This window comes from Pipra filicauda, unplaced genomic scaffold (genome assembly GCF_003945595.2).
Source record: "Pipra filicauda isolate LSUMZ 115617 unplaced genomic scaffold, ASM394559v2 scaffold430_size1018388_pilon, whole genome shotgun sequence".
In the NCBI taxonomy this organism is placed as follows: domain Eukaryota; kingdom Metazoa; phylum Chordata; class Aves; order Passeriformes; family Pipridae; genus Pipra; species Pipra filicauda.
In genome coordinates this window covers 28,076-151,910 of record NW_024104566.1, presented here as the reverse complement: position 1 = coordinate 151,910, position 123,835 = coordinate 28,076, and the positions used below count along the sequence as shown (strand labels likewise).

At 37.9% G+C, this 123,835-nt stretch overlaps 1 protein-coding gene and 1 long non-coding RNA gene across 6 annotated transcripts; one reads left to right on the top strand and one right to left on the bottom strand.

Annotated features, from left to right (window-relative positions):
• Positions 1-12,000: 12,000 nt before the first annotated feature.
• LOC120324136 lies at positions 12,001-23,563 on the bottom strand. Of its 2 annotated transcripts, none has more exons than XR_005565161.1 (3): positions 23,502-23,563; positions 21,402-21,562; positions 12,001-12,207 (listed from the first exon to the last, which is right to left on the bottom strand). It is a non-coding gene; the product is annotated as an uncharacterized LOC120324136 (long non-coding RNA). The 2 variants fall into 2 exon arrangements; XR_005565160.1 differs by lacking the exon at positions 12,001-12,207 and adding an exon at positions 13,991-14,550.
• Positions 16,064-78,173, top strand: SH2D4B (SH2 domain containing 4B). 4 transcript variants are annotated; one of them, XM_039385744.1, is made up of 9 exons: positions 16,064-16,304; positions 16,437-16,625; positions 29,684-29,843; positions 30,963-31,110; positions 39,518-39,662; positions 47,803-48,013; positions 50,840-50,967; positions 74,411-74,631; positions 78,014-78,173. In XM_039385744.1, the coding sequence occupies exons 2-9, from the start codon at positions 16,442-16,444 to the stop codon at positions 78,104-78,106; spliced, it is 1,290 nt and encodes a 429-aa protein (XP_039241678.1). In that variant the 5' UTR covers positions 16,064-16,304; positions 16,437-16,441; the 3' UTR covers positions 78,107-78,173. The 4 variants fall into 4 exon arrangements, with proteins under 4 accessions (XP_039241678.1, XP_027576422.1, XP_027576425.1 ...); XM_027720621.2 differs by having other exon boundaries at positions 16,064-16,625; XM_027720624.2 differs by lacking the exons at positions 16,064-16,304; positions 16,437-16,625 and adding an exon at positions 28,288-28,369.
• Positions 78,174-123,835: the final 45,662 nt, after the last annotated feature.

Genomic DNA, 123,835 nt, shown 5'->3' with positions numbered 1-123,835 from the left:
CATATAGGGTAGTTTCTCTTCTCTGCTTTTCAGTGCTAGTGAAAGGGTATTTTATCTGGTTCATAGGTCTAGCAGATGCAGTTATTTTGGGAAAATCAAAAGATTTTTAGAAAAGGAGCTATCATCATTTTACTTGCTCAGCATGAAACTTTTGTAATTGTGATGAAAATAAACCTAACAGAACAGAAGGGAAAGTGGAGGAGTTGGAGCAGGGGGTGAGTGTATCGGAGAGGAGAAGTGAGAGCCTGTGGTCATGCTTCAGTAAACTGCTTGGGGGAAAGAATTGGAAATAAGCTGATCTACAACATGGCATTAAGGTGCACAGCGAGCCCCGTTCTTTTCATGGGGACACGTCAGCACACAGGGGGTAGTGCACAACAACATCACAGTGCTGTGAGAGATGGGGCTGCAGTTCTCTCAGCGTGCTGCAGTGCTGCTCAGGCTGTGTAGAGGACATCAAAGATTTATTACTCTCTGCAATTCAGATTACTTGGAAGTACTTTGATGGGGAATCCGTTTTAGCAAATACCATTACTGAGTTTAGAGGTATGCTTCTGATTTATTATGAAAATACTTATTTATTCTTCTATGTAAAAACAAGTAATCACAGCTACCAGAGTTCTGTCCAAGATTTCCTGAAAAGAAGCACACACCTCTATTGTGCACTGGATTTACTGTACCTGTCCCTGTGCACGTTGGATGTGATATGAGCATGCTGTTTGTCTTGGATTTCTTGATATTTTACAATTCTCTTGCAACTCCAGGCCTGAGTAGGCTACAGATATCACCAAATCCAGGACAAATTGCCATTATGGACCTGGAGCACTCTGGTCCCTATGCACATGCTAGAGACAGAATTTCTGCATATCTAGGGGCCATGTCTAGAGTTCTGGCAGTTTGGTCAGGGTTTTATTGGGATGTACCTAATGGTTATATTCTCAAATTGAGTACAACGTTTCCTAGTGGTGAAAAAAGACCTGTTCAATGAGTGTATGAATTGCTGCTGTCACTGGTACTTCTTTTCAACATTTTTTTAATTAATATACCTCCAATATTATGAGAATTTGGCCACTAAAAGCTTGTCTACCCACTAAAAAGTCCTAGCTCTATGAAACTGAGGCAGTGGTTCATCAGAACACTCTTATTTCACTTTCAGACTGGCTTAGCTTGGTATTCTTAATTAATTAAAAGCAGCAACACTTATAATACGGTCAGTAGTACTTCAGGTACATTAGGGTTGTCCTTTCCTATACATCCATGAAGTACCTAGATCCTTTGAGCCTGTTTGTTTTTCAATAGTTTTGTCTGCCTTCATTCTCCACTGCTGCAATTTTTATGTACCACTCTTAGCTTTCTCTTTTGTGTGGTGCCGGTGCAAGAAAAATACACATACACCCACAGATTTTTATGCTTTTTAGTACATAATAAAAATAGCAAATGAAAATGGAAAGCATCAGATGCCTGTTGGTTGATGTGAATATCTTCAACTGAGGAAAAACCACCAGCATATCCTGCCTTTCCCTTGACTTGCCTTTTAAAGAAGTTTATTTGGAGGTTTCTATGATGGACAGAGACCTGAAGGAATTGAAATCTGTGATTTTTATGAACCAGAAAAAAAATACCCTCTTTAAGAAAAGGCAGATGAAAAACACCAGTCATTTCAGTCCTCATTTCTAAGAGATGCTTCTGGAAGGCAAAGAAACAACTAACAGGAATAGATGTAATAGTTGCAGAATTTAACTTTGGTCAGGAAGCTTGAACATGAAGATTCTAGTTGGTGGTAATGCTGCAATGCTCCTGGTTTCTTACTTTATGTGGGTATTTTTATGAGGCCCACATGCTAATGTTTCTCAGAGTAGCCAAAACACTATTCCTAGCCCTGTTTGGTATTGCAATAGTGTCATGGAAGAAATTAAGACTAGCTCTAAGGCATAAGCACCATTAGTTTCAGGATGATGACCAAATCACTGAGTGCTAAAGAGTAACTGTTCCATCCATACTGGATTTGGATTTATTATCCTTCACTTCTGTAACATTTTAAGGAGTGGTGTTGGGCAAATGGTTTCTGTGGTTTCACTCCAGAAGGTCATTAATATGCTCGAGTTTCACTTCTAATTTGTCCACGTTGTGTTTCTGTCATAGTGGATAAAACACACCTTTATTGTGGTAGTCTGTTGCTATTGTTTGTGTTTATTTGGAAGTCTGGTGGGTTTGTACAGGTGCTGCCAGTGGAAGTCCTTGGGCTGCTTGAAAGGCCATTGCACAGACTTGCACCTATGGAGCTGCATCTGAAGTGCTGTGTGGTAAGATGTATTTCTTTGTAGTTTATCATTAAAGGGGTTAAAACAGGGTTAATATTTGCATCTCTCCCTGGAATATTGAGGCCTTAGTATTTAGGCAGTGAATAAACTGACTTGTAGTGAATTAGAAATCTGTGAGTTGCATTAAGGTAGTAAAGCTTCTGCAGTCTTAATGTGCATTCTCCTGAGCTCTGCTCAGGGGGGCAAGAACTGTGGATCCTTGTGACCAAAAGGCAAGTATGAAATCCTAGGTTGTCAGAGGTTCACTGTGAGAGTTTATTCATATAAAAAAGAAAGGGGAAAAAAAAAGAAAGGAGAAGGGGTATTAACTTTTCTATAAGTTCCCTAGCTTTGTTGAAGCTGGGAAATGTCATGTCCTTTCATGTAACTTACTTTCAAATCCTTTTTCCCTCAGGACCTTGGTGAGTAACTTTCTGAGAGAAAATTAATGAATTTTTTAATTCCTTCTTAGAGACTAAGCAATGGTTAGAGGAGTATCAGTGATGATCTGAAGGGCAACTGAGCAAATCCCTTATTTAGGAGAACTGTTCTACCACTATGTATTTGGAAAATATTTTGGGTATTGTGTGTACCAGGCAGATTTTAAATTAGCTATAGATTTTTTCATTCTTCATGTCTGGTTCAGTAAAAAGATAATTTGCCTTATAGCATGTGTCACAGTAGCAGCTGACTGCACACTACCGGCTTGGTTTCAGAAAAGTTTTTTGTGGTTTTGACAGTTCATTTTCTTCTGCATTGGGAAGATTTCATCTTCATTTTTATGTTTCCACAACCGGAGCTTTAGTGGGGCGTCATCTCTGGAGTTGAAACCTCTGGATTTCAGTTAGAACGTTCTGGGTACATACCAGGCTGGTAAAGCTGGTTTGGGAATGGACAAATGCAGACACCTCTGTTCTGCCTCCTGTGTGCTGAGAATAGGTTTGAAATGAGTATTCATCCAGGTACATCAAAGATTTTAATATTAGGGCTAGTGCCATGAGAATGTCTCACTTTCATAGGCAGACCTAGCCCCAACAAGCCTTTCTTAATGAAATGTTTATTGATAGGTCTCTGAAATACTTCGGCTTTCACAGACCTTTTTTTTTTTTTTTTGTTAAAGCCATTCTGTTAATCACTAATTATTTCCATCCATGTGTGACAACATGTAGAGCACAAAAGGAAAGGTAGATCCTGCTTTCTGCAATTAGTACATATATTATTCAGTGAAAAGGCATAGAAACAGGCATTAGATTAAGTTATTTGTACTTTATTTCTGTCAGACTCAGAGAATTCGTGTATTTGACTTCAGAATTCAAAAAACACTGTAATAAGTAACATTAGTGAAATATTCAATAACTTCTATGCCACTTTTTAATTACCTATTTTTCTATAAATCCTGCTGTTCTTTTTCATTTTATAATGGAGATCAGAGGACCTTCTTCACTGCTGTTGTGGATTTTCAACTCAGTCCACTTTGGTGATGAGAACATATCATTAGACAAAGAAAGTTATGAGATTAGAGTTTTTTCTTCTTGAGTGGAGTTGCATATTTAATTTCTAACAGTACTTGTGTTTTAAGAAGTGTGTAAATACAGAAACATATCCTTATTTATGGTTTTGCTTATTGAATGTTTAGAAAAAATTACAAACTTATTTTGTTAAAATATAACACCTGCAGGATACAATGGAGATTGGATACAACCAGTAATGGAGAATCACCTTTACATTCAACCTGCTGTTGAATTAAAAAAAGATAATTTGTTCATAATGAAGAATAGACCATAGTAAGTCTGGAAGTTAATGAATGTTTGGGAGGCAAACATCAAGGAAATCTGAATCTTGTCTGTAATTTCAAAATTTCCACCTGTTCAGCACCTGCAGTCCTTAAGCCACAAAGGGATTCCTTTAGCAGAATAGTTTCTGATTGTAGATCTAGAGTACTGTGACATTTTTGTGGTTAAAATTTGGGTTATTGCTTTATAAAACAGAACATAGTCTATTTTATTTTTTGTTTGTAACACTGTTAACTCTTCCTTTCTCCTTTTTTTCCAGTTCAGCTCTGACCTTAAAATGACTTCATTTATCAACCATCTGCATCTTCCTGCAGCTTGTTTTTTTTCTGAGTAGGCATTTAGTCCCTGTTCTATATACTGAATGTCTGTAGTATCACTTCTAGAGACTGCAAGTATTGCACATCTTGCTCTACAATGATTTTATTTCCAGAAAATAAGTAATTTTAATGCATCATTTTTGTAATGGTACAACAACAGCTGAAGAAATGTGGTCTCTGAGTACTTCTGTAGAATCATAGGAAAAGAGACTGAAATAGAAAGGGAGAAAATGCAATAAATGACAATCTCAAGGACCTAATTTTCTGTTTAGCTGAGCCAGACTCTTTGTATACCCTTGGAGTCTGTGGGAAGGACCTAGAGTGACGTTGGGGCAGTTCAAACTGCTGTGTAGCCTAGAGAAGCCTCAAGGTTGTTATAGTGCTCTACCTACTTTTTCTAGGCCCCAGGAAACCTGGATATGCATATTTTCTGTAGATAAGCCACCACCTGTTCTATAGTGTCCTGCTGATGCTTTGTAGCTTGTCCTTCAGCCTGTAAGTTTGCTTGGTTTTGTGAGCTGTTGTATAGACTGTATGGAGCAACACCCCCTATGGCATGGGGAGTCCCTGGGAAACTGGCTTAGCTGGTTGTATGGTCCCCGTGGCTTCCAAAGAGCTATATCTGGGATAAGAATTTAGGCTGTATTTCCCTATTCCGTTACATATCACATAATGTTATGTTCCTGGTAGTTACTGGGCTTTCTTCAGGGAGGTTACAGTGTCTGATCCCATTTCTTCAGTGACCTACAAAGCTCTTTAATATTTCACAGTCTAGCTAATCCCATTGATTTTACTAGAATTGACTATACAGCATAAAGTTAAATGCTTGCTTCAGTCTATATTTTCTTTAACAGCTGGGTCAACAAAGGAGACTCTGTCGGGGACAAATATGCAAGAAAATCAAAATAATGTTAAAGAAAGCACTCTTGTTTTCATTTTTGTAAGAATTACGGCTATGATAATTATTACTTTAAATTATTAAAGACTAAAAATAAAATTAGCGGTACAGGTCCTGCATCACTCCAATGCCTTCTGGCATTTATCCTGTTTAAGTGCTAACTTCTTTTTGCTGCTTGATGACAACTCTGCCCCAGAGCAGTCCGTCTCACTCCTGGGTGAGTTTATAGATACATAGTAAATAAGCCAGAAGGGACTATTGAATCATCCCAATCATCACAAGCCATTATAGCTTCCCCCAGTTATCCATGTAGCATTTGTTCTTAAGGCTGACTAAACAGATCTGTGATCTTCCTGAATTTCATAGGAGAAAATGGAGTGGCTTCATGTGGTTCATTGGAGCACCCTAAGACTCAGAATTGGTGGTTAATTTAGTTTACAAAGAACTGTTTGTGGTGCCAGTAGTGAAAAATTAAAAGCTTCTCACTAACCTACCTCATGTTAGTGTGTGACTCATCTCACTGAGAGACTAATAATTATCAGTATAATTTAATCAAAGGAGCTCCTTGTATCCCTAAGATGTAACCTACTGGATGAGTGAGTTAAAACTCCCCCCTCCAACAAATTAATCACATTTTACCAGTCAAATCAGAGGGACCAGGTCTCCGTATTTCAGACTTTGAGCCACAATGCAGTTTGTTATGTTGACTATAAGAATTTAGGAATTACTGAAGCCCCCGATGTCTCACCTTTACTTTCATGAGCTGATCTGCTTGTTTGCTGTCATGAGGAATAAATGTTCTCCTCTACCTGACAGGTTTAGCAGGGAGGTAGCAGTACACTGAAGGGCAGCACCAGGGGCCAGCTTTGTGAGCAGCCGGGAGAGCTGGGCCACAGACTGCGCAGACGGTGGCCATAGGACTGTGCCTGCCTGCCTGCCTGGACACTGGGATTGTGAGGAGAGGACTGAAAGAAGGCTGAGGAAAAAAAACCAATGAACTGCTTTGAAGTTTGGAGCAGAACAGTTCCTTTAGGCTTCTGTGTACATGGGGTGTGAGTGGAGAAGACCTCTGAGCTGTTTGGTTGTACACTCAGGGCAAGTGGTCTGTGGAAGAGAAGACAGGACCTATTAGGAAGGCAGCTACTAATGTGGAGTATGGTATGTAAGCCTTGGTCTGAGACATCACAATCCTGAAAATATCACAGGAGCAGAATGATGTGCTAACAAACTTCAAGGAGCTCTGGTTATTCCAGCTGTGGTAGAAATGGACCTATAGGGAGCTGCAGCCACCTGTGAGTGGCTTTCAGCTGGAGACTCGAACCATTACAGGCATGACTGTGCCCATGACTGGAGCATACTTTGGGAGCTGAAGTATAGCAGTTACCTGAGTCCTACTCGAGATTTCTGAGGGCAGCTGACAGCAGTTTCTGTCTTTCAGTGCTTTGCAGGGAGTGGAAGAGATCCCAACTGCTGATGATCCATTTGGATAGCAGTGAGAGAGTAGAAAAATATGAAAGAGTAGTAGTGGTACACTGTCTACTCCCTGGACTCACTGCCCCATAGTAAAATAAAGAGGTACTTAAGGAATTCTAAGATGAGCATGTGAAACTAATCTTGTTTGGCAATTAGAAATAATATTTATTTTTTTTAAATCTCAGAATATCCTCCTGAGGGCATGTAGGTGGCTTAGGATGACTTACCTAAAGGAAAGAAAAAGCCATAGCCTGCTTGTATCCATTTTACTCAGGAATGGCTAGAATATTTGCCCAACATATGCTATAAATCTCTTTGCAGGAACTACTTTGTATGGTACAGTGCTAGCATCACCAAAGCAAGAGTTTCTGGAGAAAGAAATTCCTCAATCACCTCTGAGTACTTTGGTCATTTTGTGGCCATATTCTATAATATATTTAATATAACAAAGTGTATTGCCTCTGCATATTTGGGTCATGGGGAATGTAGAGGGCTCATCTTCCTTTTGGGAAAGGGGAAAGGTGGGATGCCACAAGGACACTACAGTCCTTGGTTGCAGTGAGAGGAGGTGGGATGAATTTGCTTAAGCTGATCATCTTTCTCAGTCAGGAGCTGCTGACAGTGGGCCGAGGCTTAGTGCAGGAAGCAGCAGTAGAAGTGTAACATGCAGAAACTTAGAAGGAAGGAGGAAATAAAAGTGTGAAGAACTGCAGTGCATGACACTGTTGGAGAAGAATGAGGAGGTGACTCTCATGACTGAGGGTATGATAAGGGAAGAGAGAATGAAGTAGAGCTGCTCTTACTTCGTAAGTCTGCCATGAGGGATTGATAGGGGCACATCCCTATTGTGAAACTTGGATCTGTCATGATGTTGCAAATAACTTTGAAGAGGGTATTTTCTGTCAGGTGAATGGAGCACAGATGTGACTGCCAAAGCTGCAAAGGCTTGTATTGTGAAAATGAGCCAGTGGGTTTAATCCAGGTTTTGTGGTTTGAGGCTGAAGGTGATTAGAATTTAAAAAAAAAAAAAATCAGATAAGTTTCAGCAATGTCCTGAGCTGTTCTTTGTCCCACAATATGTGACAGGAGTGGAGAAGGTCTCAAAAAGGCTCTAAGTGAAAGGGAAGGATTTTCAAAATCCTTTAGATACTGCTTTTTAGACTTTTGAACAGGACCTCAGTATCGAGATGTGGAAAGTGCTGAATATGATCTGCAACAGAAAGTTCAGCACTTATTTGCAGCAGAGTTTTTCCCACCTTAGGAGGTGAGCAGCAAGTGAAGCTGAAAACTCAAGAATAAAAGTTTTGTGGATTTTTCTATTTGACCCTTGAAACCAAAAACAATTTCAGTTCTTATGGTGAGTGAAATTTTAAAATTAAAAAAAACAAACAAACCACAAAACCAGAACAAAACAAACCCACCCAAAACCTCACCAGAAACAAAACTACCTTTGTCTAGCTGGATTGTTGGTTAGGTCTTGCAAACAAGAGTCTGATAGTCAAAAGAAATCCTTTTAAGTCTGCATTCAGATGATGCTCTGCCTTCTGTAATTCTGTAGGATTGTATTGCCAACAAAGATGACAAGAAAAGAAAGTGGCTTAAATGGACAAAAATGCTATTCTCTGAAAGTAAGTCACTTACATGATGCCACTAAAGCAAGACATTTTGTATACAAAGCTGATGAGTCACTTAAATGATTAAAAATTTTCGTATCAGTGGCCTTCAATTACACAAGTAATCAATTTAGCTGCCATAATGCAGTGTCTAATATGATGTGAAGTTGATATGATATGACTGCTGCATTATGTATAATGCAGCTAAATTATACCAGGGAGTATATTAAAGAAAATTAGCTTTCACATGATACATTTTGGTGCACTTATGGTTAGGTAAAAAAAAGTGAATTAACTGAGCATTTTCATAAGTTAATATGTATCTGAGAGAAGAAACTTGCATAATTCAGTGCATGATATCTCTTGGGTAGCTTATTGTAATGAATTTCACTGAAAACATACCAAATGCTGGAATAATTTCATGTAGCAATTAGGTCGTGGAATTCAAAGGTGTCTTGGGCTTTGCAGATACACAAAGCGAATAATTCCTGTAAAGAGGAATACTGAATTCCTGCTTGAAGATATATATCCTGTCAATATGCAGAGAGCTGGATCTTGGAAAGGTGTGTGCTGGGGGGACAGGGAAAGAAGAACAGACTATACCAGTGTTCTTTAGACAGCTGTTTGTACTTGGAGTTTCATCCTAGGTTAGCAGCTCATTACAAAGATTGGATAGAAGTAAATCAATAAGAAAAAAGGGTGTGTAGAGCCTTAAGAAGAGCCTGTCACTGCAGAGCTGAAAGGCATCCAATTCTGCTATGCGTGGCCTCCCTCAGTTATGGTGACTTCTGCTGAGAAACAGGTGGACTGATGTGTTTTGCACTTGCACCGCACAGGGCTGAGCTGCAGTGTGAGCACACGCTGTGTCTGACACAGTGCAGTGCAACCTCAGGAGCTGACACGAGCAAGGCAGTGTGAATAGGAGAGCAGGAGGCAGTGCATTCTGCATGTCTTTTTGAACTAAGGAATTCCTTGGAGGCTGTTGCCAGCGGGCCTTTTAATCTATGTTAAGGCTAGATCCCTGCAGACATTTAGTGAGCTATAATTGCTTCCTAAGCAGAGCCTGCTGCCTGCCAACCGAGTACACCCCATTTGCAGCTGAGGGTCCAATCTGAAGAACTTGATTACTGCTTGGTAAATGAGATGAACACCAATAGGATTAGACAGCACAATCCTAGTGAGAGGATGGTGAAGTAGTGAGAACTCTGTTTTAGTTAACTGCAGAGTATGTGAGTGGTTTGCCTTCTTTTTCTGCCCCTTTTCTGCAAGGTAATGTCTGTACAGTGCCTGGCTCATGGAACACTAGTTGTTGCTTGCAAACCTATGTACTATGTTTTCTTAGATGAATTCTCTTAAGGAATCTTGGCTTTTTTCTGTTTGGTTTACTTTACTAGCTTTCACTTTGAGTTATTTTAATAGTGGATGTTTCATTCTCCATTTGAAAAAATATGATGGGACTTGCCAGCTCTTTGATGTATTGTGCTATTGTGAGTATATTAATAGCAATGAACATCAAGTATGTACTGTTCTAATTTGGGTTGCATCCATGTCTGTACTATAGAGGTATTGAAACAAGTCCAAACTTAAAGTTAACAAACCTGTATTGACCTCAGACCTTTGTAATGCCAGTCAGAACGTCAAATATCTACTATCAACTTGAAGAAAAATTGGAGAGCTGCCCTTTCCCCCAGCTCCCCAAATCTCTGAAAAATTGTGCTGAACCATGAAGGCATCACAGGCTCCAGTGTAATTGTGTGTACAACAGCTGTAGTGTGGAACACGAAGGGATAGACCTAAAGTAATCTTGCTGGATAGGATTGCCACCCTGCCAGGCAAAAATAAGCACTGATGTGACTTCTGAAGGGCAAGTGGTGTTGCAGAGTACAGAATTAACCTTGGGAGAGTGGAGTAATGAAGGATGGCTCCATTCTCTGAAGCCATGGACTCCAAACACTACCTTTTCTGGGTTAGTTCCCATCCCTTTTTCTTTCCCTACTGTCAGTGCTATCTATATTTAGGATTGTCTAATTTCCATGTGGGACTGAGGAGTAACAGATTTTAATTAAAATAAAAACAACCAAAATACCAGACAGCTAAGACCCCTGCCACTGTAAATCATCATTACACCATTAAAATCCCGAGTTAACATCACTTCACCGACAGCTCTTCTGCTGCATTTCTTTTCATTAAGATGAGGTTTTAATCAATCTATTTAATTCCTACTTTGCTATACTTATCTCAATTTTTTTCTTCTCTTTTTTTTAGTTATGAGAGTGTCTTGTAAAAATAGCAGTCTGGAACCAGAACAAAGAAGATGATGAATATGCAAAGCCTGCCCATGCTCCAAAACATGTCTTTGCCTGATTTACTAATACTGACCTTGTATAGAAAAGGAAGGTCTGGAAGAACATACCCTCATTCTTGCTTTATGTCGTGCTTTGTAATGGAATAGCAGCTTCAGAGAAACCATCATTCTGATCCAGCTGCAGACTGTGCTGTTGAGAAATTCATTTTAGCCCTTAGAGGGAGCCACAGCCTTGACTATGGAAATGGAGTGAAAACAGGCAGGTTTTGTTACACCCAGATATCTGTGATAGAGGAGGTGGGGAAGGGTTGGTTCTCAATTGGTTTTGTTTTCTCTAGCTTTTAATTGACGGGAACTTGTGAAGCAGAGACAAGACTGGTTTGTTGTGGGGAGTGTCCTAACATATTTGCTTTTCTAGTGACAGATTTGTAGGGTTTGGAAGATGTCAAACGAATGTTCATTTTACCTTTCCCCTTTTACATGATCAGCTTCCTCCTGCACCTTTTGGTTCCAAGTTCTACTGTTTTCTTTTTGATGCTGATTCAGCAGGACTTGAACAATTAAAATGCTGCACACTCCTTCCTCATAAAAAATGAAAAATACAAAGACACAAACCACAAAAAAAAATTTGATTAAGGCCATGTAGTTCACAGTCTGGAAATCGTGATTGCCACATTTTTTGTTTACTGGTTTTTCTATTAAGTATATCCCTTTCTTTAAGGAGAGAGTTTCATTACACCCCTTTCTTTCCCCGTAATGTGTGGGTTATAGCACAATATTTTTATGTAAATGACATGGCTAAAGTGAGTTATATGGCTGTGTCATAAAATCCAAATGAAAATGCTGTTCTGCTGGCTCAGCATTAATCAGCATTGGCAGCTATTCCCTGCAGGGAAGGGAGGCTGCACATGCTCAGAGCAAAATGGATGAAAAGATTTGCAGGCCTTAGCCAATTAAGCACTTCCTCTTTTCTTAGAAAATGAAATTAAAATGTTTTTCTGTGCCTTTTCCTCTCCCTCCCCCTTCCCCAGCAGATGAATTCTAGTGGCAGTGCTGAGGAGTGCTTAGCCAGAAAGATGCTACACCAGAGATGGGACGGAGTGTATCTAGTCCCAGAAGATTCCATTTAAGATTAAAGGAAACACCAAACTTAAATTTTAAACAGCTCTGAGCTCCTTGCAGAGAGTTCTAATAGTTAGATCATCAAGTTGTGTGCCAGTAATGTAATGCCTGCAAACAAAGAACTGCATTAATAGTAATTTTTATTTTGTGTACAGGCCTTTGAGATGTAATGTCTTTCTGTAATGATTTTATCTTAGCTTGGACTGTTGAACGAGGGGTAACCAAGGTGGTAAAGCACTGGAGACTTCATTATCCTTTTAAAATATTCAAATACTTCCCAGGAAGGCTGGAAAGATGATGGATGGCCATAATCAGGAAGTGGGTATCCTTACTTCAAATTTCCCCTGCTCTTCAGAGTCATTAATTAATCCAAATATTAATCAGACCTGGGAAAGGAAGGAAAGAGAGAAATTTTTCTTTTACAATTTTGTGCTTTGCCTGAGTTATCTCCTGTCCCTTAGCTTTCTGACTTTGTTGGCTGGAGCTGCAAAACTCATTCATTTACAACATATGAGCTAATCCTAGAAATAGCAAGAGTTTTTATAGAAGGTTTGGTGTTTCTTCACGGTTGCCAGTTTTAAACCTCATAAAGTTGTTTAATTTTCTGAGAAATCAGGAGAGTTAATGATAATTTCTTCATGATAAGTCAGACCACGTATTTGAAATATTCATGAAAAGGTAAACTATGATGAGAATCAGTGTCTACTAGGTTAAAAAATCCAGTTTTGAATTGACATAGGTTACCACTGGGAACATTTCATGTACAGACAACAGATTCACTGGGATACAGAAGAGAGAAGCAACTTTATCCCTGTAACAGGACCATGTCTTCAAAGCAGAGAAAAACTGTTTTCTTCCTCTCCCTTTGAAAGTATAAGTTCAGAGTTATAAAATCTGTTCTTGGTTATGGAAGGAAATCTGTGACCTCTCATTTTTTGACTTTAACTATGGTGTTTTCTCTGAATTTTTGATTGTCAGACATCTCTCTCTAGCTTGCTGTTAGTGAAGAGGGTGAGCAGGAAGCAAAGCTGCACAGATGCCTGTGACACCCCTGTGTGTTATGGGAGTGGGCTGTGAAAACACTACTATTAAAAAAAACTAAAGGAAGGATGTGAAGAGGGCAGTAGCATCTAAAATGATGTCTGCACAGGAAGGAAGACAAGCGGTGTAGAAATACAATGGTTTTACACAAATATTGTTTCATTCCAGATAAAGGATCACAGCTAATCAGGATAGTTCTTACATTCGGACTGCCAGCTGAGGAAACTGGCTTCTCAAGAAGCTTCATCACAGTGGGCAGGAAAGCAAGTGGAGAGGCTTGAAAATAAACTGGGCTGGAAGAAGAATGAGGGGGAGGATTTTCCTGCAGTCCATCTTCTTCATGACTTATGACAAAAGGGCAGATGACTATATTTCGTGTAGTCATGTTTTTTTATTCCTTGCAATGCATGTTTGGGGTCATTCTCACTGTATCAGAGAGGTCCTTTAATTGTTTTCTACTAGTGCTTCAAAAGTATTTCTTCAGAGGGGAGAAATGTAATTCTGAAAAGATTTGTCAGATGCAGAAGAAATTTGAGGTACTGGAGTAGTGGTTAGTGATTAAACTTACTTGTCTGAATTATTTATTGCTTCTTAGTGCTTCTTGCCTGGTGGGGATATATGGAAGTTGGACCTACTGTCAAATATCCTGCAAGGTGCTCAGCATAGAATGGTAGTGTGTTGCCAGCTCCTGATGAGGGAGCTTCAACTCTTGATGAAGCCAACAGGCTGGGCCTAGTTTGGCCCAAAATATGCAAAGCATGGATTTCTCAGAGTGCCATCCACCATTACTGTTTTCTAATAAGTGGAACATAGGATGATTTCTCAAGCATGCCTAGTATTTACTCACATGACTGAGGTTCTCTGTACCTTTGGGATCTGCAGGGAGGTAACCAGCTCTCTTCTGCCACACGCTCTATTCTCAGATTGTTATCAGATCAAATCAACTATTAATTAGTAAGAGAAAAGAAGAGACTGGTGAAAAAACCTTGATTCTTTCCCCTGATTCTCCTGGATTTTCCACCCCATAAAGCAATGCAAGTCATAAAACAAATTTAGCTACCAGTGATAGCAAAGAGAGAGAAAGAGATGATGAAAAACTGTCACTCATGTGGGAGTCCAAAGACCGAGTGGTGTGTAGCAGAGTCTTTTTGTCTTGGACAGGAAATTAAGGGTAAAATTTAAGATGTATCTTTCTGCTTCTGTTGGATCTTGGCTTATGGTAGATAGGGTGTTCTTTTATCTTCCTTGCTTCTCCTTTGTATTTCCAGTTTTTTATTTCGGGATTACTGCAACCCAGAGAAAAGCTACACCAGGGGAAGTCGATCAGATTCACTGCTGTGATTAGATAGCACTTCCACCTCTAAAAAACCAAAATAATTCCCCCACAGATTAATTCCACTTGATCATTTGGTTACCATCTTCAAATATTTTTGGTGAATAATCTTCAGGCAATGGGTTGTTCATCTCCTTGCTCTTGCTGTTTTTGTTGGGTGGTTGCTCATTGAAAATTACCAGTAGCTGCCTGAAAATTTGTTTGTGTGCTGTCTTGTGTCTCCATCCTGAGCTACTTCTGCAGCTGAATGCAGTTCAGAAATGATTCTTCTTGTCATGCTTAAATGCACATAATCCATGATGAAGAGTTTGTTTTTTGCACTGTGATAGTTTCTGATCAGGCTTTGATTTCTGGTCTGGAAGTCAAGCAAAATAAAATAAGAATGATGACAAATGAGTAAAACAGCAAAACTGCTTGCCCTGAAGCCTTTGAAAAGGTGAGTCTTTTTCAATTAGTGCCAAAATGTGGAGCCACAGCACTAATATAATTGAATAAAAGCAGAGAAACAAAGCCAACGCCCTCAGGGTCTCACTTTTCTGTACCTGACCAAGTGAAATAAAGAAGCAGTAACAAAATCTTCCTTACCCTAGGATTTTTTTTGCCAAACCCTGTTTCTTAAAAAATAGTAATAATAGAAAATGTATTTTGTTTTAGGAGATAAAATCTGTACATAAGAGAGATCCTGAATTGCAGAGTAGCATGTGGACTTGAACTCTTTAAAGCTCAAACATGGGTTCTGAAATTCTGCTTTAACTGAAGGCATCATTCAAGCTTAATCTTTGGTTTCTAGGTGAATACAGTGCCACAATCATGCTTCTAGGTGATACAGTGTCTTCTCTGGAATTTTGGTTTATATCAGTTTTGTTTTCTGTCTAAATTAGGACATTACTATTTTGCATACATCAAAAGAATGATACATGAATAGATGGATTAGCAGTTAAGTTTTTGAATATAATATCATGGAAGTCATATAAGACTTTGACAGCTCCCTATCTATAAAGCAGGTTTCTCATGAGGAAATGCAGACCTGCTTTTGCTCTTCCTTCTTGTGCAAACATCAAGCAGAAGGATGTGGCTCAGCCTGCAAATGGTCTGTGTTTTGTTATGACTCTGAGTGGCCAGGTCTTAGTTCATCTCAGAAAGTGGCCCCCTTCCCACAAAGTGCCACCCTTCCCTGGAGGAGCTGAGAGATGAGCCCCTGTCCAGTGAAAACTGGCTCCCAAATCCAGAGGGTTTGCTTTTGCTTTGTTTTTTATATAATTAATTGGCTGTTGGCCCTGGTGCTGAAATAATATTGTTTTACCAATTTTAATAAAACTGTCACATAGTGAAAAGCCATAATCTCCTGGGAGAGCACCATTGTAACTTTCTCCAGCCACCAAGTGGAAAATGAATTACCATCAGGGCTTGCAGAGTCTGCATGAATTGCTGAAAACTTAGTCTTGTTTAATTAATATTAATTTATTTATAAAGTGATAAGATTCGTGTGGCTTTTGTTACATCTGCTTTTAATTTTAGAGGCATTTTAATCAGTTTGCTGCATGACAGTATTTGTCAACACCAGGTAAATAGGACCTCTAATATGACTTACTCTGTTGAGACTAGTTAACAGCCTAGACTGGGAAATAATACGCAAACTCGTCTCTCCTCTCTTATCAGGAGAGATCAGTTCCCAAAGTGACATAGATATTGTTAGTGTAGGTGATACCTGTAGCCATGACATCACTATAAACCCTTGGCAACACTTACACCCTTGGGAATGTATTGCTGCTGAAGGGAACTGCTTGACCTGAAAGTCTGAGACTTTCTCTCCATTGAATTTCCTTCTGCTCAAGGAACAAAGCTGATGGGTTCAAGCAAGAATCCCTAATTTTTAGTGGTTTGCAGTCAAGACCACTGAAGTGACTTTTTTCTTTTTTTCTCCTGGACTTTGCATTTTATGTTTTGTTGTTATCCTTGCCTGTTTCTCCTCCTTACATTCCCTTGACACTTGTCCCTGCCTTTGGAGGATGAGATAAGCAGAGAACTCTGTCCCTGTGAAGTCAAGGAGCAGAACATGTCTGCACAAAGAGGGCCAGAGCAAGAATCAAACCTCTCCTGGGCAGGCAGGTGTGGGAGAGCTCCTTTGTTGCAGGTTGCTTTCTGGAGTGCCATCAGTGGGGTTTTGTCACTGTAGTGACAAGGATAATTAGAAGCAGATTTCTTTCTTTTTCATTTTTTTTTCCTTTTTTTTTCTTGGAGTCACCATGCTGCAGCAAATTTTGCGTGATATGTATATTGACCCTGAGCTCTTGGCAGAGCTGAATGAAGAGCAAAAGCAGATCTTGTTCTACAAAATGAGAGAAGAGCAGCTGAGGCGCTGGAAGGAGAGGGAAGAAAAAGCCCGACTGGAGGAGGCTGTGCTGAGAAAGACAGCGAGGCGCAACCAGAGTAAGATTTGTGACCTCCTTCTATGCTCAGGGTCTGGGGATGGTGGGCATGCAACTGGCTGTGGCACAGCAGGGATCTGGAGGAGACTACAGGGAGGAGTGCCATCTGTACCCATAGGCAAAAAGACAGTCCGGGACAGCAAAAGCACTTTGTTCCTGCTCCTTGTATCTCAAGGCTGGTTCTTTCTTCAGGGAGTAATTTAATGTTGGAGTAAGGGGAATCGTTTTGAAGTGCATGGTTCAGTCAGGAGTCACTGCTGCTATTCTCTCAGTAACAGATGTACCATGACCAAGTTTCCCCTCCACTCCTGTGGGTTTTTTCTTCACCTGCCATCCCCCTCCTCACTGTCAGTCAGGCAAAAGCCTGTGCTGTTGAGGTTTCTTGAGTTGGCATAAAATGTTTCCAAGTAGCTGGAGTAGGAGATAAATTTATGAATTTCAGCTTGTCAGGAAGGGCTGTTTGTGAATAAGACATAATGTCAAAACAGCCATGCCATATGAGACTAAATTTCCAACTGTACTAATGAACAGTCTCCAAGAGATTACGTCTAGGGAATAGGAAAATAGTGTGGCAAGGCTGCAAAAAAAGTAAACAACCAAAACCTAAGAAGAAGAAACCAGAAATGCATTTTCATGCAATATGTAGTTAAAATATGGAGCTCCTTCCACAGGCTGTTATGAATGCTGAATGTGTGTGTTGACTTCAAAAGCAAATAAGCAAAATAATGGAAGAAATATCAAAAAAGGCCTCTCCAAATGTCATTTTCAACTGACTAGTCTTGGGTCCAAGTGGTTTGAAATAAACAGAATTTCTTAGCTCCTTGCTCTTTTCTCTGAGTAAGTGACTTCCAACTCTCTCCCCAGTCACAGGATGATGTTGTTAGGCTGGTGTAAGATAGAAAACATTTTCAGCTTTGAAATGTAACTGCAGTGATTCCTCACTCAACAAGGAAATGTCAGAGATATGTCAAACACTCCTTTCCCTGCAAAATGCCAAAGATCTTATCCTATCTTTAAATCTATTAAAGCTTGAATATTCAAAAATTTCAATAACTTTTGGTAGCTGATTTTGAGAAAGTACTTTAATGGTTATGGGACTGCAGTCAGTGTTTAGTGTTGCTTATTTTAACGTGCCCATGGTAGAAAGCACCCCAATACAGAGAAATTATTGGATTCAGTTGTCAGACTTGAAATATTTAGAGCTTCTGAACCTTACGAAGTTCCCATTAAATAGTTATCAATTCAAAGACTGTTAATAGAAGTGTGTTACAAACCTAAACTATTTTCCAAGGCTCCCTTGAAGCACAGGCCTTTATGAAATGACTAGACTAAGTTACAGTGGCAGTCTCAAAATAAGGAGGGAATGTTCAGAGCACCCTAATCGGCCATAACAAGAGTTTAAAATGCCCCCTCACAGATGGCAAGGTGGATGTTGGAAAACCTCATTCTGTTTAATTTCTGTTTTCTTCATGTTAGTGCTCTCACTGTGAATGGTGCTCTCCGAAGAGGGATGGCATCAAAATAGCTTCTCTCATACAGCACAAAAACCTTGTTCATGTAGATCGATTTGTAGCTGAGAAAAAATTAAAAATGCGGTTCTGCCCCACGTACCAAAATAAGGTCTTATCATCGAGATAATCTGTTATGCTCATTCTTTGTGGAAGACAGATACAGAAAAATTTAACTGCAAAAATATTTACATGAGGATTTGTCACAGTGTTGGCACCTAAATTTCCATATATAAATTATACATTAGACCTGTTCAGCTTCCTACTACAGGAGACCATTTTCTGGGTAATTAATTTTCTGATTTATAAAGAGTAAGAGAAAGAAGAGCTGCAGAGTAACCTATAGATTATATTTGCTCTGACAAAGGTATTCACAAATACACATTCAGTTAAATTTCACAATAGCCACTTTCTGTTTTACCATCTTAAATTGCCAATTTAAGGTATTGCTTAGGTCTGACTTTTGCCCACTCTTAGAAACTTTCTGCTTCCTTCAGAGCTGTATTGAAGAACTGCTGGAATCAGATTTGAAATTCAGACACTTGGTCCTGCTGAAAATATCTTTTACTTTCGTGAACTGATGTGGACCAGAGTTAGAAAATACAACTTCTTTCAGGCTTGCTGGTCATTAACTGTACAGATACTTGTAATTGATTGCTACTGTGCAGTTCCATAATGTGCTGGTAAATGGTCTCACAGTGGAGCCAGCTTCTTGTTTAAAAAAGAAAAGCTGAAAAAAACCCGACCACAAAATATGGGTATAAGATAGGAATTACTGTGCAATATTCTTGCCTATATGACTCAAAAGGTCAGAGTAGATCACAATAATCTTTTCTTATCTTAAAATATGTCGTTTTTTTTCTTGAAGAAATTTGACATCAACTTTTTTTAGACCTTGAAACTGCTTAATTTTCAGTTGCCATTGACGTATAAATGAATTTCCAAACATTTTTCCCCTGCTACACAGTGTAGAACTGTAGTGGTTTTATCCCTGTTTTAAATTAGTGGCTACCAAAAAAATGCAAAGCTACCACAATTACGTGTTCCTTATTCCTTTGAAACCAAGGGATTTGACCTGTTTCATCTGCAAGTGTTGATTTTGACTCTACTGCATGACACAGGTTTTATATTCATGCCGTTTTGTTGAAGCCAAGAGTTACTCTGGCTTTATAGAAATCTTGGCAGGCTGACATAGAGCAGAATACACATGTGAGACTTTGATATCTCTAATGTTGTTCTGAGTTTCTAAGAATGTATAATCGACAGGAAAATGTGTATGTTGCTTGTGAATACCACATTGCATTTGTATAAAATAATTTTAAACTAATTTAATTGGAATTGTCTTTATAGGACTACCTTTCAAATCCCTCTGGTTTTTGTTATAGTTTGAATAGCTGCATATCCCACCTCTTTGGGATGAGATATGGTGATATTGAACAAAAGAAGTTAATGACAATGAGCACTTCTGTAGTTAAAAATGCTTTCTGCTTGATCCGGAGTTCTATACCCCAATTGCTACAATTGTCCATCAATTCAAGAGCTTAGGTTAGCTTATTAGCTTCAATGGTATGTGTGCATCCAGCAGCATAGAGAAAGGGGTGGATTTTCCAAAACAGAGCAGTGATTGTGAATCCAGTCTTGATTTCCTACAGTGACTTGAGGATGAAGTGTTCTTGTGCGAGGTTTAGGTGTACCGTCTTATGGAAACTGTAAGTGCAGAGTTGGGACAAAAAGAGTGGCATATGCAGGTCAGAATGGCCTTGTGCTAGAGCTAAAATCATCAACAGGTTTAAGGAACACTCATTAGCATGATAATTGTTTAAATGTTTGGAAACCAACTAGCAAAAGCCCAAAATCTGCATTGATTTTTACAGAAGTGCCACTGAGCACAGATTGTCCATAAATGTCCTATTCAGTACTATTAAATTTGCAGTGTAGAAAACAAAACCACGTCCAAACCATAATAAGATATAAGTTGTTGAGAGTGTTTATCAAGCCAAATAGTGGTGTACACTATTTGTGTACACCAGTTTGTGTAGCTAGTCTTATTCTTAATTTCTAAAGAAAATAATATTAGTCACCTGCAGTGAATGGTAAATTGTGCCTGTTTTTCCATTTGGATTATTTAGTTCCCTGTGTCTTGAGGAAAGGTTAAAACTGAAATTAGTATCAGAATGAGTCAATGTTAAAGAAATTATTTCACTTTGGGGGTGAATGGTATGTGTTCAGATTATTAAAGAGTTTTAATTTCTTTCCCATTTTAAAAACACAGATTGATGTTTAAAAGGGAGCAGTATATAGATAACACTTCAGAATGAAGTATTTCCTTTAGAAGATACTGAATAAATTGTTCCCATGTTTTTGTTATTTGTATCTTGCCTAAAATTATTAGCAGAATTTGGGCATCTTGTGGGTTGCAGTATTTAGTGAGATTATTCAAGGTAAAAGAAATATTTTGTGGCTCTAATTAAATAATGACTGGAATATTGCCATAAGTGAGCTGAATTCTTGGAGGTCCATCTTCAGTTCACTTACAAATTGCTCCTGGGCAGATGGTTCAGGAACATATCTTCATTGTAATGAAACAGTTTGATTGTTCTTACTGTGCTAAAATCACTGAGAGAAATCTCCTCAAAATTTCAAGTTCCCTTTGGGGTTTAGTGAGAAGTGACTGACAGGCAGGTTTGCAATTTGCAAGCAAACATATTTGTGATTAGGCAGGAGCCCTTTAACCACTACAGCTGAGTTGGGATTAAGCAAAGGACCCTGCCAATTTGGATTTTGATGCTGATGTAGTATCTAGAATGGTCAGCATTCCCCAAATGAGATCTCAAAAACTGTTGAGCATTAGGTAGCTGAAGGACAGCCATGTGGGAGGGGAGATAATGCTGGTCTGCTGCTCCTTGTTCTGACATTTATTCATTATGAACTGCAGCTCGTGGTGTTCAGTTGGGAGCTATTTGTAAACACTCTTATTTACCTGTCCTTAACAAGAGTAGCTGTGAGAAAATAAGGTAGGCTTATCACAGCATGGCTAGAAAATAATTTATTTGTATAAATGGTGTTTGTGTTAGAAAATCGTTAGAGAATTGATGGTGCTATTTGGAAGCAAGTGTTTCAAATATCCCAAGTGGATGGTTGGAGGATACATCAGTGTCAGATGAGAGGGCCAGTGAGTGGGTATGTGTTTCAGTAGATGTACATGCACTGACAGTTTTTTCTGATTTTGAACTCAGAAATGTATTCCTCATGCTAAGGCCTCTACATACCCTGGTAATCCCATGGAGACATGCTCCTGTCATTGTCCATTGTCTCTTTCTCTGTATCATTGGATGTGGGTCTAACCAGAGACATCAGACTTGAATATTTCTGAAACTTCTGTCCATATGTGGTCTTCAATTCTGTAGAACCCTGTCTTTTTTTTCCAATTCTGTTACAGATGGAACAGTAACAGGAGAACATAAGCAAGAATCTTAGAATAATTTTTATTAGGGGACTGAGCCCAACTAATTTGAACTCATTGACAAGATTAAATGTAACATTCATGACATATCTAGCAGCTTGAGATGAGCTGCAGCTTTGTTAATACTGTACACCTTGGGGCCAGAGCTCGGCTGCTCAGAGCTCGTGCTCAGTGTGGCTGAGGAAGAGGTACAGTCAGACAGGAGCTTCTAAACTCTCTGTTCACTTCTCCAGACCTGGGGCCTGCAAGACACCTCTAACTGCCATATGACCTAGATTTTTACCAGATGGAACAAATCCAGAGGGAATTCTCTGCCCTCCTATGATTAGCAGTAAGTCTGTGCTTTTTAGTCTCGTATCTTGCCCTGCAGCTGACTTCTCACTTTTGCAGAAAAGTGACAGCAGGATCTTGCTGGCTACTTGGGCCTTCTCTTGCATTCACACAATCCTCAGTGCTCCTGGTATCTGCAACATCTGGCATCTGCCACTTTTTGAGAGAGGCTACTGGGTTAATGGAGCCACTGGCATGGAGAGCATTCCTGTGTTTCTCTGCATCGTGTCCCTCCACATGTGTGGACACAGGGGTGTTAGATGGGCTTTCTTGTACATACTAGTGCTCTGGTAATGATATGGGTTTGTCACTGTCTGCAAACTCATAAATACTTGATATGGAAAGAGAGCAGGACTGTGGCCAAGGGGAGAATGGGATTCACCCAAGCAAATTCAATATTTTCCTGCTGATTGTGCCAGTTATCAACAAAAATGACTAAAACATTCAAGGACAATGGCACCAGCTTTTGAGAGCAGGATTTGAAAGATATGGAAAAACTCAATATATTCAAGTCAGCAGTGGATTTAGCCAGACACTGATGGCAGTTCAATAACCTTTGAGTCCACTTGTTTGCTAGGGTGCTAAAAAGCCTCACTATAGTGGTATAGTTCTCCCTGCTTTTGTGCTCCTGTGTACCTGATAAAAGGAGTCAGTGCAAACCTGCCACGCTGCATTAAGTAGGAGAGCCTGGTGCAGAAAGCGATCCATAGTTCTCTATTTATTCTCTGACACAGAGCCTTTATCCTTCCACTTTGAGTTTCCAGCACACCCTGAAGCAACCATGCAGACTTGGTTTTATCTTATTCTCCAGCAAAAGGAAAGTCTGGAGGCTTTGTGAAAGGTCTGTGTGAGAAACCAAGCCCTGTATACAGCTTTTACTCTTTACAAGAGTCAATTTGGATTAGGAATCAGAAACTATGGGGCTATGTTCTTGCCTTATTTTTTTAATGAAGAGAAAAAATATCAAATGAATCATACTGATGTGAATGATTTGAAAACCTTCAGTTTTGCTCTGATGTTTACTTAGATTTTTATACTGTTGTATACTTAGATCTTTTCACTGTCGTGGTTTGAGAACCCCAAAATCCAATTCCCTAGTCCAAACCCCCTCCCACATCTCAACTCAGTGTGAGATGGTTTCCAGACACTACACGAGACTCAGAATGGGGAAAAGGGAATATATATTACAATGACCGTACAAAATGAATACTACAATACATTATATACAATCTTAATTATCTCTACCATGACAACTGTTTACAGTGAAAAGATCTGCCATTAAAAAGGACAGACCACAGGCTAGCTCTAGGTTATACCAGGAGTTAGAACAATATCTTTAAGAAAGAGTTTTGAACGTTGTCTCCCAGTTGAAAGTGGGCAAATACAAAATTGTTATGTGTAACAGCATGTCTTGGCTAGGTAGCCATGAAATTATCTGGAATGTACTAGATAGAGACCACATAAATGATACTTAATTTCTGTGTTTCTTTTATTTTTTTCTTCTTTTTGGTTTAAAATGTGCAAATCTATAAGTATATGTTGCATATATACCCTGTGATAATGCAAACCCACTTACCTTTGAGTGTTGTGTACAGTTACCCTTGCTACATTTCTTAATTACCAGAGTCTTATTTGAGTAACTGCTTCCTCCCTTAGTATTTGCTCTCTTCAATCACTCTTCCTTTATTTGATCCTGCAGGGGTATATTGCAGCATAATTATTTCCATGGTAACAGGCTGTAATTCCATAAACAGAAGATTGAGTTTGTTATATGATCAGGAAGCAGCTGGGGAGCCATGAGGGCTGATTTTTCAGCAATGCTGAAATCCTGCAACCCTTGTTGATATATTAATGTAATCAGCTGAATTTCTTTCTCCCTTCACAAATCCTCCCCTAAATAGAAAGGCACATAACACAGTGTTGAAATTGGAGGGTGTGTAAACTGGAATGTTGGGGGGCAGAATTCTTGCCCATGTTCTTGTTGGTTTAAGAATTGAAAAGAAAGGGTTTTTTGAATGCATTTGTGGAAGAGGGGGGTTCATGCTTCTATGACTATTAGCAGGGGCAGAGCACAGATTAATTATAGCAAATCTTCAGTTTATTGTGGGATGATGTTATTTTTATTACTTTCCTCATTACCATCTAATTATTGTCTATATATTTTAATGGATTTACCGCAGTTAAGATTTTGAGAAGTGCATTCTGTCCTTTGAACAGTCTCTCAAAAACATTCACAGAAATTTCCTAGGTTTTCTCCTTAGAAAGAAGTGAGATAATGTGCATCTATTTGTGTGTTTGTGTAAAAATGAAATATAATTAAATCCTTGTACTGGCTAAGCTCAAGGAACTGAGAACAGCCTAAAGCTCTCATTCACATTTTCATCCTAATCAATGTGCTTCTAACATGTGTCCTGCAGCTAATGGAACTCTGAATGGAACCTCATCTACCCTGTAGACTATCAAAATTCAAGCTTCTATTTTAATGAAACCATAAAAATAATTTGCTTGGAAAACCAAGAAATCTTATGTAAAAGACATTGTGCTCAGACCAAAGTGTAGCAGATATCTGAACAGCAGGACAAAAAACCCCAGCCCTACAAACACACTAAACTCCTCAAGCTATGGTTTAGCTCTCCATGGCAAAAATGGATCAGACTGATCAGCTTGATGTCAGCAGTGAACACTCATGCAGCCCATTTCAATTGTATAATAAATTTCAGGAGTGTTTTTTCTACCACAGAGAGAGAAAAGACAAAACAAGACTGTTTTCTAAAGCAAGTCAAACGATATTTGTATGACTACAAAGCTTTCCAGCAGGTGAGGAAGGAGAGTCAATTGTTGCTGCAGAGATCTGTAGCTGCCAAGCAGGAGAACTATGATGGGAAGCCCAACCTCAGAGAAATAAGTTTGTTCATGGAAATAGCAAACTCTTTTGAAAAAATTTCAGCAGACTTTGAATGCTGTCCAATGTTTCTGAGACCATAAGTAAGTGATCTTCTAATTTTCTGTAGTATTCCCTGTGACAGAAAGGCAGTAGGGCACTTGATGCTCTCTATCTGCACCCGACTAAGCAGGCAGACTGTGGCTGAGTGACAGCCCAGCTGGCAATCTTGACACCAGATCAGGCCTCTAATGGTCCTTGGAGTAGTTCCCTTGTAAACACTGGATATGGATCATGAATGGGAATTGTTGGGGATGCTGTAACTGTTAAAGCAGTGGCAAACAAGCTTGGAGGAAGGAAGCTGACTCCAGTAGTATACTGTTTGTTCTAATTATCATTATTTTTAAAGCACTTTTAATTTAAACTGTGAGAAAATGAAGGCAGATATAACCCAAAACCACAGAAAACACACTGAAAAACCATCACCCGTAAAACTCCTAAACCAGAGGTTCAGCTCCTCTGTTCCAATTAGCTGAGACAGTGTGTGGCCCAGTTCTCCTTTGTATAACTATTTGTTTAAAGCCCTAGTCCCAACGTGGAGCTGGTAGAAAGTGAAGCCCGATGCAGCCTGATCATTGCACGCAACCAGGACTCCCCATCCCTGTGCCATCAGCTGCTGTCCTCTCTCTCCCACTAGGCAGTGTCCATATTCCCTGGCAGAGCTCAGCCGTGGCAGTAATGATGCCCTGCTGACACCAGGGTGACACAAAGGCCAGGAGCAGCCTGGGTGTCCTGCAGCACAGCCCGTGGTAACACTCCAGCACTCTGGGTGGGTGTGAGATCAGCAGCGCTGCTGGCAGAAGCTCACAATCCTTGTGGGTGAGAGCTTGAGTTTCCTGTGGCTCTCCAGGGCATTGTTTTACACTTCCCTTGCTGTTATAGAATTGACTCTGTAAATTCAAACAAATAGAATTTTTGGTTGTGTGTGTTTACATGTGCACACCTGAGTTGCTGTTGGTTCATGTTTTAGGTCTCCTAGAAAGTTTTCGCTGTGATCCGCTTGCACTGCAAATTTGAGAGACCTGATTTTGCATTTGTCTGATCTGGCATCTGTTTGGAGTAAGGAATATTATCCACAAACCAATTTGCTGGTCTCAAAACAGTATAGACGTAGATTTAGAGGAACTCCATGTGAGATACTAATTCATGGATGCACCAAAAAGGTTAAAAGAACTGCAAGAGTTAATGTTGTCTTCTTGTGGTGCTACAGAGTTGTTTTAGGTGAAAAATGGTGGAATATTAAAGCTGATAATCATTGATCTGAAGAGTAGGGATGGAGAAGACCTGGTAAATTATTCAGTAAGTTTTCCTGATGAAGCAATGTTTGTTTCTAAAACACTTCCATTTCTACTCTCCAATGCAGACTAATTTTGATGTCCACTACTTCCTAGTGGTAATTATTTGCCACCTGTTATAGTCTCTCCAGGAAGAAAAAAGTACTTTTGTGGTCAAGGCACAAGACTGGGGCTCAAGAGATTTAATTTTTATTTCCTGACTCTGTATTAGTATTTGTGACTGGGTTCAGAAGCCTGCTTCTAAAAAGGAAACGTGAGGTTCTCTTGCCTCTTTCTCACTTAGATTTCAAATTTTTTTTTGTCAGGACCTGTCTCTTCCTTTTATATTTAGTTGAATCTTTATTTTTTTTCCTGTTTCACTTGGAAATAAAATGTATTAACAAAACATCTTATTTTGCAGAAAAATTTAATACCTGAGAGACATTTTAAAGCAGAAATTATTTTGTTTGAATTGGCCCTCGATAGTGGTAATTCTCTGCTTGCAAAGCAGACAACACTAGTTTCCTAAAAGTATTAGGGAAAATAATTTTCTGTACTTTAATCTCGAATCTTGCCATTGATTCTGCATTTTAAAAGTACAAGACCAGTATCATTAGCCTAGCAGAGCTGACACTATCACTGTGAATGTGATTCTGGAGGCTGCAAAGACTTTTTGTGTGGCAGAAATTCTGTTTTCACATTACCAGATTTTCTCCCTGAGGCGCTTATTTCTTGTTCTGCACGCTCATTTTTTATGTTATTATGTGCTAAGAAACTAAACCATAAAGTTTTATGATCAAAACGTACAGTAAAGCCCATCTCCAGCTTTATGGGAGCATAGGTCTAAGGGAAGCTTTACATGGGACTCATTTCTTAAAGTAAAATAGGTGGTTGGATGTGAAAAGGCCTTTTCTTCTAGAGAAAACCCTGAATAAAGGCATATGTGCTCAAGTTGAACTGTTTTAAAATTGTATATATGGAGGTCTGTCTGTTTAATGCTGAAGCTTAAAATTTCCAGGTTGCTTGATGCTGCTGTGGTCTTTCAGCTTGAACTGTGGGTGTGTACACAGCAGTGTACTGTGCTGGGGTGTGCTGAGCCAACAACATGTTATACTGGTAGTTTCAAAAGAGTTTATACATCTACTGTCTATAGCTTTAGAAAAGAGATCCATTGTTTTAAAAGAAGAAAGAGAACAATTTCTCAAGATGTCTACAAATCAGCTGTTTGTTTTATGGGACTGGGTTGGAACGGTTAAGTTGTGTCTCTGAGAAACACATTAATAACTCTTTGGCACAGGAAACCTGGAAAGAAGTAAAGATAAAATTTTTCTGCTTACCTGAAAAGGTGGGTTTGGGGTTTGGTTTGTTTGTTTGTTTTTAATTTATTCTCTTTCCATCTGATAAGGTCATAAATGAACAGAAGTAGTGAAGTTGTGTGAGAACAGTAAAAGTATTTGCTATCTACCAGTTATGGTACAGATCAATTAACATCAGGCATGTGTTTTCCAATTTTTTTTTTTTTAAAGTACCAGACAAAGAAGAGCAACTAGGATATTCAGATTCCTTATAGGAAAGAGGACATGGAACACTTTTAAAAAAAAAACTGTCATTGGTTATGTGGGACTGGTACTCTTGGGAAATCATTCCATACTTCTTAAGATGCTTTACCATGAAATGCAGTAGGTGAAAACCTTTCAGGCAAATACTGATATGACCAGTCAGGTCTCAGCAGATGGTATTCAAACTCTGTATCCAAAAAATGTAGCATAAATGTCAGGTTGACAGGAACACAGAAATGTACAGAATAAGAACGGCAATAGAACACATTCGCATTTATAACCTGAGACATAATCTGATAGACTGGGAAAGAGCAAAAGCTTTTGAGAGTTGTTGAAGGAAAACACTATTAGCTTAAATTTCCAGCCCCCCTTGAAGTCAGTACTGTTAGGCCAACGCTGGGAATTCGTATAAATTACATTTTCCAATTTGATATAGAATATTAGCTTTCATTGTGAGATCGGATACGTTCCCTGCCTTCAGTTCCTATTGTCAACACTTGTGAGTGTGGGCTGGCGGGGGCACTGCCTGCTGTCAACAGCCCCACTTCCCTTCCTCCTGCACTTGTCTGTCTGCAGTCTGGGATGTCAGAAACACCTTATTGATTGTGCCTTGGGAAACTTAATCCAGTTAAATGGATACTGTCCTATTGCAGAATAAGAGAAGTTGAGGGTGAGAGTAGCTAAGCTGGTGATTGTAGAGAAAGATGTGGAAAAAGCAGAAGCAGAGCCTGGTCATTTAAATAGGACCAGGTTTCTTTTAACTCTTATGGGAACACTGGGGAAAAACTACTTGGAAAAATGGTGCCCTGTCCATTTCTTCACATTTTCAAATGAGGCAAGGTGCCTTTTAAAAACCCACCATTTTCTAACCTCAATATATTTGGGTGAGAGGGTGAAATCTAGAGGACTGTAATGTACAGGGAGTGATATGAACTGCTGAGCATTTATGGCCTTGTAGTGTGCATTGTTTAAAATAAATCCACTGTCCATCTTGGCAGCAGTCTTTGTGGTGTAATCCTCTATTGTTTGTTGAAGGACAGTGTCAACAAATTTGCAAGAAATAAAACATAAAAATGGATGTGTAAGAGATGTTTCTACAAATTCCTTATTATGAACCTCTAAAATGCTTTTAATATTTGAGAGTTATATGCATAAAAGCAGAGGGAAAAGACCAAACTACACTGAATCAGGTAGTGTATATTACTGTATATGAATGTATTCAGATAGGATCTAATCTAGTGCCCTTTGCAGTCCTGTAGTTTGTTCTTGAACATGAAGATTCACCAAGTGTAGTCTGTTTTGTAAAGAACTATCAGGCTTTTTTGGTGTTCTTAACATCACTCTGTCAACACAGTAACTGTAGATTTTTGCATGGTGTGTTTCTTGAAAGCTGAACCAGAAACTTAATCCCTTTCGATTGCCTACGTGAACAGAATAGGCTTTGCAGTGTTGAGTGGTGTGCTCTGAGTATTCAGGCTCCCTGGAACTCTTCCTTCATACAGCAGCATCAGGAAATTCCTGGATTTTTTGAAGGTGTTCTGGTGAAGTCTCTCTATGCTCAACACTCAACATTTTCTGTGCATAAAGGATTGCAAGTCACATTATGTCACTGACTCTTGATTTTTGCCCCATTTCTTTTTCCATGCTCTTCATTCATCCCTTGCTGAGTGAAGAAAGAAAATATGACAATTAAGTAGGGATCATTACACCGAAATTCTGGGAAACGTATGCCAGAATTAATAACTTTTATTTTTGTGGGACAGTGAGTGTTTAAAGATTGTGCGATCTGCAGCATACAAACCCCAGCACGGTAGATCGGTCAAATCAGAAGATTTCTTTCAACCTCTAAGTAACGTTTAATTCTGACTTGTAAATCGCAAGCTTTGTTGTTTCTAAACTGCGAATTTGCCATCTCTTCACCTATATCTGTGTGAGAATTTGAGCCAGTCTTTACATTTTGGGCTGTTCTCGGTGGCTGTTGCAGGTAACGGCAAACGCGTGCAGTGGCTGCGTGGGAAGGATGGCGAGGTCTGGGTCTGGGTGATGGGAGAAGGCCCAGGTGACAAGCCCTACGAGCAGATATCCGAGGAGCTCATAGCAGAGAGAGCCAGGCAGCAGGCACAGAGGGAGGCAGAAGAACTATGGTGAGGATTTATGGAAGTGAATTCAGGGTCCGCTTGGCATAATGGGAGACGTGACCTTGTAGAAAGGTTGCAGGTAGCGGTGGGTGGAACTCCTTAGTATGTTCTGTGAACATTGGCTTTGACTTGCTTTGGCAATTTTTCAGCATGTAAAAAACGTAATTTTGTTTCTCTCGAATACTGAAAAACAAAAATCCTCTTTTACAAAAAAAAAAAAAAGTAATGGAGCAAATGTTTTCCTTTTGGGGAATTTTGCTAAACCATCGACAATTTTGTAAATAAAGAAAAACGAAACAATTCTGAGATGATTAAATTTAATATGTTTGTTGTGTTACAAATCTGAGCCCACAATGGGGATTTGGTACACAAAATCCTTTTCAAAATTGGTTTTATTTGCATTTTGCTCGCATTAATTCTTATTCTGGCAGTTCAGAAACTGATTATGCTAAGTGCCATGCTGCTGTTTCCAGCAGGGCCTTTCCCAGGTTTGGGAGAGATTCAAAAATGTTTTGATGCTTGATATTGTTAAGAAGTAGGCCACCTGTCTCATACACTTCCTTTAGTGCAGTGCTGAAAAGTGACAGTTAAATATCAGATTATTCTATATTATCCCTTTTTGTATGAGATTCTTCTTTGCTTATAGTAATTGCATATTTAAGCAGGGATTAAAGGCCTCAACCTGATCTCTGCATTCCTTTTACATTGTCAGTATTAGTAAACAATCTAGCATAAGAATTTGTCAGACATTTGCATTGATATTTGAAAAAACAATAAATTCCCGATCGTGCTTTGCTAGAAAAAAGTGACAGAAAAATCTATTTTTGCAACCAGGGACAGAAAAAAATAAGGTATGGCTCAAAGACATCCAAGAAGTACTTGTCTAATTTAGAATGTTTTATTTTAATTAGTCATTTATCAAAAATTGTAAATTGTCTACTTTCTGGATAGTTTCCTCAAATCTGATTTGTGGCAGGTCTCCTGTTAAATATATTTTCTTTCCTTGCATAATTCCATGAAGTCTTATGCTAATTGTTTGTGGCAACTAGTGAGTAAGGATTGATCCTCAATTTAAAAAAATAATCAGTGGCTTAAATTTTTTTTATTTTCACATCTTTTCTGAAGGAGACAAAAGGAAGCTGAAATTACAAAGAAATTCCGGGATGCTATGGCTCAAGAAAAAGCCCGAATAGTGGCAGAAAAATGGAAAATAGAAACAGAGGATCGGAAAGCAGCCAAATTGGAGGAAGAAAAAATTCAGGAGGAATTAAAGGTTTGCATAGAGTAATTTGGTTCTTTTAACAGTGTTTTAAAATAGACTCAAAGTTCTGGTCACCTTCAGTGCATGTTTATTAATAAGCTTTAAAATCCTCAGTTGTAATTTTTCATTCTGGAACGTACAGACAGCTACATGGTACTCACCAGAACAGCTGGGTGAGTGATAAGAAAAAATTGCAAACTCATTCAGAAGTGCCAGAACAATCAAACTGGTTATTCAGCTCACACCTCAACAGAATTGTTCAGTCAGCTGTTCTGGGTGAATCATACTGGGGGAAAAAATGTCCAGTGGTGAAATACTTCACTTTGAGTTAATTGACTTGAACATATTCTGTGTATTTTGGATGAGTTGTTCATGTATTGAACTTGAAACTTGTGTCGCTACTTTCTTCAAAATAATAAGGGATGGATCCTTCTTCTATCCAACATATGGGAAAGATACAGTTGGCTTTGCTAGGAGAAGTTCATTTGCCTGATTTTTATTGACTTCATAATGAGCTTTCCATGAACTGTTACAGTGTTTTAAAGTTATTTTTAAATAATATTTTTTCACTTTTTTTTTTTTGAAAATAACAATTTAAAAACTAAACAGGCAAAGATGACCTCTTTCCACTCTTTTCATATTACTGGATAAAGATGAAATCTTGTTTAAAAATGAGAAAGAAAAATACAATTGGTTCAGCATGCAGAGAAATTATCACAGTTCTCTGAGTCTGGGATGTGCAGGCTGGGACTGCACACGATTGGTGAGGCTGGGTTTCCATGGAGAAAGTCTGTAGCAAAATATGACTCCTAGGAGATCTGCATCCAGTAACTTCCATCTATATGCCTCTCCCCTGCTGACAGCTTGCTGTATCTCTCCTTTCCTTTCCTGACACAGTGATTAAAGGTGTGGAAGGGGTGGATAGACTTCCCCCTTGTCCCTCTGGGATGGGAGGAATGCTGAAAAACTCAGTGTTAAATTTATGTGGTTTGATTACAAACCACAAGTCAACAAGGTACTTGTCACTGTAAACCGTGGGCCTGGGATCTGAGGGTGGCTGTTGAGCACAAAGCCAGGGCTGTTCCTGCAGCCTCCTCTGCACAGAGTTGCTGATTTACCTTTGCACGACTAATTTAAATTCACAGGAGAGAACGAGGCCTTTGAAATTCGGTGTCAATGAGTAATGAAACTATACCTTTCAAGTGCTTTATTAATATATGAATAATGAGCAGAGCAACTAATTAAACACTCTTTCCTTTACCCTCTGGAAAGCAAAGCCCTCTTGAACAAAGACTGATACAGTGTTCACTTATATCTCTGTGGTTGATTTACAGGGCACTCAATGGGGTAAATGTCCACAAGCTCACTGGTACTATTCTGTTTCAAAGAGACTTTTTTAAAAAGCAGAGTGAGAAACTTCTGAGACTTTTAGTGGCCAGTATTCATACTTTTCTATTAAGGAAAACTCGTTGTTCAGTCATTGATACAATTAACAGTAATGGCACCAAAATCTACTCCTTTTCATGTTAATGGAAAGGTAATGTCAGTGTTCTGTGTTCCCACTGTTTCTCAGGACATGAGCAGGTGTCCTCCATCCAGCTGTGTGCCTGGTAGGAGCAAGGAGCACTGCTGTAACTGGGTTGAGAATATGGTTCAGTTTCTACTTTGAATTTCAAATACTAAACATTGGCCAGCATTTCTTTAGGTCTGTTCATAAAGTTGCCAATATATTTATCTGATCAAAGAAATAGAAATCTTTTCTTCCCCTCTGTTTTCACTTAAATCCAGCATTTGTAGATAATATTTGCAAAAAATTTAAATAAGCAGACCAAAATTTTTAAAACAAGACTCAGCAGAAATGAACTCTGTGGCTTAAAAAATTAGTTTGGAAACAAGATTTGATGCAGTGGTTGTTTTTTTAAATGCCGCTTTATTGAGCTATTCCTGGCATTTCCTTTATTAATACAACAACATAGGCTAATTCCACTTTCAACCCTGATCTTCAATTAGGTCTATAATTTGAGATCTGTTAGGAGAGACTTGGACTGACATGGGGTTTCAGCAGCAGAGATTCAAATGCAGGATTGATTCCTTGTACTTTAACACCACTCCTTTGCTACTCAGAAAAGCAACTTATCTCTTACTTGGTCTTGAAAGAGCAGATCTTGGACATTGTGCTGTAGAACTACTTCAAGACAGTAAAGGCATTTGAAAGACAGGTGGATCTCACAGGTTCATGTGGGGGGCTTGTTAATTTTTCTGTCCACTGGCTCATTTAATCTCACTTGGCTTTCCTTCTCCTTCCCATTTTACTCTTTTTATAACTACTCTTGTGCAGTGGAAGAGCTACATGAAATATTTGCAGGCTGAATGAGTGGATAGGTACCAGACAAGAAAAGAAAGTTATGTTTCTGGCATCCACATCCAACTACAGAAAGGGAATAGAACTAGGGTTCTGGGAAAAAGATAAATTAATGAATCTACTCATGTATGACTTCAGTAATTGAAATAATGAAGAAATGGCTGCAGAATGAGATGCAGATCAGTTAGCAAGCCCACTTTAACAGGTTTAAAATATTTAACATCTTGGTAATCATCCTTCTGTGATGATGACCTGATCATGTTTAAAGAGGTCTCTATATTGGGGTATGAAAAGTTCAGTCTCTGCTAATGCTTCATCCTGTTGAGGCATTTTGAGTTGGGAAATTGAAACTGTCCTTTCTGCTGACTGTTTAATTTCTAACCATATTGTATCACAAACAGTCCTTTTTAAAATGCTTTTATTCCTCTTGACCTATCATGGGACGCTAGGGCTGTCTGCACTAGATAAATGATATCTCACATATCAAAGTGAATGATGATCCCTATTTACTTTTCCAACACTATTAGAAAATTATTGCTTTCCTTGGTGTTTCTTAAGTAGAAATGCCTTTAATTTATGATGCTAGAATATAAATGTTGACTTCTCTATTTTTGCAGTTTAAGGACAGCTATTCTTTTATACCTTATTGCAAAGGACAAATAAGAAAGCCAATTACTATCATTAATCTTTTTGCTAATTCACAAAGGCTATGAGATCATAGGCATAATTTTCTACTGTTATCAGTAGCTGTCATTAAGAGTCTTGAACAACGTGCAAAGCTAAGGAAAATTAAAGGTATGAGTGTCAGCCAGCCAGGGACGAGTGATATCCTTCAGCTACATTTAGAATTAAAAGAGAGATGGTTTCTCAGCTCACTCTTCGTGTGGTCTACATAAAGCAAGAGAATATTAATTGTAAAGTACTGTCCTTATGACAACATGAGATACCTGCCAAATTTAATAATATAAGCATAGTTGACAGCAGAGCTAGATTGCTTCTGAAAAATTCCCTGGGAGATGAAATATGTCTCTTCAAAGAAGACAGGTTGAGAATCAACCTTTAGAGAAGAACAGAATAATTAGTGCTTCAGTTCAGGAAATCTCTAATTAAACTTATGCTTAATAAAAAGAACACACTTCAGTCCTATTGACTTGGATGAGCTTTCAACATGTCTGAGTGCTTTACTGTGTCCCAAAGGGCTGTGGACCTGATTCTTCAGACAATTGCCAGGTGTAGAGTTTATGGATGCAGTGAAATGTCACCACCACTTGCAGTACTGTGGGCTCCTTCTGATGTAGCAGTGAGCATTCTGTCCTGAGCTGAAAAAAATCTGTCTCCAATAAAAGTCAAGCGCTTGAGTGGGACTGTTGTCTTTAAGAGCAAATAAGCTGTAAGTTCAGCTCTGTGCTTTGCTGTGCCAAGAAAACACTGAACTTTTTCCCAAAGACAGCACATTTAGAATCTAGGAATGTGACAACAGCTTCTTGCTGGGATTTGGCACCCAATTCATTCCGAAAATGCCTTAGTTGGGTTATTTCAATGGCAATTACAATAATTGAGTAATACTTAATTTTGTTTTCTTTTGTGAGACCGCAGTTCAGAAATCCTTTTTTTTCTATGCAGTTGTCTCTTGAACAATGTTGGAAATGAGGCAGCTGTTAGTTACAGTTGGGAATTGGGTCTTCAGGTTTTTCTATCCTACTTGTGAGAAACTGTGATAATTATTTGAAAGAAAAATCTCTTCCCTGGTGACATCTGTAATGACTGCACTGCTGAAACCACTGTCTTTATTCTGGATTGCTAGTAAAAACTAGCAGAGCTTTGGTATTTTCCATGGGTGAATGGGAAAATCTGAGCCACTAAGGAGGATAGTTTGCACGTTGGGAACTCAAACTGTGAGGAGTCCCTAAGATCCAGAGATAAACTTTCAGTAGATGTTCACTGGAATTATAGCAAGTTACACAAGCAGAGTCTGCTCCAGTGTGTGTAGTAGATGTCAGATCTCTCCCATCTAGGAACAGTCCTTAGGTTTGTTTTCTAGCTCATAGAAAAGAGGGTCTTTGTGAACCAGAGTATGTTGTTACTTCCCTGTATGAGACATGCATGTCCTGGGACATACCCGTGGCTGAAACATAGCTTCTTCTGCATAAAGCATGACTGCATTTAGTACATGGGCTTATATGCAAATACATGCACAGTGAAGTGTTGCAAACCCTGTGTTCCTTTCTGAGGCATTGGTAGCAGAGAAGAAAATAATGTCTCTGCAAACACTTTCTTTTCTGGTGCAAGTGAGACAATTTTCTCAGAAAAAGGCTGGGAAAGGAGTTGGACATATTTCTGCCATTACTCACAGCTCTGTTGAAAACTGTCAGGTGGGTTTACAGGGAAATCTGATCTCTGAACACAGCCAGCAGTGTTGGCCTTGCTGAGAGTGGGCTGTCCTATAGCTGGACACCCTGGGATTCCCAGATTTTCTTCAGTCCTAAGGGCTCTCAGCTCTGTGGCAGGTAGGCATGTCTTCCCTGGGGCAGAGGTGGCTGCTGAGTGGGCTCAGGAGATTCGCTGCTGCTGTAACTTTCAGGGCTGCCGAAGATACTTCTCGCCAGCCTGAAGTATTGAGGGAATCCCAGGCATCCTTTTTGTTGCAACGAAAATGCCTTATGGGTTTTGCCTTGAGCATGATGCTGGTCATTCAGCTGCCCTGCACCCTGTGAGACTCCCCAGAGAGACCCCAAGACCCGTGGCAACCAGGAGCCCGGTTTTCCATTGTAAAAAAATCCACTGCTCTATTTTGGCTTTTCTCAGTGTATATTTTAAATCTTTCTGCAGCAAAAACTAAATGCTGACCTAATCTCCTCTCATCTGCCTTGGACTGAAACATTAGAACCTAACCATGGCTAATATTAAATATTATTTAGAGCTGTCCATAGTAAATTTATCAAAGACAGTGAGGCACACATAGACAGTAATAAGTTTGTGGTAAATTCTCAACTGCCAGAGGATAGATAAGACCATTTAACATGTTCAAATTCTCCAGTGGAGTTAATACCTGAGAGGATTACTGCTGCCTGTTGAATTGTCAGTGTGATTTGTTTCTTCAGGTTGGTATTTCTTAGCAATTTAGCCACTGTACTGAATTGCCAGCTTCCTAATTATTCTGGAAGAGCTGAAAGGGACACGGCACAGAGTACAATCTCTCTTAACTGTTGGACAGAGGGTGATGTTTGTAGGTTATTACAGCTCTTCACTCTCAGCTCTGGTGTGCAGGATTGAGTTCATGGGGAGAAGCAAATAAACTGGTTGCTGTATTCTTCCAGTGGAGCAAATGTGAGAAGTCCAGTTGTTGTTCATTGTAAATGCATACAGTTTAATCATACTTGACAAAAGGATCACTGTTCTTTCCTGTGTCACACTAGCAAGGGTTGTTTCTTCTCACACACCTTTAAGGAATTGTACAGTGTACTTGTACATGCATCCATGCACCAATTAAAAAAATAGAAATCAAAACTTGTCTTTCTTTAGAAAGGAAAATTGTATGACAAAGTTCTGGTGAATTCAGAATCAAGTGCCAGTGTTAAGTTGTTGTTGTTGTCTCTTCTTTGACTTAAACCTTCCTCTTTTCAGCACACAAAAAAAAAGTGGAGGTAGGATTTTCTTAGTAGGCATTCTGCTTTCCATTATCAGCTCAAACTCTACCTGACTTCTAGTTTTTGGTGGAGGTTTTTTTCTTGTTTTAGATTGTGTATTTTATTTGTTTGTTTTTCTTATACACTTCATCTTTTTACTAGAAATGCTTCAATTACAGCTACGTTAAAAACCAAACCCCAATTTGTGAGAAAAACTCCATGTGATTTAGGGAAACTGCTGTGAGATTGTTTTTTTTTCCTCCTTCCTCTATATTAAATTTTACTCCATGGTTTGAGAGGTTGAATATAAAACATTATATAACCCAGGATTACCCTTGTGTCTGTCCATCTTCCTGAAAAGATAGCCTAGATGTATTGAATTGTTTTAGGTAGTGAAGCTAAGTAAATAAATATTTTCCTCATAAGAATAAAGAATAACTGATCTCATACTCTTTCCAAGAAGGGAACAGAGCTATTTATTAGCAACTGAAATATGGAATCACTAATTCTATAGGGATATTAGAAAAGATTCTTTTTTTTTTTTTTTTTTTAAGGAAGCTGCTGGGCTTTGAAATCAGTGTTATTTATAATAATTGAATTTTCAAAAATAATGACCTGTGCACTCAATTCGTGTTTTTAGGATTCTGGAGATAACTGTGGGAGGACGATGTTAGAAATAATCAAAGATACTAGCATTAAATTCAATGGAAGAACAATACTAGGATTTTCTTTCTCAGAAATAAGAGCAACCTAATGTATTGTTCGTAGAATCATAGAATGTTAAGGATTGGAAGAGACTTTAAAGGTCATCTAGTCCCAACCACCCCTGCCATGAGCAGGGACAACTTCCACTAGACCAAGTTGCTCAAAGCCTTGTCCAACCTGGCCTTGAACACTGGTAGAGATAGAGCATCCATAAGTTCCCTGGGCAACCTGTTCCAGTGTCTAACCACCCTCATAGTAAAGAATTTCTAACTAACATCCAGCCTAAATTTCCCCTCTTTCAGTTTGTACCATGACTCCTTGTCCTATCACTACAGTTCCTAAGCAAGAGTCCCTCTCCAACTTCCCTGTAGGCCCCCTTCAGGCACTGGAAATTTGCTATGAGGTCTCCATGTAACCTTCTCCTCTCCAGCTGAGCAGCCCCAACTTCCTCAGCCTGTCCAAACAACATTGTTTGAACATTCATAGTCCTATATTTGGGTTGCCTTTGTTGTTTGTGCCCTGGCAGTTGTTAAGATAGGACAGACAACCTTTGAATGAGGATTTTTTCAATGTATTGTCAAATAAAAGATATTTACTGTAGGGAAGTGTTAATTAATATGTACTTTTACAGAATTAATATAACTTTTGGATAGTTCTGCCCTTTCATCCTAAAAAGATGCAGAATTATATCGAAAGTTTATACGTAGTGTGAACTTTCAGATAAGTAGCATCTTCAAAGACTGAACAGAAGAACCTACATGGAAAAAGAAAAATGCAAGTTACTTTTTGCAGGATTATGAGCAACATCATGAAAACTCCATTTTGCATCTATTGAACCCACAGACTAAGTTTAGAGAATAATAAAAGTCAGATTTTGGCCTAAGTTTTTAAATCTCTCCACTCATATTTGTAGTACTTAAAATAGATCATGGATTGTTTTGGTCATGCTGTGGGTCCTGCTGTGATCAAAGTTTGTTTTCAAACTTAGAAATATGCCCACTCACAAGGTTTGTAGTGTACTAATATTATACAATGGAAGGTAAACATGTCTAATTTCCCTTTGAAAGCAGGAAGAATCCCATTTGATCATAATTTCCAGAATTTGCATCATATCATGTCTTAAGAAAAAAAATTACGAGTACAAAGTCTTTAGCTAAGAAACATTCGTTCAAATATATCAGCTCAGCTGATTGCTGGAATGTCTTGGTGGATTGAAATTTCTTTTCCAGTTTAAAGTAATCAAGGGGTTTTGTTTGCTTTTTGGTTTTGTTTTTCCTGTGCTCAGCTATTGCTGGTTCTAGTGCAATAGTTACTGAATTCTACAGATTCTGTAGATGATGTGTGCAGTACTTGAATACAGCAGTATCTTCGATGGGAGTTACATGTGGACTTCAAACAAGCTCTGCTTACGGACTGTAGGATAATACAACCTTTGGAGTCACGTGATAAAACATTTTCAATATACTTTTCAGATTTTAGATACTTACATGTTCCTCATTCCTATGATAGCTGTGCATTTCAAAACATACTCTCCTCAGAGGTTCCTAACAGGTACAAAACTTCAATTATGCCTGTTGTGATAAGTAAGAAACCCAAAATTAGAAGAGACAGGGATTTGTCCAAGGGTGATGCAGCTCCTCTGTCACAGGAAACAACTGAAGCAGTGTCCCAGCTTTTGGCACGTTCTTCCTCTTTAGTCACTTGTGGCTTACTTCATTTTGCCTAGAAAAGAGAAGAAGAGGAAAGACAAAAGGGTGAAGAACAAATCAGGCAGCAGGAAGAAATCCGAGCACAGGAGTTGTATCTGAGCCTCAAGCAAGCTCAGCAGCATAGTCAGCACAGCGACGATGACCAGGAGTGGGAAGAACAGTGTGAGTAAATTACCTTCACGGGATTAATGTGTTTCTGAAAGCAAACGAAAGGAGACTCGTAGGATGGAAAAGGTGTTGCCAAAAATCTCTTCTACCTAGGAGCAATACAAAAAGCTGTACTATTTTGGCAGAAATTACCAGCTTAACCTTATAAACGGAAGTTTCATATTTCTTTTTGAACCCGTTTCAATGCCTTACAGAAAATTTTTCTTGTACAGTAACTGAGATCATTAATTTTTTTCTAAAGTACTTAATTAACAGTTTTGGCTTAGTAATAATAATTCAGGAAACAGTTATTTTGACAGCTTGTCCATAGCTATTTCTGAAGAGGTAAAATCTGTCTTCATCTGTATTTTAATTGCTTCCACATGGTAACTAGATGAAGCTATGATATCAGTGCTGAAACTCACTTCATTCTAAAAGGTTACAGTAAATAATACTTAGATTGTTGATCTAAAAAAAAAATAAATTCTTATGATGATGGTGATCTCACTCTATGGAGGTACTGTTCCTTTTTAGACACCGTAAAATTCTTTATAATGACCATAATTGTGATTAATTTAATTTTTTTAGTGATTTTTAAAACCTTACAAGGATCAGAACAACTATATTACTGTATATGAATACATTCATACTATAAATAAGTAAAGGTCCACATTATGAATAAATGGTATTTAATAGCTTAAATATTTAATGAAGTGTCTGTCTATCTGTCTATTGTACAGTTGACTTTGGAAGTAGGAAATTCATTAGCAAGAGGAATTCTACATTTTTTGGGGGGGAGAAGAATATTTTCCATTTCTCACATCTATACTGATTTGATTACTCTGCAGAAAAAGGAAGTGTAATGACTGGAGAGTATTAGCTCCTGTGGGGTTATTGTAGTAATTATATGTAACACAAAAATTAATCAACTAATAATAAAAATGGAGTTTTAGGGAGCTGATATGTTGTGCAAGAAATACCTCATGGAGTAGAAAAAAAATACTGCTGTAGTGTTACATATTTCCTGACAGGGGTAAAAAAAAAAATTCCAAATATACAATGAGTTTATTTTATGGTTTTGGCCATCACTTCATTAGTTCCTAAGGACTAATTATCGAAGTGCTATTACCTGGAATTGATCTGATAGTGAATCATTCTGCACAACATGAATTAAATCTATGTAAGATACAGTGGTGCCATTTTCCAAGCTCATAACAGGCTATGCTTTTTTTTGATCAATGAAACCTCTGTATATTACGCTGTCAATAAAGAGAAGGTAATTATTTCCCAGAGAATTATCTAAATCTGGGTGTATATATTTATATGGAAAGAAAAACTGTAACTTTCTGTGTTTTAGGTATTTAAGAGCAGAATGAGTTGGGGAAAAAGTAGCCCTTTAGTTTTGTAGAAAATTATCATCACCTGGCAACCCAGCATCAAGAGTAGTGCTATGTACTTTGACATTTCTTTGATGGTACATAAGGAAAAAAACCCTACATTTACAATCATGTTGTTAAAAAAAAAAAAAAAGTAAGTCCAGTCTATCTTTACATTGAAATTGGCAATAAAACAAAATAGTATAAAGACTACTGAAACCAGGTATCTTTCCTTACTATTGCATTAAAGAGGTAACTGAGGATTTAAACTGTTGCTTCCGTTTTCTCAAGGAATGTTCTTTGTATAGAGACAGACATCAGTAATGCAATAGAGGAATTATGGGAGAAGACAGAGAGAAAAAGGAATAAGCTATGTGAGATTTTGGCATTTTTGATCTGTCAAAACACTTGTGACTGCACCACCTGATGGGTACAGCCTGGCACCAGAGCTCCTTTCGTGTGAAAGCTTTGAGGCATTCTGGGTGCTCTGAAGGAATTGTATCCCCTTCAGCCTGTGTGCCTTGATACCTGCAGACCTGTCTGCTTGTCCTAAAGGTGACCAAGGGCAGCTCTCATGATTTCAAGCTGTGGAGCTTGGTCAGCAATAGCAGTGCTGCCGTGGGGAACAACAGCTCAGCACCTTCTGTGGTGGCACCAGAGCTGGGCTTTGTAGCCTGCCATAAATGCTGTGCTGCCAGAGTTTATGCTGTTATCAGTAATTGATTTAGCATTAAACTAACTGCAGACTAATGACTAGAGTGTATCACATCCTTGTTTATCCTCTTATATTTATCTCAGTGTCTCAATTTATCCCAGTTGGTTTGAGGGCTTAGAACTGTGCTCCATTAGCAAATGGGTGTGACAACTGAAGATATGAAGATGCAGTGTTCAGTGCCTTATCTCACACCAGTTCCTGGCTGGTTTAAACCATGCTATCAGACTTTGCATTAAGCTTCCTCAGCAATATTAACACCTTTCATTTCCTTAACTTTACTGCACAAGCTAGAATGTCCAGCAGACAGGCAGTAGCAAATATCTGGAAATGGGAGCATTAAAAATTACTATGGAATTAATTAGTACCTCAGGTTCACCAGATTTCTCAGTTTTTATTTCAGTTCCAGAGGGTTGTTTTTTTTTTATTGTAATCCTTCCATTTTGTCCACAAGTACCTGTGGAACACCAAGAAACAACTTATTGAAGTTAGGTAAAGCTATCCAATAGTCATCTTTTTTAAGCAATAAATAAATGCATGAATGCATAAGAGAATTACAAGCAGATGTAATATTTACATCTTCTGCCTCTACACTCTTGCAGTGGAAACCATATTGCTCATTAGGAACAGGGCCAGGCTCCTTTGGATCTTACCTCCTTGAAGTCAGCCCTTTGTATTCAACAGTGCTGGGGGTCAGTACTGCAGAGGAGCAAAAGTCCTTGAGCAGCTATTGTGGAGAGCAAATGCAGCAATGATATTGATGACACCACTAACTTATTTAGTAGATGGAATTTAGAATGTGATGAGGATTCATCTCTCCTCATCACATTATCCCTCAGCTGTTTATTGCCAAGGCAATAAGCAAAGTGTTGCTAATATTAGTTTCTGTTGTTTGGTTCAGTTTGCTTCTGCTGTTTGCCAGATAACAATAAAGGCCCATAGAACTGCTGTGTTAACTGAAATACATAATTTTAGTGCTTTTTAGTAGGGTAACTGACAAATGTAGAATAACTTAAGAAATCAGTACTAAAGGGGAAATATGATGTTGCAAGAGCAATCATACACTTTGATTTTGTATAATAGACATATATTGGGTTATTTTAGAGGGCAGTTGCGAGTTAACAAGTAGAACAAGTATATTGGTTGGCAAATGAGAATAATGAAAAAGATTGATTCAGAGTGTCCACTGTTCAAAGCTCTTATTCTTTGAGACTGAGAAGTGAGAACTAAGACTAAACTTTGACAGAGGAGGGTGCATATTCTTATTAGTTTTGGACCTTTCTGTGGGCTGTTCCATTTTTTAGGTTTCTAGGGTGTTTAAATGTGACCTCTCTCTGTGAAAGCAGAAAAAATATCTGCAAAACATAATAGAAAAAAGCTGTAGCACGAATATTCATCCGATTGGATGTTGCAAAAAGCATTCTGTTAGTACAGTTACAAACCCCTGCAAACTGCACCAAGCAGTGAAGTGCTCAGATACCATCTGACCAGCTTTACTCATCGGCAGACAAAAATTATTCCAGTAAAAATGTAAACATAGATGAGTGAGTTGATCTATTCTTATGACTTACCCCAAGCACCCACTTTTGGTCTCTGTTGGAAGTAGAATACCAGGCTGACTCATTATAGCTTCTTTTATATTTTATGTTCTACAAATGTGTCTATGAATTTATTTTTTGTCTGGTTTTTAAAGGAATTCATTTAGTCTTTATCTTCCACAGAAATTTAAGTGAGTGAGTTTACTGGCAGGAGCATTTGACAAAATGCTGAATTTTGAAGTGAGTAGTCCCCAGTTCAGCTATACATTAGCTAAGCAAGTGCTTAACATAAAGTATGTACCCTCTGAACTTCAATAGGTCTCAGAGTGCGTTGTTGAATAGGAATGGGATTATTCAAATGCTTTCAGATAAAGGATTGCTGAACTGGAGCCATATTGCAGAGTATTTGTGGGAAGTTATTTTCCAATTAGGAAAGGCAAAAAAACACTTTGTGATTTGTCTGTGCACTCAGAAAATCTGAAGATTGGATTTTATCTATTAAGTAGTCATTTTGAATTGCTCATAAACAAGCTTCCAAGAATTGTTAACAAGGGTGTAAAGCCAAAACAAAATAATTTAAAAATTAGGATGTATAATCATAGCACATGTTGTTTTCTGCTTTCACATATCTCTGACTGTAACTCATAGCTCTTCAAAAGCACAAAATAGATTACAGAAAATAGAGAGTTCCTAGTCTTTCACAAATTATGTGATCAAGTTCAGCTGCAGTGCACCATGAATTAATCCTCATCTATATCAAAAGATTTGGTATTAGAACTTTACCAGGGCTGCTAATAGGGATTTACCAATCCAAAGCGAAAATTTAGAAGGCAATTTTGCATTTTCTCTCAAAAGACAACTTAGGTTAGCATAGAGGAATAATGGATTTCCACAAACTCTTCAGGGAAAACGAGGCAATTGACACCTCTAGGATTGTAAGAGCTGTTGCACACACCATTTGTGGTTTGTTCTCTTGTTGAGAGTATGTTCACACTGCAGATCACATAGACATGTCTGAGCTGGCTTTAAACTATTCATTTCTAGTAATAATAACTGTCTTGGATATATTTGTTAGCTTTCCAGGAGGGTTAGGTAGCCCATTTTTGACCTATTCTACTGAGGCTACAGTCATATTGACACCTAACCTATATGAGCAGCTCAGGCATTTCTGCAGAAGCTACAGTTCCAGCAGGGCAGAAGTGTGCTTCATTTTGCAAGTGCTGAAGGAAAAGTTTCCTGTTATTGGTATCACCAGCACTGGAAGAGAAAACTGGTGTTGGAGCTGGTCTTATAGGGCCTGGCTGAACTGTAGATTTCCTGTGAGCTTAACAAATTCCTCGTTTCCCTGTCTTGTCAGTCCTTCCATTATTCTGTAATATAAAAGGAAGATTGGGTAGATGTAAATTGTTATTGATGTAATTCTTGATGCTAGATATGTGGACCTGGGGTGATGATTCAGAGAGTGTAAGATTTTTTTCACATATCTAATCTCCCTAGTGAAAATATTGGCTATTGAATTTAGTGTTTTGCACAGGGGTCATGCCAAAAATACGTTTGCTGTAAAAGGACAGCCGATCAAGAACAATAACCTCTTCCTATTTGAGGGAGCCCTAGAAGTCCTGACTACTTTTGCTTTCTTATTGTGAGAAAGGCTATGATGTCTCTGAAAATACAACTAATGCAGATTTTTGGCTTTTTCTATCTTAAAATATTTGTGCTAGACTAGATCCAGACAGAAGGTTCTTATTCCTAGTGAGATGGTTCAGAGCCAAAGAGAGAAATACGAATATTCACAAAATTCTATTGTAAGAAAAATCTGCTACAGAAATAGATCCTGATTTACCTTCAGACTTTGAGTGACATTCTCAAGATAGAGAAATTTGTGGGAAGTGTCAGTATGGGAGGATGGTTCATGTGGCACACATTGCTTTGTCTGGAATGTAGTGATAAACATTTTTGTAGGTTCCTGACTGCAATGGCTTTATCCATCATACTATTTCCAGTCACCAAAACCAGTTTTGTGCCAGTGACTCTGATTATTTACCTGAAAAGTCCTTTGACAAGTCAGACTTTTAGAAGTAACTTAGGATAACATAGCAAAGCAGGTCAACAGTAGAAGCTGTACTGAACAACTTTGAAAGGTAGGGGAAAGAGGGATGTTTCAGGGAATAACTGTAAGGAATGGGAGAGGAAGAAAGTCAGGACTCCAGTAATGAGAAAAAAATGGATTGAGAGACCCTATGCATCCCTATGGTCAGTGATAGAATTCTTCAGATACCTCACCTGGGAAATTTCAATAAAAATTCTTCTTAATGTGAAAGAGATGACTATATACATATATAGATATAAATCTAAAAATCTACATACAGCCTTCCCTATCCTGACATATATACAGACACATATACACAAACACATATACACGTGTATGGGTATGTTGATAAATGCAAATACATACATTCAAAAGGTTTTCTGAAAGTTGAAATGTCGATATTTAACAGTTGCAAACTATGCTACCTCTCCCCGTAGTTCTGTGATAAGAAGCTCTACAGTTTGGGAAAATGTAGCCTGGTCACCAGCCTTTGATGGTACAGATTTATTAACGAGCAAAAACTGAGCAGGAATGTCTGTTGAAAGGAGTGTTTATTGCTGAGGAAAGTGGGCCATGAAGGTAGCTTGCTTTTTTCATTGCCAGGCAGCCTGTACATCAGTAGAAAAGAATCCCAGAAATCTCCAGGCAGTCTGCCCTCAATCTGTATATTGTGATTGTGGCAATGACCGGTTTCTAAATGCCTTGCCAAGTTGCATTGCACTCATCTTCCTTGCAGTCTCTCCTTGTGCTGCAAACACCAAGTTCATATTTAAAGTGACCATTACTGAGTGGCTTTACAAAGGATAAATCAAAGAAATGTTGTAACCAATATACTTGAGCCATTGAAGTAGCATATTTAAGTGACATTATCTACCCTTAAAAATAACGACCTGGAGTCTGTTACTCATGTTTTCTGTGCTGTACATTTGTTTGTTACTTTGTTTATCTAAAACTACAGGGTATGTAAAGTGAAACTGAAATCCTGCAAGTTGTATACATATGAAGCCCCTATGACTCATTTATTATGCTATCTTGATGAGCTTTCAGTCCTGTATATCTTTCTACTTATGATATTATAGAAATCTAAGCTTAAAGGTCCTTTCTCTTTCCCTTGTTTGCCCACAATGTTTTATTTAATTTCATTTGGCTTTGAGTGCTTTTATTGCTTGATTCCATTAAACCTTCTCATAATTTGGACAAATCAGTTTATATTTCTGTTTGCTTTAAATTGGTAGTGTGACTCAGAGGGATGCAAACAGCCTAATGAAATGCAACTGTGTGGTGTTATGTCATGCATTCCTAGTCACAGGTACAGTCACAGTGGAGCAAGAAATAGTGTGTGCACTTTATGAACTGGGTATGATCTAAGCCAGGATAGTCATGGCAGGATTGCTAATTACTACTGGAGGCAATAGCTAGCTTCTTTAATATTTACTTCACTGGATGTTAGGGGTTTGTTTTGCACTGGAAAAATTTGCCTGCCTACAGTTATTTGTGACTCAAAAAAATCATCCAAATGGGGCTTGAGGCACCAGAAAAGTGCTGATACATGATGAATATTTGCAGTACAATTCTTGGTGCATTTAAGTTATACCATTTCAAAGACAGGATTGTTAGTACATTAGTTTTAAAATGAAGAAACTTTAGTAAAAGATGCCTGACCTGCAGTGGCCAGAGCAGCAGTCTCATTTCAGGTTACAGAAATGGGTAACTCCCTGGTCAATACCATTGTTAAGTGTGTAATAAATCTTCCAATGGAGATTCTGGTTCTTTATATACAATTTTAGAGACTCAAGTGTGAGACAACCCCGTCCATAGCATCAGCATGCCCTTTCCAATGGTTACAAATTTATCCATTGTTACTGGAACCATTTTTAGACTGAAATTTTCAAGTTGGAACTTCTGTGACTACAAGTACTGTGACAACAATAGCATATACTTTTCAGAAAGAAAACAACAACGGCAAAAAATGTAAACTACATGTTAGTTTTAATAATTGTAAATTTTGGGAGTAGCTTCTTCAATTCTAGTTATGTTCATAGAGGCAAAAAATTCTGTTAACTTTAAGCAACAATTAAAATCCTTTCTTGAAACATAGAACTTGATGCATTGCCAATGGAAAAGATGTCCTGAAGCAGAATTTCTCTTATTACAGCCAAAGCAAGGTCAGATGTAATCACAGTATGTTAGAGGCTCAGTTATTGCCAGTACTGATCAAATTATTGATATCTTGAGTCTGGCAGGCTTCTTCTAGTGGTGGAGCTGTATTTGAAGCACAAGGAATGTCATCCAGCCTTTGGTAACGCGTTGTAATTTATACACCCTTAAAATGATGTCACATAGGAATAAAGGTACTAAGTTGTTCTGTAAGGAAAGGAGTAAATGGCTGTTTGTATTTCTAAAGTCTCTCCTCCCCAACCTTCCCGTTCACCCCACCCAGTGCGCCGCTCCAAGGCCGCAGACGAGGAGAGAAGCCACAAAGCGCGCAGGGCGCGGGATGAATATCGACGGCAATCCCTGCGTGCCATCCAGAAGGGAAGAGTGGCTGGCCTGAGTAACTTGTTCCAGGGGACGAGCCTCAACAACGACCAGGAGACAAAACTGAACAACAATAGTTCAAGTCCTTTGCTATGTCTCTCTGCAGCGTCCAGGTTGGTTTGTACAGCAGTGACTTTGAAGCAGTTTTCTGTTGAATGGCTCCCTCTCCGGTTCCCACCATCTCAACGAGCTGTTCTTCAGTCGCTGGGAATTCTCAGTCTTGCTGTTTCACTATGACCAGAAAAAGAATGTTTAAAGAAAAAGAAACCCGGGTTTAATGTAAACTAAATGCCATTTGTTTTTCAGACAGAACTCTTAGAATTCACACAGAGAGAGATGAGTCCTTGAAACGTCAGTATTAGATCAGTATGTGAGGTTGTGGCACAGAGAAGTCCAATGGACAAATTCTTAGGCAAGTCTTAAGCCTCAAGCCTAAAATTACCTGCTGCTTAATAGCTCCATTTTACAGAGAGCTGTCCAAAGTTTCAGGAGGTTTTAGGTTTTGGGTTTTTTTCCCGGCCAAATCCAGTGTCTTTTTTATTTATTAATCTTTCGTATGACTATTTAGGGAGCACCAGAAATTGCAGAAGAGGAAAAGAATCCAAACTGGCAGATGACTGCTAGGAAGCTGACTAATCACTCTACTCTTTTACTGGTTATTTCTTATACCATTAATTTGGGTTCATGTGTGGTGATAAAGGCAGTGTGAGCACTGACAGGATGGTAACATTAAATTCTAAAGAAAAAACAAATATCCAAGCTCAGAAAGGAAAGAGTCCTATTACACTCTTTTTCCTTCCCAGTCAGTGTATCACCACAGATATTCCATTGTTTGGAAATGTGTTCTGCTTTGGTAAATTCTTTACCCTACTGTATTGAGATATAGAAACTCTTCCATAACAGCAACCAAACAACTCCCAGTTTGAGGAGGAATCAGAATTTCATTCTGAGAGAGCAGGTTCTTTAAAGTTACCATCAAATCAATTCGTAAAGGGAAGTCTCTCATTATTTTCCCAAACTGCTTAAATTCTCCTTCAAACTGAAGTAGTAAAAACACCAGTAAAATGGCAGATTTTGAGAAAAGACAGTCCATTGCTTTGACTGAAGTTCTGAGCTCTACCATGAAGTTATTTACTATAGAATTGGGTGGTGCTAGATATGATCCTTTTCAAAAAGGACCAGAAAAAAAGCTGAAAAGTATTCCGATCATTATCCAGCTCATTTTCAATATTATTTATCTGTTTCTAAGCTATGTTTATACTGCAAAAATGAGGCAGTAATTATTTTTTCTTATCTCTTAAGACTTCTCATTTTCTGGCCGTTACTTGATTGTGAAGGTGTCAAGAAACATAAAAGTTGCTTTTAACAAATGCTTCAATAATGAATATATATAAATGTGTATAATTCAACTTCTCACAGTTTACACTGGTATGGAAAGGCAGGAGCAGATGTGAATCTAAGATTTTACTTTGCCAGTGACCTGGGAGGTCAAGGAGGAGATGCACACTAAGTTGTCATTTACCACAGCTATGAGACAGGGGTTTTTTTCCTCAAGAGAATGTAGGTTCAGTGTTACATCTCTAAGTTTTTCAACATGAAGTGTTGCTCCTGTAGTTTTTTACCTTGCCTTGCCATTTCTTTTAAAAGCCACATGAAAATAGTATTCTTTTATTTTTACATGAGATCTCTCTCTCTTATTTCTGTATAGCTATATAGAAAACCATTTGAATTTTTTCCTGCTGTCTTTTTTACTTTGCTGAGTATTCTCCTCCTGATGAAACTCTTTGACCTGCTTGTTCACTTTTATCCTTTTGCCTACTGTGGGGTTTTTATTTTTACTTCTGTGGTTGTAGTTCTTTCTTCCTGTCCCTGTTGAACAAGCTGGAGCACAGAAGCTGTACAGAAACTGAGACAGTAATTTTGAGATTTAGCCTAGGGCAGGAAAAATTATGGACGTGACAAACTGTTCAAAACTTAACTGAATTAGAGAGAAATGAGTTAAGGAACAAGAATGGACTGTAGAACCCTCTAATTCAAAGGATTTTTGTCTTTCTTTATATAATGTATTGAAAAATGAGATATAAGAAACATGTGTTGTTTGGTTTTTTCTTTTTTTCAGTGTGTGTCTATAACTGAATTCTCACTTTTCCCCCTCACTTATGGTTGTATCTTCAAATTTTACAATGAATATTGGTCAGATCTGCTCACATGCATTCATGTAATTCAGCAATAATTATTATGTTCACTGTAATAGTTCAACAGAACCAAACACTAAATTAAGTAACAGCAAGATAAACTGAAAGGAGGACTCAGCTGCATATCACCATGCTTGAATTTGATATGGTATACCTTACACCTTATTTGTGGTAGTTGGTGGATCTTCCACATATTTTACCTGATTTGCCTCCTACTATCTAAAATGCACCGAAAGGGTAACGTATAGAAAGAGTAATGGAGGCTTTCAAGTAGAGAATGCAAAGGGAATATAAGGGTTTAAACAAAAGATTCCCTCTCTTGTCCTTAGTAATTTGGAGACACAATGCATTATAGGAGTATACTCTAAGTAAAAAAATAAGATTCGCACGTCAGTGTTTATCTTGGAATAAAAATGAGGTAGAAAAGAAAAACTGACTGAAACGTCCATTGCATCTTTTGTGATAAATTGGTTTTCAGTTTAAGTTAAGTTTAAGTGCTTAAAAAATGTCCAAACTTCCACTGCAAATGTAAAAACCACAATATTGTTGTTTCCATAGAAGCCCCAAATACTTTTACTAGATTTTAAAAAGGTTAAAGTTGTTCAGTGAGTTATACTGAACGGAAGTTATAATGGCCATTTTGAAGCTGTGTGTTTTGTAAGTATGTAGAAAAAAAAAAAAAAGGTTAAAATTTATCTTGTCTCTTGTTTTCATGCACTGCTAGTTCTCTGTCTTTCAATGCAGTAACATCTGGGAGCGTCCGTGCCGACCCTTCTCCCGAGATGTCATCATCCGCTGGTTCAAAGAAGAGCAGATCCCTCGACGTGCTGGATTCGAGAGGAACACCAACAGGATTGCTCAGTGGTTTCATGGTAATACACTCCTCCTTTATTTCTTGTATAACAAAGCTGTGAGCATATACTCCAGAAATAAATGCTCAGCTTTCATCCCAAAAAAGAAAGTCTACTGACATTGTGAAACCGAGTGCCTGTTAAAACAAGATTTTTGCATCTTTCCTATTAATAGCACATGATTTTCCTGTTTTATTTTTTCTGATTAAGCAGGCTAATTTGGGACTCATATCACCAGAGTTTTTTTGAGGAATATTTTGGCCAAAATATAGTTGCTGTAAAATAGTAAGCCAAGCAGGAGTAGTGAGACCGAGATAGGGTGAGAAGGATTCCAAAATAAACTGGCAAATAGTGTAGTGGTACAGTACCTGGATGACTGACTTTCAGGTTTTTAACTTATCTGATTTGCAAGAAGGACTTGAACTCATGTATGTTTAATCCCTTGTGTTTCATAAACTTGGGCAGCATTTTTTATTTCTTGCTTCCTTTTGTAACAAAAATTATTGAATTTATTTCCTCAAAAAGAATTGAGAGTGTGTGATTTTAGACAGTTTTCATGAAATGGGAAAAAAAACTCCTGTGCAGATCCATAATTTGCTGAGTCTGATTGAGTTCCTATCTCTGAGACTTTTGCTCTGTATAGAATTTGCCATCCAGCTAAATCTTTGATATCAAATTCACAGGTAGGAGATTTTATTTTCATAAGTATTAGCAATGATCTTTATACTCATTATTCTTAGATATAAAAAAAAAAATTCTGTCTTAATTGAGAAACTAGAACAACTTTAGAGTTTAATCTCAATTTTTCTTTTTCATTGCTGCTTTTGGTCTGATATAGCTTTGCTCAAAGCACTAAGCTGACCCTGATCTGATTCATGGTTCTCTAAGCCTAAGATGAAGACGTGTGGGCATTCTAAACTGAACCAGACAAGGAAGATTTCTAAACAACTTTAGTGTTTTGTATATTTCAGATTGATTTTTATGATACACAAATCCTTCTGTGTTAAAAGACATCAACAAGCTGCTGTGTTCATTGGTTTAATTAGTCAAAGACACTGGAGTCAGTCATGTATAGCTTGTAAATGCTACATACTTCCATTTCTTATGAACAATGATGCAGACACAGTTGTTTGTTTTCTCACAGAAGACATTTGGTGTGGTTGCTTTCTGAGACACAAACTCATTAAAATTTCATTAGTGGACTTTTTTCAAAAGTACTTTCAAACATGATCTTTCTGTGTGGTCCAATGGTAAATGTTTTCCCTGCATGTTTGAAGTTGACATCCATATAAATTGCTGTGAGCAGTTATGAACATAATTCACACCTTAGGAAGGTATCTGGGCTTGAGTTAATGCGTGTACAGTCTTCCTACTAATTTCAGTGGCTTCTGGATTAGTCTGTTAATCACTGCAAGAACTGAGGTGTTCGTGATTATTCTTTAGTTTCTCAGACTGTGCTGTTCATGTCTTAAGAAGCTGTGACTATGCAATGACATTTATAAAAGTGAGCAAAGTACCTTGTTTCTCCTCCCACTCAAGGAGCCTGACAGAGCACTGGTGCACTCCCAGCCTAAAGCTCAGTGGGTTTATTTGCAGGGATTTGGTGCCTGTTTGCTGGGTTAGTAATTTTGGCTTCTGTAGCTCTGGTCAGGTTCATTGTAACCTTAGTGAACAATGCAGCTGCCTTCTAACTCTTGTGCAGTGGTGGAATCCAAACATCAGGTTCTTACAGGTCCACTGGTCCGTGTTTGTTAGTGTTATGTAGTGTCTGTTACATTTTGTAATGTAGACAAACTTTGAGGGAAAACAAACAAAAGTATTGGAACAAAATATTAGGAAGTATGAACATATGAACTTTTTTTCCTGAAAAAACCCTTATTCTTTTCATTGAATTGGCCTCCAGTTTGAGGGCAGGGGGAGATAGGGAGAAGAAGGCAACCAGAACCCTTTTGATCCCAACAAAAATATTTTTTCTATTCTTTGTTTACTTCTTGTTAGAATTAAGCTTTTGATTTCTATTGTATAGACCTATTTGGGATCTTCCGTGTGTTATTTTGTATTATATTTAGGGACATTACATATGACTTTTTATTATTCTTGTGTATTAAAAAAATACCGTGGAATGTATCTGACTTGTATAAGATATTGGCCATACAAACAAAAGCCATTCTGCAAAGCTAAGAATTATGACTGACAGCTTGAGCCACTGGGGCAACAACAAAATCATCATTTGGATAGGTGGATGTTTCTGTGGGAAGAACTGCTGCCTAATATTCGGTGTTGTCTAGTGTTGTGCCGATAGATTCTTAAAACCTCAAGGATTTCTCAAAAAAGGTATAATCAGGTCCTTCACATCCTTGAACAATTTCTGTATTTTCTTACATCCCAATTTTGGACAACAAAATGGGAACTTAATATTCTGCCTCACATTAAGGGCTTTTTAAGTGCAATACACTAAGAGAGCTATTACACAATATCAAAAAACTAGATACTAGTTTCTTACAGAATTACATGTTTTTTCTGGGGTCAATAGACCTTGGCTTACCTGCTTTGACTGTCAGGTTGTTCAGATTTTTAGCTAAATTTAAGCATTAGCAAATTCACTATCTTCAAATTGTACTATGGACATATAATATTTGCTAGTTATACAGAGATTAAAGCCTTGAGGCAGAATGTGTTCAGCTAAAATAATGAAGTCCAAGTAGTAATGCAAAAATGTCTTTATCCTTTTATATTTGTCACGTTTTCCACTTCCAGTGATCAAACTGACCTGGATTCTGTTTTAAAATGTACATTGTCTGGGGGATTTTCATGGTATGTGAAATAGGGTAGCATAGGGCATGCTTAATGTACCTGAAGTTTTCCTTTTGCCTTCATTTGAAGAATCACTACAAAAGGTTTCATTTGAAGCAGTGTGGTAAAACCTGTAGTAAAGTCTTTAAAATCATAGCATTTCCTTCTTTATTCACCAAAAATTACTCCTTAAGTGAATATTAACTTCAACTTCATCCATCTCCATTTGTCTCTTGAAATTATCATCCGGTATCTGAACTCCAGCAAGTGTTTTTAGCTCATTTTGAATAGGGTTTACTGTTTTCTTGGTTAAAAAAATGGACATGTTAAAGATACAGACTGTAATGTACAGCTGAATTATGGATGTAAACTAATTTTTTTGCTATGTTTGAATAGTAGACCCCTGCCAAAATCCAGATCATTTACCTCTTCAGTCTAGAATGACTTTAAAAGTTTTTAAAGAAAAAATAATTAAATTATCTATTTTTAAATGGTTTTTATAACTTAAAACCATGTTTAATCCTGTCATAAATCATAAAATTTTATAATCTGGATTGGGAAGTAATGAACCTTTTTTTAAGGGAGCTTATGCTCACTTTGGGGCAATAGTGCAATGGTGCCGAGTACTCAAACTGATAAAACAAAGAAGAACCAGAGCAAACAATTAAGGTGTCACTAAAACTTTCTTGGGATAAAAGGTAATTGGTGTCTATATCTTTTGCACAAAACAGCTGTTTCTTTTGTACTGTTTAATAGTTGCCTTAAGTTTGAGTGAAAAGAATTATGCCTTTGATTTTTTGACTATGAGAACTAAGAAATTGGTCTAAATTTAATTAAAGGTAAATTCTGCTCAGTTTGATAACCAGGAAGTTAATAATTTTACTCTGGTTTCTTACCTGCTAATTGATGAGTATGGGCAGATGACTCAAACAGCTTAATGTTGTATCAAGCTGTAGAAGTGCTTTAGTTAATCTGAATTCAGAGCATTCTGTGCCAAGATCTCAGTTTGTGGTATGCATTGAAAGTCAGAAAGTAAGTTGGTACTTAGGATGGCAGGTTGGTCTCTCAAAAGGGCTGAAAAAGGAGAAATGCTCATTTTTGGCCAAGTTTAGCTTTGAACTGGAATTTTTGTTTTCAAACCTCTGTGTGACCCATGCCAAGTAAAGGGAAAGTTACCAACCTTCTCTGGAGGTTGAAGAGTTTTGCCCAACTTTACCACAGACACTAGCAAATTGCAGTTTTCAGTTTACTGAGGCATAAGACATTGGGAGTAGAATTCCACATGGCAACAAAACCAGAGGCCCCTTCCTCCCATAACTATTTAACAAAAGGCTGCTGATGGCTGAAACATTTGCCCTTCTTTCATTTGTCCTTTAAACTTTCTCTTGTGTTTGAAATCTGCTTCATCACTTTTTTCCCCATTCCAACTAGTTTGTCAGCTGTTACTTCAGATAATTTTGACACTTGCAGCTTCAGATGTTAGGCTTTTCACTCTCACATATTTTGTTCTGCGTTTGGTTATTTTCTATTCACGACATAGCAGTGTTGCTCTTTGCAAAGGGTGCTGATCTCGAAATATTCCCCAGCTTTAGTTGAGACCAACATTTTATGATTGTCGATGTTATTTATCTGCAGTATAACAGGGATGTCTCAGATATGTGGTGAGTACAATACAGAATTTTTTCACTGCCTTTCTGTGGGGTGGCTGTGTGCATATTTGCTAAGCACCTGCTGTGGCACTATCAGATCTCCATTTGCCTTCAGGTTGAAAGGAAAGTTCAGAGGCTGATATCACAGATCTGGAAACATGAGGTAGTTGCCCTAAAGGTTGTACCTTTACAATGTAATTGCAGTAGCATGGATCCTATTGTGGAGAACTATTTTTACTGGCTAAGGGAGTGTTGAGCTGTGAAGAAGCAGATCAGAGCAGGTTGAAGGATGGACTGAAAAATGCTGAGAGAAGCAGAAGCTGAGTAATCTCTGAGGTCAGGAGAGCCAGGGAAGACAGTTTTCAGAGTAACGGGAACATGTTGCAGATATTTACAGATTAAGGTTTAATTTCAGATAGCTAATGTTGATTTCAAGAAGAAACCTGTTTTTAAGAGGAAAATCTAGCACACCTAAATTATGACAATGCTTCTGCAAATCAGGTGCTCTCAGTAAAGAAGTCAAGGCTTAATATTTCTGAAAGTCTACTGATTATGAGTCCTTAACAGTGGAGGCAGCACTAGGCATATTCATATAGCTGAACTGTGGGAAATGCATCTTATAAAATACAGCTTTATTGTAATATTTTCTAAGGGACACAGAAATGGCAATGGTTTGGTTTGAAAAACATGTAACAGTGAATGAAGTTTGTTGCTTTGAGCATAAAAGCATGATTTTTCTTCTGCTCTTGAACCTTCCAATTGTTCAATGAATGCTTGTTAGGAAGATGAAAAGCAAGTGTTGTAAATCCAGCAGAAGTACAGCCTTCTTGATATTAATGATCTAGTTTCTAATTCCTTGCTTTATCATTATCTAGCTTTTACTTCTCTTTGAGAAAGTGCACAGACAGTCTCTGTTTAAGTGCCCCAGGGGTCTGAGATTTTTTCACTACTAGAATTGTTGTTGAAGGGGTATTCTGTCAGAAAAAAGATACGAAATCTTGTTAAAAATCTGAATTCATTGAGAGCTTTTCCACTGTCTTCTACAGGACTTGAAGGATGCATGAAAAAATAGCTATATGCAAACTTGCTATTTAAAACCTTCTGTGTCTGGGAAACCTCTGGAATGGAATCTGAGAATTCCTGACTCAAATGATAGAACCAGCTAAAATAAAAATTGTGAATGACAGTGTACCTGTTGTCTTGCACATATTTGCAGGACAGCTCCAGGTCTCTAATTTATGCCAGTAAATGAAGAAGGGGAAGTGTGAGATAAAGAGTTAGACAAAATGAAAATTTATTTTGAACCACTGTCTGGGAAAGAATTAAGAAAAAAGAAAGACTTTCAAGACAGTAGATTTAGAAGAGGTTACGTCTTATTCTCTTCATCAAAAAAGTATATTTCTCTGTTCTCTACCAGCCTCTTCTCAAAGAGAGACGGCAGACAGAGCTGTGATCAACAGCTTGAATATCTGTAAACGTTGGGGCTTGTGATTGCTGCAGGGATACACCCAGGTCGACGTGAGCTGCTGGTTATTGCTGCTCAGTTGACTTTGTGTAAAACAAGTAATGCCATAGTCAGTTAGTATCAATCATCATCCCTAATCTCCCCATCTCTACTCTGTGAGGTTTTCTCAAAAAACTTTGTTAGGAATGAATGTTACCTTTGAGGGGAATCTTGGCAGGAAGAACAGTTAGGGGGCAAGTTTGGATGCCAAATTACACTCTCATCACAAAACCCTACATGAGAAAATGGGTCGAGGAGTTCCATTAGACCTGAGTGGGAAGGCATGTGCTGCTGTCACCTCTGGTGTCCCCATTCTGTGGTTAAACAGGGCACATTAGTTTCCAGAGCTGCTTAGTCCTGTGCTTTTCATCACTGAAAAGCAGGTACGGAATGATTCAGGCACAGAATGATGATATTCATATCACAATGGTGACGTGGGATGAATGAGAGCCCTCTGCTGTATTAGATAAAGCAGTTGCTAAACACTCAGTGAGGCTGGAAAGTCTGTTTTGCATTTGAAGGACAGAAGGACTGGCTCACTCCAGTTTGGTACCATCACCTTTAAATAGTAACAATACTATTTTTGTGTTGTTATTTTGTAATTTTATTTTACTTTGAAATAATGATGAAGCAGTAATTTTTATAACCTACATATAGAGATTTTATTGGAGCACAATACATGAACCAGTTTGTCCTTGCAGCTTTATATATATTCTCTCTATGGGTGGATTTAAACATAGCTCTTAGAACCAGTATTATTGTCATGATTATCTGTTTACTTGCTGAGAGATGGAACACCATTTTTTCCTGAACATATTCTTATCAAACATCTCCTGGATTTTCTGGTAGTATTTTTCAAAAATAAGACAATATTTGGAGTTGTGTTGAGGTCCTGTGGTGGATTCTGATACTTGATTATGGATGTCTGACTTAAGTCAGACCCATAACCTGACAAAACCCAAATGCTTCCTCAGCTTTAATTCAGCTCTCAGCTTCTTCCTTAAGAAGTGAGAGGTGTTTTGCTGTTTTCTGAGAAATAAGATGATCCTTCACAAACTAAGTGATTCCACTTGGGTCATAATGATTGTTTCAGTTTGTCAGTTCTTTTGAAGGCTTTGGAATTGTTTTTCTCATGCCATTAGAGTTCCAAAGTGTCTACACAGACAGGTTATTAGCAAACACAATAAATGTTTTAGACTCATGGCTCCCCTTGGAAGCAAGCAAAGTATCAAAGTGAGGTAATGTGAGCTGTAACATGCTGCAAAGAGAAAGGAAGCACAAAAGAACAGCAGGGAAATTGTAGAATGAGGCAATTGAATAATTAATGTAAACAGGCTAATTGCTAATGTGAAATGAGCTTTCTTATTCTTTTACAATGCATCGTCCTTCTTGACTGCTTTTTAACTGGAAGCTATATTCTAAAGATTAGGCATGTTCTAAAGATAGAAGGCAGCAATTTTTTGGAGCAGATTTTGTAGACACTAAAAGTCAGAGATAATAAAGAACGTGTGACCATAAAGGGGAAACAGTTGTGATTGTTAACAGTTTCATGGTCACAAACAAGTCAGGTGCAGAGCCCTTACAGTACAGTGCTAGTTAAAAATAAAGTTAAAAAGGTGTCCTTTCAGGTTTAGGTCAGACAATTCTTTGCATTTGTGAAGAATATCCAGCAGCTTTTTCATAGAGTTTACTCCCAGGCGAATTTACTAACGTCTTAATGAACAAATATAGAAAGTCAAATTGTTTTACATCCTGAAGATGTCTTGCCCTCTTTATTTAAAGCACTTTTAAGATTTTATTCTCCATCTGCTTCTACTACAGCATACCACAGTGAGCAATTATAATTTTTGTTTAGTTAGCCATCGTGGTAGATTACTGTGTTTACCTGTGATTTTACATTACAGTTCTAGTTCTCTTTTGAACTGGACTGTGTGTGAGTTCATTTTTCTATTACTGCAGTTCCTTCAGGCTTTCTTTATCACATTGCATAAAACAAAAAAAGAAGTGTTTCTGAACAGAAAGATATACTGTTAGTGCTTGGAAATAAAGACACTTATAAAACCCATGTGATATAAGAGCATGAGTTATTTGGAAGAAATCATATCTAAAGACATAAAGTTGATGCTTTTACACAAAATAAGGAGTGTTACATACAAGTAAAAAGTTCTGACATCTACAGAGGTTGTTTATGGTAAGATTGGAAGAAATTATGATTGTTTATGGTGACCAAAGTGAACGCAGGCAGCCTTGTACATCTGTCCAGCAGCCTGAATTGGAGCTGTGGTGCCCTGTTACACCTACTGCAGTCTGGCCCTTACCTGCAGGATCATGCTTTCTCCTTTCAGTGGCAGCTGTGTATGTGTTAGTTGGTTAGTTTATCCATGCACAAGGCACACTTAGATGTCAGTCACTACCAGCATGAGACATTCAGCTCATACTGTGTATCTCTAAATGCTGTATCTGGATGTTTCCTGATCACCCCCTCTGGCATACCACAGGTGTCCTGTGTAGAACCTTGTTAGTCTTGGATGAATTGCTGATATCCTGCTTATTGGTAGTCCATATCTAACTGCTTATCAACCATGCCTCCAGCTCTTGTTCCCTTGCCAGCACACTTACAACAATATGCTTTCTGTTTCACAGGTTTCGTTATATATTTTTTTCAGCTTATGATAGACTAAGTTATATTTATTATTTTATCTGCAATATTTTCTGTTGAAAGCACAGCAAACACTTGCAGACCCAAGGTCAGTAAATCTCACTGATTTCCCAGCAGATGGATGCCTTACTGGTCCTTCTGTCTTGCTGCATTGAAACCACAGTCCTATTGATCCAGCCCCAAGGGGAAAGATTACAAGTTATTGGATTGACAGCTCCTCTGAAGTAATACTATTTTCCTGCTAAGCATAGACAACTCTCTCAAACAGGGTACCAGCAGGTATTGTGTATGTAGTCATGCAGGGGTGAAGCAAGAGGCTGTGTGAAATTATGTTGCTGGTTTAGCTTGACTCCAGTTCACCCAGTTAGGAGCAGATCACGACACTTAAAGTGGTTTCACCGCAGGAGATAAACAGTAGGAGATGATATAAAAACAAAGGGAAGAGGTTTCTGTGACTCTGTAGGCAGCTAACCTCTATGTATGACTTCACTACGTGATGTTGGCATGGAAGCAGAATGATTTGGAGTGTGGGAAACAGAAATTTGCCCTTGCCCTGCAAACATTAAGGGAATGACAGCCTCCTTTCCTTCCCTCTTCTGTTTCAGAAAGGTCGGTTCTTTCTTCTTCTCTTTTCAGTGAATGAGACTGTTGAATCACAAACTTATGAATCTTTTTAAGAGGTAAGAATCCAAAAGAGCTGTGCAGATTTGCACACTGATTAACATTGGCTCTGACTGCTTCATATCCTACCTCTCTATCCAAGATTAGCATCTATAATATAATAACAATAAATTCTTAATCCATGACAGGGAAGACTCAGATCTAAATTATATGTAATTCCACGGAACATTCTTCCAGTGCTGTTACCACTATTTCTCACAATTGAACACAGCACGGATCTTACATGAGTGTGTGTGGCTGTTGGAAACTCATTCCAGTATGCTTGATAAAAGGAATCTTTTGTACTTGAAGTGACCTGTAAACATTTATAGATATGCAATCCAAGCTACAAGAAAATAACAGTTCATTAGTTATGGGACAGAGCCTCCTCTCTTCTTTTCTCTCTTAACCATGCTACTACTGTTTACATGGCAGGGAGAGAAGCTTTGAGATAGTGGTTGCAACAAATTATTCTGCATAGTAGCTGTCTGTGTCCAGTTCCTCTTATCATATAAACTGGAATAGTTTCATTCATGAAATTTAGCAAAAATGTAAGACTATTAATTCCAGACTCTGAATTCAAAATTAAGTAAAAAATTCTGTTTGCTTCTGTTTGTAACTTTTTCAGAACTTGAGATGAAGTTGGTTCCTCCATTAAAGTAATTTCTGTTACTAAGTAGTGCCTTCAAACACCTAATTCAGATTATCCTGCTGTGAGTTTGAGCCTGGCTGCTAGCTCACCTACCTTAGTTCCACTGTTGTAGGAAATGAGACAATTTAGTGGCTGTTTTTTAGTGGCTTAACTGAGAACTGTGTCAAACCCCAGAGGATGTCCAGAACTGGATCCCTGTCAGAGCTGCACGTGGTTATTATACTGGCGCTCATTAGACGTGAAGTTTTTACTATCCCAGTGTTGCTCTCGTTTGACTTTCAACAGTGCTTCAGTGTCTGCTTCCCTTTATTGAGTGATTAAAGGTAAGCTTTCTCCCTGAGGAACAGTGCACTAAATCAATATGCAAGAACATTGCAAGCAGCTGGAAAGCACTGTAATTAACACAGTTAGCCTAAAGTTCCCAAATTTAGCCAAATGTGCAAGAAGAAAAATTAGTTATCAATATTATCCATAGATTTATTTTTCTTTGATCTAGATAAAGAAGTATAGCTTCTTAAGTATGTACCGAAAATGCTTTGTAGAAATCTATCTGGAATTGCTGTTTTAACCTGAATATGGGAAAATACTTCAGATACACCATGATTTAAATTTGTATCCCTTTTAGCAATGAAAGTTCTAATGATTACTTGATTAAAAATCATGTAGGAAGATTTCTTATGAGCTCAGTGTCGTCATCTGGAAACTTCTCATGGATGTAAATAGATTTGAGATTTGACTGTTAGTGTACCTAAAAAAATCTATGCATTCTTAAACCTTACACAAAGGGAATATATTTAAGGAAAAGAACATTTTTCCTTCACCTGTAAGAAAAGCATGAAAAGCAAAGAACACAGTATTATTTTCTGCCTAGTTATCTGCAGTAACACTCAGCTGTAAAATTTGAATTTAGGGCTCCATGTCAACTGTGACTTTTATTTTTCTCCTTCTGCTGAGAGAACTCTGCTGACACTGTGACTTACTAGTGCAGCTGTCATTTAAGTTTATGGAAAATTTATCTTGACAGCTTCTTCAACACCCATGAGATTATAGTGTTCTAGGTGAACTGGAAGATATATGTGCTTTTGAAGACCATTAAGGGCATGTGTATGTGGTTGTACACATGTCCTTGTTTTGTACTTTTTGCATTCTATTAATTTAATTATAAAAATGAGAGGGGTTGATCAGATTTTTGATTGTGGGCTGTATTTTGGTAAAAAAAAAAAAAAAAAAGGAAAGGTTTTTTATTATTATTTAAGACCAACCTGAGAATGCATTCCATTGTTTTTCTTCTGTCTAATTCACAGTCAAGAACGTTACCATTAAAGCCTGCTGGAAAGTGTTCATATCTTCTACCCACAAATTTCTCGTGATTGCAGAGCCAGTTGGAGAACTATATAGTTGCCATTATCAGATGGCATCTACTCAGTATATTCACAATACTCATGTGTCAAAGTGGCTATGAACTGTCGACCCAATTTATGACAATAGTCTATTTTTTTCCTGAAATTAATAGTTTCATGCTGGGAGCATACAGAAACCCTCAGCTGTGTCATAAGTTGCAAGGAGACATATCATGGGAAGAGAGAAGCTGGAACTCACTGCCTTCTGTGACGATGCCATTCTATTCCTTCCCCACCCAAATGATCCTTGGGCTGCTTTTCTGGGCTGATGTAGAAGGGACTCCAGAGTCTAAAAGTCAGCTCTGGTTGCTGGAGGTTGAACTAGAGGTTTGATGAGTGTTGTTGGGTGTGATGAAGAATCGAAATCTAACTTGCATATACTCAGATAAAAAGCAAATTGAAATTAAAATAACATAGCTACAAATCGGTATGAATATAAAAAGGCCAGTAGAAAACCTTAGCAATTCTAGCAAATGAGCAGCTCGTCAGGGGCTGTAATGTAATATTTTGTTTACTACCATGGAACTCAATTAACTTGTAGACATTTCAGTGTCCCTTGATTGGGCAAACGCTCTTACAGTGAGACTACTAAATTAATGAAATTGTATTCCTAATGCATTCCCAGGGTACTGAACATTCCTAACGCTCAAAACATGACCCACCTAGATATCACTTCTCTGTTAACCAGTAAAATTACAAAACCTTTCCCACCCAGCCGTGCATTTTGGGTTACACTATTCAAGAGCTCTGTTCACAGAAATTTGACATTTGCATAAGACTTACTAAGCATGGGTGTGTTTGGAGAGTTTTGGGTTTCAGTTCACGTACAAGTGGATTTTGAACATCTAATAGGCCTTACTCAGGTCAAAATCTTACCCCTCTCTTTCAGAGTAGTAATTGTGAGGCTTGTTTGTTTTAGGTTTGCCTTTATGTTTTCCATAAAGGCAAATTAATTGCCTTTATGGAAAATATTTTAAGTATTCATTCAGAGATGCATCATGTAGAAAATCTGAATTGTATAGAAAATTATTTGGATCCATCTGCTTGTCTAAAACCAGTCCAGTTGCTTTCCTTTTTATAAACACTAACATGATAATTGTTCTTCAGGTGCTCTAAAATGTGCTTTCATTCAGTACATCTCATTTTTTTAAGCTTTTTTCTAAATAGGATGAGGGTATATATCCCGTTTGCCTGAAGCCATAATCTCTATTTTTGTTTGTGCTATTATACCCAAATAAAATATGTCAACCCTCTGATAAAGACAGTAAATCGAGTTCCTAAATTCAAATTTGAAGTGTTGGGCCTTATCTTAATTTTTAAAAAAATGGGACAAACTGAAATATATATTGAAGGTATTTTTAAACAGTCTTTGTTTTTATAATGAAGACATTATACTGCTTTAATACCAGACACATTGGCAAGATGTATGTATGTTGAGAAGGAAAGAATGCCTGAGAATTTCTTATCTTTTTTAAAATTAATTATTATGTTTTAACCATTAAGAATGGCATGCTTTTTATAATTTGGCTCACAACTGAATGCACTGTTTTCCCCTGCTGTTTTATTTTGGTTTGGGTTTTTTTGTATGGTTCTTGGAGATGATCTGATAAAAGCAGGAATACCCATAAAATGTGGTGATATAGGGACATCTGCCTTGCTTTTGTTTGTCTTTTTATACTTGGTCTCTGCATCAAGTAGCCTCCATGATTTCAGAATATTCTTGTTCATTTTGCTGCTTCTCACTTGGCTTGATGATATTTGCCAGTAGCTTCCTATTTTTTAAGAAATTCATTCTTTTTCTTCATTTAGTAAATCCAGTGACTTTGTTTCGTAGCCATTTACAACTATGGCAATAGTGGCATGGGGAACTATACTAGGACTTAACGTTGCTGTCTTATTCATTCCTTTTGATATAAAATCAGAGCACATTACAGTGTTCAGTAATTTATTACTGTTATTATTAGAAAGCTTTTTGGCAGCTGGTTGTCTCAGTTCAGTCTGTGTGGATAAGGGCCTGATTTCTTAATTTCTCTGTATTTTTTGCACTTAATTACATGATGGAAAAATGATAGAAGCTGATAAAAATCTGATGAGACGTGTTTTTTTTTTCAAAAAACCAATCCCTGAGACTGACAGTAGTTTTAACATTTGTAGTTTTTCATACTTGTCTTCCATTTGCAGAAAGTGGGAAATGGTAACATTTACACATGCTCAGTGAGCAGGCGTGTAGAGTTTTAGGTCCCAAATGCAGCTTGCATGGCAAGTCAGAGAGCTGGCACTCAGTTGTGATTGTAATACCTTCAGTGCTTAAAGTGTCCAGTGATTGATGATTTTGAATTGCAAATAATTTCTAATTTTATAGATTTATTTAAATTCTTTTTTAAAGGAACCTCTGATTCAAGAAACAATTACCCCCAATTTCACAGACTTTCCTCAGTTTCTGTGTGTTTAGAGCTGTACCTCCCAGCTGTCTTACAGCAACTTCCCATCAGCCAGGCTCTTTGAAACCCTGTCTCTGCAGGAATGTCATCCCAGCCAAGGCTATTTAGCAGTTGTGCTATTCTGTGCACTATTCCTGTCTTTGGTCCATGTGTTCCCTCTGGAGTGTCACCTGGCAGTGTTGCCTTGCAATGGGTCGTACAAAGCCAGGAAGGTTCTACTAAGAGACTCCTTTAAAAGGCTCCTTTTAAAGACTCCTTTTTAACTAATTCTTCTAGTTTGCCTTTTTGCAGAAATTCAGAGTAAACAAAAATCTCACTCTGGGCTTTGTTTTGTTTTGTGCATTGGTTTGGTAGAAGCTCAGTCTTCCATGCCTGTTCACATCCGTGTTGCCCTCCGAAGTATTTAGGAGAAATGTGAACTTAACGATGGCTGGAGTTATGAGAACATAAATACATCCCAGGAGGGCTTTTTGTCTCCCCTCCTCTCCTTTCACATATCACCTTTCTCATCTTTTTCCTTGATTTAGCTATAATTTGCAGACTAGAATATTTTTTCTCTCTCATTTTCAAATTCAGCAAAATTTGAGAATTTAGATGAGAAGTAACAAGGTGAGTAATAGAAACAAGTGAAGTGCTTGCAAAAGATGCCCACAAGCTAGGATTTCCCATTCTTTGTACTCTGTTGCCTGCAAGACCGAGACTGAATGAATGCAAACATTTTGTCTGCCTGGAGAAATGACGGTGAATACTGGCCACTAACCTTCTAAAAAAGCTGCCACGCTTTTCAATTTTCACACAAATCACAATGCCAGTGACTATTGTACCAGAACAGATGTGTTTTTCTTTGCTGAGCCAGGAGCAGAGCATAGATCAGCTTCTTTGCTCTGTTTTTATTACACCACTGTACAATTTCTGTCCCTGTCAGGCTCTCATGAGGTATTACTGTTTGCTTTACTGATTAGGCAAATTTTCGTGTTTCAGAAGAAGATACAGCAAGGTCTTAATATCTACTTTGCATGTGTCACATCACACACCCATCACAGAAGTTTATTGATAGTCTGGATAGTTTGCTATATTCTTCATACATAATAGAAATAAAAATTCAATCCCATCTGTATTGTAAGGAGGCAAATGTATCCTATGGGAATAATATTTGTAAAAAAGTTCCCTATTTGGATCAGTGTACTGATATTTTCTCAAGTTTGGAGACATCCTCATGAATACGCTTATTTTCCGTGCTGTTTGAAGGAAATGCCTAGAATGTTTATATAGGCCTGGGAGTACTTACTGATTTAAAAAAAACCACAACCAAACAGAAACAAAATGAAACACCCAACCCCCCTGTTGGTGTTGATCTTCAATTGACTTCACTAGAACCTAGAGGCTTCCAACTTTGAAACACAACAGTGATCCAACAGTGAAAACAATAAAAAATGAAATATTCTTCACGCATGATTTCTGTCAACTTGCTGATCATGGATAGTAAACTGCACAGAGATAATTTAGTTTAAGAAACCACTGAAAATGGAATGGTTAACTGTTCCATTTTTTAAAATGAGCTTCTTTTCAGAAGCTGTTTAGTCAAGAAGAGAAAACTCAGAACAATTAAAGGATAATAGCAGAGGATTAATGCAGGAATTTCAGGTCAGAACAGCCTATATCTAAGGAAAAAATATATATGAGGTAAAAAGTTAAAGGTACTTTGTGCTACCTTTTTTCTTCTGATATGTGCAATTAATAATGTACAAAAAGAAGAGATTAAATTGTTTTCCTCCCAGCTAATGCATTCTGTAGGCTGATGTGAAAGGAAGGAAGGAAGGAAAGAAACCAACACTAGGCTTTGAGGAGACATTAACAGAAGAATTTACAGCTTTATTATACAGTGGTGTATTCAGACAAGTAATGCCAACGCCTTTCTTTTATGTGCTGCACTGCTTGCTGGTGAATAAGGTGTAAACATTTTGACAGTCTGTATAAAGGGGTTTTACAGTATTTGATTGGATGTAGAATGAACTTTAAAGGAGACAGTTAGGAGGTATATTTTCTGCAGAGTGCATAGGGAATTAACTGAGCCAGACTGGCAACAATGGATGTAGCACACCTGATTTTCTGCAAACCTGAAGTAAAATACTCATTATAACTGCATTACTCATTTAGATGTGATTTTTGAAGATTCCCAGGGGAGTAAGGCACCCATTTCTTTCAGAATTTTAGTAGGTTTTTAATTGCTTTAAAGAATCTCATTCTTAGGGAATTAAGAAAGCTTCTGAGATCTGAGTTTTCTTTGTTCTAAGAACTGCAGTACCCTGACAGAACAGACAGCTGAATCCACATTATAACAAAAAGTAAAACCCACCAACCAAAAAACCCCACAACCCCTCCCTCCACCCCCCCCAAAAATGAGGTGTATATATTTTTACCTATGATACTTTTCCTTGATAAATTTCTCTTGTGTATAGAGACTCAAGGTAGTCCTATGCACCTTCAAGGAGAGCTTGTTTAGGGCATGATGCATTATCAGTGTGCCTCACTCCTGCCTAAAGGGATCTCTTGCCATCAGAAACACATATTCCTCTGGACCTTGGTTTTCTACACGTGTCTGTGTGTAGCTCAGACCATACTTTCTATACTGAGCAAGGTTCACTGGGGAGGGAACTGAGTTTCACTGATGTGTTGTTTCCCAATTCTGAGTATGTCACATGTGGCAGGATGGTTCCAAAGGAGAGGAATGGTGAAGAATGGGTAATGGACTCCTGTTCACCTTTTAACAGCGCAGATTTATCTCCATCTTACGTATGTTCTACTGCATGCATGACTCCTGAGATTGTACACAAGGTGGTGAACGTAGAGCAAAGAAAGCTTTCACCAGAGGGTCCCTGAGAAGTGTCACTTCACTTGGCCTATATAGCTCAGAGGAGGATGGCCCCAATGACCCCTGAGTACTCAATTAGCCCATATGTGACATAGCCAGTGTATTTCACATGTGTATTTTACCTGGTGATTTCTAAATGCATCCCAGCTTTACCTCCCATTGCAGTTCTATGCAGATAGGAAGATTTTATTTACCCATATTTTAGGTTTTGATTTTTGTGACCTATGGAACATAGTTTCTCTATTACCAATATCTATAAATATTACTAAGACTTAGATTACCATCATACAGCACAGCACGAAATATTTGCATTCCTACTAGCATTACATAGGAATTTGGCAGCCCTGGGCTCTTGGACTCTTGTCATGACACTTGTGGCTGTGAAAAAATGGTTTTGAAAAAAAATAAAAAATCCACAACACCCCCCCCCCCAAAAAAAACAACAAACAAAAACAAAACAACAAAAAAACCCCAAACCAAAAAACCCACCAGTCATTGTGCTGGGTTTTTGTTTGGGTTTTTATTGGATTTTTGTTGTTTTGTTGTTTTTTGTTTGTTTGTTTGTTTGTGGTTTTTTTGTTTTGTTTTGTTTTTTGTTTTTTTTTTTTTAAACCTGACCATTTATTTCAATGCCTAAATGGAAACAAATCTTTTGAAGATCTAGTCCCATGTGAGTTTATCCTGCCTTAACAGCAGATGGTGAATAGCTTCAACAGCTTTGTTTCTATTATCAGAAGTCTTTGATTTACTCCCTTGCTTTGCTTTTTTAGCCTTTATTGCTTTTATTCTGAAATAGCAGAGGTAGAACTATTGTTACCACTCAGCTACAGCTTTTCTCACACAATGCTATTGATCTCTTCTTTCACTCTTTGTTTTGTGGCACTATCCAAAAAAGTATTGTGACTAAAAGGAAGGAGAGGATGAAACCTCTTTAATAGCGTAGTGCACTGTAAGATCCTATTGCTGCAAATATTTGTGCATGTATTTAATTGTGCGTGCTACTCCTGCTGGAAATACCAGACAAATGACAAGGTGTGACCTAAATATGTATGTTATCCTTTGACTATTTCAGTCACAACTCATTCCGTAAACCACCATAACTGATAACGGCATTCTTTAAATTATATGTGACATTGTTAATCTCAAGGATAACATAAAGTATTCAGTCTAGACACCACAGTTTTATAGATTAATGGTGTCCTACCCAATGAACAACCTTAAGTGTGTTCAGTCAGTTTAAGAGTCCACATACAGAACTGCACCTGTGGGAGAGAATTGAAAAAGTCAGCCTGAGGAAACTTGTTTTGAGTGATGTAGAGACTGCTTTTCCTTGAGAGCAAACACTATAGCTGTGCTCTAGTTCTTGCACTACAGGGAAGCAATCACTTCATCTTCCCTGGTTTTATGCTTTTGATCTTTCTGAGTGGTTGAAGGAGCTGAATTTTTCGCCTTCTCCTAGACCAGAGATGGTTGGTAGTGTCATGCATTTGAGCATTTGTTCCATGTCTGTATTGCCCCACCTTGTTATGGGATCTCAAAAAGGTCAGATTTATTCTAAACCTTAATTCTCCAGCTTCAGATTCCATCTCTCCTTGTGTTTATTCCTCATGTCTATCTTCATATTCTGTGTGTGCTGAAAACTCTGCCCCCTCCATTGGGTTCACAGATTAGTTCTTAGAAGCTGTTCTTGCTCCTCCTGACCATGGTTTGTGTTAATGCTGGCATGCTAACACAGGCTCTGAGCTCTTCAGAAAACACACTGGCTGCAGCTGGATCAATCCCTTCTGAATTTCTGTTTACTTTTCTGGTTATTTCTTTCAAAACTGATTTCTTCAGATTTTGATCCCAAGTAAGTTTGATTTTCCAGCTACATGATTTTTTAACTTATAGTGAAGTAGGAAGAAAAACCCATGAGGTATTTTCCTTTCCTCAAATCAGAACTTTTTTGTTTTGATTCAAAATGCCTAAGATCCTAAAATCTGTTCTATACAAAGTTGTTTTCAGGCTTTTGTAGTTTTCTTTTCTGAAATTTATTTCAGCCTTTTTTTTTCCTCTTTTTTTTTCCTCTTTTTTTTTCCCTCTTTTTTTTTTTTTCCACAGTGAGGTGTAATCCAACTTTTGACCCTTAAACTAAGTCCTGGAGAGAGAAAGTTGATTTGGAATTTTTTTTGAAATTTGATCTTTTGCCACTGGGAAATGACTTATTCCAAATGAGATAGAGTAGTATGTCTGTCTAGCTCAGTTTTTCAGCTCAAAAAAATGGAGGAGATTGGCTGATGCTTAGCAAATTGATCCTTCTAACCCTTGTGGCTGTTTTATCACTATCTCTCAAATTACTGACTAGATCTGCCTGTATAATTAAGCAAATATAGTCCTTTACATTATTGAGGAGTTACCTGCTAATTTTTCATAATTCCTTGTGTTTACTCATTTATTTTGTGTTTACACTTGCTCTATGTGTAATGTGTCTGTATAACCTTTAGCATGCGAGTCATTCATGCAATGATTGCCAGGAATATTTGTATTCATATGGGCTTTGATCTAATCCCCTTGGAAACAAAAGAGATACTGGTATTGGCTCCCCCCTGCTTTGGATCCTGATTAGTTACCTAAATCACATGCTGCCCTTAGATGTCTTAAGTTGCATAAACAGGATGAATCTCTTTCTTCTTCATTGATTACATGTGAATATTCATAATTGTTCAACAAGTCAATTTTGCATGAAATAGAAGGCTTTTCATAATGGTCATGGAAGCACTTTTGGCATGATTGCTCTCATTACATTGCTCTCATTTATTCATGCCGGTATTTGTGACACTTTTTCTCTGTGAATAAAACCTCATGCAATAGAGTGTTTGAGATCAAGCTAATGAAAAAATACGAGAAGAGAAAACATTGTCTGAGCAGGCACCTTCTATTGCAGGAGGGTAAATGAGGGCTTCTGGGCTGTGTTTGTACCTGCTGTCCCTCTAATCTTAGCCAACCTCTTGACATATATAAATGCACATTTGTATATTAAAATATACTGATCATTAAAAGCCAAATTGTCTGTATATTTAGACATTATTATTACATATGGTACATTAGACCACTGGTAGATTACAATGATGGATATGATGTAACTTAATCTGTATAATAATGAAAAAATAATTTTATTCTTGCCTTGTTGGTAAAGTTCATCAGCTTTTCTAGTTTGGCTTCAGGGTTGTTATGGCATTCTCGTAGCAAATATTTGTGTATTTCACCTCCTGGGTTTCACTCAAGGATGTATGGAGGATAATGCTGAAGGAAGAGTGGGAAGCTGAATTGTTATTGCATAATATTTCAGAATAGCATTTTCTACTATTGAGACTGCTGTAAAATTGGAAGGCAGCATCAAGACTTCTTAGCTGTGCTCACTAAATTCATAATGAACCCTCCAGTTCCCATGTGAGCTTAGTACACCCTAAATATTAGGATGTTCTTTTTCCTTTTTGGAAGATTGGTGGCAGTGAAAAGAACATAATTACAACAAAGATGGTAAGACATGCCTATCATCTAAAAATTTTCGTTATAGGCCCCGTATCTTATAAATGAGGCTGTTAATTGGGAACATGTCAGTTGATGATGAATATCCCATGATTCTAAATAACTGTCTTACAAAATGTTATTCTTTAGCTAAGAATTCAAAATGTTAATATCTACAAGCATTGCAAAACTAGAATGTTAAAAGTGGAGAGGTAGATGCATGTAATGTGATAGATGCAGTGAATCTGGGGGGCAGGGGGCTAAAACTCAAGCCAACTGATAGGGTTTCCATGCTTTTGAGAGGAGTTATTTACACCTTTGATCCTCTCTCAGCCAAAAGCCCGTTGCTCCTTTATGGTTTGTTATAGACAACAGCAGTTTGTACATCTGAGAGAAATTCTTTGGCATGACGGGTAGAAGATGTGTTTCAGTGGAGTAGCTGCTGTCCAAATATGCTGGGGTTTGGCCAAATGATGAGTTAAAATGATGATACTAATGATAGATCAATTAATTGTGAGATATTTATTTAAACGATTTATGTGAAAAGATTACTGTTTGATGCAGTGTTGCTTTAAACCAAGTGAAGATGTTGCATTTTTTCCTTTTTTTTTTTTGTTTTGTTTTGTTCATTTGGTTTTGGTTTTGGTTTGTTTTATAAGACAATATATAGCAAGATTGAAAACGAGGGGAAAATTAGTTTTCAAAGCATCACTGGTTTCTTTTCTAGATAATATTTCTAATTAATATCCCAACTAACACAAATAAGAGCATCTGTGAATCTAAACCTCTTACTGGAGCTTTGGGAAACCAAAGTTTCATGATTTTACCCAAAACAATTTCAAATGTTCATGTAGGATTTTCAGAGATGTTGTCTATCTCTACAGCTGTCTCAGAAGTGAACAGTGCCACTCTTTTTCCAATTGTCTTGAGAACAGGATAATGGTTTTCAAAGGGTAGAGGGAGACTTTCATTGCTGTAATAATCACTCACTGAAGAATTGAACTAGAGACAAATACAGTAACTGGGAGGCAAGGAGAGGGAGGAGATGGTGGGGAGAGATGGTTCCTCATGGGCTGTTAACAGAAGCAGAAGAGAGAAAGGAAAGAAACCATCAGGCTGATAATTTATTACGCCATTTTTAGTAGAAAAGAAAATTAAAACAAAAAAAGAACTTGGCTGTGAGCAATGTAGCATTCCTTACCTACTCAATGATATAAAGTGCCCAGAACAAAAATAAGGTCTGGCAAAGAAGATTAACATCATGTGGAAGCCTGCAGTGTCTTAACTCCACTGGTAGGAGTTTACTATTGTAAAATGAAAACAGATTGTTTACTATTAAACTAATCAATGCTAAATGAATTTTATATTATATGCTTGATAGTGATGGTCATTCAAACCCTAGAAATATCCTAAGAATAGTGTCCACTCTATAATAAAACCTCTACTTTTTTACAGCTCCCTTCTTTTACAAATCCTCTGTATTCATAGAGGCTAAATTATCTAGGCCACGTTGTTCCCTATCCGGGCTGCATAACAGTTCTGACACTGCTTAGAGAACAGGTAACAGCACCCAGTTCCTATGCCAAAAATTACCAGTATGGTTTCAATCTGGGATTACAGTATAAATATTATTGTGATGAATGCAGTATTTGCTGGTGATGGGACTGTTTATCCTTTCCTGTTATTGAATGCTCTGGGCTTGTTAGTGGGGCTCATCTACAAATCTCCAGCAGAGATTTGTCAAGGAAGTAGGCACCATAATCACTAATAAAACCTTTCATGTATATTTAAATCAGGCCAATTTGAGTGAACACTGCGTTAACAAATTCTGTGATTTCAGAATCAATTTTTGTGTAATTCTTGGCACGTGGCACCTGATATTGTTATCTAGTGATACGGTTTCACATAATATGCTGTATAGTAAGGATTCATATTGGTACTATCTTTTTATCTGAACTTAGTTCAGGAATTTTTAACAAATCATCTTGGAATACTTTCAATAGAAATATTTTTAGTTTTGCAAAGTGCAGCAATTGACACTGTTGACTGAGCAGTTACATGCTGTTTCTAAACAAATGCTTATGTTTGCATGTTTACTGCCTGTTTTGCATGTGTGGTGCAAAGATGCTGTAGTATCCTTCAGAACATAGAAATGAGAGTCATTCAGCAAATTATATGTGTTTCTTCTTAGTACTGAGGACATTTCAGTAGGGACCTCTGAGCCCCATTGCATCAAGTAAAACTGTAAAAGAAATTAATTTTCTTAAAGTAGACTCTGAAAATCTGAATTTGTGATACTTTCAACCTGGCAAATAAGTTTGTCATGCAATAAAGGAATAAATTCACCTATAAATCAACTACTTGGTGACCAGGGTACGGGGAGAAAATTTTTTTCCTGATTGAACTTGTCCAGAGAGGTAAACTAGCTTACAGAGAAAGTGACCACAGGATGACACATACTGCAAGAAACCCCAACTAATTTTGTGTTCTCTTGTTGTAGAGCAAGGTGCATAGGTCATTATTTTTCACTATGAATTATAAAGATGAACTCACTTCTGGTCAACAAATACAATATTCAATCTTTTCTTTGTGTGGGGACTCTTTTAACTCACAGCTACAGTTTTTAACTGGAGGAGACTATTACTCTGCTATTAAGCCTGAAAGGTCCCAGAAGGAAATGCCGAATGATCTTTGTTTCTTGTTTTCCTCTGTGACAATGTTTCCTAGAAATGTAAGCCTGTGAATAAGTAATCTAACATATCCATGTTTATGAGCAGGATTTGATTTCTTTGTGCTCCAGTTTATCTATGTGCATCTATGGATATGTGTGTGTGTGTATGTACAAAAGCAGACAAATACTTTTTCTCTTGGCACTTGCTTTATGTTCCTTCTTTAGGACCTATAAAATACTTGTAAGGTAACAGTCCAAAAAACTGCAATATAATTGCAATTACCAGCAATGTATTGCAAATTTAAATTGCAATGCCAAACCATCCTAATCTGCTTAAATGGTCCCTTGTACAGAATTCTCTGGTCTGATAGGCCAGTTGCATTCATGCACTTTCTTTGGAAAAGCAGTAAGGATGGGAAAAAAAATTCTTAATCACAGAATTTAAAAGCTTATCCCACCAGACTCCATCTTATAGCTATCCTTCAGAAGCAAATAGCATAAATATTATCTCCATCGCTTCTACTCCTGAATGTAAACATTTCAGTCTTCAGAAGTTACACCACTTTAATTTCACCACTGCTCTGTATTTGTTGCGTTTGGTTGCCTCTGACAGACTTGTTACCTGCATAACTATAGGTTTTTTTTTTTTTTGCCAGGTATTATCAGCCGTCAGGAGGCAGAGGAGTTGTTGATGAATAAGTCTGAAGGCACATTCCTGGTGCGAGTCAGTGAGAAAATCTGGGGCTACGCGTTGTCTTATCGCCAGCAGAGCGGCTTCAAGCATTTCCTGGTTGATGCTTCAGGGGATTTCTACAGCTTCTTGGGGGTAGATCCAAACCGACACGCAACACTCACAGATCTGATCGATTTTCACAAGGTAACACTTGTGCTAGGTAGAGATCAATAGCTGAGTGGAACGAATTAATAATTTAACGAGGAGCTGTGTAATTTGAAACCACACTGGAAAATAATAATGGCCATAGTGGGGGAAAGAATATTCTACACTAAGCCTAGTTGTAACGTTCATAGTGTGTGTCTCTTGTTGCAGTGAATCAGAAGGCTTTTCTCCTTCTTTAAAATGCTTCAGCATGTATTTGTGTCCTCTTATACAACACATGCTCTCCTTGGCTGCAAATGGACTAATAAGGGCTCACAGAGCTAATGCTTTTTCAGTTTTTTTCCTGTGGAAAATTGGATTGGAAATGCCATAGAAAGGCCTTTCAATGAAATTTCAGCATTTGTCTACCTTTTGATGTGAGGGCTGTAATGTGCAAAAGCAAGGGAGCAGGGCCCTGCAGTAAAGAGGGTGAAGAGAACATGGAGGGGTTCCCTTTCAGGGATATGTTAAGGGTCACTCCTTATTACTCAAAGCAATCTTACAAGAGTAATTTACTACTCGACTTTATGTGGGTTTGAATTACTTTGCCTCTGACTTTTGTTTCCTGTTGCCAGACTGTAACTAAACAGTAACACTGTTCTGATAGCATAAGTTGTTTTTATGATCTTGTATCTCTCTCCATCTTCATCAGTTTTAATTCCTTTTTTCTTAGCCACCCTTATAATTTCTCTTCATCCTCTCTCTTCTATTTCCTTTTCCCTTTTTTATCCTTTTCTCACTCTTGTCTCTAAGTATTTTTATATGTTTTTTGCTCCTCCTTTTCTTCACGGCTTTTTATTTTTGAAGTGTTCAGCCTCACAAAGGTTATTTTTCTTCTAAATTCCCCCTCTTTTAAATCTTTTTTTTACCTTACCTAGTTTGCAACATCTGTTTGGTGTTCTCTTAGTGTCCCCTCACGGATCACTATTACATGTCCACAAGTTGTATTTCCACATGGGGATATAGTAGGTGTCCCGTTTGACTAAAAAATACATCCTCCCCTAATTTGATGAAATCTTCTCTCAATGGCCACCTTGGAAGCCAAAATCCCCTGTTCCCTTCTTCTTCCTCTGCCTCAGTTTTTATTGCTGAGCATGACATTATATGATATGGAATATCCTTTTGGCCAGTTTGGGTCAACCAGCAGGACTGTGTCCCCTCCTTGATTCTCCCTTATTTCCAGCCTACTCTGCCAGAAGGGCCCAAGTAGGAAAAAGAGAGCCTTGATGCTGTGCAAGAACTGATCAGCAATGGCCAGAACCATGGTGTGTTATCAATACTATCTTAGCCACAAATTCAAAACACAACATCTCAATTCAGCAGAGGCTGCTGTGAAGAAAGTTAACTCTACTCTAGCCAGACCCAGTACAACTGGAAAGAGTCAAACCAGAGGCTTATCAGGGAAAGAAAAGCAGATATGCAACACCTCAAATGCAGATTGTCAGGTGCTGGATGTAGGACCTCTCGCTCATGTAGTATCCTCTCTGCTCCTGTAGAGGGATGATGGTGACAACCAATTCCAACCAGCTGTGCTCCAGCTACGTTCCTGTATTTTCATCACAGCTCATGCTAAGTGTATTAGAGACACATCTATCTACAGACAGCAGTAGAGCACTTGTCAGAAGCAGAATGACTTTTAGTTCCTGCCATTAAAACAAAAAACCAACATTTTCTTAGGTGTCCCCTGATAATAGTTAATAGCTACCCCTGTAGGAAGTCTATCAGAGAAACTGGTTCATCTTTAATGTCAACACACAATTCTCTTAACTGTCTAACTTATAGCTATCTTAAATCAGTCTCTTTGGCAATCCCTTCAGGAGGCATCATCCTGTCTGTCGCATGGTTTTCTTTGAAGCTTTTCTTCCTGCTCTTTCTGGTGAAGTACACTGTCAAGAGTCCCAAAGTCTTCTGGTAACCAACTAAGCAATCTGTATGTAAATGGTTGTGCTGTGGGCACACTTTCTCTTGCAGCTATTGCTGTATCATTTGGAGAAAATGCTGCTTTCTTCAGGACTATTTTTGTCAAGAGTATACTTTCCCACCCCACGGGTTGCATGGACTTCTCTTTGAGGGTCTTTTTCACTTTCAATCAAAATGAGCAGGACTATTATAATTAATTTTTTACTTGCTTATACTTATTGATTCATTTTGCTTCATTTTGATTAAAGAAAATAAGAACAGGTCATTCAAGTAACTCAGCTGACAGACACAAGTGGTAACCACTAGCTGAAAGAACAAACCTTACAGAATAAAGTGTCACCATGAATCTTCTCTTTTTATTATTTTCATTTAAATACTGTGTGGAAAGCAGCAATAAAATCTCAAAGATAATTACTAAATATTTGTATTTACTTCCTCATAATCTTATCTAGTTGACAAGGTGGTGATCCATCACAGGTTAGACTCAGTGATCTCGGAGTCTTTTCCAACCTAAATGCTTCTGTGGTTCTTTGGTTCTGAAAATCATTTAGTTTGGGTAGTAACTTTCTGAACTTATCTGATGTAGTGACTGGGAAGGAATGACAACTGGGAGCTTGCATGCGTTTTGAAGAAATCAGGCACCAAATTTGCATTGAATTTCAATAGAAACTAGATAGCTTTTGAATATGTTAGGCCCATATATAGATCCATAACTTGGATCTAAACATTCAAATGAAGGGTTGCTATTTTAGTCAATACCACGTCTGGATCCTGGCTCATTTTGGTGCATCTATAAATCTTAAACTTCTACAAAACCAAAAATGGACAATCATTACTGTAGGAATAAATGCAAGGACCAGATTATCTACTTTTACAGTAAGTGAATTGGTAATCAGTTACTGGAAATACACACTTGGCATGTGAGTATTTAATTAATGAGAATAGGTGCTATTTGTAAAGACTGTCTTTATCCTAGTAAGGTTAATGTCTCACATTTCTGTAATCAGTCAGAAAGTTGTTCGTGTTGTGTGTGAGCACTCAATGTTGAACTCTTGCTCTGTCTGCCTGGGGAAGCTTCTTTCAACCTGTGGAATGACTGTGGAAATAGCATAGGAAGACTGGCATATGTCTGTTAAATTAACCCATGAGAACATCCTTTATGGGCATCTGTAGCTGGTTTTCCTAAGTAGTGTAGCAACTTGCAAATAGTACAAACCTCAGCCTCTTGCGTACACTGATTGCGTACACTAACACACAAGTTACTACCAGCATAAGTACAAGAAAAACAAAGCATGAAGAAAATGGTTAGTTGATAGGATCCCTTTTCTGATCTGTAATTATTCTATCAAGTGTTTATTCATAATTGGTTGCCAATGACAGTGGAGTGATGGTCTTTATTGCTATTCTTAGAAGATAGGGAAGGCTTAGATCTTTGATATTTTAATTGGTTTTATCTTTCCAGGAAGAAATCATCACATCATCCGGTGGGGAGCTACTACTGGAGCCATGTGGACAGCAGAAGAATCCACCAGACTACAGTCCTTTATTTGAATAACTGATCCAGGACTAACAGGGATGCATTCTGGATAACTGTAGTAATAAATAGCTACAAAAGTAAACACTGAAAGTATTTAACAAAATTCCAAAGCCACTGGTCTTGTGGCCAAAAAGTATCTTCAATAGAAGGCATAAACTATTCCTGCTTTGCATCTGATTTACCATCATTATTCATGTTGCTAGCAAGTGAAAGGTGAGAAATTATCAGCAAATTACTAAAGAGGACTACTCCCAGAAAATTTTCAAGGGATTGTGGCCAATTGCACTGAATGCTACCTTCCTATCCTAATTTTTTCATGTCTGATGAAGCAAGAAACACGGCCAGGAACTGCTCATAGAGTATTGTGTGAAGTATCAGTGTTGGTGAACAGATTCTTTTTTCCAAAGCAAGGTTTGTCAGGTTTTGTTGACAATCTCATTACTTGGTGGTGCGCTTTTGATAACAAGAGAAGCAGCCTTAAAACATCCTTCTGCAGTTTGTGATTGCTTAGATAGGTAGGTGTAGCTTGAAACTTGGCATTATGCTTTTGAATTCAGGCCTACAAAATTCCTCACAGCAGAGACAGAACAAGGTCATACACATTATATTTACAATTTCATGCAGTCCAACAGCCTTGGAAGAAACTTTACTCCTGTACAGTAAGTGGTCAGTTTATTCTAAAGAAAACAGTTTGACTTGCTGCAATTCTCTCACTGTCCTTGTTATGTTTTCTACTTTTAGATGTGCAAGAGACACACTGGACATTTCTAGCTTTACTTTGCTGTAGGACCAGGTATTTTCCTTAGCTGAGTTATAAGTGATAGTGGGCTGGTATATTTGTACATAGAAAAGGTACAACTAATTACATTATCATCGTGCTATTTTATGTTTAAAAAAGATGCACATAATGTGTTCCTCATCCATTGGCTATATGTATTAACCCCATGTAAGTAGACCAGGAGCTGAGGTCTGTGGAGTAGTTGCTTAGCTTGTGGACTATAAAAATAATAAAATATCATCACAGTAGTTAATTTGTCCTCTTGAAATTTGTGTCTCAGCCATTCTTGCACTCTGGGCTGTAACATGGTATAGATGTAGTCCTGCATTGTTTCATTGCAGGACTGGACAGTACTAGGGCAGTCAATTCAGAAAATGGAGTGAGAGACCTGCAGAACTGTTCCTATTACCTTCCTGTGCTCCGTTCCCATGAATGGCCAGATAGAAACTGCTGAATATAGAAGTGGGATTTTTTCAGCTCCAGGCATTCATTTTGCAGGGCAATATTTCAAATAGCAGGGTTGTGACAGTTTTGCATGTAACTGATTTGTTTCAAGAGTGAAGTGGAAGGTGAGGGAAGTAGATGTGTACCTATTGGATAGTGTCAAAGCCGTGACTTTAATAGGCAGTTTCTCTGTGCTTTTCATTCGTGATGTGTATTTTGAGGTGTAATGTGGACCAATCCATATGTGTTACTGTAACTTCGTGGTTAATTTTTCCAAAGAGCCTCACTACCTACCAGATGCTTCCTCTGAGAAACCAGCTCTGCACTTGTTCCATCTATAAAAGGCATCTCTAGAATCACCTTGGCCTGGAATTATTCACAGCTGCACATGTTCCATCACGGAACAGCTGGATCCCTACTTTGAAGGAGAATGGGAAGGGACTTTTTAAAGTTAAGGTATCCATAGATTTACCCTGAGGCCAGAAAGCAGCAGCTGGCTGTGTAGGACTGAGGGTCCAGAGGTGGTACTGAACAATTAATGTGGTATTTAGACACCTAGACATCTTTGCAGACTGGTGTTTTGCCTTTGTGAACTTAAAAAAAACAAAACACAAGCAAACAAACCAAGAACAACAAAAAAAAACCCACCATAAAATACCACCTTCTCTTTGGAAAAGGTGCTGGGTATGCTAGAAGACATGCAAATTACAAAGTTTTTGGAAGCTTACTCAACCCATGGTACACAATTCTGTGAATATTTATAGACACAATATTGAAGAACTCGTTCCACATGGAATTCACATTCAGAAACTGAAAATAATACATCCATTTATTTCTAGTGTCACACTTCCCAGCACCTGCTTGTGTTTTGTTTAGCCATTAAGAAGGATTGGAAATACCAGCTCTAGCTTATGTGGCCTCTTGTGATGTGATTAAAATCAGAACAGCATCATCATTGTCACTTCAGAGCACATTCCCTAAATTCTAATTTTCTAAATTTTTCTATCTGAATTCCATCCATTTCTCATTCTGTTTTACCTAGCTTTAAAATAAAGCCCTTGTAAGTTCCTCTGCACATGATATTACTTAGAAAACTGCAATTTCTTGAGAGTTTTATTATGCTAATAAATGGCAGAATTCTAAAGTAAAGAAATTGCTTTATTTTTTCTCCATAGCCCTGCAAAATTAATGAAAAATAGCCAGTCAATTCATAGAGTTACAGTAAAGAAAAACTCAACAATATATACCCAGGAGCAGCAGCAGCAATGAAATACAGTGCACTTAACTGAAGGTAAATTTTGAGGGAAACAAAAGGAGATTGTAGGTAGCAGAAATTAAGAAAAACAAAAGCTTTGCTTGGTAGAAATGTGCAGCTGTTTCCAATATATTTGAGTGAAGTACAAGCATGGAGATCTTTTCTAAGCTAACAGATGCTTCTTGCTGCCTTCCAGAAAATAAGTGGACTATGAAAAGGTAAGCCAGTTAATAGGAAGAATAGAAGGAAAATCAGAGAAGGAGTAAATATGGAAAATTAAGAAAATAAGAAAGGGGGAAATGTGCTTATCCTACTGCTTTGAAAGTATTTTGGATTTTTTTTTTTTTTTTTTTGCTACTCTGGGAGAAAGACTGGGTGCTGCTACCTCCTTTTCTCTCTGCGAGGTTTCATCTTTGAGCTAACAATCTACCTTGAAGCTAGATTTTACACTCTTGAATCTAATAGTTGGGCTGGTCTGTACTGCAGCTTTGAATGCTGCATCTGCTTCACTCTGCCTCTACATGTAGTGCTGTCTGAAGCTGTTCATCATTGGGTAAAAATATGTTCATAATGCTGCCATTTCCTTGTCTGCAATTGCTACCTATATTTCATCACACGATGACCTTCCAATCTTACTTTTTAACCTTCTTTCTAGTGGTACCTGTTGTTGAGTCATAAGAGGTGCATGTTATGGATTTTCATTGTAAGATTTCCTGTCACTATTTCTTGTTGATGAGACCATTGGGAATACACTGAGAGACCTACTGTGGTAATTGTGTTTCATAAGGAAAAATGCTACAGCAAGAAGGAAAACTTAAATGAATTGAAGTTTTTTCATATCTGTTTCACACCAATGACACACAAGGTCCCAAGCTTGTTTGAAGGTATCTTTGAAAAAGCATCTCTTGAGGATTTATTCTTGTTTCTTCCTGGATCCACAGATCCACCTGTTCTTTTGAATTTTGTTTTAATCTGTTATTGTACATAGACATCTCCAATTTAATACTGGTCTCTTCTCTAAAAAAGAACAAAAACCAAGCAAAGAAATGGACAGCAATCGTGGAGATTTTCAAGGCTACTCAAAGAACATAGATGCCAGTCTATTACCTCATTATTAATGGAATAATGATGTAGTATGAGTATTTATATGTTAGTTTTATAATAGTTGTCCTGGATTATTATTTGGAGTACTAAAACCCTATTGTCCTGAACAAGTATTAAGCAAAAGGAGATAGCATCTGCCTCAAGAAACAAATACCTAATTTTTTTTTTTATAACAGAGATTTAGTTTCAGGCTTACTGAGTAGAAAGTCTTTCCAAAGACCTGATTCAGAGTGAGAACTTCCACTAGATTTCAATCACTTGGAATTGAATTAATAAAACCTATTCCATTGCTGAAGTGAAACAGGATCAATAAACTGACTACAGTAAAAGAATTTAATTTTGTATGAACTAGGGATCCACTTCTGCTCAGTCTTCCCTTGGTCACCACAAGCATGAATATAGAGCACTAATGGAGTTACTCCACTCTTCACTGCAGCCTAAATTCTTCCCTTTACATAAAGCCACAATAGAAACCTCATCTTGAGCAGAATGTGGCAGTTCACAGTAGGAGAAGCTTTTCTCTTCCTTTATATGAATAAATTTGTTTGCATTATTCACAGCTTAGAGTTTATTTTTCAGTGATTTTCAAGGACTGACTTTACTGTTTCATTATGCCTTTGCTTTAAGATTCCTTTTTCCCTTCCCAAGAGGATAAGGTAAGTGACCTCTGTGAATGATGTGTCCCTGGCTGGACTATAAATCGCAAAATGAGGTGTTTGCACTTGACCAGATGCTTGGTTTGTGTTTCCTGAGATGAATCTCCTGGATCCATACTGTCTGGTGATAATGATGCATAATTGATTTTTATAGCTAATTTCTTGCCATGCAAGTGCTGTGTGAAGCCTTCTCTTCAAATATTTGTTTACTGCTAGTGATTAGTCTTGTAGCTAGTCTATTTACATGATGGCCCATAGCTAATGCAAATTTTCTTCTAGGCTGGAGCCTTCAATGAGTTGGGTTTTTTTGCTCTTGGAATTTCTTCCATAGTTTTAAATGAAGGTAACATTTTATGGTATCTTTAATATGTATCAAGAAGTGATTTTTCCTATGGAGGAAAAATAAGATCGAAAGATACTGGACATTGAGTTTGGTCCTAATCATGTTCTTTTGATCTATGTACAAAGAAAACACTTAGCATGTTAATGTTTCCTTTAAACTTTAGCTGTCTTTTCTCCCCTGTTCTCAGTTTTAGCGAGAACTGTGTGTGGGAGAAAGTCATATGCTCAAAACCATGGAGAGAAAAGAGAGAGGAGGCAGGGCTATTTTATTCCATGTAATTTTACAATTCCATGTAATTTTACAATTCCATGTAATTTTACAATTCCATGTAATTTTACAGGCAAAGCTTGAATGAAGTATTTCCTGAGATTCACTGTTTTTCCTGCTTAGCATTCAGAGGACCTATGCTGAGCCCTGTGGTTATTGTTTTCTTTACACAGCAGCAACAGGAAGGTGTTTCTACTGGGTATGTAAAGGGCATAAAGGGAGTTCAATGAGAAATATTACAGTGCCCCAGGAATGGTACAGAACTATGCAGATCAAACACATGATAAAGACATATTTTGTGCATAGGTGTGTAGAGCAAGGAGTGGCTGCAAATTCTTGTTTGCTAGAAGTTAATCCTTCTGACTGTATGATTGTCGATTGACTGTATGATTGATGGTCAGTGCAAGTGAAGACATGGCCAATCTTAATGCACCTCTGATTCCACAAACTGATAGAACATAGATTGCCTGAAAGGAAAATCAGACATAGTTGTCTTAGACAAGTGTTAATAGGTAGTGCTGTCGGATACTTATGGCAGAAAATTTTTAAATGTATAATGCATGTCAGGATACACAAATGCTAAACACTGCTTACCACATAAAGCATAATGAACTTTATAGTAATTAAAAAGTCAATGAAGAATAAAGCTATGCTTGGTTATACTGCTCTCCTGTAGGAAATATCAATACTGAAAACAAGAAAATGTTTTCTCATTTAGGAATTTAAGCTTGATAATGGCCTACATGTCACTTCTGAGAGCTGTACAATTATCTCCCATTAGTAAGACAGCCAGCCTGTTGCACTTATATCTGTTCTTGATTCTCAAAGTTGTCTTGCTTGTGATAGCCTGAATCTAATGAGAAATATGTTTTTACTAAGTCATTCAAATCCAGTGTAATGGAAGATGTGTTAAGGTATATGTTTCATTATCATTTTTACTGTTAACCTTTTCTCTCAAGGAACCCTAGAAAAAAAAATTCTGACAGTGAAGGTCTGACTTCTAGATGACATTTTGTTACCTGTTATGTGCTGTACTCACAGCATGCTGGTTCATTCATTTTGAATTTCAGAGATCTATGTGCTACACTGGAACCTATCTCCATTTTCTAAAAAGAAAACAGTAGATACATGTGTGTGAACGAACTGTTCTGTGGGATGAAAATGTTCACTGAATTCCCATGCTGAGCCCCCACAACATTCACTGGAGTTCATGTGGCAGTCCTTAGTTGATAAATATGAAAATCTTTTATTAGGGCTACCTGTCAGAATCATTTTTCACTTTCCACAGAAAGAAATTGAGCTACTCTAAAATCTCCCATTGGTAATTTTTAATGGAGAAATTTTGTTTTCAAAATGAAAAGCTCCATGGAATTGTTTCAATTTTTTAGAGTAAAAACAACATTTAAAAGTATCTAAAGGAATTTTTAATGGCAGAAAATATGAAAAGTAAGCAAAAATCTAGCACAGAAAAAATCTATTTTTTCATTCATCCCTAAAAGAAAATGTGTTACATTAGGCTCAAAATTCAATATAGATATTCAATGTTTTTGACATTTCATTAGGTATCCATTCTCTCCCTTAGTGCTAGTTTTCTTTTAAGGGAAAATGGAAATACCTAGGGAGCAGTTATTCAAAATGTCAAGCCCATTAAATATCTGATTTGATGACTGAAATAAATTCATGAAGGTTTAAATAAGACCCTAGATAATTTTCTCCAGAAAAAAAATCAGGCTAGGAAAACAAGTTCAATAAAAAACCCTGATGTATGTCATTCACAGTTTTGAATATTTGGTGTTACATGCTTGGATTCTTACAATATGATTTACATTTATACATTATTAAAAAGTGTGAGCACTGAAAAATAATTAATTTAAATAGAATAATAAATAACATAGTGGAAATTAAGCCTGCTCTTCCAGTTTCTCTAAAAAAGACTAATTCTATCAATGGTTATGTAAAAGACTAAGTCTAGTCATAAACTTCTGCAAAAAAAGGATCTAATTTTCTAAATAGTCATTGTGACTATTCCCAATAGAAATCTCATCCTGGATTAAGGTTTCCGATTAAGAAGGCAAAGTTCTGACTACGTGTGCAAACACAAAATGGAAACATTTGCAGTGAACCAGTTATGTGTAAAAGTGAAACATCCCACAGAATAGTCACTGTAGTGTAGAGAAAATGAGTAGCTTGGACTCCAGTCATTCACCTCAGGCTGGACTAGAAACATAGACCTCATCCAGAATTCCAGGTCAGTGTGATATCAGCTCCTCTGCCAAAGACCACTGATTATTCAAGGAGACTTGGGGTCAGGAGAGAGTGTGAAAACTTGTGAAACTTTGAAATATTACCATGAAAAGAAAAAATAGTACGTCCCCCTCCCCACCCTAGATAAGAATCAGTTTGCAAAAGGAAAAAAGAGGCATTATGGAGCTGGCAAGACATTGTTTTCCTCTTGGTAAACAGACATGTTCACAATTTGTCGAAGTCAATGAGAAGAAAGTGGGGAATAAGGATTTCACAACCGGGTCATTTTTTATTCATTCTGTTCTACAGCACCACACATATAGTCATGAAGTGCTAACCCATCTGTTCTCGGAAGCAGTTCAAATCCAGTGGGCTAAAAATACCCTGTCTGCCAAGGAGACAGTCAAGGTGGTTTGAAAAGGCTTGAATGCTTTAACTTTGGGACACAGATAAAGGTGATAAATTAAGAGGCATCAGGGCTTTTTTCTTTCTCTCTCTTCCTCCCCCAGACTTATTAATAATGAACCAAACTCACAACAACCAAGGAGAAACCTGTCTGCTGGCTAATACTCTGTTTGTAATCCTGTGTCTGCACCTGCCCTCAATGCTAAAGTTCATTTCAAGTTACACTTCAGTAATTGATGATCACTTGCCATATCCCTTTATAAAGCTTTTTTATCAATGTCTTTAGTGGTTCATTTTCTATCAGCAGCAAATCAATGAAATTTTAATGGAACAGAGTGCCCTACTTGAGACTGAATTATGTTACTTTACCTGTTTCAATATCAGATGAAGTTCTCAAAGGCTAGACAGATAATAGTTTTTCAGATTGTTTTTTGCTGATAACTTTGTTTCTGTAGAATGGTGGCATCCTTGTAATCAGCTGTAATAAAGATTGAAGACATTAATAAACTTGTTTCTACTGTGAGAGACAATGGAAAAATGTGGGGTTTGAAGCTGAAGCTGGATCCTTGTAAACTGCACAGTGGTGTAGCTGGGAACACATTGACTCTTGGAATACTGGCTGGGGATTCAGGGAGGATCTGAAATGGTTTAAAAATCTGCAGGGTCATGCAGTAATTAACTATGCACAGGGAAGTACAACATGGTCATGAATAGAGTTCTCTTCTTGAAAACTGCAGGATGAGACTGTAACTGTTGTCAGAATAATCCCCCAGCACTGCAGGAACAGTGCCATCCACAACATCCCCCTCAGCCCAGCCTGGGAAGTACAGATGTCCTGCCACTGGCCTCGGCAGAGTATGGGTACAAGGGCTTTCCGGGTGTAAATCCTACCAGGCTATGTCTGCCACAGATTAAGAAATTTAAGGATCTTGAGAAGCTCCAACAACTCTTACATTGTCTTGGAGCCATCTGTACAGCAAAGTGGAGGAATTATTTTATTCCTTTGTAGAAATTCTTTCTTAGTCGTCCTCTAAGCCATGTGACCTAATCAAGTGGTATTTCATAATGTTTTTGCGCTACTGTATATCAATAAAAAAAAATATGACAAGATAATACTACTTTTACTGAAGCTTAAATTGACTTTTCCTGACAGTTTAGCTCCAGGCCTGTGCTCTACACCCCAGACCATGTCACACAGGGTCGGCACTGGGTGATCCTGGTACAGCACACACAGGGGAGCATCCACTGGCGCCTTGGTGTGATGTGGGCGAGGCAGTCTGCGGTTCCTCAGAGCTACCTAAGGATAAACATCCCCCGGAGACGAGTCTTTGAGCAATGATGGGGGGCAATGAGGTGTTGGGTGATAACACACAGTGGTTATGGGGCAGACCTGCAGCCATGGAGCGGGGCAGGCTGAGGGCGGCCGCCCCGAGAGGAAACTCGAGATAAGTATCAATCAAACACTTCTCTCTTTGTGTGGGGTAAAATTCACTTGATCGATTTGAACTCACTTGAACTGATCAGGATTCACTGCCTGGCTTTGCTTTATGTCACCAGTTCTAGTGGATTCCCCCTTTACTCCGCTCCTGCTCTGTGGCCCTGGTGCATCTGAGGGCGGCTGGATGGAGGAGCTGCACCCCGGCCCGTCCTGGTCACTGTGAGAGGAGTCTCCCTCGCTGGATATTCCAGAGCTGTCTGGATGCAGTCCTGTGCCATGTCCTCCAGGATGACCCTGCTTGAGCAGGGAGGTTGGACCAGGTGACCCACTGAGGTCCCTTCCAACCTGACCAATCTTGTGACCTGTGAGGGCTCGAGGTGGGATCCTGTGGCTCTACCACGGTGGCTGGAAGGGCTGGTGGCTGCAGCCATGGAGGAGGGGGAGGATGCAGGATGGAGTTGTCCCACCACACTTTGTTCATCACTGTTCTGCAGTGAAGACTCAGAGGCTGAGGGCTTAATTTTGCAGCTTTGCAGGAGGAAATTTCCCTGTCAGTTTTCCTCTGCCAAAAGCCTCCTGTTTCCTGAGCCCTATCGAAAACCAGGCCTGAGAAAAAGGCCTGACAAAATCTTACTCCATGTCTTGATTCCTCTCAGGCTGAACAGAACAGATAATTTACACATTGACAGGATGAAGCTGGCAGTAGGAAACACTTGGGAGAATGCTGAATTGCTCTGTTTTAAGAATTCTCTATCTGATGAAGAGGATTTAGTTGTGCTACTTGTGGTTGGACAACAGAGATACGAAGACTCTCAGGAAGGAAGCTGCCCTGTTGTCTCCAAAGAGAAGGAAAGGAACCCTCTTCTCCAGTAATATTTACCCGATGGAGGCAGACCAGTAGGTAAGACGCATTTTTTTTTTCTGGTTTATCTTAGAGTCTCATAATTGTCAGGGTAGCAGTCCTGCAATGCTGGAAAGATACTAGCTAATTTTTGAACAGCAAAACCCACGGTGATTGCTAAAGAGGTTATTGTTCAGTGCCCCAATTTGTTAACCATGTCCAAAGTTTGAGTCTGATGCAGAAACAATCTAAAGGAAAAATTGTCCAACATGTTTGTATCTCCATGAATCACTAAACACAAATCACATATTAGTTCAGTATTGAGGTTGTGTACAAAAATGTGAATGTTTTCCAATGATTCCAATGGGATCAAGCATTGAATGCAAAGGAAGATAAATTTGCCTTCTCACCTTCACAGTCACAGCTGAAGCACACGTTATCAGGGCAGCTTGTGTTTCCCTTAATGGAACTGTTTCTATTTGATGAAATAAACTATATCAGACTCTGAAAATGTAAATCTCATCACTAACACCTTTCTCCATACAGCACTAAACACAATTTCAGATACAGCAGAGGGAAAACTGTCTGAAGACTTAGAAATGTCAAAATAAAAATGTCCAAAATAGAATTGTTGTGCTAGAGAGTGGAGTGGCAAACAGCTATGTTCTGGTTGATTTGATGTGCTTTGCTACAGTCTATAAACTTTCAAAAACTGGGAATATATAACACATACTGAAATCATGCTCAATAATGTAATATAGGAAAGCTTTCATATAATAGGGAATGTTGTAAATGGCTACCAAGAATGCAATTTTGCCTGATTTTCACAATGAAATTATTCTGTTTTGATTTTTTTTTTTTGTAAAGTAATCTCAATATGCATCTTTTCACTACAGGAGAACAAGCTACAGAATATCTAAACAAAGTTAATGCTTTCTCAAGTAGTTCAGATGGAATGTTTATGTTAATATTTTTTGGGTGTTTTCCGTGGTAATTTAATTTTCAACAAACTGAAGAGTACAACAGAGAAAATAAAATGTGAACATATGACACTGTAATTTTAGTTGAATAGAAGCAGCAAACAGAGGATAAAGACTCTCCTGTGCTCGTTCTACAAAGCACAAAACTTGGTTAAAGAACTGCTTCATGACATACAGGAAAGGAAGCTGCTTTTAACTCAGAATGGAAGAATTGTAGAATCATAGAATAATTTGAGATTTTAAGGGATCTTTTGAAGTCCTGTTTGTACTAAAATTTTAGAATATCTTCCTCTGGATTTGTGTGGAGTTTGCTCAATTTTCTCTAATCTTTCAGTATCTGGAATTTTATTTTTTTCCTTGTCACCAGACCCTCTGGAGGACCATAGCTGATTAATTTGTTGGTTCAATCAATAGATCTGCCCATTTATTTTCATTAATTTCTTTTATGTTGTCATTCTTAGAGTTCATCTTTCCATAAAATTTTTGCCATACACTTTTTTTTTTATTTATTTTTAATCTTACATTACAGCAGAGCTGCTGGAATTCATTATGTGTGAATACAAGCAGAAGTTCTACTGAAAAAAGCTGAAAAATATTTTACAGAAACCATCTGGAAATTCTCGCCCATGTTTCATTTTTGCAGTATTAAAATTCTTAATATGTATGTCATAGAGCTATAGAGGGGTGTTTTGTTAGTGGTTTTGTTGTTCTGCTGTGGTTGTTGCTAGTATTCTGTTTTGTTTTGTTTAAAAAAATATTTAATGGGATACTAGAGGATTTGTTGAAGGCTTCATAAGCCTAGATAACTGGAGTTTCTTCTTTAAGCTTGATATTTTACAGTGACTGCTGTTGTTTCATACCTAATGAAATGCTGTTGCTAGGAGTTCACAGTTACAGATGTGGCTGAGCAAGTGTCTGGGGTGTTGGAGGTATATAAGAAAAAAAAAAAGCAGCCCATTTCTAACCAAAGAATGCAAGGACACAATTTGTTGCTATTGACAGCATGAAAATGAATAAATATTGCAATAGTTACATGTCTACTCAACAAATTTATACCAGCAACTGAGTGATGTCTTTTCTCAGGAAGGCGAGCAGACCAGTATTATTAACTTGTTTTATGGAGATCCTTCCTTTTGGGGAGTGAATTTGTGGTGTGAAATCAACATATTTTTATTGGTTTTCTTGTGTTCTTCCTCTTCCTAAAGTAGTATGCACATTATTACATTATACCATGTTTAAAAAAAAATAATCTTGGTTGCATGTCAAGAGCTAGGCTCCAAAATTCACAATGGAAAAGGCCAACTGAGAAGTCTCAGATATTCCACATAACATATTTGAAAAATTATTATTAAATACAGACATTAACAAAATGAATTTTGAGCTTCTGTTGAGGCACAGAAAGTTCTGACAGTCCTTGTCAATGTATTTAGACACATATTATGAGAGTTAGTCACTGATAGTAACCATAAGGCCATAATAGCAATCAGTGGATCATGTTTCCTGAGGCAACAAACAGCTTGTTTGTTGTAGCACAATTGTAGCACAAAGCCCATGTACTGGTTCACTATTTCTACTTCATTCTTCTTGTTGCTCCATTTTACAGGTCCGTGATCTTCTGCTGCTCTGCTTCTTTCAGAGACATTGACATCTCTCCCTTCTTGATTCCTACCTCCTGCCTGCCTTTTCTTCCTTTTTTTTTCCCTTTTTGTTACAGTCTAATGTTTACTAGTAAGTTGTAGTCACTTCAGTGCCCCGTCAAAGTGTGCTTGACACATTCCTTTGGCAACCATACCAGAGCAGTTATTGTAGAAAAGTTATTGTAGGAAAAGTAGAGAAGAAAAAAAAACCTTGGATAAACAATTCAGTTAAAAAAAGCAAAACAATTTCAGGAAAACTGTATTTTTTCTGGTTTTATAGGTAGCCATAATAGAACTCTCTTGAAGTTAAAGAAAAGTTCTGTGCCTCCACTTCCAGTCCCCTTAGGGTCTCATAAAGTTCCTGGTTCTTACTAGTTTTGATCTGAGTGCTGAAAGGATGCTCTGTTAGTGCCTGCCTGATCCAAAACTCCTGGAAATCCATGCAAGTCTGCCTTTATCTTCATCTTACAACTTGTTAAATGGCTGATACAAGAGGATGTATAAAGAATGGGAAGTCTCAAAAGAAGACCTTGATGCACCTCAAAGACCTGAATTCCATGAAACACTTTCAGATGAGGGTCTGAACTCTTGTGCTTTATATAAAAGCATCTGAATTTTTGAGAATGGCCAATCTCTAATGAAAATGTCTTTATGTATTTTTTAATCTATCCTGCTACTTTGGATGGTAAATCCTTTAAAAACTCTTCAAAATACATCAAAATGTCATACTGTGCCAAACGCCTACTTTTTTCCCTCTGGATCCTAGCTTAAAAATGAATTCTGTAGAGTAGGAGATCACTTTGGATTAGAGAACAGCTTCTTAAAATGTCAGTGGCAAATAGTCAGCAAATCCCTCATTATCAATAAAATGGCACCAATATGCAGTTAAAAAGTCATTTGTTATACTTCAAACTGATATCCTCACAAACCTTCTATCTTGTAGCAGTCTCACCAACACCAGGCAAAATACAGTTTAATGCAAGAGGGACCCTTGGGGTTTTTGCATGCCTCATGAACTTAAGTAAAGGCTTTAGAAACTCCTGATGGACAAAGGACTCTGATTTTAATAGTGTTTTAAATGAAACCATTTAAAGTTGTTTTTAAGTCATCATCTTTCATCACTGTAATAGGCATAAAATCCTTTAGTATGTTTTCAGATACCATTAATTTTCTGGATAGGAGTCTATTATTGTTTATGAAACTGCATTGCTCTGAATACTAGCTTTGATGTCACTAAATTAATCTTGTTGAGGGTTTTGATATCTGACTTGTGTTTAGTTACTTTATTCATTTACAGATATTCCTTAAAAGCTCTCTAACGTATGAAGTGAAAAAAACCCCACCTCTCTAGTGTTACTTGTGTGGAAATTGTAACTCAATAAGCCTTATGCTAGTATTTCTTCCATGTAGGTCAACTGTAAAATTCTCACTGACTTAATTGGCAGAGGAGTTAGACCTGTATGAGAAACAGAGAAAGAAAACAAGTCAGTGGAAAAAGAGTATGAAAATTTTATACTATCAGAGAAAATGTGATGGTGTTCAAAACAAAAAGTGCAAGCACAGTGACAGGCACTGGTTTTGCATTGAAGAGTGCAGGTTTGTTTTAAGGTAGTGCTGGGCTTTCAGCACCACATTACTGTAAACTCATCTTCTTTTCTGTAGATTTTATGGCTGCAAGGATTAATTTGACTCTATACTTCTGACTTACCCACTGAGGTTTTCTGACTGGCAATTAGGTGGCTTTTTTTTTTGGGATTCCCATTAATGGAACACAGCTCATCTTACATTAACATCTGTGAGTGAGCAGCCTGAACTGAGCTGTCCTTGAATATATGACTCACAAGGGCAAGTCTAGGTGTTGGATTGCAAGCTGCTGGCAGTCAAACATACCTGATGTATTAGGAGAGCTTGTAAAATATAACTCACTAAGAAAAAAAAGCTGACCAGAAGATTAATAGATCTGTAATTTTTTCTCCAAAAGAATTACAATGAAAATGATCTTGTAAAATGCATCTGTTATGAATTGTTGCTTACCGGTAAACATTCTTTCAGTAACATGCAGTACTAGGGCTCACAATAGAGATGTTTTTGAAAGGAAAAACTCAAATTTTTGAATGAAGAGTGGCCAGATTTGACTTTGAGAAATAATCCAGTCTGAGTAAACCAGTGTCATAAGTGTGTGTCAAAGTTATTCTCCAATATCAAATCATTTTAAAATAAGATTCATGAATAGGAGGTAAGTTTCAAACACATACATTCTTTTTTATAACACATTACTCACGTGCTCATGACAAAAGCTGTAGACCTCTGGTTGACTTCACTAAACCTGAACTGCCTGTGTAGCTTTTCTTGTGTTTCCTGAAAATATTTTACGATTCTTTCTGCGGCCTCTATTTTGTTCTGAGCTGTCAATCATGTTCATAATTGAGCAATCAGCAGTGCTGACAGTGAATTGTTTAGTTGCATCTCAAAACACTTTCTGCTGGGAGTACAGATTAGACTATTGCAGACTAAATCTTCATTTAACACTTGAGTTGGGAACAGCCACGGCTGAACTTACTTGAATAACTCCATCCAAAAGGATGGAATGTACAAGTTCCAGAGGATAGTCTAGACACGCTTCAAGATGTAGAAAGTAGAGTTTTAAGATGTAAAAATGAGGCTCTAAGGTTTGGTGGTCACCACAACAGCTCCTCTGAGGTAAAAGTAAGTAAATGCACGTCAAGCTGTTTCCATAGTCTGATCTATAACTTGGTTGTTTTGACTCTAAAGAACATAATCCTCAGCTTCAATTCATTCCCTACATGGGGATTTAGATGATCTTCTTCCCCTTACATTGCCTAGTCCTCTTATCCTACCAGAGAAAAATTCGAGCTTATTCAGAACAACAGCACACAGCCAGTGGAGATCTTAAGTACTGGTTTGAAGTTTCTGATCAGCTGTGTAGAGGGAGTTGGTATCCTGGGAAAACTGTAATGGTGCCTTGCCATGAACACAGTGTTTCCACAACCTGTTAGAACGAGGCAATTGGATGTGGGCTAGAGACATAAGTGGAAAGAGTGTTTGCTACATGACGGGCTGCAATCCAGTGAAGGTCCACCAGAGCAATAAAGTAATGATGAAACAAGTTCAAGCCAAACATTACTACTTTAATACAAAATGTTAGGTACCAAACGTTTACTTTGCTCAGAGGGTTTATTTAAGGCTACGCAAAACAGTACATCCAGTTTGTGAAAAGGTATGCGCTGCCTGAGGAAGAGAAGTGTAATTAAAACCTCATTAAAACTGATGTAAAAGGAAGTGCTTTGAAACAACTACTCTTTCAGAGGTTCAGCATATCTAATTTCTTTCCTTTTGAGACTAGTGTACAGAATCTGAAAATGAGAATATAGTCTAAATAGTCTTATTCACACCGATATCAGTGAAATCTTTTGCTTTGCATATTCCTGCTGCAAGCAGATGTAAAAGTATTCCTCTTGTACTCAGAGACCTGAAGTCAGTGAGCATAGTGCTGAGCCAAACTAGTAAACCCTGAACCATGTGTGTGTATATTAACTCAGCTCTGACACTGTGCAAATAAGCTCAGCTCACCATTTTTGGTGCTCAACTTGATGATCATCTATAACTAATAATGCTGGAGTCAGGAAACTTCTGATGGGCCAAAGTTAAAGAAGGAGGAAAGGGGAAAGAAAGATCTTGCCAGAGCTGTTCCATTTTAATTTCTCTTCTTTTTTTTTTTTTTCCCTGAAGTGCATGAACTTGCTACTGAGTTTTGTCCAACTTGCATAATTCACCAGTGATGATTATTCTCAACTGTTAGAGATCTTCTTGTAAGCTTTCTTCTAGAAAACATTTTTATGTCTGATAGTATTTATTCAAATATTCAAGAGATTTAGTCACTAGGACAAGCATCCTGAACTGGGATTGTGTAGACAGGACAATTGTACTTTGGCTAGTTGCAACATCCTTTAAAAAAGTATTTTACTGAACCAAGATGCCAGATCAACATCTTTCTCGTTTGTTCTTGGTATAATAGGAGATATTTGAGTGACTGTGGCATTCCCTTGTAGTTGGGTCAGTTTCATAATTATATATATATATATATACACACACACACACAGAGACAGAGGAATAGAGCAGGGGACCCCCTGCTGCAATATTCCACCAAGATTTAACAAGGGTTTATGACTCATCATAAATGTTTAATGAGTTTTGACAGGTATGGAGTCAAGTAGGTTGCATTCTGGTTTTGTCTGGAGATTCACAATTAAACCTTTCTCAGGGTTTAGCAGACACAGCCAATTTAAGATGTTTCAGATCTCACTAAAATTGAAATAGGCATAAAATCCTCCTTATCTAGTGTGTCACTGTCACTGCAAACGGTTTGAGTACTGAAATGTCAGTTAATTCACTTTCTCATCACCCTTCTACTTAGGAGACAAGCAAACAGTACCCTCTGTAAAATAAATATTTTAATAACATTTTTTTCTTTGACTTGCATGTGGTGTTATGCCTTTAAAATTAAAGCCAGAGAACAAGAGAAAAATTGACTTGTTTTGTAGTAACAGTAGCCATTTATGAACCATGATGATTATATGTTCTTCCAAGAAATGTAGCAGACAGGGCTGACTCTTTTGGCAGACAGTGCTCTGCAGTTCATGCATTTGGATCTCAGTGTCTATGTCAAGCACAGTCTTCACTGGGCACATACTACAGCCCAGCTTTTCAAATGTGATCCGTTCTTCATTAAAGCTTCTAAGGGAAATTAAGGGTCTTGAATATGGTTATCAACAAAAATGCTCAATTGATGAATACTTTTGATGTATGTTAAATATAGCACACAGATGCAATGCTGTAACCCAGCCTAATCAAGCGAGAGTGTCTAGGTCCTGTCTAGCCCACCACCATCTTTTTGAGAAGATAAGGGGGGGTGTTGCCAAAACAGTAACTGCTCCTCCTCATCCAGTGATGTGTAGAGAAGAGGTTGTTTTTGCAAGAACTGGAGTGTGTTTGCCTACAAAGGAGAGGAATACTAAGAAATACTTCAGACCTTTTGGCTGACTCAGTCTCAGCTGGAGGATAGCAGCTGTGATGCCCCTGCACCTCAGGTGAGGGGGATGATGAGGGCTAAATTGCCCCACGGGTTCATTGGTGTCTCCACTGGTCGATGCAAATTTAGGATGTCTCTTCATTTCCTTTCCCCTTTGATGGGAATGCATAGGAAACTTCGGTGCAAGGTAAAAGACCTCGCAGACTGAAACAAAGTGGAAAAAAAAGAAATCCTTGCTAGCAAGTCTCCAGGCAGTAATTCATCTAGGAGCCAGGCTAAAGTTCTTGTCCCTTTTTCATGATTTGTTGCCACTGCTTCTTCTCTTCTACATCATCACTGCAAAGAGTTGTCCTTTTGACTGTGTAAGCTTTCAAGGTCTTCAGGTAAGTGTTATTAGGAAACCTATTTCTTTTTTTCATGAAGAATATAATGGACTACAACTATGATTTTTGTTTTGATATATCAAATTAATTTCAGCATTTTAAAGTCTGTTTAAAAATGTGAAAGAAGTTTATCTAGAGTTTCACAACTCTAATGACTACTGAAAGTAGTCAAATCCATGGACACCACTGAAAGCTGTCTTAAAACAAGAACTTGAACTTTAGCCTCTTACATCAGGTTGCAGGTTAAATATTTAGTAGGCTTTTGGCTATCTTGGGTAAAAGCTTTTTCTCTGTCCCTCCCTCCCTTCCTTGCCTCTGTATTCAGAGAGACTGAATTTGTGTAATCAATGTATCTTCTTAAAGTATCTTGTAGCCTTCTGGCTGTGCCACTAACACCAGATGAAGACATCAGAAATAGATTTGTTGTCTGGGGGAGAGGTGTGTTTACGGGGGTGTTTCTTTGGGTTTTGTGTGTTCTCCTGAATTTCTTTCTCCCAAAACTTGAGCAGGAGGCTCCTAGCTGAAAAAAACTGGGCTCAAGAAGTTAATGAGGGGAATAACTGGAGGATGATTGGCAGTGGAGGGTGATGAAAGTGTTTCAGCATGCAGTCAGGAGAAGGCAGATATATATGACTGTATGCTTATTTGCATATCTTAAGCAATTACCTGCAGAGACAGTAACATTGCTAAGCAGTACTAAATTTTGGGAATATGTTTGTAGTACACTACAAGCACTGCCAAGGCTAAATTGCAGACATAATGGCTGGAATAACATACCATTATTAATCACATTTACTAATTAAGAAAATTGCACTGTTCCCCCCAAATATCATTAGAAAGAAATTATACAGTATTGACATTTCCATGAAAAATCAACAGTAAAAACAGTGTTGTTTTCCTGATAATACAAGTAATTAAATAGGAGGAAAAGCAGCATCAGCACTAAATTCCATGGGTTCCAGACATGATAGCAATGGACATTGTGAATTGGGGTTTAAAAAAGAATATGTCTACTGTGAATACTTTATATCTTGTTTACAAGATTCATCTACAAAACACCAGACAGATTTAAAATATTTGTTTTGAGTAGCAGAAAATGGCTTAGCTGTTACTCAAACTCTTTCAAAGACAAAAATAAGCTTAGAAAGACAAGCAAATAAGCTACTTATGGTGAAATTTTCTATTCAGGACTGGCACATATATAAATCTGGGAAAAGTTACTGTTACCTATCATTCTCACTGTAAAGCTGCGTGAATGTGTGTAGTGCTCACAGCTTGAATGTGCAAAAGAATACACGGTGCAGGACAGGTGATGATCAATGCAATTTAAACATTTCATGGAACATCTGGGCTTTCAGTTCTTTTAAGATGGAGAAACAATGGCTTGACATGTTGACTGTGAAACTGCAAATGCCAGTATTGTACAATATTTTTCAGTATTTTGTTTTGTGTCTTTCAGTGAAAGAATGCATACAAATCTTAGAAGTGTAGCATTAACAAGAGACATTTCTATGTAGCTCATCTCCTTTCAGTGAGACAGCATTCATGAGAGATGTTTTGTCCATCATTGTCTAAGCAGTGACCGAACTTCCCTGGACACTAATGATAAACACAGAAACACTGTGAATTAGAATTTTTTCCCCAAAATTTCTGAAATCTCTCCTGCAAGTAAAGTTGATTTGTCTTTTCCCTTCTCCCAGTGAGAGTAGAGAACAATTTATAGCTACAGCATTTTTATCAGCTTTCACATTAGAGAACTGTTGACATGTTACTTGGAAGATTTCTCTAGACTAACCCTACTGAATTCCTGCAGCCTTTCCTTTCAGTTCACATTTTTAAACCTCTATGACTTTTAATGTTTTCCTCAGGATTCGATAGTTTGCTTTTGTCTGCCTTAAGCAGACAGACCAAAACACAGTCACTGTTCTTGCTGAGCTCTCACCAGGGCGAGGAGAAGCAGAGCAATTTGCTCTGCTTCAGATTTAAAATACTCCTGTTAGAACATTTCAGAATAAGTGCCCCAAAATGTTGACCCTTATTCAGGTTTAAACTTAACAACCAGATTTTTCCTGGCATAATCTGATGGTTTGCTTCTCTTCTTGTATTTATGCTCTTTATTTCCCCTTCCTATGGCTAGTGCTTTGCTCTGATTCCAACTGAATTTGTCTTACTGATTTTAAACCGTTTTTCTGATTGTCCAGGGTTATTTCAAATTTTGATCATCCCCTTTAAAATCCTTTTAAATTATCCCAGTACAATGCAGTGTGTGATTTTTTTTTTTTTTTTGGTGTGTGTTTATTTTATTACTCAAATAATTTATGGACCTTGTGGCTTGAACAGTTAAAAAAGTAATTACAGGGCAAATCTCTGAAAGACCTCACTTGAAGTCTCCTAGTCTGATACCAAGTCATAAACTATTAGTTTCTGAGATTTTTTTGCTGGCCATTGTGCAAATATTTCTAGCTTTTTGTAATGTCAGTGTCAAATACCTCACCAAAGCTGAGGTGTGGCACATCTATTGCTTAACCTTGTTCATTGGGCCAGCTAGCAGGAAATTCACTTGCTGTAGGAGCGTGTTTTGTTTACCTCATGGAGGGGATTATTTTATTTACTTATCACTATGCTCAGAATGCTGCAACTCTTCCAGGATCTTCCTAAGTATCAGATAAGGCTGAGTGGTCTGTGATCCTCAGGTACTCCTTTACTCTTTTAAAAATAGGTATTCTTTCCCCCTTCTGCTTTTGCAATCTCAACCCTACTTTTCCCTGAATATCAGGATCAGTTTCTGATCTTGAAGTAAAAGTGTGTACACCTTTGTTTCTGGGGGAGCTCCTTCCAGCTGTATGTTTATTCGCCTTGCAGACTAATTAATTGCATTTCTCTTCTAGGTGTCACTATCTACACATGCATGCATGTATTCAGGCACTCCCAGAAGTCTTTGTATGAAAGAACTGAGTTCAGAAAAAGCAGGCTAGAGCCCACAGAACAATACAGCTTTTTCAAAAGCTATCTCACAATATCAGTGTCTAAAAACACATACATGAAGGAATATTTTTAGGGATGGAAATTTACCTGTACTGTGTAAAGTGGGTGAGATACTTGCTAAGGTTCCACAGAATACATAGATGTAAGTGAACATGCAAAGTTCTGAACATTGGATAATTATTTTCTCCATTTCCACATCCTAAACTTATGAAGGAAATTAAGAGAAGTGTCTCAGAAAAATGTGAGCTGTAACTGTGACCACCAGATAGCCTGTGCTCCTTCTCAGGATAAGGCCATGCAGACAGTACTGAAAGCTGTTAGTACAGGGAAGCCATAGTCCCAGCCTGAATTATAGGGTTATAGAAGGATTTTAACTACTAAACAAAACTAAGCCAGTTTGTAGTTTGTATAGACGAATTTGGAACTGCAAACATACCCTGCAATTCCCCCAACAATCAGAAAACTCTTTGCCTGGTCCATAATGGAGGGGTAGAGGGAGGGCAAGCGCACAAGGGTGTCTGTGTTGTTATTAGATATCATACACTTGATGTATTCTGATCATAGGTTACAATCCAATGGGTGAATTAAGATGTTTTTAGTGAGATACATGTTACAGGAAATCTCCAATTGAATGAGATGGTGGAAAATAATAGCAAAGTAATAAAGCGTGAGTTAGGAAAGTTGCAAAAGCTACCTTTGCTCTGCAATATTTATTTTAATTCAACAAAGGGTCAGCACTGTTGCACAGATGGTTATTTGCTAGTATTTATTTAAGAATTGAAACAAGAATGCCTGCATTGTTAGAGCCTAGACTGGATTGTTGTCACTGGATAGGTGCAAGCAAATAAAGTGAGAGCAAAGGCATAAGAAAACATTCAATATATTTCAGCCTGCTGCAATTATTTGGTGAAAATGGTTCAGAGCATATCTAAGTCCTCAGGAGTTTTCAGGGCAAAACTGTTAAGTGTATGATGTCAATACATAAATATCTGAATTCCACAAAAGGACACTTAGAAATAGAGATCCTGCATAAGAACTTAGGGAAGCACTATAATAGATAGAGAAGGTAATCCTGGCTGAATGGTGTCAAAGTGCTGTTACTGATCTTTTCATGTGCTGACATAGGTCAACTTAGTGATCAGTTGAATCCAGGAGATTTTTTTAACGAGCTCAAATTACAAATATCACTAGTTATTAGTGTGTCAGAATGGTTAGAAAGTATGCCCTGGAGCTCTGGCAATAACCCTGGGGCTTGATTAGTGCAAGTAAAATGTGTCTGTTGCAAGGGAATGGAGCAGACCTTTGTCAATGTATTTTTTTCTGAGGTATTTCTGAGCACTGCCTCACTTGCAGTGAGAATCTTTGTGGGACGCTGAGACTGCTACCAGGTTAGGGAAAAGACTCTTAAAGCAGGATTTACTTTGAAGTAATCTAAATGACTAATTAGATGATCAATACACAGCCTAGAGCAAGGTATCTAGAGGTAGTCAATACTCTCTTCTGAACTGAACTCTGTATCTCCCAACAGAACAGAGGTTTGTGAAGTCTCATAATCAAATATTGGACCTTCAATGCAAGTTGCCCAGCTTCCATGGGATCAGCTGAATTTTATCAGTGTACACCAGCTGAGATTTTCTCCCACAGACTTTTAACAACAGGAGATTGACAGTCAGATAAACAAAATTCACGTGTCAGGTTTTCTTTTCGGGAGCTACAGTTTATCTGGGAATTAAATTTTAGTGTTATAGGGGAGAAAAAGCCTTTTAAACATGAAAATAATTAACGAACATTAAGCAGCAGCTAAAGCAAAATTAAAGTGGATAATCATGCCTTTCACCAGTAGTTCAGATATATGTTGTTATTTTTCTTTCAGAATGTTCAGTCAAAAGGATTGAATTAAAGAAAGTAAGATAATAATAGCCTTTTATTTTAATTGTAAATACTTATTTCTGCATCAAAGACTCCATTTCTGCGTTCAATACTGAGCAGAGAATGTTTTGAAGATTTAATATTTTTTCCTAAGCCTACGTTTTTTCAACTCCAGCATTCCAAACCCAATTCTACTCTCCCAATATGTGGTCTTTCATCACACTGTTAACTTTGAGAAAAGTCCAACATTTCAGAAATTCTTTAATAGGATAAATGGCTGCAGTTACAATAACTGTTTCTTTTAGCCCATGGGGGTTCACGTGTCTAATAGTTGAGGAGCAAACATCTTTTTATGTGTTGAAAGGGAAGAATGACACATTCAGGCTTTGATGCATGTTGTTGCCTGAGACTTCATCACGTTCATTAGGCCTTGAAATTAAAGTTTCTTGTAAAATTTAATGGGTTTCTACTAAGATTTACCTGGGAAAATACAAGAGCATAGTTGTACTGAAATAAAAAATGCCTTCGTTTGTTTTTGGTTTAGTAACATTGACAGCTACAAGTTGTATGTTCATTTTATGGGTTAAGTAAAAAGCTGCATTTTTCTGAAATGTTACCATGGCTTTAGGGATGGTAGCTCAATACGATAATTAATTTTCACGTATTCTCTAAAGGAACTTCTTCATGTGGGAGATGTGGGACAGAAACCCTTATTATATTCATCCTTTACAGCTCCTAGTAGAACCTTGTGACTGCAGCTTTCCAGCATGACTTATTTCTTCCTCAGAACAATAAGGAGAATTAGAGCTAAAAAGTTCTCATTCTGGTTTTTGCAATATCTGTCTGAATCAGCCAAACTCTCTGGAGGCCTTTCATTAATTTCAGTGATTTGCTATCAGTGCATTTTAGGGGCTGATTTGATGCCCTAGGACTATAAAAGGACTTAAAAAATTCTTAATGACATTATTTTAATTGCTGTTTCTTTTGTGAATATTTTACTTATTCACTTGTTTCTCCTAACTATCAATCTGACAATCCCTAAATAAATGTTGGTGCCATGTCTTCTCAAAGTTATATAATGAATTCAACAAAGCCCTTGTGGTTTCTTTTTAATAAAAGATTACTTTTGATTTTAAATATGTGGGATGAAGAAGAAGGAAAAGAGAAAAAAAAAAGAGAGTTTCCAAAAAAGATATAAAGTTCTCCATCTCATAGTAAACTGTGGACAAATTTTCCATGAAAGCAAAGTAACTTTTTCCTCTTGCTGTAGTTTGGAATTGATTTAAACAACAAGTAGAGGCTTAAAGAGGAATAACATTAAGACAAAGAGGACTATATTGAGTACATTTAGCTAAATAAACAAACTCGCTATCCCCAGTGACTTGATGGAACACAAGAACAAAATTTTCTTTGTTACCACTACTTAGAGTATAGAGTATACCACCCTCACTTCTTTTTATATATTTCTAGATTTATGCACACACATACTTGTTCAACATGTGTGTAAACATGTGTAATCTGCAGTGACAACTGTGGCGTGTGTTGGAGACACACAAGTGGAATTATTAATTCTGTTTGTTCTCAGTCTGAAATCTCTATTGTCTATAAGGAAGGTACAATATCTAAGCCTCAAATTGAAGCTGGTGACCCTTAATTATAAAATCAACCAGGGGAGAATGTTAAAAAAAAAATGGTGTTAGTAGTTAATACAGAAAGGAAATGGTACACGTGCAACATTCCCCGTAGTAATAGAAAAATTGAAGTTCCATGTTTTAAATTAGTCCATCTAGACTAGATCTGTTTCTTACTTACACCTTGCTAAACATTTATTCAGAATGAGGCAAATGAATAATCATTCAGAATTATACCTGTAGATTAATAACATTGAAGAACTCTTTGGTTAATTTTTTGTTTGGTGAAGTGGGAAATTGTAGAGGTATACCATGAAACTACTGAAAATAAGAAAATTATGCTGGTTCAGTTGACATTAAAGCTTGGAATGAAACTACACATGATTTAGAAGGATACCTTAAGGAGTTCAGTGTATTTTTTCTTATATACTAAAGTCACTATGTGCAGTAATTCCTAGGAAGCTCACAGTACAATGCAGCTGTTGATACTTGAAATAGTTGTAGTGGAACCTGGGTGTTTGCATTGCCATGTTTTTGGAGCACATGTTTACAAGTAACTGTTATAAAGTCTATAATACAGTGGCAGAGTTGCCATATAGAGAGAGCTTCATGCTGCTTCTGCTGTGACTAGAACTTGAGTGGAGTAATCAAGGTGGTTTTCTCTGTTTCATCTGGCTCTAATACCCCCTGGTTAAGGGTCAAGACCCTTAATCAATTCTCTGGGAGTCCTGTGTATCTGATTTCAAGCTGCCCTGATTTGTTCCATAGAGAATTCTTGCAATCTCTCATCTACTGCTATTACCATCAAGAATTTCTGTTGGCACCCAGCAAAATGAGGTCAAGAGAACTGAAAGCAAATCAGGAAAAATCTTGTGCATTTTAGGTAATCACTGTTGTACTTCAGTAGACTTCTTGCAGGCACACAGTAAAAACCAGACTGAATAGCAGCCAGACAATGTTGTTTATTTTAGCAGCCCAACAAGATCAAAGTTACAATCTTGAAAAGAGATATTGCAAACAATTAAATATGTCTATTACCAATCAAGGGGGGGTTGTGTAAAAAACCTAGACTTTTACAATAATTTGACTGCAGATTTAGAAAAAAAATCCCTTCAAGGAAGTTTGGGAAACTGATGGTCTATGATGAGCCCAAGAATGAGAAAACTCAAAAAAAAAAAGGGGAGGGGGGGAGAAATCCCAAATGGAGAGTAAACAATGGTTTGCAAGATGAAACCTTGTACTGTATCAGATGTCCTGATATATTGAGCTTTTTTTCACTTCCAGTTATGTGAAGGACAATTCACTTTGTAATGGTAACATTTGGACATGGTGTACCTGCCTGCATACGTGTCACTGTTTGTAGTTGGGATTTTATACTGTTCCTAGCTCCTTTCTAGTGTTTGCAGGAGTTCCATAATCATCTGCTTTGGTACAATGTAGCATAAACGTCTACTTTACATGGTGCCAAGGCAGTTGTACCACAAAGGTGCTGAGCAAGGATTTCTGCTGGGCAAGTTACAGGTTTGGGCAAATTATAGGTCTGTCAAAAGAATAGCTGACACAGCTGCAGAAGCTGTGGGAGCAGTGTTGATGGTTAATTGTGTGTTAGCAGAAGTGTGTTGACTGACTGGGATGAGCGGTGGGCAGCACTGTGTGTTGAATGCATGTCAAACTGATAGAGGGTGCATGTTCCTCATCAGATTCCTCAGAAGATCTTGATCTTGAAAGACATATAAACTAGGAAGTGGGTTATTGCTGTTGTGTCCCCTTAGTGTGAGTGCATAAGTAGAAGCACTGAGTCTTCATGCCTAAGTATATCGTGGTGTTCTTATCCTGGCCCATTCAATCTCCACATCTGATAACACTCTTCACTGCTCTGGCTCACACCCATTTCCTACACACAGCGTGTAGGCTCACATCCTTCTTAATCTGTTCTTCTGAGAACATTGTGTTTTCTAATCAAATATTAATTTCATTTATTATGCATGGTTTCAAAACCTACATTCTAGTCTAATATTATTCAGGAAATTTTAGTATGATGGAGTCTTGCAACATTCATTGTGATGGAACAAACACAGCATTAAGGCTAGTGCTTGCAGCCTTAGACAAAATTTATTAGGATTCATATAGAATTTTATAACAAGGATAAATGTTTCAGTTAAAATCCCAAGGACAGGTCAAACAGCTTTTAGATAGAATCCTGTTTTCTATTAAAGTTCTACAAGCAAACCTCACATTTCTTATTACCAAACAGAATGGATATTCTTACTATCTAATCTTATAGACTATATGTCTGTTCATTTTTCTTTGCACAGGGTGACTTTGCTGATCCATGGATTTTAGTATGTAGGTACTTTTCAGCTTTGAGAATAAGATATGAAATAGAACTTCAATGAGCTTTCCTCTTGTAAAGATTTTTGGGTTGGATCTGGATTTTATTTTGTTATTTTGAAAGGGCATCTGGCTTTACATATATTTCAAGAAAAAGCTTGACTTACTGTTGTTTTCAAGAGACTTTGATAGTTTTGGTCCCTTCAACCATTATTATTTAGTATTACAATGTTTTGTTGTTGCCTGTGAAAGTACTCTCTGTTTAAAAACAGATCAGTGGAAAGTGTTATAGGTGGATATTTAGAAAGACTCCTTTTGCAAGTGGGTTAGCCATCATTCATATCATCTTGACCTGATTTGGGATAGTAATGAAACCCCAAAATAATCTTTTTTGAACAATTTATTTTATAATTCTATTGGACCAAGGACATGAAGGCGAAACTAGCTGTCCCCTGATAGGTGATAGGGACACTATTCTGAAAAGTAGTCAGAGAATTTTGTCAAATTGTCTCGAATTTCATTAGTCAGATCAGCCTTTGAGTTGTAGTCAGAGGTTTGATACCTGTGTCAAATTACCTGGGTTCTATGGCTTGGCTCTGTTTGTAGAGCAGCAATAATACTACCAGGCTGCAGCACATGCTGTGAAAGGCCGAGGAAGCTGATGCTGAGTGCCAGGCTGGATGCCCACCTCTGCACGGTCCTTCTGGCTGTTTGTAGGATTGGTGCTGCCGTTCTGCATTAGAACATTCATCTGCATTTCATTGTAATGCTGTTATGGTAATAGCCCTGGCACCCTTTCACTATACAGATGCTTCCATGACTCTGCTCATCAGGCTGCTCACACGCCTCACCAAGACAGAGAGCTAAAATTCCACAGAGAGAAGCTTTTTATTCCTTCTGCCAGCACCATCCAGAGGCAGAAAAAAAGTTATCTTGAAAAATGAGTGAGGCTTTTCTTTGCAAAATTTCGCATAAATTCCCATCTGCAGAAACCTCTTTCCAAAACCAAGAGATTTAAAACATTCTCTCTGACATTGTTTTGGCAGCTAATGAAGCTTGAAGTTTAAATGAATTTGAACTCAAACAAATTCATATTGTTGCCTTTAGAAGTATAAGGAAAAAGAAAGTCATTAATAAAAGAGATGATTAAGGAGTTATTATTTTATATTATCTATTCAAGATTATTCTGTCCATCTTCATTGTTTTGGATATGATTCCCTTTTTCCTCTCCTTCATTTCTGGCTGAATAGTCCTATGCAAGTCTGAAGGTCTTATAAAGTGAAAAAAAAATAAGTTTAGGTAAACTGATGAGGCCACAGTTCCAATCTCTTAGGTATGCAACTGGCTTACAGAAGGAGCCTAAACAGCCTGAAGAAAAATAGCACTGACTTCCAGCATAAGCTAGAATTTGAGTTTAAATTTTTTTAGCATGTGTGTCAGGTAACTTTATCACATTCCAAACCATTTATATGTATTAAATCTCAGGGAAAAAGGGTTCTACCTTTACCTCTCTACCTCACAATTTATGTGGTATAGAATTCACTAGTTTGCTCTGGTATGTAACTGAATGGATATGTTGGTTTATTATTTAAGATAATATCTTACAGAAATTATAACCACTTAAATTAGTGGTTACCTACCTAGCTGGTCACTTCAGTGCATATATTCCATTTTTACTCGTACACTCACATTTATGTGAGCAAAATTCAAGTCAATTGACAGTGTCATCCTGGTTATAACTACAAGAAAATTTCCTCATCATATGAAATACAGGGAAAATTATATTTTGACAGAATAGTCATCAAGGTAGAATCAGTACAGATTGAAACATGTCTGGGAAAATTAAGTAGAGGCACCTGACAAATAGATTCATCTTTCTACGAAATACCATCGCATTTACTAGAAAAAGGTGAAAGAAATCAAGAGACCCATGGCAAAACAGGGCCTTTTTCTCCTTTGGAAGACTTTGCTTGTAGAACAGGACGTCTCATATGGCGTATTAGAGATAATAAAATTCAAAATACTTATGACAATAGTTCTGCATGTCACACATGAAAGCTTTCATGTACCTTGTGTCCCTATGTGTATCTTGAAAGTTCATGTCACAGTTACAAAAAGGAAAAATATGGAGGGAAGACTAGGATAATACTGTGATGCTCAATGATAGTCTGCTTGTGAGTTTTCATAAATAGATAACACACTGTCAGCATTTGCTATTCAGACTGTAATTCATTCTTCACGATAGGAAAAAAAAAGAGAATACTTTCTTCACCCCCTGCCCTCAGGAAATTGTTAGTAAGTGAAGAGATGGCCAGGTGTAGTGCACCCCTCCTGTAGGTAAGTCACGCAGGAACTCTCAAGCATCATAAATGCACATCACTGTCACTTAAAAACCTGAACATTTATGGGAAAGAACTGCTTCTACTCTGAATGGTGCAGTCAGGTATGTCAATTTAAAAGTGCCATGGTGGGAAAGGGAACAAAGCACTTTTGGATTTTTTTGGAAGACGGCATTTGAAAGAAAAAAAAAACCCTCAGCTACACAGCAATGCCTTTATTAGAAAGCTTGATGTAGTGTTCTGTTTTCATTTATTCAGAGATCATAAGAATTAGAACAGAAAATTCAGATAAAAACAAATAAGGTGGATCAAAGCACCTGTGGCTATTTAATCTTTGATGATTATTTAAAATCATGGCAGATTTCTTGCATGGAGTCCAATTAATACTTTTTGTAATGAAATGTGAGTGACAAAGTAAACCCAGCAACCTGGACTCTAACCCATCAGATTTTTTTCTCTCCCCCTGTTTCTTCTTTTTTTTTTTTTCTGCTTTTTTTTCCCAAGTACCTACAAAGATTTCAAGGGGAATCCTTAGATCTGATTTCCTGGATTCAGTGCCATGGAAACTGGGTGCTTTCTGCTGGTGTCTATTACATCACAGATCTTGGCAGTTGACTGAGTGTGCCAGTGTCACTTTAAAACCTGTGGGTCAAGATGTCCTTCCTTGCTGTACCTCTGGAGGCTGTGCACTGCTAACTCTTAGAGCTGCACTTGTTTTTTCTCTTCAGAACATTCCCTAAATTACACTTGCTAACAGGTTATTCATGTAGTCTTCACTTCCACACTAAAAGACAGTTTACAGACCACGAAAGAGGTCACCCTGTCTGTAGCCTTGTCCTTCTTGATGGTTCCATTACTTTGGAGAATAATGTGTGGTTTGTGGGCTTTCCCCTCATTTTACTCTACTGTGAGAAGATCTTGCAGAGAAGAAAGAGCAAACTCATGCGCCTCAGGTTCCTGAATTTTCCCTCTGTTCCAGGGCTTGTATGTGAATGATAATGCTGAGTATACGCGTAGAGGGACAGCGGGCTTGCTCTGACAAACTAGTCCATGTCTCCTCGAGGTGCATGATTTCTGATGCTTGGATTCCTTTTACGTGTCTGAAAACATTTTCTCTTGTTTCTGAGTGGCCATGGCACTATGGTGAAATAAATCCAGTCCCAAAGAGGATTTAGATCACCATCTCAGTATTTGGCCTTTGCCAGTACATGACCTTGATTGTAAGAATTCTGTTTTGAGGTTTAATAAGAAGATTGTGTTAACTGGTGTAGGAGCTGAGCAGTGTTGATGTAGATTGAGATCTTTTGATGTGAAAATACAAACATTCACTTACAGAAGATCTGTAGTTTCTTCAATTTAACAAGCTTGACAGTGGAAAGTATTTTTTGTCTGCTTCATTTCCTTACCTTCATACACACTATGGTTATATCTCTCTCTGAAATAACTTGTCTTTTAGTTGTAACAAAGGAAAAGAGCTCCTATTGCATGAGCTGCTAACACAAGATGACAAAAGTCTGATTAAGCTAAGGAAAGAGACTACATTAAGAATAAATGCGAAATAATTTGAAGATGGAACCTTTAAACTCACTGTTGTAACCTGAGGAAGAGTCAGATGGGTATGCACCTTCTAAATCCACAGCTCATTTACACCTAAGCTGAGTCTGATTTCTAGACAACTGCCACACAGATGCTGTCCTCGGTCGTGTTTGTCCGTCTCTAAAAGAGAAGGAAACCCGGCCAAGGGCAGGGAGCCTTCTTGCGGTGTGTTTTATACAAAGCAGGGCTGTGAAAAGATCCGACCATGAGCAGTGTAAAATGAGATGTTCTGCCTGAACGAGTCACTGGCCCCGGAGCCACAAATACCTGGAACTTGTTCTCAGCAGGTGGCACTATTGGGCTTATCATCTTAGCACAGCTGCTTCCTCACTTCATTTCTCCCTCCCCCTCTTTTTTAATGAATTGTATTCATTTAACATCATGGTGATGCCTTCTGCATGTGTCTCAAACTGCAAGTCACGACTGGGTGGTGTTGTACCACTTTAAATGCCGAGGGCAGCAAAAACTGTACAGGAGCAAGGCTTCTCGCATTGATTGTGCTGGAAGTCCATTTCTTTCTGCTACTAACACAAAACCTGTTCTGATTCTGAGTAGAACCTATGTCTATCACGTTTTTACTGACTAATTTTATTGCTTAGATGCAAGAAATTGCATGCATATTGATAGAATATATAATGGCATAGCAAACAGCTTTGGACAGAATTTACAATGGCTCAGTCCTCTCAGCATCTTGGCCTATGTTCCAGATGCAAAATACATCCTCTGAGGGGACCTACATGGTCTTTATGAATGTTGGCCCTGGCTTTATAATGAAGTGCCTCCCAAGCAACTTATTCCTAATACTTTGTGTCATTCTGCAGAGGTATTGATGTAAGAAATGCTTTTAAAAGGAACATTCTGGTTTCTGTAGTTGTATTTTTTAACTTCCCTGCACTTGCCAAACCAGTTTCCAGCAGTTGAATGCTCAGATTTCACCCCTGCTGCTTCACAAACTATGAGATCTTAGGCTTGTCATTGATGTAAAACTGATCATAATGAAGGCCTAATCTGCTAAAGTTGACTTGTATTATGGGAAAGTTTGGGTTTAAAAGCGCTAAGTATTCCTGATTCATTCTTGTGTGGCTGCTATCTGAATTACGTTCTTCTATTTAAAAGAAGGGTATACTAATTCAGATCTGTGTACTTTTTTTACTTGAAAAGAGGATCACCAATGAGAGATGATGAGTAAGAAGAATGAGAAATAACAATAAATACCCCTGAAAACAGTTCCTCAGTGTAATTTGTAAGAGATATTCTACATTAAGACTCAAGAGGAAAAAGAAAGAAGAAAGACTGTGACTTAAAAATGCTCGCAACTGGAATGTTAGTATTCTTAGCAGGTAAATAATAGCATCCTTCATACACCCTCATTTATGTGCATAACAGTTGACAAACGAAAAACGGGTTCCACAAGACAATTAAATGTTTATATGTAACATCACCCAGACATTATCTCCACTTTTTTTTATGTTGATTGCATCCCCTCTGGGGTAAACTGTGCCCATGACACAATAGAACACAGATGTGTCTGAGTTATTCCTGTGCATAATGTCTTCTTTGCCTAAGTCTTTAATAGTAAGAGCCTTTGATTTTGGGTACTGAGTCCACTGAGCTGGAAGACAGGGATGAGGAGCAGAATGAAGCCCTCACTATCCAGGGGAAATTGTCAGTGCCCTACACCACTTAGACACACACATGTCTATGAGACCAGATGGAATCCACCTGAGGGTACTGAGGCCACTGACAGAAGAGCTCCCTGAGCCACTTTCTGCCATTTGCCAGCAGTTCTGGCTAACCCGGGAGGTCACAGAAGTTAGCAAATGTGATGCCCATCTACAGAAAGGGTTGGAAGGTGAATCCGGGGAATTCAGACTGTCAGCCTGACCTTAGGAAAGGTTATGGAGCAGATCAACTTGAGTGCCATCATGCAGCCCGTGCAGGACAACCAGGGGACCAGGCCCAGCCAGCCTGGGTTTAGGAAAGGCAGGTCCTGCTTGCCCAACGTGACCTCCTTCTATGATAAGGTGACCTGCTCAGTGGGTGAGGGAAAAACTGGGGGAGTTGTTTGCCTGGGCTTTAGTAAAGCTTTTCACACTGTTTTCCACAGCCTTTTCCTGGACAAACTGGCTGCTTGTGGCTTGGATTGGGTGCACAGTTCACTGGGAAAAAACCTGGCTGGATGGCTGGGCTCAGAGAGTGGTAGTGAATGGAGTTACATCCAACTGGTGGATGGTCACCAGTGGTGTTCCCCAGGGCTCACTACTGGGGCCAGTCCTGTCTATTATCTTTATCAAGGATTTGGATGAGGGGATTGAGTGCACCCTCAGTCAGCTGGCAGATATCAAGTTGGGCAGGAGTGTGGATCTGCTGCAAGGGAGGAAGGCTCCGGAGAGGGATCTGGACAGGCTGGATTGATGGGCAGAGGCCAATTGTATGAGAGTCAACAAGGCCAAGGACCGGGTCCTGCACCTGGGTCACAATAGCCTCATGTAGGGGTACAGACCTGGGTCAGAGTGACTGGAAGGCTACTCAGGGGAAAAGGGTGTTGGGGTGTTGGGGTGTGGTTGACCAAGTGTGGTTGACTGGGTGACCAAGAAGGCCAATGACATCCTGGCTTGTATAAGGAATTGTGTGGCCAGCAGGACCAGGGCAGTGATTGTTCCCCACACTTGGCACTGGTGAGGCTGCACCTTGAGCGCTGTGTTCAGTCCTGAGCCCCTCACTTGAAGAAAGACATTGAGGTGCTGGAGCAACTCCAAAGAGGGGAAATTAAGCTGGTGAAGGGTCTGGAACACAAATCTGGTGAGGAGTGGCTGAGGGAGCCTGGAGGGTGTTTCACCTGGAGACAAGGGGGCTGAGGGAAGACCTGAAAGGGGGTTGTGCCAAGGCCGGGGTCGGTCTCTTCTCCCAAGTTGCAAGTGACAGGATGAGAGAAAACATCCTCAAGGTGCACTAGGGAAGGTTTAGATTGGATATTAGGAAAAATTCCTTCACTGGAAGGGTGACCAAGTACTGGAACAGGTTGCTCAGGGAAGTGGTTGGGTCACCAACCCTTGAAGTATTTAGAAGACGTGTAGATGTGGTACTTAGGGACATAGTTTAGTGGTGGACTTGGCAATGCTGGTTTAATGGTTGGACCTGGTGCTCTTCAAGGTCTTTTCCAATGTAAACAACTCCATGATTCTCAGTAGTGGGATGTCTTGCTCATTATTTTTAACACCTTTTTTTAAAAAAAAATGTTTGCTATATTCTTATACTCAGTAACATGGAGCAAGAGCATATTGCGCGTTATGTGTTCAGTTTTGCTTGACTTTGTGTGGGCAAGTAAGAAGAGAAAAGTGACTAAGAGGCACAGTACATGCAGTTCTGATTGTGATCTGTCCTTGTCTGCTTGAGAACAGGGGTGTGGCCATGATATATTAAAAATGTTTTTTGGACAGCTAGAATAATACTGGCTGCTTTTAGCAAGAATCTTGATATTTTGTTCAGAAACTGTCCATTGACCTATCAGTTACTGTCTAGGTTTTTTTGCTTCATGAAAGAGAGTGTGTTTCTTTACTCATCACTTCTGAGGCACTAGCAGCTTTTCAGGCAGGTATTCCATCTAACTGGAGATTCAAAAGATGTAGGCATTTTAGAGCAGGTGTTTCAGCAACTCATCATGGCTGAGATGCTACTGCAATATCAGAACTTATCCTCTCTTAAGACCAATATGAAATAATGAAACTGCAGAGATGGTGATCAGAAGTATGAAACATGGCATATTTCAAGGATGTGTCTCCAAACCTTTGTTGCTCAAAGGACATGTGAAGCCTCTAGACAAAATTGTTTCCTAACACAGCATAGAATAACATCAGCACTCTCATAATGCACAGCTGTGTATCTTGTACCCTGTAGAGCTTAGTCTCTGCTCAGGAGAATTGCTTACATGACATTGCCATCTGGATGCATGCAAATTATTTTGTTCTTAGTTTTATAAAAACATTAGCCTGGCTGCTGAGGTGAGGTCATTCAGAGTGTCTTTATCCACATGTACATAAACACACGTTCCCTGCCCAGACAAGCTTACTATGTGTAATGGCAAGGACAAAAGAATGACTTGATGTAAATAATAGTGATGCTATAGGTATGTAAAGAATGTAGCAGTTTGCCTACTTTATTTTACTAGTGAAGGCTGTCACTGCAGCAAGCCTCTTTTAGTTGTCTGTCACTTATTGTAAACTATATCTGTCCAACCCAGCTTGCTGGATATGGTATGAAAATAACTCAAACTGTGCATTTTGGTCATTCTGTGCTCTTACCTGTCCCATGCTGACCTCCAATTGCAAGACATCCTCCTTGTAAACATAATACATGATTTATTGCAATTCCCCCTCAGTCAGGCTTCCAGCAGAGTAGCTGCTTTGCTTATGCCTCTTCAGAGTTCAGGGCTATATTTGCTCTCTGGTTTTGAACAGTCCTGAGCAGACAAAACCTGTTTTGTCATCTTTATAGGCCTGTAAATTAGCAAACAGACTGCAATAAGTATGAATAAAAGGTAATTCAAAACAAATAGCATTGTCTATTTGTAAGTTGGTTTGTTTTTTGGGGGAGGGTGACTTATTTTGTCTTCTTTTAAGAAACGTGTTTAATGAAATAATGTGTTAGGACACCTTTGTATGTGCATTGCATACCTCAGGAATTTGGCAGGTTGTGTCTGCATGCTGAGATATTTGCCAGCCTCAGAAAAGAAATTGTGTTTTCCTCTATTACTGATGGCCTGTAAGGAAAGGGTGTTTGCCACCTTCAAACACCTTTTCGTTCCCCCCCCCCGCCCCAAGCTATTCAAGTGTAATGATGATAGCACTGCTGTGACATACATGGGCAAGATTTAAAATTCCTTTTGGAAAAAATTCTCAAACCATCAGAGTGCTTCACACTCTTTAGCTGTGTCATCCTGACAGCTTCTCTTGGCAAATACATTGATTCCAATTTACACTCAGAGAAACTGAGGCACAAATAGGTAGATTAAATACACCGTCAGGGTTACTCTAGAGAAATACAGCTTCATTATAGCCGTCTGAGCCAAGGTTTGGGAATGTTGGATCTGTGGCTTGCCTGCAATTACACAGAATCAAAGAAATTTTGAAATTAATGTTCATGAAGGCAATTTTTCTGCTCAAAACAGGGTTTTCCCCAACTGTAGACCTCCTGTGAAAATTATTTTTTTCTTATGACCAACCTGTACTTACTGATGTACAATTTGCAACTGTGTTAACTGAGAAAGAGGTGTCACCCAGAGGGGATATCTGTTGGCCCTCCTACCACAGAAGAAGAAGTTCCGTAAAAACTGCCTTTCCTCTGACTACTGACAGTGACATAAGCACCCATGAGTGCTCGAGTTTAGGCAGTTCTTCCATTCTTTCCTATGTAATGGAAAAGTAAACAGACATTTAGACTGTTTGGAGAATAAAAAATGAAATATCAGGCAAAAAATATAGAAAAACTGTTTCACCATGGTTCAGTCAGAAAACTGAGTCTGCCAGAACAATGACATTGTCAGAACACTGAAATATTGGACTTGATAATTTTTCATTTGTAAATGAGAATAATTTGGTATCATCGCTACTTATTTTTGCACGAATCACATAACTTGTTAAGTGTCAAAGAAAGAGTCCCCTCCGGGCCCTATTTGTTGTACTATCAACCATCTAAAGAACTTGGAGACACTAAAAAGTTGACAGGTTCAAACATGACAGTAGGTATCTGTGTATTCAGAAGCTTGGTGAAGAATGCTCTGCTGATCTTAGCACAGCAGTTGCACGACCAAGTGATTGAAAAGCAGCAGGTAAGACGCCGTGGAAATGACCATCGCAGACATTACACACAGCACAGACTGTCCATGGAACTGAAGAAGTGGACAAATAGCAGATCTGGACAATTACCTGCAGCAGTAGAATTAATAGAACTGGCTAGAAAGTTTCAAAAAAGAAGCGTTCTTAGAATAAGTGCTCTTAGAAAAAGAGAAAGTGAAGAAGAATATTTCTCAGGTTGCAGTCACACTTCACTCATTGTAACCTGTATACTTCAGGCACTGTGCATGAAATATATTTCCCTGCTGGTTCCACTGGTTCATAATACTTAACTAGTGAGGTCTGCCTAAACATTGAGTGATTCCACCCTGAACTCAAATTAAGGTTTAAATTCTTGAAACTTTGACACCGACATGTGACAGGTTATGAAATGGAGATAAGCTATGCCTTCTTTATTTAGGAGATATTAAGAGAGGTGATGGGTTTGGGAGAGCCATGTGAACTTTTAGTGGCAGGAACACTGAAACATTCTTGCTATTTTAGTTTTGTCATAAGAATATAGAATAAGAGAAATACATAGCAAAAAAAATAGTTGATGTTGCTTTTTCATCACTTATAATTTTCTGGATTATTTAACAGGCTAAGAAATGCTGAGATTGTTCTTAATAAGGTAGACCATCGTCACTGAAAGTATTCAAGTGTCACTTTTACCATTGGTCTCTCCAAGTTTATGCTGTGTTGTGTTGTCTCAAGAAAAGGTAGCAAGCAAATATGGTTGCTGTTAAAATATGGTAGTCATTTTTCTCCTTGTTCTACAGGGAAATAAATAAGCTATCCAAACTGTTTTCTTCACCCATGTGAGTTCCTCTCTTTATTAACACAGTTTTTCTGTCCAGTGCAAGCCAGCTCTCAGTTCTCTTTGTAGAAACCCATTAAAGTCTGTTTTGGTCAGAAACTATTTAAAAAAATAAAAATCACCTAAGTAGAGGTTTAAGTAGAAAAGCTTTCTTTTGGCAGCTTCTTGATAGAGCATTTCCTTCATTCCTCCCTGACTTATTAACATGTTGACTTTTGCAAGACATGGCTGTCAAGAGCATGTTATTGTGCTGAAGAGAAATTACTGGAGATTAAGAGCTCTCAACTTCTGTCCTTATTATCAGTAATTACCTAAAATACTGTCCCTGATAGGAGAAATTATTTGATCAGTTTGTTAGGCGTGGGTGGTCAATACTAAAACTCCAATTCAATCCTTTTATTTTCTCTAAAATGGTGTATTGTGTAAGAAATATAGATGTCAGGGTGGATAAACAAAAATGAGCTTTCAAGAAAAAGCTATGGAACGAGGTCTAAGGGAGTCCTTGGCTGTTTACAGTGGAGATTGGTGAGAAGGGAAGGATTTTCATCTCTCTTTGCCATAGGTATGAGTGATACAGAAATTCTGTTTGAAGTTGCAGTACTCATGTTCTTCAAAAGAATGTTGAAAATCTGATGGTGCAAAAAAGAAACAAACCTCCTGTGTGTACTAATTGGAGACTATTATTTAAGAGATACAGAAGAGGTTAGCCTGATTAGTTGCCCACCAGGGAAGACATTTCCATCAGCTAACGTCCTAGTTACCTCTTTTTTTTTCATATAATTGAGAAAATTGTATTTTTTTCCATCTGACCTTGATATAGCTTCTCATTTCAGCCTATGTTGTAATTCAATATTAGTGGGTTGAGACTTGGAGGGAATGATTACTGACTTCCTAGCTTGTTTGTCCATGGAAACTGAAGCAAGGTTTCTGGGTCTAAACCAGAGGACAATGAAGGACACCCTTTATCAGTCTCAAGACAGTACGGGGTCATCAGACCCTGCCATGCCAGCGGATATGAAAATGTGAAGAACAAGAACACACAGTTATTTAGCATTTTAACACGGTAAAATAATTCTATTTACATGACTGTCTTCTCCAGTGACTACCAATACTGCATAATAAATCACCTAAATTATATCTAGAGAGACTTACTGTTCTATAATTGCTGCAATAAGGTGTTTTGTATGCTATGATTGCTTTCTACTATGCTTGTTTCACTTGGAAGACACTGAACCTCTTAGCCAAACAAATTTCCACTGCAATGTGTTTCATAGTCTGCACAGTAGACAATACCTTTATAAGAGTGGGGTCAGGAGAGGGAAGCAGAGTGAAAAAGTTAATGCTGAGAATCATCTAAATACGTTGCCTCACCAAAAGTAAAGTAGTAACAAACTGAACAACAGCTAGGGCTTCTTATGATGATTTCTCTCCTGTTGTTCCTATGAATTCTAGACCAGCATGCAAGGTGAAAACTTAACTATCAGAGATGCTCATAGGCAGTGAAGCGTGCCAGGCTTTATTGGAATTTAAAACTGCAGTCAATGGCATTTTCTGCCATTTTGGTGCTCATCCTATTCAAAAAGTAAATTCACTGTCTAATCACAAGTTGCATTGTCAGTCTAAACAGAGTAATGCAGGCATAAGGTAATCCCACAAGAATGACAGCCAGTAAAATTACTCTTGTGTTTGCTTTTTCATTATGGAGGGAACCTTTGAGCTTTCAAAATTAGTAGCCTTACATTCTTTGGGGCTTCCTAGGTGTGAGAGTCCAAGTTATACATGGCAATCAGATAGCTGGTCAGCTACCACTTTCCAAGGCTAAATGGTGGAATTAGACACTGATGGAAAGGAAAACAAAATATTGTGACCACTCTGTAATTGCTTCATCAGAGGCAATAGGGCTTTCATTTTGAGTACTTGCATGTGAAGACTCTATAATTGACCTGGGCAAAGAGCTCATGGTCCATGATCCAGCGAGTATTTTCTATTCAGTGATGCCCATTGCAACATTTTGTATTGTCTTGGCACAAATTAAGGCAGACATAGAAGATTAACAGCCCTGGAGAAGCATTATTGACCTTTTAATTTTGTGCATTATGCACCCTCAGGGACACTCTCAGGATAACTGTATTTTAGAATAACATCAATATTTTGACACGAAAACCTTACAAGGACAGTAAACCAAACTTAAATCAGAGGTGTTACAAACAATTCCTCCACAGCCAAATGCAGAAGGGGGGTGCTCAGCCCTGCAGGCCACGTACCGTTCTGTGTATTATTCCTTTTGGATGTTGGCCTCAAATTTAACGTTACTAAAATAATTTATAAAGTGCCTTCCTAATGATTTATGCAAATATTTAGAGGGAACAGTAAACACAATAGTTAAGAACTCATTTTGCTGAGAAATGTAACTTTGAACTTATCCATTCCTCACACATGTGATCAAATATTAATTCCTCAGGATAAGCTGTGCTTATCCTGTCTAACATACTAGACACCCAAATGTATAGTAATCTAGAAGTCTATTCAGTTAACTGGAATCAGAAACTTGACATTGTTTTCCTATTTCTCGCACAGCCTTCCCAGGTAACTTGAATCAATTAATCTTGTATGGTATTTTTCTATTACAGACATAAGACTTTCAGAAGAAAGAAATAAATACTGTGAGATAGAAAGGACAGGAAATATATTTTTTTACATGTCTTTTGCATTTTTCATGGTGAGGGTTTTTTAATGTATACCCCAAATATGCACATTTATAGAGGATCATTGGTCTCCTTTCTTGAGGGCACACATTTCCCTGGCAGAATGCCATGCATTTGAACCACTGCAAAAGCTACCCAGTCAGAACAGCTGACACTGCACGAGGTATTGGTCTAAGAACAATCAGACTTACAGAACCAAACTTCTCCCTGGTTCTATTTTAAGCCCAACACGCTTAGGGAGCTTGTACTTTGACTGTAAATGCTACTCCTGTCCTGAGATGTCTGAAGAATTCGCGTTCTAGAGCAGTTCATCCGGCAGTTCTCACCCAGAAGCAGATTCTGGAAATGAAACAGCAATGGTCCCACGCCCTGTTTTGCCTACATCTGGTCCTTGAGAGGTGGGTCTTGCCTCTGTTTCTGCTAAGGTGAGGTGAGGTTTCAGGCTGACTACAACCTCTGGCTGCTGCTGCCATTTGCAGCAGTATCAGTCACCAGCAAGGTGGCTCTTGAGATCTTTTTCTGCTGCCACCCAGAACTCAGTGGAACACAGCCTTTTCCCTTCCCTTCTTAGTCCCTGATCTATGGGGTAGCTACGTTCTGTGTCATCTTCAAGTGTCCTTCTCACCACTTACTGTAGTTTAATCTGAGCTCTTTTAAACAGTACTGCAAAACCTATGAATTAATGGAGAATACAAGTATATATATTTAAGATGCTAGTGCAATACAGGCTTATGGGGGTGTATTTGGGCCCTTGTTGGCCTGAATTTTAGAAAATTGCATAGTAAACTAAGAAGGTTTTTTGTTTTGTTTTTTTTTTAAGAATCCGTTAGCTTCCAATGCAATGACAGGTTTCTTTCTCTTATGTGAAAGAAATAAAGGCTTTAAGAAAGGCTGACACATCCTACAAGACTAATGTTTGCATGACAAGAATCAGGAACAATGACAAAAATAAACACCACTGGAAAACTGATTTATGGGACTTGTTTTTTAATCTACCCAAATTGTATTAGTCTAGACCTTTTACTCAAAAGCTATTACCTCAGTCTGTTACCCTAAAGCAAACTGGAGAGAAGGACAAATATTTTAGTACCAGACTACAGCCATTTATATTGATGTGCTTAAGTATAGCAACAGGGTTTTGATTTATTTGATAGAAAAATAAACTCATTATCTAGAAAGAGGAGTCTAGTGGTTAAAACCAAAGATATCATTTTATAATCTTCATAACTGGTCAAGTGGTACTCTAAAGAAATAATCCATCCAATAGATAAATGACATGAAAGATCTAAATTTAAACAAACAAACAGAAGCCAAGCAGTCTACATTTTTGTCTTTATGAGAATAATAATATCTAACAGTATAAGTAATTTCATACTTCTATTTTGTTCCTGAATTTCTCTGAATTTTAAAATTTAAATGGAATTTGAAATCACTCTTCTTTGTGCCACTAATGCTCAAACCCTCAAAACTTTAAGAAGAGATGAAAGTACCCATTTTGCAGGCTAGGACAACTGCCACAGTTGAATGTAGAACCTTGTCTGGGTCCCTTATCTGGTTCACAAATAAGTAATTATGAATTTCAACAACTTATATTATTTATGTGTGATTTTTCTACCTAGTAACAGAATTACAGGGTTATTTAAGCTGTGTACTATTCAGTAGCTGGCAAGAGCCTTGAAAGGGTTGTTGGTTTGCACTACTCTGTAATTAATAAATTGTACAGAATAAGTATTTTTTTACTCCAACATCCATTATGGTCTTTTTACAACAGGCAGACACTGCTGAATGAAGGTCTAACTAACTAATACACTCTGGCTATTTTTGCTTTCTAGACTGGCAACCTCACAGTCCATGTGACCTTTCATATTTCTTCTCTGCACTAACTTACCAAGTATGACTCTTTCTGTAAGTGCCATATAATGAATAAGGTCAAGGTATGGGTTCACATTCAGGGAAAAAAAACAAACCAAAAAACAACTTAATTGAGCAAAGTATGTTAAAAAACTTGTAAAAAATGTTCATTGTGGTTTTACTAAGTACCTGCTGATCGTATGCTGAATCTCTGTTTCCATTGATCCATAAATGAACAACCATATACTGTAAGAAAACTAATTACAGTGGAGAAAGGAGAACCTTGTATGAGTGAGGAGTTCTAAGCCCAAGCTTGGTTTGAACAGTTCAGAGTTGGAATACATGACTATATGGGGCTTCAACACTTTTGAGTTCAGAATAGGACTCATATTTGGCTAGTTTACTATAATAATGCTTTGAACATCCCTTATTCAAGATTTCTGGAGAGCTTGTAGTGACAAAACCTACTTTGTTGTGCATACCTTCTTTCATGTCAATTTTCTTGATGACTGAAGCTGCAAAAAGTAAACTATAACAAATTTTAACCTTTTTTCCACTGAAAAGGTAAAGAATACTGTGTTTTACACATTTTTTTCCAAGGTGTTATAGGGTTTATTACATGCAATTTTGTTTCATTGTAAGAACTGTGCCTGGGAAAACAGACACTTTCATAAGGTCTGCTACTCTACCTGTCCTATGTCTTTGGCAATCAACCATGGCTTCTCCTTAGACTGAGTAGAAGAATATTTTGCAAGAGTCGTGGATTTATCTCAAATTTTTGATTTCTTGACTTATTTGTGTGACAAAAGCGTAGCTTTATCAGAGGCTAAATTGCCGTGCAGAGTTTTAAATGATTACACAAAGGTGTTCTAGTGCTAATAATCTACTAGTACAGGTGTGAAATGCAGAATATGTTTTCAAAGCAGATAATGCTGAGTGACAGCTGAAGTCATTTATAAAAAATAAACAAGTATTAAGTTCCTCCATTAGAATTACTGTGACAGGATGTAGTCATTACCTCTCCATTTTTTTGTTGTGATTTTTATTCATCTAATAATAACATCAATTACACGGGTAGAAAAAATACCTTGAGTATGTGTGGGAAGTCTGCTCCTCAGAAGTTTGATTTGTTGTCATTGAACCAGTTTTATGGGATATTCAATATAGGAGAGGTAAAGAAATCAAGCAGTTTTTGGTAGTCTAGAATGAGTGACATTAAAGTCTGGTTTCTACTTGCTAACCAGTGTTTAGGTTTTCTAAGTAACCAAAACTCTAATGCATGACAAATTGGCCGCCTATCAGCTTTGCTTTGTAATACAGAACATAACTAATATTGCCTAATGCTGTCAGACTTTAATGCCCCTTCCCAAGTGTTTTTGCCCTTTCTACTGTGGGAAGAAGGGACATGCTTTGAAGGCTCATCCTTCTTTAAGTGGACTCTGTAGGAATGGAAGTTAAGCAAGACCAGACTCTAAACAGGGTGATGACTCATGTTAAGTATTTATAGATTAATTGTGCAGAAAAGAAGATGATATCGCTGATAAAAAGCAGTATGTCACAACTTTTTTTTTCCTCCCCAGAACTGACATAAAGCAGGTTTCTAGGGCCCAGATCCTGCTGTTTTTTCTGTCTCTGTCTCTTTGGAGATGTTCTAATTTCACCAGGCTGGGATATATGCATGGGAAACCTTAGATTTGGATTTTTCACTTGATTCAGGATTTTATTTTATTGATATGATAGATTTAAAAAATTATTATTAATTTCTTCCTATTTTGTAAGAAGTTATTTTTCAGGGTATTCAGATTTTAAGCTTGCTTTCCATCCCACATTAGCCTCCTGAGAATAACTGTTTCTGAATTAATTCAGCTGAAAAAAAACCCAAAACCTAGTAATTTTTGCCGCTGTGGACTGACTTCTGGCAAACTGAGGGATTAATTTCAGGCTACTTGTCAAAATATTCTTACTTGGGAGTTGAATTAATCTGTTGTATTGTCTCCTGAATAGTCTGTTCTGTGGGCAGTTTCTTTCTAGTGTTACTTCCCACTGCACACGAAGCACCTCACTCACTGTCAGGTATTATCTGAGGGATTTATGGGCTGCTTTTCCTCAGCCACGTTGTGGTACTTCTCCCTGAGACTGGATTGAAGTGCTTGCCACGGTAGCCGTGGTTTAGCAGGGTAGTGGAGCACGATGCTGTTCCTTGATTTGCTGTGGAGGAGGGGGGTGTGAAGTGGATCAGAGCTGAGAGGTGGGTGTAAGTGGCTGTGATCGTGGAGTGCTGGAATAAGAGCTTTGGATGTAGTGGTGGGGAGAATGAAATTAGTGCCTTTGAACTGCTTTGAAACTGCTTCACTAATAACTGGCTCCATTTATAAGGCTGATAAGTGGGTTTCTACCTTCTATCAGACACTTATGACTGAATAGAAACCATTTCAGTCTCCTGAGGAAGAGAGGTTTATATTGCCCTCAACAAATTTGGAGATCTTGTGTTGCTAATTTATGTTTTTGGTGTAAATATACATACATACATTTATGCACATATATAATTGTATCAATAGATCTTCAGTGTTTGCCCACAACATGTGAAATCCTTTCCTAAGAATACTCTGAAATATTGAGCCCCACTAAAGGGCTTCCTGCTTCTGAAAATGAAGCTATCGACAATATTCTAAATGAAATTTCCTAATCTCCCAAAACATTCTGAATTAAGTTTTCTAAACTCCCTTTCAGTTGGCACATTTCTTCCCATCTTAAAAGGCAGATACCTTAACATCAGGACTAAAGGCTCCTACAGTACAAAATAAATGACCATGAGATAAAACCAAATTTTTTTTAACATAAGGTGAATAAATATCCCAAGTCTGATTTCAGCTTTAGCATTGCTGACACACCTGCTAACAACCCCATGTCAAATAAGAAGGTGTCAAATAATGCTCTGTGTGTGACTGTAACTTTAACTTACAAAACTACTGTGGAACTGGTATCTGACATGTATTTAGTCACTTTTCTAGCAACAGCAGCATATAGAGGAGCATGATATGAGAATCATATACTGTGACAAAAATGAAGGTAAGAAAGGTAACAAATATAGCTTCCACATGATTTAAAGTACTGAGCATTTCAAAACTGAGTTGTCTGTGAAATGTTCAAAGGGTGGACTTGAGATATGTAAAACTGGAGAGACAAAGGAACCCCTGTTCTTCCCTCAGCTTCAGTGTTTTCATCTCACACTTCAGTCTTTCATTTATATATTATAATTAAAAATTAATTATAATTACTAAAAACTAATTTCATTTAACCAGATAAAATCCTGGGCTAACACGATTTAAAATATTTTTACTTGGAAAGGAGAAATCAATGATTATATCACATGCTGGAAGACTTAGGGGTAGTCTGCATTTTTCTGTGCTGCAGTTTACTTGGAAATACCTTTCCTATCTTGAAACCATTATTTTCACCATTAGAGAAATCAGATAAAACCTCTTGTTGTGTTGCATTATCTCACTTATCCTTCACTTGTGGGAAAATGCAGAGCAATACAAAAGTATTCATATTTATTTTTGTATTAATTTTCAAGTTTAAACATGAATGTGTGGAGGAGGGAGAAGTACTTCAAATCCTTAGCTAAAATCAAGTCTTTTTAAACTTACTTATGGCTGATCAAGAGGACAAAGATTCAATTTGTAAGATGATGTATTTAGCATACTTTAGATAAAATCTTACGGTGCATTCAGGGAAATGTTTGATTGTTTGCTGGCTGGATTTGTCTCATGAGAGCTGATTGAGAGAGATATTAGTGGATTAGCTAAGAATTCGTTGGCCTTCAACTCAATACTAGCATTTATACTGTGAGTTTAGTAGATTTATGAAGCCCTGACTCAATACTCAGGAGTCAAAAAAGGTAGAATGAATTTCAGAATTTTTCAGGAAACTCAGTGAAGAAAACAGGGAACTTAATTATGCCGCT

Coding starts and splice junctions, on each gene's coding strand:
- SH2D4B (XM_039385744.1), top strand. CDS start 16,442: ATGCTGCAGCAAATTTTGCGTGATATGTATATTGACCCTGAGCTCTTG. Junction 29,844..30,962: donor AGGGAGGCAGAAGAACTATG/GTGAGGATTTAT, acceptor TCTTTTCTGAAG/GAGACAAAAGGAAGCTGAAA. Junction 50,968..74,410: donor GATTGCTCAGTGGTTTCATG/GTAATACACTCC, acceptor TTTTTTTGCCAG/GTATTATCAGCCGTCAGGAG.